The sequence below is a fragment of the Cinclus cinclus genome, chromosome 27 (genome assembly GCF_963662255.1).
Source record: "Cinclus cinclus chromosome 27, bCinCin1.1, whole genome shotgun sequence".
NCBI classification, from domain to species: Eukaryota; Metazoa; Chordata; class Aves; order Passeriformes; family Cinclidae; genus Cinclus; species Cinclus cinclus.
In genome coordinates this window covers 7205700-7322882 of record NC_085072.1, presented here as the reverse complement: position 1 = coordinate 7322882, position 117183 = coordinate 7205700, and the positions used below count along the sequence as shown (strand labels likewise).

The following is a 117183-nucleotide window of genomic DNA, read 5'->3' as shown; positions in this document are numbered from 1 at the left end:
GAGGGACCGTCCCTAGAGGAGGTAGGAAGAATCGAGCGCTCTCTTCCCGGTCCTGATTAAAGGCAAGCATGGAAAGTGAATGTGCTGCCGCGGTGAAGCTACTGCTTAGTATACTCGCTAAGCGAGGGGAATCAGTAGCGGAGAAGACCCTCACCAAATTGGTGAAGTGGGAGCGAGAACACGGGTTTCTCACTAGCTCGCCACTTGTGTTTCAAGCAGAGGCTTGGCATGCTCTCAGTGATCACATGTGGGACATGACGATCACGAGCAAGGATAGAGAAATTAAAGACTTCCGTACTACCTGGCGCACGGTTATTAACACCTTAAATCATGTGAAAGCGGAGGTAAAGATAGTTGTTGCCGCTGTTGAGGCTCCTGCACCGCCGGAGGGAGCGGCGAAACCCCTATTGCCGGTTAAAGGGCTCGGACTTTTAAACGCCTTTTTGGGATAACATGGGCAAGCGCCAGTTAAAGATCTATCAGCCCATCAATGCCCGTCTGTATCTGATATGCTTAAACGAATGACGGCGGGGGATGTTTCCGCAGTACGATCTGTCCCACCGCTCACGGAGCTGCCCTCGGTTCCGCCGTTGTCTACGGCTTCTACCTTAAGTGCGGTTACTGAAAACAACTCTGGAATAGTTATTAATAGCTGTGCTGCAGAGTTGGGGGGTCCGAGCTGCCGATCGCCATCCCCCCCCGCCACGGTGCCGCTGCCGGAGGGCGATGACAATGCGGACTGGGAAGGCCCCTTAGAACCGGGTCCTAAAGAGCCTAGCCTAGCGCAGCTCGCCAAGCAAATGGCGAAACTAGTGCAAAAAATGGATGAACACACCCAGTCGACCGCCGCAAAATTAGTAGATAAGGTGCAAGAGTTACAAGGGGAACTAAAACGAAAGCGAGAATAAAAGCCAAACGAGGAAATAGCTATGCAATCCACTGTGAGCCCCGCCGTTCGCGGAGCTGCCCCCGGCGAGCTGAGCGTTGGCGGCTCCCGCAGCAGCGCTGAGCGCCACATCCGCACCATCTACCCCACGGCTCCCGGAGCCTTCCGAGCTCCGCCGCCTCAGTGCCCGCCGCCGCCGTGCTGGCCCCGGCCCGCCCCCGGCCCCGCCATCGTCCGCAGTTTCCTCCTTAAGTTCACAAAAGGGAACGCGTACCGACAGAGAGAAAAAAAAAAAAAAAAAAGGCAGAGAAGCGCAATGGGTCCCCACTCAAGGACGCAAGTGGCCGGCCCAATGCTATCCAATAGCTTCAACCCCCTGCCACAAGAGGCAGTTTGGGAATCGACTTGGCAGCAGCAGTAGACATGACTCTGTTAGACTCCCGGGTAGTAAAGATTCCAACAGGGGTGACTGGACCTATTTATCATGAAGCCAGCGCTTTAGGTGCTTTGCTATTAGGGTGATCTTCGACTAGTATGGCAGGACTCATTGTGCTGCCCGGGATCATAGATGCTGATTATACTGGTGAAATCCAAATTATGGCATATGCAATACAACCACCGATTACAATTAAAAAAGGGACACGAATTGCACAGCTGCTGGCGTATCATAAAGAACCTTTAGAAAATGATATTTTTCGCAGGTGCCTGCCACGACAGGATTGAGGATTTGGTTCCATGGGTGGAGCAATGGCCACTGTCTGAGGAGCGGCTTCAAATCGCGCACGAATTAGTATAAGAACAGTTAAAAGTGGGTCATATTAAGCCATTCGCCAGCCCCCGGAACACACCAACATTTGTAATTCCAAAGAAATCTGGAAAGTGGCTGCTCTTACATGACCTATGAAAAGTCAACGACCAAATGTGGGCTATGAGGGCCCTCCAACCAGGAATGCCTCTGGCGACTATGCTACCAGAAGGTTGGCACATTGTAGTTATTGACCTTAAAGACTGTTTTTTCACCATTCCGTTACAACCTCAAGACACAATGGCATCATCATAAAATTATTGGCTCTCGAGATGATTCCCTGCAAACCTTGGAACTGAAAGCTGTCCTTTGGGCATGGGGATAATGGAGACATCAGAACTTAAATATAGTGTCAGATTCCCTATATGTAGTAGGAATCGTTCAAAGAATAGAAGATGCAGTGTTATGGCTGCCCAAACGCGAAATCTTGGGGCAACTATTTTTACAGCTACAAAAGAGTATTAATGAACGATCCACTCCCTGCTGCATTCTTCACATCAGAAGCCATCAAACAACCTTGGGACTTGGGAAGGGAATGATAGAGCAGATCAGTTAGTCTCGATTGTGCACAAAGGCCCCATTGATTCTTTTGCCGCAGCAAAACAGTCATAGCATGTTCCACCAGTCGGTAAAAATGTTAAAAAGACAGTTTCAACTGTCATGAGCAGATGCCCAGGGGATAGTAAAATCATGTGATCAGTGCAGTCATCATACAGGATCACTGGGGCTAGGAGTTAATCCTAGAGATCTCCAAGCCTGTGAGCTATGGCAAATGGATGTTACATATGTTGCTGAGTTTGGCAGGCAAAAATATGTGCATGTGACAGTTGATACCTTTTCTCACATGGTTTGGGTCACAGCCCAGACAGGGGAGCATGCAACGCACATTATACGACATTTATTAGCCTGCTTTACGGTTTTGGGAACACCCACACAAATAAAAATAGATAATGGTCCCACCTATGAGGGCGAAAGAGTAGCAAAATTTTTTTGCAGAAAGGGGAATCGAGCATTTACTGGGAGTCCCTCATAATTCCACTGGCCAAGCAATAGTGGAACAGGCAAACAGGACTCTCAAAGAACAACTGGCCAAACAAAAATCGTCAGAAGAATTGCAGCCCCAGAATAGATTGCATAAGGTGTTATTTATGCTAAATTTTTTGAGTCTTGTAGGTGAGGCTGAAATGCCCCCAGCATTAATGCATTATGTAAAATGGGATAAATTATAACAATCAGAGGTTTTAGTGCATTATAAAAATCCTGCAACTGGTTCCTGGGAGGGCCCTGTACCACTTTTATTCATGGGAAGAGGGTATTCTTGTGTCTCCACAGGTGAAGGACCCCAGTGGATGCTGAGCAAATGGACTCGAGCCGCCAAGCAGACCGATATGATTGACAACAAAGAGTGATAAATTTATTGATTAAGCAGTATATATTGAGGGAGCGTTGTGCACCGCTTGTTATAGTCAGAATCCTGTGTTGTTTAGTTCAGATAGTGTAGTTGTGTTACAATAACCCGTATATACTCCACAGGATCATGGGGGCGAGGAAGTATTTAAATTGGCAATACAATTTGGGCAATTAAAAGAGCAGTATGGCAGGCCCAAAAGGTAAAACAGGGAAAAGTACTATCGGCATCTTGTTCCCTCTGCTCACAAGCATTGTCGCTTTGAGCTGGGCAGACCCACATTGGACAAATTAATTAAATAAAAGAACCAGCGTTTGACTTGATGGATGAAAAACGAAATTAATTTAACCAGTACCATTTTAGATGAATTATCCCAAAATGTTAATAATGTAAATCATGCAGTTCTGCAGAATTGGGCAGCAATAAATTTTTGTTAGCACATAATCATGGGTGTGAAAAATTTGAAGGTATGTGCTGCATGAACCTATCCGATCATTCTGAGTCAATTCATAAAAAAGTACAAAAACTAAGAGATCAATTAAACAGATGATCCTTTAGGAGACTGGGTTTCAAAACTTGGTATTATGGGTTGGATTGAATTGTTGATTAAGCCGGGGCTTGGGATGCTTTAAACTATAGTTATAATTTTGCTGCTTGCTAGCTACACTATATCATATGTAAAAGAATATGCCTCTTAGAACAGTTAATAATGCCTGGCTTATGCAAAAAGAAAAAGGGGGAATTGTGGAGGAGTTTTGGGCCAGTGAGGCCGCGGAGAGCTTGCTTTGCAGTGTTGGGATAAATTGGCCTATTTTAGTACTAGCAAAGGCATGCTGACCTTGGACTGAGAATAAGAGATAAACTGGTGGCAAGAGTGAGAAAGCAAGCCAGGATGTGCTAATCGCAAGAACAAGAAAGTAGAACATAAACATAAAATGCTGTAACCAATTAGTAGGGTAGCCGCGGCACGTGAACCGTTGTTTGTAGCCAATAAATATTAGTATTAGGCGCGTGAGTGCATGCACATATGTCAGACCTTTATAAAAGACAACAGCTTGTATAATAAAGTTGAGCATTCACTATTAACTCTACGAGTGTTACCTGTCTGACTCCAGTCGCTTCTTGCAACAGGGAGGTTTAGTTTGGACATTGGGAAAAATTTCTTCATGGCAAGAGTGGTCAGGCCCTGGCATAGGCTGCCCAGGGCACAGGTGGAGTCACCATCCCTGGAGGCGTTCAGGGGTTGCAGTTTAGTGGTAGCTTTGGCAGTGCTGGGCTAATAATTGGTCTTGATGATCTTAGAGGGCTTCTCCAGCTGAAATTATTCCATGATTCAGTGATTCTGGGTTTTGACTAGGATTATAGATCTTGTAGAAAAATGGAGAAAGATTCACAAGCATGAGTTTGGGCATAAGCAAATCCCATTGATAAAGTGCTGGACAAGAAGTACCCATGAGAGCTTGTAAAGGCTCCCTCCTGGGCTGAAGTGGTGGGGTGTTTCTCCAGGTAACCTCTTGATGCAGCCCAAGGGCTGAATCAGTGCCGAATCATCTCAGAATGACCACACTGTGACCGGTCATGGTGTCTTTGCCTGGTGTCACATGCCAGACACTGTTCTCAAGTGTCAGGTGATACCTGACACCTCTCTCTCTGTAAGCCCACTACTGGTTTCATGGCAAGTTCCAAGCTCAGTCTTTGTTTATAAAGGAATAGTAATTCTAAAGATTATATTTTTTTAGGTGTATCAGGAACCACAAAGATCAGAAGATGGTCTAAACCTCTGTGTTTTGAACCTCAAGATGTGCCAGTGGAGGTTCAAGTTGGACATGAGGAGAAATTTCTTCATGAAAAGGGTGCTCAGGCATTAAAAGAGGCTGCTCAAGGAGTCTCCATCCCTGGAGGTATCCAAGGAATACCTGGATGAAATACTTAGTGCTCTGGTCTGGCTGATAAGGTGGAGACCATTCACAGGCTGGAGTCAGTGGTCCTGTGGGGCTTTTCCAACTGAATGATTCCAGGATTCTGTGGATGACTTTATAACTCAACGCTTTGCCTGGATCATGCTGTACATAAAATAGGAGGAGGATGATCGGGTTGGGTATAAATTACCCTAATGAGGAGGAACACCTTGGAGAGAATCAGTGGGTGCCTCTGCTCTCCCTTCTCCCAGCTGGGGATGCCTTCTTGGTAATATTTTGCATACAATTATTATTACCCAAGTTAGCACATCATTATTAGTATGGTTGTTGTTATTGATTAACATCATCACCATCATCATCATTCTGGTGCATTTGTCAATGGCAATTCCAAACCTATATTTCTGTTGTTTCAGTAATTCCTACTGTTTGTGAATTTGTGATTATGAAAGTCCTTATTGCACAGGAGCAGACTTGTGGTGCCCAATTGGTCATGACTGGAAATTCAACCCAGATGTTCCCAGCTCCTCTGAGGACCAGTTGGGATACAGGAGGATTATTTTCTGCCAAATTCCTACAAACTCCACGTGACACCAACAATTGTCATGGGTAAACACTTGATGCTGGAAAAATTAATTTAGTTTATTGCAAATTAAAATATGGTTGGATGATGAGAAAACAATATAAGATTTAAACCACTTTTTTCCCAGGCTCAGCTTCATATCCCCAACTCCCCTCTTTCCCTCCAGCCTGGGCAGTACAGTGGGAATGGGGAACGTGGAATGTGGTCAGTCCATAAAAACTCCCCTCTGCTGCTCATTCTTCCTTGCATTTCTTCTCCAGCGTGGGTACTCCATGGGATGGGTGTTGTTACTTCAGAGAACTCACCTTCTCCTGTATTACCCCAATATCCTGTTACCACAATCTGGACATTCACAAATACAGAGAGTTTTGTTTTGACTCATTCTCTTGCTTGGTGGGGAGAGGGCAAATGGGAGATGCATTGTTGGTGAAGTCACTGTCCTTGGACAGTTTCAAGGAGCGACTGCATGAGGTGCACAGTTGTCTTGTCCAGCTGGTGACTGGTCACAGGTTGGACTTGATAGTCTTGGAAGTAACTTTCAACCTAAGTGATTCTGGGATTCTATGATCCTGGTCATAGAGCAAGGGAGAGAGAGGACAGAATATGAAAGGGTCTTTCAGTCTGTTCCCAGGAGCAACATGAAAATCAGTGACAAGAATCTCTCAAGCAGTTTTGTAACATCTCAGAATCACAGAATCCCAGACTGGTTTGGGTTGGGGGGGACTTTAAAGCTCATCCCGTCCCACCCCCTGTCATGGGCAGGGACACCTTTCCACTATCCCAGGGTGCTCCAAAACCATCCAACCTGGCTTATCTTCATGGATAAGGTGACATGTTTGGCCACACTGGGGACTGTCAGTGTGTTGGCTCTGGGCTGCTGGGGAAGCAGCTGAAGCTTTGGGAAGTTGGGGTTTGGAGTGACATGGTCCTTGTTTACCATCCGAGCCACATGGGCTCATCCCTGCCAAAGAAGGCGAATAAACCTGGGGACACAGCTTCCAAAGCTGTTCCTCCACATATGGAGAACAGCCAGATGCGTCCCCATCATTTCACGTCACTTTGGCAATTTCTGGTTGGTAAAGCAAAATTTTAACAGGTGATCTTGAAACCCAACCCTTCCCTTCCCTTCCCTTCCCTTCCCTTCCCTTCCCTTCCCTTCCCTTCCCTTCCCTTCCCTTCCCTTCCCTTCCCTTCCCTTCCCTTCCCTTCCCTTCCCTTCCCTTCCCTTCCCTTCCCTTCCCTTCCCTTCCCTTCCCTTCCCTTCCCTTCCCTTCCCTTCCCTTCCCTTCCCTTCCCGCGTCAGAAAGTCTGACACTGCAAATCATGGAATCATTGAGATTGGAAAAGCCCTCCAGGATCATCCAGTCCAACCTGTGACCAATCTCCGCCTTGTCAACCTGTAAATATAATTTATAATATAATAATCTCCATCATATATAAACACCCTTAGTACATGTATTTATACACCTGTATACATATACATTCATGTCTATAGGTCCATGTGTTTGCAGTCTCAGACACCCTTCTATCCCAGTATTACACCACAGACCACTTAACAATATATAATGTGATTTGTGTTATTTTCACTCTCTCACAATTTTATAAACACACACACACACACACACACACACACACACACACACAAACACACATTTCTACTTTACAAAGGCACACACTCCCAAGCACTCTTTCATTCCTCTGTAGTATAACTTTAATAACACAGAATATATAACAAAATGCACAGGATATATTACATCTGCCATGTGTTATGCAGTGTATTATTTGTACTTATATTTGCTATTACATCCCACAGTCATGTTATTGTATGTTGTTGGATACTATACATGCTGCTATATTAGTACATTATCTATAATTATGTATTACATATATATATATGTAAATATGTATATATCACAGCCTCACACAGTCTCCTTTTTATGTACACATACACATTTGTAGTCTGTGCAGGCTCAGATGCCTCTTTTCATAGCATCTACATAATGTAATACAAAAATATATTTACCTCGTGTAGTCTATAATACAGATTATACAAAATGTAAGAGCATAGTAATGATAAAATTTTATTGTTTTATTAATTTATGAATTTTATTTCATTTATTATTTTACCACAATTAATTATAATTATACAAGTATATAGATTATTATATTTTGTTGTTAATTTTATATATTACGTCATACATATTACATATAAAGCTCAGTGATAGCATGCAATGCTTCCCACGCGTGTATGCGTTCACCCCACTATCTCTGACAGATACCGACCCTTGCAGACTTCACAACATACTCTTCCATATGCAAATTGCCTATTTAAACACCCGCCCACACTCCGTGGTGCTGTCCCGTGGCCAGCCCGTGGCTCATGCACACCCGAGCAGGCCGCTGCCTCAGCCACTGCCACGACCCCCGGCCGGACCCCGCCCGTGTCCGCCCTGCCCGTTTCCGCCCGCACCGGAAGCGCTACGCCCGCAGTGCCGCTCGCGGCCGCAGGGCGGCGCCACATCCCGGAAGTGGCGTTCCGGAAGTAGCAGTTGCAGGGGCGGGGCGGGCGGAAGTGACGCGCATGCAGAGCCGCGGCGGGGCCGCCCCGCCATGTCGCGGAGCCTTGAGCAGCGGCCGGAGTTGTGAGTACGGGCATGCCCGGGGATCCGGCACGCAGGGACGCCCCGCCAGGTACGGTCCCGCCGCTCCCCGCTCTGCCGGGACCCATGGGCGTAAACGGGAGGGCGGGGGCGGCGGCGGCCCCGGCGGGGGGTGGCGGGGAGGGTGTCGTCCTATTCGTTCCTTTATTTTCCATTCCTTTCTTATCCCTTCCTTTCCCATCTCTTTCTTATCCCTTTCTATCTTGTCTTCCCCTTTTCCTTTTCCTTTTCCTTTTCCTTTTCCCGTTCCCATTTCAGGCAGAGCAGAGTGTCCTGGAGACAGTTCCAGACCCTCCCCACGTGTGGTGCCATCTCCGGCTTGACGCCAATTGTGTTATGCTGTTGGGGGCTCTTGGTACTTGCTGTCACTGAGGTCTCATCTTGGTGGGGGTGGGGTGTGCTGGAGGCAGCCGGGAAAGGGGGAGTGGGGATGTGAGTGGTATTGAACCTTTCAGTCATGGAATTGTTTCCTTTGGAAAAGCTCTTAAAGATCAATGAGTCCAACCATTCAACAAGCACTGCCACATTCACCATTAACCCATGTCCTCAGGTGCCACATCCACTCATTTTTTTTTAACACTTCCACAGATGGTGACTCCACCTCTGCCTGGGAAAGCCTTTACCAGTGCTTGGCCACCCTTTCTAGAAAGAAATTTTCCCTAGTATTCAACCTAAACCTCCCTTGGCACAGCTAGAGGCCGTTCCCTCTCCTCCTGTCCCTGTTCCCTTGGAGCAGAGCCCAACCCTCCTGGCTGTCCCCTCCTGTCAGGGAGTTGTGCAGATCCAGAAGGTCCCCCCTGAGCCCCCTTTTCTCCAGGCTGAGCCCACCCTCCCAGCTCCCTCAGCTGTTCCTGGTGCTCCAGCCCATCCCCCAGCTCTGTTCTCTTCCCTGAACCGTGGGTCACTTTCATGGATCAGGTACTTCATTCCGATCAAAGCATGCAGGAGTGGCTGTGTTGGGTTATCCTGACTGGAATGGTGCTGAAGGAATTCTCCAGGCTGCCCAGCTCTCTGTGGTTCTGTTCCTGCTTTGTGCTGGGGAGCTCAGCAGGCCCAGCGGCTGCAGCCATGGTTTGGCTCCTTTTGCTTTTCCTTGTCTCTCAAGAATTCTCAGGGTGTTTTTTGTGTTCACGGATGAGTTTAGTGTGATTTCTGGATCCTGGGGCAGCTGTGGGATCCAGATTGGGTGTTTTTGATGGCTACAGATTCTACCAGAGGTTTTGTGGCTGGAGGAGAGCTGTGGTCCATAGCAGAGCACAGGGACTGTTTCCTGGCACATCCACAATTATCTGTACTCCAGGGAATATTCCACAGTGGATGAAAAGAGTTCCCAGAAACAATTACCATCAAACAGAGAGTTGTTTTTCTGCTATTATTGAAAGCTTCTGGTTTAGGATAAAACCTCAGGTCACTAGAGATGGCTCAAACTGAAATTCTGGTCAAGATTCCTCCAAATTCAACATCAATTTTTTAATTTCCTTTAGATGTTGATAATGATAATAATGATGATTGTTGTGTACTATCTAGATTATATGTTACTATATATTTATTTTTATCATTGCTGTAATTATAACAATTTTCAGATAATTCATGGAATGAATGCAGCTGTATAAAAGAAACATGTATCAACTACAACCTATGAATTTTACTTTGTCCCTGGGTGTACATTTCCAATTGACAATAAATTACTAGTTTGCCACTTCCTAGATCCAACTGAACCTATTAAAATAAACTCTTTTGGTTCTCTGGAGTGGCCCATAGTGCATGGTTATTTATTTGCATTTGTAGATGAAAGTTGTGCCTAAAGGAACAGTTGGGAGTGAAGGCAGATGGAAAAGTACCTCATTGTTCCTTTTGATGACTTTTCAGGAAAGTTGAGCCAGTCTGTCTCTTTGGTCTCCACTGACACATTTTTTAATTACACAGTCAGGATTTCATCCTTTCATGTGGGAATCATGTGCTGGTGGTCACACTGGATTTGGTGAATTAATTTATTTGGCAGAAAGAAATATTCCTATTTCTTGAAAATATACCAAGGGTGTTTTTGTTAATGCAAGCATAAAGGACAGAAGGTGAATGTTTGAATACTCAGTATTTTGTGTTTTGTGCTGCCTACTGAGAGTAATGAACAGTGAGAGAAGTTTAGACTGTAAAACTGGTGTGTCTGGTCAAGAAAACAGGAATGCTGGTGAACTGAAGGAAATGTAGTTTATTCATTTTATTTTTCTGTCTTGAAATAGTAAGTAAAAATGGGAAAAGGCAAAGGTTGGCTGACTCTTGAGCAGACACAGTGGTGGGACGCAGGACTGAGCTCTCCCAGGCACTGCTCCAAGCTGAGTCAGAGGCCCCCACAAAGACAAAAAAAATGCTGGTTTCAAAACTACCTGACAGAAAGCAGAACACAGCACTGATGTCCTTGGGATGGGACTGGGAACTACTCCTATATCTGTTTTCCCAACGTATTTATTGATGCAGGAAGTCAATGAATGGGATGGAGCTGGTGCTCTTGGTGACTCTGGGTGGAGTTGGCAGCTGTGCCTTTTAATCACTCTGGATCTGCTGTCAGGAACAAACTTCCTGTGATTTGGTCTCTTCTTTCCAGTGAGGGCAGCTCTGTTTGCCCACACATGTCTCTGCAGTGCTTTGGGCAGTAGATTGTTCTGCTCAGAGTCCAGGAGTTTTTGTAGAAGAGCCTGCTTTGGGCAAACTACCCTGGACTGGGAAAGGTTTTTTGTCTTGCCATGGACTCAAAAAATCTTGGCATTTGGAGCAGTCACAGCTAAGTTATGTTTTGACAAAATCTGTCTGTCTCTTGATGAGTTCTTACCTTCACCTGCAAGAAATCTCTGTATTCTCTCCAGATGTCCCTGGTGATGTTTCCATATGTTCCTCCTTGATTTTGAAGCCTTTTCCTTCCCAGACTTAGACTTCTGTTCTCAAAAATGTGTATAACCCAGTAGCCTATGAGGGTTTTCCATCTCTTTGAGGGTGAACCACCTCTGTGGTCCATATCTGGCTCAAGAATGCTGGGCGGATGTGATGGAGACACAGGAGCCACCTGTTCCACAAGATAAACACATTCTGCTTCTAAACTCCTTTGTTGTGTCTGAAGTAATTTCTGCTTCCATCTTGCCATGCAACCACTTTCCCTGCATTTCCCTGAAGTGTTCCTGAAATTCATAGTTCATAGCACTCAGGAAGGATATAAATGGTAACAGGGAGGTGGGAAAGGGAAAAATAAAGCTTCTCTGGGAAATTGGGAGGTAGTGCTTTCACTTTCATAATGAAAGGCCCCATAAGGGGAAGAATAGGTAATGTGAGGTGTTTCCTGGGGTCTTTTGACTTATTTTTAATCTGAGAAAGATGCCATTTCTTGCTACTCTCGGGTGTAGAAGTTGGACACTATTTTCAGAGGTCTCAGGTGGTCTGAAATGGAAACTCAGGTAGGTCAGTAGGAAGTTCCTGAATATTAGCTCAGGCATTTTCCAGGAGTTAATCTGCTTCAGCCCTGGGTGTAGAGTTCACTGATGCTCATGAATTAAAGTACCTATGCTTGTTCACTTATACTGCCTTTCATTTTTCTCTCTTTTCCCTTTTCTTTGTTAAGCATTACAGGCTGTATGTACCGAGTTGTTCAGACAACGGGACCAGATGGAAAAAACCTTCTGAAATTGCTTCCCATTTCTAAAACTTCTGGAAGCTTTGTGCCAATAGTTCAGTCTCCAGCCATGCCAAATAATTCTAATGCAAATGTTTCTAGCCCAGTCCATCTTACTTTTAAGACACAGCTTGGCAATACTACTGAATCTTCATCTGTTAAAATACCTATTTTTCACCCTCCTAATCCTGGAAGGATTATTCTTACGAGGACATTAGACAAGCAGGAAAATGCTAGGGCAGGTTGTGAAAAGGAAAGCTTGATTCCAAGTGCAGCTGCCAATGCCCAGAGCAGCTGTGTGCCCATGGATGGAGTGTCCTTGCAGAGCATTGCCATCACAAGCTCCTCTCACCAGAGCAGCACAACCTATATGGTGGTGAACACCAAACCCCTCCCAGTGACTGTCAAGTCTCCAGTGCTGCCCTCTGGACACCACCTCCAGATTCCAGCTGATGCAGAAGTGAAATCTGTCCCAGCATCTCTTTTGCCACCTGCAATACAGCAAAAAATCCTGGCAGCTGCAGCCACCAATGTGTCTGGAGGGGCCGACAGTACAAAAACGCCGACGGTGATTTATGTGTCACCTGTGAACACAGTGAAAACCTCCCAAGTCCTGCCCAAGCGCTTGCAGAGCTTTTGCCCCAAACCTGCTACAGAAGTTTCAAAGACACTGATTGTGACAGCTGCCCAAAAGGGGTCTGGTTCTTCTCCTGAGCCAGTAACATCCGAGGGGCAGCAGTGCCAGCAAACTCCCATGAAATGGATTGTGCAAGAAACTGCCCCGCTCTCAGCAGCTTGTCTTATCCCTGTAAAGTCTTCAAATAATGTGGCTTCCAAGATCCTGAAAACTTTGTCAGACACAAAGAATGTAGAAGTTAATCCTGCAAATATTTTGCCACTCTGTTCTAATAGTCCTGGTGGAAACCAAACCAAAATCACACCTTTAAAAGATAATGCTCTGGTTATGTACAATGGGAAGGTCTATTTATTGACCAAAAGAGGCTCTGATGTTCTGTCAGCCCAGGCTGAAAAGCAAACATCTTCCTCTTCTGATGGTTTACTTAAAAAGGAGACACCCAAGCAAATTACTTCTACTGAAGTCAATAAAATAACCAGTAAAGTGGTGAATCTGGTGTTGTCAAAAAGCAAAGGAGTGGTGCTGTCTCAGAAAGACCCGAAACCATGTGCAGTCTCCAAAAATTCATCACCAACTGGCTTAAGAAATTATTTGAAGTATACACCTGCAGCTCTGCTGACATCAAGTGCTAATCAGCAGGATCCCACTGTAATCCAGAGACAGAGTTTGCCCTTCACCAAGAGCGTTTCTTGCAGTGGAGTGATCCCAGTTCCAGCAGTAGGGATGCAGGAAAGTGTGTGGCAAAATGGCAAAGACATGAGTCATTCCCCAGGAGCAGCAGAGGCTGTGTTGCCTCAGGCTAAGCAGGAATGTGCTGTCAGTGAAGACTGGCCAAAGGTAATAAATCATAAATATGCCACCTCAGTATCTGGTCAGTGGTTGTGTGGTCCTGGTTTTAGGTGGGATAAAATGTCTCTTGCTGAGTTTGCACATTTTTGTAACTGGGAATGCTTTATTTCCAGGTATCCTGGAAGTGCTGCTCTAAGGTTGGTTCTAGTCAATAAAAGGCCTTTTTCCCAATAATTTTGCACTGTGCAAGTGAAAAATGCATAGAAAAGAAAGGGGTGGAGGAAAGGTGGCTCTTGGTTTCCTCCTAGGATAAATAGTTAGCAATAACTGAACTCCAGGGAGGCTGTTCATGGTTTGGGCTACTAGATGTTGATGCCACACGCTCACAGCACAACCTTGGGGTTGTAGGGGTTGATGTAGGGTAGAGAAGGACAAGTTTGTGGCTTCACAAGAGGAAAATAAGTTGGAAGAGCAGAGTTTGTCCTCCAGAGACAGCTCTGGTGTGGCACTATGGGCTCCACACTTCACTTGCTCCAACAGCCAGGAGCTGCGTTTCCTTCCTGCCCTGCTCTGGTGGGGAGGGTCCAACTCCTTCACTCCTGGGTTCACATCAGGCAGAAGGAACTCTTGAGATCCTTAATAGCTGCATTGACATACTCTTTTAAGATCATAATGTTGAAAATATGTTAAAAGTTGTGAGCCTCCAATCCCCAAACTCCCCATGCAGGATTTGGGGTAATGTTTTTAGTAGCTCCAGAGGCCAGAATGAATTTGTCTCCAGAGAAGAAAATATTTCTGAAATTCATTAGCATTGTCCAGGCAGAACAGAAATGTCAGCTGAGTGTATTTTTGCAAATTTTAGACATTTAATTGTTACAACAGACTGTAAGACCTGGTATTTTGATTGTTTGTCATCTGAAAAATGGTTGAAATACCATTTATTTTCTTCAGTGCGGTGTGGTGCTGAGTGTCAGCATTTGCATTTGCTTTAATCTTGGTAAGAAATAGATCAGCAAATTTGGTGTTCTTTTTCCTAAATTTGCAAACCTCCAGACTGCAGAGTAATGACACTACCCGCTCTTCCCTCCTCTTTCTTTGGTATTTTGAAGGGGTAGAACAAGTGATTCTTTTGTTGGTTCTTTTATTTCTGTGTTTGCTGGTTGGCCATGACATTTTCTGGATGTTCCACAATGTACTTGGGGTGTTAAAGAACAAGTGTTAGACCTGTGATAATTTGCATATAATTTATCAAAATTGGCTTATCTGTGTTAAGTGTTACCTGTGTTAAATGTACCTCCTGAAGAATGGCAGACAAAATAAAGGTTCACCTGTCTTTCTAGTACCTATTTTTTCTAGATGAATATATTTTATCTAATTATATATATATATATAAGGAGAGAGAAAGTGAGAGAGTGATTGATGCCTCTCTCACTGTTTCTGTATTTCAGATCCAATGTGAAAAGATGGATTCACCGGGAAAGGTTATTCAAATCAAATACCAAGAGCACCCACACTGGAGCCAATACTTGGAATTAAGGAAAAAATTTGGTCTCTTTAAGGAAGAGAGAGTTTACCTTATGAGAATACCATTAAGGGCCTTCTGTGAGAATCCAGAAGAAAGGGTTTGTTCCAGTGACAGCTTGGAAAGGAAAAATGATTCTTGCAGTTCATCCTCATTGGATGTGGAAATAATGAGTCATCATCAGGAATTTGTTAAAGATGAAAAGGTATCTGGGATTTTTCAGTGCTAAACACACTCAGAAAGCAGCGTATGTTTAGTCAGTACAGAGCTGAGGGTATTTGGGGCCTCCTACCTCTGGATTAATCAGGAGACTCAGGACTTGTTGGGATCTCTCTGAGAATTGTTCCTAGAACTTGTTTGAGGTTTCTGCATGACTTGAGCACCCTCTAGGAATTTTTGTCCTCGTTTTTGGGTTCTACTGGATGAAATTTGAACAACAAATGCTTTTGAGAAGACTGTCCCTACTCCTGTGGTGATGGTCCTTGTTGGAATAGGGGCCAGACCTTGGGATTCTGATTTATATTTAAGCCTCTGCAGGTGTTTATGTTTGTCTAGCAGTGCAGTGGGTACAGGCAGAGGAATGGGTTTGTTAAATTTACTTGTGGATCTGTCCAATTATTACAAATAATATAAATGTACAAATATAAAATTGTTATTGGTTGGGTACTTCTGGAAGGAAGAACTTCCATGTTAATGCATAGGAAGGGTTTTATCCATCCAAGTATTTCCGTTTGGCTGCATTTTCTTCTCAATCAAAGACTTTCTCAGGTTTTGCTAATTTTGTGCTAATAATTGAGCAGAACCATGGCTGCTCTTAACATTAGCAACATTAATATTAACCCATTCTTTAGAAGTGTCCAACACCAGGTTAGTTGGAGCTTAGGGCAACCAGGTCTCATGGAAGGTGCCCTTGCCCATGGCAGGGGTTGGAATGGAATGGGATTCAAGGTCTCTTCCAACTGAAACTAGGGTGTGATTCGAGTAATCCTGATTTGAGTAATAAAACATCTGGGACGGATTTAGTCTGATAATGGACATTACTCCTTAGATTGAAGTTTTGGAAATGTAGACATGAGGAATTCTTCTACACTGAATTTTCCCACCAAATTAGAAAGTTTTTTGTCTTGCTGTAGCATTAACTTAAACAGCCACAGGAGATGATGGACATGCCCAGGGAAGGCAGACATGCAGTGTTGACTAAGGAGGGAATTCAGTGTTCTGGAGCTGTTAACTGGGAATCTTTGCTAGAAAAACATCAAACGCAGAAATATGTTTGTTCCTTTCCTGAAAGAAACTCCTTTCAGGCAATAATTTTAAAAAGCTTGCAACAAATAACTCATAATTTATGGTTAGAGAACTTGGTGTTATTTTGTAGCTGATGCTGAGTTTAACAGAAGTGAATTTTGTCTGTTTCTAACTGTGCAGATAATTGTGGATCTGGAAGAGGATTTGATTAGGAAAAGGAAAATAAAATCCTCACCTTTGTTGGACAGTGGCAAGAGGAGGAGAACTTCGATCAAATCAGCCACAGGTCCCAGTTTAGAAATCACCAGCTCAACTTCCAGTGCACTTAACAGGAGTATTTCACCTCCACCAGCCTCACCACAGCCAGGTGTTCCCACTGGCTCTGTCGGAGTGTCCCAAGGGAGGGACTTGGAGCAGAACATACTCCCCTGGTACAGTAACACTACCCACCCAGAGATTTCAGTTTTAGTGACTTCTGAACAGGATACTTCCATTCTGGAAGGTTCTTTCCGAGATGATGCTTTCCCTGTGGCTCCCCCGGACCTTGATGAGACGATAAGGGATGAAAAAATAAAGCGACTGAAGCAGCTCCTGCGGGAGCGGGAGGCAGCGCTGGAGGAAATGCGCCGGGAAATGCAGCAGAGCTGAGACACCTTTCCTGGGGATCCCAGCCTCATCCATCACCTCTTCAGTGACTTCAAGAGGAAATCCCTTGCTTAAGTTAATACTTCTGGTAGATGGTAGAGCTAGATGAAGCTTAAGTATGTGTGTATTTAGAGAACTGTAGGTTTTTGTTAAATGCCAGAAATAAGGGACTTGGACCATCAAATTCTATTTCTGGGACATGATCCAAGAGCACAGACAAAGGGCATTTTTACCAGCATGTTTGAATTGAAGGAGTTCTATATTAGTCTTAGCAAATAAACTTTCCCCTTTTGAATTCCATGGCCCGGCTCTTAGAACCCCAATGCAAATTCCAAACCCCAGTTGTAGATACTTCTTTATTTTTCTCATGTGCATGAGAACTTTGATGAATTCCTGAGAACTGTCAATTTTCAGAAGAGGTCAACACTCAGTGGTTAATAAATGCTATTTAAAGGATCTGGGAATTAGACTTTAGACAGTAACAATGCAGATATTTATATAAAACCTATTGCAGATGTGAAGACAGAGGCAGGAGGAGCCCTGTGACAGTTGTTTGGATTCATGGCTCTCTCTCTCATTATTGTGAGCCTTCATAAGGCCATGGCCAGCTGTGCAATGTGGAAATTTGGTTGTGGGGTTGTTTTGGTAGGGTGGGATGTATTTTTTTAAACCATTCTATTAACAATTTCTTGACGCCAGAAGACTTCTTTATTCCTGGGTGGTATCTTTAACAATTCTCATTGAATGTCTTTTAATTTGTTGTTTGCACATGTCTCTTGCCACCTTCAGTTATGGTACCTTAGTTTGCCTTGTAGGAGGGGATGTGCCCTCAGACTGTCTTTGCATCCTTGTTTTAATAGAACTTCATGTGTATTTTCCCACCATGCTCTGTTTTGTGTATAGGGATACCTTTCCTTGTCCTTTGTTGTCCATGTCTTTGATCTTTGCAGGTTCAGTCTGTTGTTTTCAGTTTCCCTCCCACCAATTAATAACTTTTTGCCAGCAGAGTTTGTCATTGTTTTGTTCTTGTTTCTTTATGTTTATGTTAAACTTCATCAATCCTGGCAGAGCTCTGCTGCAGATTTATGTTCATGAGTGGCTATTTTTTTTCTGACCTTGCTTTAGTTTTTATTCTTGCCTTGTTTAATTTGTTTAAGCAAATTTTTACATGCAGGGTTTTCATTTATTATCCCATGGATGCCCAGTTTATAGGATTTTGGTGGAGGATGGATGTTTCTTGGAGAGCTTACTCCCATCTTCCTTATTTATATAAGTTTTGGCAGTGGGAAAAATTCCAGTGGATTGGAGAGGCAGGAGAGGTTTTTACAGGGGAAGAAAGAGGAAGTTCCTGCTCTGAAGAATCACAGAATCAGAGAAGGGTTTGGGGTATAAGGGACCTTAAAGCTCATCTCATTCTACCCCCTGCCATGGGCAGGGACACCTTCCACTATCCCAGGTTGTTCCAAGCCCAGTTCAGCCTGGCCTTGGACACTTCCAGGGATGGGCAGAGCTTGATCTAGACCAAGGTGATGGACCAGATGCACTGTGGTGGGTGAGGAGGGAAGGTGAATAATGAAAATAAACTCTGCAGTGATTGAGATTACTTGATAGGAGGGAAGTGTGGTGGAATAAAGAAGTCAGGGTGGTACTGTGGTATCCATGGACTCACTGTGTATGGAATGGATATTTTGGGACAGAATTGACTGTGGCCAGCTCCTAGACACGCACCTGCTCCACTTGCCCCCTTCCTGTGGGATGAGGGAAAATGGAAGAATGGAATTGTGGGTGGAGATAAAGGCAGTTTAGCAGATCAAGCAAAAACTGCTTGCACAAAAAGTAAAATTAGGAATTCAGTCATCACATCCTGTCAGCAGGCAGAAGATCAGCTGTGTCCAGGGTCTCTGTGTGCACAGTATTCACTTGGAAGACAAATACTGTGACCAGAAATGTGCTTCCATCCTCCAGCTTTCATAAAGCTTTTATTTGCTGAGCATGGCCTCCTGTGGCATGGAATATTCCTTTAATGAGTCTGGGAAGACTGTCCAGGCTGTATGTGTTCCCAGTTTCTCATCCATCCCCAAATTCCTGTCCATCCGAAGCCTGCTAGGCGGTGCACAGTGAGAGGAGAAAACCTAGATGTTGTGCAAGCTCTCTTCAAAATATGGATGTGATCAGCAGTCTCCTCAAAATCCCAAGCACAGCATGACATGTGGCTACTGTGAAGGACATTGACTCTATCCTACCTGAAAGGATGAAGTGGGAATTGGGAAGGAGATGGAGGGAGCCTTGTGTAATGTGTTTGGTGCTGCAGTCGCCTGGTAAATACTCTTCCAACAGGCTCTGCTCAGTTACTCTCCTCTGACAAATGTCTTTCGTCTGTTTTCCAGTGATCTCTGAAAAAATGAATAAAGCTGAGTTGTCCTCTTATTTCACTTGAGGATTCCAGCATTGACGTTCTGCAATGCACCATCTTCTTTCTCCCAGAACCTCTTTTACCCTAAGAAAGTAGTCCATTTGCCTGAGTTTTTTTTTGTAGAGATTATAAGATACTCAAAGTTGGGAGAAGAATCCTCACTGCAAAATTTTGAAGAAATGTTACCAAGATTTGGTGGAAGAAAGTGAATAGGCTATGTCAAATATAGTGATAGAAGACACTGTTTTCAAAAAAAAGTGAAGCCAAGCATGGAAGAGAGAGATCTTCCTTGGAACAGCATCAGTGCAAGGTTGGAGGGATCACTGAGAGCCAAGAGAAGCCTCTTGATGTGCCAATGGGGGAAAGTTGTGCCAAGAGAAGCAAAGGGGCTTCTGGCAGCTAAGGACCTTGAGGCTGTTGGAACTACTCCTCATCCAGACTCACTGTCTGCAGCACAGATTGGATTTTGCTGCCCTGTTCATCCTTGAACTCCTGCGATTTATGAAGAGTCTGTGACAGGAACTAGAGTTGTGGGAATGCTGGCTGTCACCCCAGGAGTGAAAGGTGACTGGTGGCCACCCCTGAGTGCAGCCCAGGCTGGCAGGAAGGTGTTATACACTGAGATTGTTGTGCTTAGTACATATGAAAACTGGATTTAGGATATGTGTTACAACTTACTTCAAGCAAATTCCTGGGAAGAATCAGTGGAAGACCTTTTAGGAATTTCAGAGTCCAAAGAGCAGAGGTGGCAGTGAGTGCTTGACAGAACAGATCAGGAAGCAAATATGGTGCTGGGCAGGTTGCCAACATCAGCCAAACCTGGCACCTTGGAGTCCCTGGCCAGGACTGTCCCTGTGCCTGTCTCCTGTACTGGGAGACCCACCACAGCCCCAGAATTTCTCTGTGAGGCACAGCCCTTCACAGAGGTCTGTCGTAGACATAGAATCATCGGATCATTTAGCTTGGAAAAGACCCTCAAGATCATCAAGGCTGACCATAAACCTGAGGTAGCTGAGCCCAGCACTGACCCAAATCTGGGCGTTGCCAGATGCAGGCCCAGGAAGCCACCTGGGGGTGGCTTTGAGGGGGCTGTACCAGGAACACCCATCAAATGAAGCTCTTGACAGACAATAGCAGTACCTTGTTCACAGCACAGCATAATTGATCCAGGAGGTTCTGGAATGTGTTAAGGGTAAAGTTCTTCTCCAAGTGAGAGAGGAGCCAGCAAGGAGAGGAGCTATTCTGGACCTTGTGCTCACCAACAAGGAGGACCCAGTGGGAAATGAGAAGCTCAAGGCCAGCCTTGGCTGAGCGAACATGGAATGGTAGGTTTAGGATCCTCAGGGCAACAAGGAGGGCACAGTGAGCCCTGGGATTCAGGATGCCTCTTCAGGGTTGAATTACATGGGATAAAGCACTGGAGGGAAGAGGGGCCCAGGAGAGCTGGTTGGTATTTAAGGATCGCCTACAAGCTCAGGAGTGACACATCCCAGGTATGAGGAAGTTGGACAAAAACTCCAGGAGGCCTGTGAGTGTGAAAAAGGAGCTGCTGGACAAAGAGTGTGGAAGCAAGGACAGGCAGCCTGGGAGGAATACAGAAGGATTATCTTAGCAGCCAGGGATCAGGTTAGGAAACCTGAAGCCCTGGTAGAATTAAATCACGCCAGGGACATCAAAGGCAACAGAAAAGCTTCTATAGGTAAACTGATGATAAAAGGAAGACTGGGGAAAATGTGAGCCCTCTCCAGAAGGAAGCGGGACACCTGCTTACCAAGGACATGGAGCAGGCTTTGGTTCTCAGGGTTTGCGCTCCGTCTTCTCTGGGAAATGACCCAGTTGCACCATCAGAGTCATGGGGCAAAGGCAGGGAAGAATCTGCCTGGGAGAAGGAAGAACCATCCACAGTAGGAGAATCACAGAATCCCAGAACCTTTAAGGTTGGAAAACCCCTCCAAGGTCATCAAGTCAAATATGTGTCATTGAGTCCAACCTGTAACTGATACCCACCTTGTCACTCAGCCCTGAGCACTAAGTGCCATGTCCAGGTACTCCCTGGACACCTTCAGGGATGGCGACTGCATCATCTCCCTGGAAAGCCCCTTCCAATGCCTGAGCACCCCTTCCAGGAAGAAATTCCTCCTGATGTCTAACCTGAAACTCTCCTGATAGAGCTTGACATACCTCTTGTACGTTTCCTTTTGTCCTGTTCCTTGTTCCCTGGCAGCAGAGCCTGACCCCTCCTTTCAGGGAATTGTGGAGAGGTAGAGGGCCCCCCTGAGCCTCCTTTTCTCCAGGCTGGGCTGCTCAGCTGTCTCATCCATTCCTAAAAGGACTTATGCTCCATACCCTTCACCAGCTCCGTTCCTTTCTCTGGACTTGAGAAGATAAAATTCAGGAATATTTAAAGAATATGAAGGTGCACAGATCTGTGGGACCTGATGAGATGCATCCATAGATTCTGGGGAAACTGGCAGAGGAAGTTCCTAAGCCACTCTCCATCATATTTGAGAAGCTGTGGCAGTTCACTGAAGTTCCCTCTGATTGGAAAGTGGGAAATTTGATCCCATTTTTCCAAAGAGAAATAAGGCAGATGCAGTGCACTACAGGCCAATCAGTCACACTGGTGTCCAGCAAGATCATGGAGAAGATTCTCCTGGAAACTGTGCTAATGCACATGGAAAATTATAGGTGATTGGTGACAATCAACATGGCTTATCTGAAGACAAATTCTGCCTGACAAGTTTGGTGGCCTTGTTTGACAAGGTGACAGTGCTGGCAGGCGAGGGCAGAGTGACTGACATAATCTATCTGGACTGTGCAAGGCATTTGACACTGTCCTGCAGAACAGCCTTGTCTCAAAACTGGAAAGACGTGGATCTGATGGGTGGAACTCTCACTCCCTGGATAAGGAATTGGCTGGATGGTGGCACTCAAAGGGTTGTGGTCTGCAGCTGCAGACAAGGATGTCTGAATGGAGCCCAATGACAAGTGGTGCCCCCAGGGGTCAGTGTTGGGACCAGTGCTGTCTTTGTCAATGATATGGACAAGTGGGATTGAAGCACCCTCAGCATGGTGCTGACAGTGAGATGTGTGGTGGGGTCACATGCTGGAGGGAAGGGATGGGGCATCCAGAGGGACCTGGATGGGCTGGAGAGGTGGGATCGTGTGGACCTCATGAAGTTCAACAAGGCCAAGGACAAGATCCTGCCCCTGGGTTGGCACAACTCCAGGCTGGGGGATGAATGGAGCAGCCCTGAAGAGAAGGAGCTGGGGGTGTTGGTGGATGGGAAGCTCAACAGGAGTGACTCCATCAGCGATGAGGAAAGGCTGACAGATGTCATTTTTTCTGGATTTCTGTAACCATTTGACGTGGTTCTCCCCCAGTATCCTTCACTACACTGGAGAGATGGATTTAATGGGTGGACTGTAAGGTGGATAAGGAGTGACTTGGATGGTCACATCCAGGCAGTTGTGGTCAACAGCTCAGAGTCCCAATGGACATCAGTGACCAGTGGTGTCCCTCACAGGTCTGTACCGGGATCAGTAGTGTCCCTCAGGGGTCTGTACTGGGACCAGCATTATTTAATATCTTCATTAACCACAAATGAAGGTATCTAGGGCACCCTGAGCAGGTTTGCAGGTGACACTGAGCTGAGGTGGCAGGGACACCCCTGAGGGAGAAGGTCATCGAGCGGGATCTGGACAAGCTCAGAAATAACCCATGCGATACTCAGGAGGTTTAACTTGGTTAAGGCCAAGTTCCAGGTGCTGCATGCGGGTCAGGGTGACCCCAGGATGGATCCAGGCTGGGTATAAGCAGATGGAACAACCCTGGGATAATGACTTGGGGGTGGACATGCCTCAGCCCAGAAACCCCACAAGCCCTCGACTGATCCCCCAGTGCTGGACACCAGGGGAGGGGGGGTTCTGCCCCTCTGCCCCACTCAGGTGAGACCCCACCTGGAGAGCTGCCTCCAGCCCTGGGGGCCAACAGCAGGAGAAGGATGTTGAGCTGCTGGAGCAAGAGGAGGCCATGGAGATGCTCTGAGGGATGGAGCCCCTCTGCTCTGGAGCCAGGCTGGGAGAGCTGGGAGTGTTCACCCAGAGAAGGTGAAGAGAAGGCTCCAGGGAGACCTTGGAGATCCTTCCAGTGCATAAAGGGGCTCCAGAAGTGCTGGAGAAGGAATTGGGACAAGGGATGGTGTCACAGGACAAGGGGGAAAGGCTTCCAGAGGGTGGGGTTAGATGGGATATTGGGAAGGAATTGTTCCCAGTTGTGAGGGTGGTGAGTTCCTGGCATAGGGTGCCCAGAGAAGCTGTGGCTGCCCCATCTCTGGAAGTGTCCAAGGTCAGGTTGGATGGGGCTTGAAGCAACTTGGGCTAGTGGAAGGTGTCCCTGTGCATGACACAGGGGTGGAATGAGATGATCTTTAATGTCCCTTCCCACCCAAACCATCTTGGGATTCTGTGAATCAAGATCTGAGGACTGTCCACAGAATAAATCCTGGGGCAGAGCTGAACCACAGCCACCCACAGCAGTCCAGGCCAAGGATGCTGAAGCTTGGGTTCATGTGGAGCTCATGGACCAGGAGTGTGTGAGGAAGTCCCAGGGGACTAGTCAGGGCAATTTGGGTGTATTAATGGGCCCTGTCAATCTGTTCAGTGCTTGGCTAGTCAGGCATTGGAAGTGGCTGCCCAGAGAGCTGGTGGAGGCATCGTCTGTGGAGTTGTTTAAAGGGTGTCTGGATCTCTCTGGGTGATGTGATTCAGGGGTTGTGGGGCTACAGTGGCAGTGTGGGATGGACCTGGATGGATGATCTTGAAGGTATTTTCTAACCCATACCCTGGATCATGACTATGTTGGTCAGGCTGCAGAGAAGGGGGAAAAGGCAGGGATTCACTGGGAGTGTGTAACTTTGGAGCAGCTGGGAGCAGGGAGCTGCTCCTTGGTGCTGCTTATCCCTGTCTCTTGGCAAAGGGTGATGTGGCAGGATGAGGGTTTTCCTGGCATTGAGGAGTTTGTTAAACAGAGAAGAGTTGGATATTCTGAGGCTAAAATTCCATGGACCTGCAGATGACCAGGAATCCCATTATGTGGTGCTGGGTGGTAGGGGAACAGTGAGGAGGCTTTGGGGGGGATTAACTGTTAACCCAGGAATGTACTGGTTTGGGCAGTAAAATCATAATCTTTGAGGTTGGAAAAGCCCTCTGAGATCATGGAGTCCAACTATTCTCCAGCACTGCCAAGGCCACCATTAATCGTGTCCCCCAAGTGCCACATCCACATGTTTTTTTAAAATCCCTCCAGGACTGGTGACTCCACCACTGTCGTGGGCAGTTGTGCCAGGACTGAATAACCCTTTCAGGGAAGATGTCCAACCTAAACCTCAGTTTTCCCTGGATGGCTCATCACAGTGACATCAAGTTAAAGAGAAATTCCTGCTCTCTGAGGCAGGAATTCCTTCTGGGAGCAGCAGGTTGGAAGTCTGTTGTCAGGATGAACCTGTGTTTCACAGGGATCCATGGAGAAAGCAGTGAAGGGGAGGTGAGGAAAACACTGGGAGCATGTCTTCTAGAGTCTCCTTGAAAGCTTCATGAATGAATCAATTGGGATTTTTTCTTCTCCCATCATAAAAGGCAAAGAGCTCTCTCCCTCCTCCACAGGGATCCTATCACTGTTGGAACCATCTCTTGCTTAAACCATTTGTCTAATGAGCCTTGAGGGAGGCAAAGGATTCTCTCAGCTGAAGCATCACATTTTCTACATTGGAGCAGTTAATCAGGAACTGGGGTTTACCTATATTCCCTGCTTAGGAAGTGTGTGGCCAAGTGTGCAGTTCTCCAGGGCAGCTGGGATGCCTAAGGATTCATCAACAGGTAAAATACAGTACTTGGGAAATCTTCCCAGGCCATGGACCACAGGGTTCTTTGTGACTCCATGTGAATCACATCCACCTGTCCTCTCATCTCGCTGTCCTCAGCAGTATGGCATCTTTTGGCCCCAAATGTTGTTTCCACCTTGATTTTTGTCTGAACTCTGGCTGAACCAGGCTGGAAATACAGTAACAGGGTTGGAAACATCCCATTTAAATCTGGGAGAAAGAAGCTACTCAAGGAACTGCTGGGGTTTCCAGGAGACCTCCAGTTTAGATTCATTCCTCTTCTGGTGCTTTGCCTGCTCCTCCAGGAAGATGCCAATGTAAGGGATTCTGGTGTGGGATAAAATGGGCTAGAGCTCATTTACAAACCTTGAGAAGTAACTTGGGAAAGGAGCTGAGCTATTCCTGCCAAGCGGGGCTCAGAGGCAGCTGTGGAGGCACTTAGGTCTGTGTGCAATCATATATCCCCTTAATCTGCTGTACATTGGTAGAATTTGAGATAGTTGTTTTTAAGGCTTCTGGCTTGGTCTGGGCATGACTGTGGAGTGTGGGAGGTTGTCCCTATGGATTAACCCTGGAACCAGGTGGTGTTGTGGCACTTAGAGGCTTGTGGAGCTCAGCCTCTTGAGCACACAGATACTCCACAGGGTTGGGGTATAGGCCGTCAGCACTCTGCAAGTAGCTGGAAGCAGCTGGAGGAAGGAGAAGCTGGCTTAGGTTGGAGGCTCTCAGTGAGCACCAGGGATGTCAAGGACATGAGAACACGGGTCACACTCTGGGGTGTTTAAGGGACAGCTCTTGGCACGGGAAGGAACAGGACATGGGCTGCCTTGGCCAACTCTTCCACCTGTGCAACAGGGACACTTGGCATGAGAATTCCTGGGTCAGCGTGCCCGTCAGCTCCAACAACTGCCAGGGAGAGGGAGGGAGGGAAGGCCAGGTTGGACAGGGCCTGGAACAAGCCAGTCTAGTGGAAGGTGTCCTTGCACATGGCAGGGGGTAGAATGGGATGGGCTTTAAGGTTCCTTCCGAGCCAAACCCTCCTGGGATTCCATGGCTGTGTGGTTCCTGCTGCTCCCTGTCACTCCTCTCCAGAGCCAGCACAGGGCTATCCTTCCAGCAGGAGGGAGCTGCTCAGCTATCTCTTTACCTCCAGAACAGCCTGTGGTGTAAAGAGGGTTTTCCCTATGGGTTGCTCAAAGGATGGAGTGGCTTTGGGGTCCATCCCATCTGGCCCAAAGTGCAGGGCATGGATCAGCCCCCTGGGCCCAAGGAGAGCAGAGGTGAGGCTGAAGGCTCCACCATCCAAATGGATTTGGCCTGAGAAGCACTGGAGAGAGGAGGGTGAGGGAGGTGAAAATGGGAGTATAGGAAGAGATGAGGAGACACACTCTCGAATAACATTCATTTAATCCTTCATGACATTGGAAAATGTAGAAATGTCACAGACTCATTGACAGTACTGGTAACATTTGCATCGCTGTGGGTTAATAGCAAAGCCCTTGATGTCAAGTATAAGACAATCACTTCATACTTTTTTAAATATAAAATAAATGTTTAGAAATAACAGCTGTTATTGCTATTCAGTTCCTGAGTTCTCTCCATCTATCAGATGCTCCCTGCTATGAGCAGTGCCTGCTCTTCTGCCCTGAAGCTCCCTGGGTTCTCATGCAGGGTCTGGCCCTGCAGACTGACCACAGCTTGCAGGGAAATTTTCTGTGGAGAGAAAGCAAAGGGAGTCCCCATGAGTGGCTCCCTCTCTGCCTCAGCACTGGAAAGTTCAGTGGCCAGAGGAAACAGCAAAGATTTTTGGAAACACCAACAGATTAGCTCAGAACCATATGCTTGACTCCTAGCTGTGCTCTGGACTGGCTCCATCATTTGCCTTGTCCTGGAGGAAAAGGCCCCTCTGGCTGTGACAGGTCTGGAAGTGAAGCCAGTCAGGGACAGTCAAGGCAAATTAAAGCCAGCCTGATGCTGGAGCTGTGATAACACAGGAGGGACAGACTCTATGGGGGTCACTTAGAGTTTCTCATGGGTATCCAGCCCTGGTGACTGATCCATGCCAGGTTAATGGCTGGACTCCATCAACTTAAAGGTATTCTCCAACCAAAACAATTCCATGATCCCATAAAATCTAAGGCTGCCCTGCTGCACCACACAGGGCTATTCAGAAACAGAGAATGGTAATTTCCTTTTACCTGGAAGTCACGGATGTAGGTGAGGAAGAAGCTGAGGAAGGAAAATGCCAGCGACCACTCGGAGACGGTGCTGATGATGTGGGGGGTGTAGCCCTATGTTACAGAGGGGAAAAAATCCATGTGAAAACTGCTCTGGAACCTGCAGTGGCACAAGGATGGCTTGTGATTTGTGACATCCCATGTGAGATCCTGCATCCACAATTATTCCCACTGGAGACCAAAATCCCTTATTGTATATGGAATCTTCAAGAATGAAGTGCTGAAGAATGAGAATGACCAGGAAAACACCTGCTCCCACTGGGATGATGCGCACTGGGAATTTAATACGCACCTGCAAAACTTGAAGGCTCAATCCATAGCTCAATTAACAAAGAGCAGGGAGGTTCAAAGCCCTCCTCAAGATGCTGGTGGGATTAATTTAGTTACACTTGAAGAACAACAGTTTTGTGAGATCAGAACTTCAGCAAGTACTGGCACATGCTGCCCAGAGAAGCTGTGGCTGTCCCATGCCTGAAAGTGTCCAAGGCCAGGTTGGACAGGTCTTGGAGCAACCTTGGCTAGTGGGATGTGTCCCTGCCCATGGCAGGGGGTGGCACTGGATGGGCTTTAAGGTCCCTCCCAACCCACCTTACTCAGGGACTCTGAGGAACTAGTAGCTGGTTCAGCTGGCACAGTCCTTCCCTCCCCGTCCCCTCCCCTCCCCTCCCCTCCCTTCCCCCGTCCCCTCCCGTCCCCTCCCCTCCCGTCCCCTCCCGTCCCCTCCCCTCCCCTCTCCTCTCCTCTCCTCTCCTCTCCTCTCCTCTCCTCTCCTCTCCTCTCCTCTCCTCTCCTCTCCTCTCCTCTCCTCTCCTCTCCTCTCCTCTCCTCTCCTCTCCTCTCCTCTCCTCTCCTCTCCTCTCCTCTCCTCTCCTCTCCTCTCCTCTCCTCTCCTCTCCTCTCCTCTCCTCTCGTGAGCTGCAGGAAGTTCTCACCTGTCCCTCCAAATCCAGCAGGATTTGGTCTCCATCCCCTCCCCTCCCCCCTCCAATCACTTACTCTTTCCTGGGGGTCCCAGTGCAGCTTCTGCACCAGGTTCTGTCCATAGAGGCCACTGTACAACACAACCGAGGACACAAACACTGAGGGAAGAGGTTAAGGAAGATTCAAGGCCAAGAATGAGGAACATGGAACTTGCAGACTGTGTCAAGGGTGAGGTCTCAGCCTGAGGAGCAAGTAATGGTTCCATGGACTGTTCACATTGTGCCCTTCAACCCATAGTTTGTCCCAATCCACTGGTTACTGTCATGTCATTGAAGTGTTTAAACTATGATAAGATGTGAGCACTTACTGAGCATTTTAATTTAATTTTACTGGTATTTACCACCCTAAAGAGTCTTGATCTCTTTTTCTGATGGCTTTTCAATGTCTCAACCACCTTGCATTCTTGCTGTGGGCCACAGGTTGGAATTCTGTATCACCTGCAGCGAAGAGGATTTTTGGCTTTTCTGTTTCCCTCTTAGTCAATGTTTGAGAAGTGCTCTGCATTTCACCCCATGTGACAATGATCCCCCATTTAATCCAAGACCTTGATCTTTCAGGACAGTTTGATGTCACTTTTTCAACATACAGAGGGAAGATACCCAAAAAAGTGCTCCTGCAGCACAACAAATGAAACTCAGATCCTGAATTTATAGACCTGATTTTCAGAGGATTAAGATATTAACGTCTTCAGTGGTTAATGAAATTAAACATCAAGAGCCTCCTGATGTGAAAGATTAATTTTGGCGGTGAACAAGGCTGGACATCCTGGCACAAACATGGCCTTAAGAACCCAGACTTCCAAAGCTTATTAAAAAATTGTCATGAGTGGTTTAGGAGCTCTGGTTACTGATTGGACCACAGACACCCAAATTTCTGCTAACTGTTAATTTTCTGAACTGGACAGCTGTAGAAGCTGTTTGTTATCTGCCTGAGTTCCTGCTGCAGTGGAAATAATTCAATCATTGTGATACAAAAAAAAATCCTGGTTCCCACTCCCACCTTCCCCCATTACAGTGGGTCATCAACTGCCTTGCTCTGGGCTGGCAGTTCTGCTATTACACTCCACCACAGGACCAGGAGTATTTTCATAGATTCAGATAATTGTTTTGGTTGGAAAAAGACCTCTGAGGTTGAGTCCAATTATTCCCCAAGGCCACCACAAACCCATGTCCCCAAGTGCCACATCCACATGATTTTTAAATTTCTCCAGGGATGTGACTCCACCACTGCCCTGGGCAGTTGTGCCAGTGCCTGACCACCCTTTCTAGGAAGAAATTTTCCCCAATATCCAACCTGAACCTCCCTTGGCACAGCTTGAGGCCATTTCCTCTTGTCCTGGCTCTTGTTCCCAGCAGCAGAGCACAACCCCATCCTGGCTCCCCCCTCCTGTCAGGGAGTTGTGCAGATCCAGAAGATCCACCCCTGAGCCTCCTTTTCTCCAGGCTGAGCCCCTCAGCTGTTCCCTCAGTTGCTCCTGGTGCTCCAACCCCTTCCCCAGCTCTGTTCCCTTCCCTGGACACACCCCAGCCCCTCAGTGTCTCTCCTGTCAGGAGGGGCCCAGAGCTGTGCCCAGGACGGGAGGTGCCCCAGCAGTGTCAGCACAGGGGACAGGCACTGCTGTGACCCCAGAGCTGACACAAAATACATTTCCTTTTGTCTTCCAATACCCGTTACCATTTAACTCAAGGCCACGTACTTCTCCCTTCCCCATCTTTCCCTTATTACATTATGAGCTGTTAATTTAAAACAATAATTTCCCTTTTCTTCCCCTTTTATTTTTATATATGTACACATTATTATTTCTACTACTTCCCTATAATTTTGGTTAGACTACATTGGCACAAAAAGCTCTACAGATTTCAGGTTTGTGGGCTTTTGTCATCTGTAAGAGAAGTGTAACTTGCAGCAGATCATATTGTTCATAGAACATATTTTAGTTTCACCCTAGTTTGGGTCCTATTCAAAGCTGAAAATCTTGTTTGCTAATAGCAGAAATTTCTGATAAATACAAAAATTCTCTGTGTTTCTCAGATGATATCCTTGCTGTCTGAGCATCCTTCATGACGGGTAACAAGCTTGTGCCCCACTGTCCCTGCTCCTCTGACTCCTACAGATTCTATAATCCTGCAGCAGCATGATGGGAGCCCAGCGAGATGCTCCAACCTTGGGAAATGGGACATATGGTTTAGTGTTGGTATTGGCTACCAGCCTGGAAAAGAGTGGGATTGGTGGGGATTAAACCAGCAGCCTGAATACAGTGACAAATGGGACAGTGTTTAAGCTAAGGGTTTTGTAACTTGTGTCTCTGGAATCCAGGAGGTTTGGTGGTGTTGTTCTGTTTGACACAAAACTGAGTTTAATCTTTAAATCCAATGTTCAAGTTCTTTGTGGTGAGCAGGGGAACTGTTCTGGTGCAGTTTCCTTACTGTTTCAATGATTTGGGAGAGGAAAAAGGCCTCTATTTTTGAGTGGGTTTGCCCACATTTGTTACATAAATATAGGGATAAATGGGAATGGATCCCCACTGTGAGAGGGCAGGACTAGAAGATCCCTTCAATCCAAACCATTCTGTTTCTCTCTTTCTCTAAACCACACAGCTGCTTCCAGAACTTGTAACTCAAAGCTGAAGGGGGTGATGGATTCTGAGGCCAAGGGAAGGTCTAGGGAACACCAGTCAGAAATATCTTGTCTTTTGAACTGCAGGATGGGCAGGGAGGAGATCAGAGGTCAAAGTCCCCTCCCCTTAAATGTTCTCCAGACTTGTCTCTCTGGCAAGTGCCAGCACATCATCCCTGTTCTGGAGCCAGCTGGCACAGCCAGCTCTGGCTCCACATGGTCTGTTAGAGTATTGCCTCTTGTGCTACATTCCGAGTTTCATTTTTAGTTGTATCCAACTCTTAACACTCTGCACCATTCCTGTCCTCAGGAATACACTTTTATTTCTTACCTTTTAATTTTCCCCCAATGAAACCATCCACCCCTTAAACACACTTCCCTTTGGCTCCATATTTCTTAATTTAGTCAGACCTCTTGGGGATAAACTCTTATTTTCAGTCTCTGGTGTGCAGTAGGAAAGGGGAGGAGAAAGGGTAGTAACCATCCCTCTTACCTTGTTTTTTTAGTATCCAGGGGGGATATTAAAAGCATTAAAGGGATTAACCATTTTCCCTGAAATTCTCAGGATGGAATACAGAACAGGGCATGCTACAGGCTGTACCATCAAGGATGACAGGCCTTTTGTGGCACATGGTGGTGGTTCAGTTCAAGTAGGTGTAAATCCTGTGGAGGCTGCTGGGTTTTGGTGTCACTGTCCAGGCAAAGGATACTACTCAGGATGCTGGAACAGCTCCACAGGAACACGGCCAGGCGGGCCCAGAAGATGTCTTTGCTATGAAGTTCTGGTTGCATCAGGTAGGACAGGATGGTCTGAACCAGCATGTAAATGGACCCCACCCCGAAGGTCAGGCAGGCTCCCAGCACATGGATGTAGTACAGGATGCATTTCTAGGGAAAGGAAGTGCTGCCTGTGGAATTTTCTTCTCTAAACCTCTGGCATCCACCCCTCAGTGACATTCTCCCATCCCCAGCTAAGCAGTTCTGGACTGTGCCAGTCCTCAGCAGTCTTTTCCTGGAAGCCCCATTGGGAGATGTCCAGAAGCCAGAACCTGCCAGCCTCTGGAATTTCTGCTTTTGTTAAGTTCTTGTGGTGAAGTTACAGCTCTACCTTCAGTACAGGAATTTTTGAGAGCTCTTGTCATAAATGACAATATCACAGGAAGTGGGTGAGAGAATCCTGCAGGTGGGCAGGGAATGGGAGTGACATTTCTACCCCAGGAACCTGTTTATCTAGGAAAAGATTATGTGATATGAAAGATTATGTAATACAGGACAGACACAACACAATTCTAGTACCCTATTTTGCATTAAAAATAATAAGGTTTTGCATTTCTCTGAATGAACTCTGGCTTGAATACAGATTGTTTGTCTAATCTGGGAATACTCTGAGTGAACAGAGTTAAATCAAGCAGCAGTACTTAAAAATACCACCAGAAGAACCAACTGTCAAATAGCAAAAATAACTAAAACCAGAAAATATTACAAAAAACCCAACCAAACTAAAAATTTATAATTAAAATATGTGTGCGAAAACCCGTATGTGTTCAGCCCTTCCCTCTCATCCCCATCTTAGCACGTGAGCCAGAGACAGGGAACAAAAAGTGTCATTTGACCTGTTGCACAAGGCAAGGCCTGGCAGCCTCCTGCACCCGAATTGTGCAGATGTTTCCTGCCCTAAAACATGAAGTTCTCTGTGTATCTTACTGAATAACTCTTAAGATCAAGCTTTTCCTTGTGCACTTTCTGTGCACAAATGAATTTTAAGTGCTGCATCCACAGTTAGAATTTCTATTTAAGAAATAAGCAGGTTGCAAAGGTGTATGCCCCAAAATCATGTGCTGTGCAGGGAGGTGTCAGCAGAGAGAAATTCTCTATTTTCACACTTTGGGGTCTTCAATCACCAGTGGATTTCAGGGTAATATGCAGGTGCATCACTTCCAACTTATGTTTTGCTCAAGATTAAATGATACACAAACTGTTATCAAATTAACATTCACCTCCTGGGTTTTGATTGTTGTGCAATACAAAGAAAGTGGAAAAACCTTTTTTGAGGGCAGTGGAGGGAAATCATGGAGTTGAGCAGACCTTGGAGGATTCTTCTTGGTGGGTGTGGAATGGGAGGCTCCCATCTGAGGGCTCCAGAAAATAGTAAACAGACTGAGGCCTCCAAAAGAAAAAATGCCCAGAATTAAAGTGCTGAGGTTTCTAAGACAGGGGCTGCTGAAGCACTTGAGGACCTGTGCTAGGGAAAAGGTGGAGTTTCCCATGAGCTTTTCCTCTTTGGTTTTCCCTGTCCTTAATCCAGCAGGAGCCCAAGGTGACACCACAGGTTGTGGTGGCTACAGGCACCACAGCAGAGCCCCAAAATCCATCAGGTAATTAATGTAATAAGGCTGGCAATTATACACTCACCTGGAAAATAAAGCCATTGATGGGGACCTGCTCATGGTGTGATGGGTGAGAATATCAGATTTGGGGTTTTTTTGGAGTGGAAAGTTTTGGGGAGAGAAAACAATAGAGAGTTGGGATGGAGAAAATCAGAAGAATTAATGTTGCAGAATTTTCAAGAATTTTAGAAGGTTTTAAGAAAAATCTGTGTGAGAGGGCAGGTTTTCCAGAGCTGGACTTGTGGGGTTGGGTGGTTTTGTTGGCTTTACTCCTAGCTGTAACAAGTTTTTACTATTTGATAAATGATTCTCCTGATTCCTGAAAGTTGTGGCTTTCAGTCTGGATCTCAGGCTTTTAACCCGCCTGGAAGGAGATCCAAGTGTGGTGTTTGTAATGCTTGGTGGTTGTGAATGTTTTGATACGTCATGAACAGCTGCTCACAAGTCCTAAAGCAAATAAGGAATAACTAACAAATTATAAGCCAAACTTTATATTTTAACCGTTCTCTGTAAAGAATTTGGCAATAAAAGCAGTTTGCCATGCAAAGTTGCTTTCTCTAAATGCCCAGTTTATCAGGTAGCTCAGAACAGACACAGCTCTGGTAGAAGCAGAGCAGAGCAGGTGGAGCACAAACCTGGAAATTGGCAATAATGCAGAGTCCAAAGCAACTCATCCAGCCCAGCCTGAGGCCCAGCTTATTCAGCCTGAGGATCTTGGGTTTCTCTGGGCTCAGGACAGACACCTGCTTGTATCGCACGTACATGGTGGCCATCCCTGCCAAAGAGATCCACAGGCAGTAAGATTCCTGCTGGAGAGCAGTGTCCTTGATTACTTGGGAAGATGCTAACAGAGGCAACTCTCAAAACACAAGTTTTTTAAAAAGGGCATAGTGAAATAGGAAAGCTGAAAAGCTGGAAGTGAAAATTGAAGTAATATAATGACAAACAAGTCAAATTAATAGATTTTTCTGATCTATTTAATTTTAAAGCTATATTATGTTGCTTTTCCCCCTCCATTGCTGCAGCGCAGGTAAGGTAACTGCCTTGAATTTGCATTTTTATTGCCTTTACTTTTTTGTTAGATTTTTTAATCCATTTTTTGCACTTCTGGAATCTGCAATTGCCATACTGGCAATTTGTGGATAACATCCCTGACACACACTTTGAATTGCTTGAGAGAATTGAGATTTATTGCTCAGTATTTAGTTTTTGAGTAAGAATTCTGGGCTGTTTAATGATCTGGAGAAGGAAGTGAACTTGTTTAAAGCTGTTGCATTCCAGAACTGCCTGCAGCTCACCAAGGACGGCTTTCTGTACTCACCCAAGAAAGTTGAAACATTTAACATGATCCCAAATAAGCATCTTTCAGGTGGTATTGTCCCTGTATCACTGGAAAAGATAAATCGAGTGACACATATCCTGTTTTATATCTATATTAAAAATACTTCCAACAAAATTTTACTTATTTCAGTCTACAAAGGACATGTAAAAAAAGCCCCTCCCAGATGTTTTTCACTGAATTTTTCATTACTCAAACTATGCTGTGCTGGTTTTAGAGCTGCAGAAATCACCATGGTAAAGAAAAGCTAGCCTTGGAGCAGGGAATTATCAAGTTCAGAGTAACTGCTCCTTTCCTATCAATCTTGATGCCATAACAGGTGAATAAAAAGGAATTTAAAACCGGAAAATGAAGAACATAGAAAACTGAAAGAGCAAAACTTGAGTAATATATATCAGCCTTGATGGAAAAAAGTTGGCACTGTAGATTTTAGTGTGGATTTACTGGTGCAACAAACCTGGTGGCAATGAGTGGCTTAAATCTGACCAGGGGTGTGGTGAGGCACCACATCATTTTAAGGGTATGTTCACAGAGACAAAACTTAAGAGTTTTGCACAAAATCAGATACCTTTAGAGTAACACACAAATCCCAGAATGGGTTGGGTTGGGTTGGGTTGGGTTGGGTTGGGTTGGGTTGGGAAGGACCTTAAAGCTCATCTCAACTATCTCATTCCAACCAGGGACACCTTCCACCATCCCAGGTTGCTCCAAGCCCTGTCCAACCTGGCCTTGGGCACTGTCAGGGATGGGGCAGCCACAGCTTCTCTGGGCAACCTGTGCCAGGGCCTCACCACCCTCACAGGGAAGGAATTTCTTTCTGGCATTTAACCTGAATTTTCCCTCTGTCAGTTTAATATCACCTATAACTATATGTATATAATGGCTATAAACAGTAACTTTAGAACTGGAGCTGTTGGGTAAGAGCTGCTATTTAAGTCTGGATTTGGGAAGAATTCACAGGAGTGGGGTCAGTTCAGTGGTCTGACACAGGGTGGACATCACTGACCTGATGTAGGGCACCAAAGGGTCAACGTGGTGTAGGACAATTGCAGTAATGTAGGAAAACACAAACGATGCTGCTGACCACACAACCAGTGCCACGGGCAGGAATGAAAGGCCTTGCTGGAACCACCACATTTCAGGGCTGACTTCTGCCTCCAGATACTGTGAAGAACCAAATGCAAAGGTTTACTGAGTTCTCAAACGTTTACTGAGATTATCAAATTTACTGAGATTCTCAAAGGTTGACTAGGATTTTACTAGGAGGACTCTGAAATTTTGCTTTCCTTGAGGCAGACTACTTCCCATACAGCAGTTTGATATTTGATATTGCTCTGAGTCATCTCCTGCAAACCCAAAGTGAACACTGACTTATGACAGAATAAATCATAGATAAGCAGAATTATGTTGTAATGCACATTTATGGTTTTGTGTTGCACTGAGGATGGTTTGTTCTGTTTCCCCTCTTGGTTTGTAGCGTGGTTCTCCCCTTCCCTTAACCCCTCCCTTTTCCCCCTGGCCAGCCCTGAGTGGCTGTGACACAGGGTTCCTCCGACCCTGAGTTGGGGTTGAAAATACCCCACGTTTGCCATGCTCTCGCTCTTCTCCCTGGAACTCCTCAGGACAATAAACTTTTGCCTTTGCCCATGCTGGATAAAAATCCCCTATCTCTCTGACCCCGAGCTAGCCGAGGCAGGTCAGAGAGACCAGGGGAAATCCGACAGAATTAAATCTGGAAATGTTAATTTCTGAAATTCTTAGAGGATCATTAGAAAGCAGTACTGTCATTTTACTACGTGGCTTGGATTTGTTGCTGCCAGAAAAGGGTCAAGTGGGTCACTGTGAGTAAGCGACCCAATTTTCTTCTCAGCCTTGTGTCATAACACGAGGTCAAGAGATTGAGCTGACAGAGAACGTGTCCCAACACTGACACTGCAACTGATGGTGGCTATGGTGGAGCCTCCAGCTTCTATTAATACTTGGCTGGATAGATGTGGAGGAAATGACCCAAAATTACTTTAATACCTGCCCTCAATTATTCCCTGTCAGACTGTGTGACATCTGTTACAGAGTCCCAGGGCTGGAAGGGAATTTAAACCCCATCTTGTTCCACTTCCTATCATGGGCAGGGACACCTTCCACTACCTTCCACTAGACCAGCTTGCTCCAAACACTGCTCAACCTGGCCTTGGGCACTTCCAAGGATGGGGCAGCCACAGCTTCTCTGGGCAATCTGTGCCACGGCCTCCTCACTCTCACAGGGAGGAATATCCCAATATCCCATCTAACCCTGCCATCCTATAGCTGAACACACATAAGTTTTATTTTTTCCTCTGAGTCCTCTTTGCTTCGGAGTTTCATTTTCTTGTCTCTCCATAATGGGTTGGTGGGTTGACTCAAAGCACTGGGGAGTTTCCTGGGCTCACTGTGTTAATGTTGAGTGAACAGCTCCATTTCCCCACTTCTCTTCCTCCCATTCTGTCTAGATTTGGGTATTGCCAAGGACAAGCCTATGCTGAGGTACCTCACAGAGTGGGCCAGAAAATGACTTTGCCATTGTGCAACAGATTTTAAAAATTATTATTTTTTTAATTTATTAATGTTTAGGATGAAATGTCAGTGAAAATGTAAAAGAACCCATATATTTTGGATTAAATAAAAGCTGAAGTAATGTTTAGATCTATTTATTCTTTGCTGTAAAGTTAACTTTTGGAAGATATCACCGATGGAGACCTGAGAACATAAACCAAATTCTTTTGTGGAGAATGAATCAGAACTTTCCCACGGATTGTAGTAACAATAATAACAATACTAATATTGGCAGCATGGGGGCACCTTTCACTAGAGCAGATTTCTGAGCTCCATCCAGCCTGGCTTCCAGTCTGACCTCTCAGCTATCTGAGCTCACTGCTACCAACTCAAGGGTTGCTCACAGTAGTTGCTGTTTTACAGGTGGGAGGAAAAGATCCATGTGCAGTGCAGTGAAATGATGATTCTGTACTCATACTGTCCAGTTCCCTAAATCCCAGTCTGACAGCAAATCTGTATCTCACTCCAGTTCTCTAAGAGCAAGAAGGGCCACCCTGGTGAGCTCACACAAAGAGAACTGTGATTCCTCCCTACTTTTGCTGCAAAAACAATTTGCTACTAACTTCAAACACAACCAGAGCTATTTCAGCATCCCAGAATGGCTGAAGGGGGGAAGGAACTCTGGAAATCACCTGGGCCATCCTCCTGCTCAAGCAGGGCCACCAGAGTAGTGCAGGATGACACCCCAAGGATGGAGATAACAAAACCTTTCTGGGCAGTCTGGGAGGACCAGTGCCAGTCACCCTCACAAAGAAAGAATGTCTCCTAATGGTCACAGGAGAGAAGAAGAGAAAAAGTGTTTCAACCTACTTAAAACGGGAGACTGTAAATGGAAGATGAAAAAGGACAAAGGTGAAGAGCAAATAATTGAGAGTGTGCATCCAAGGGCATCCAGGCAAAGATCTGCATGTGAGAAAAACAAAATAATGTTAAAAAACTAGAAGGAAGTATTGAGAGGTTTTAGAAGGGCATGGCCTGGGTTGGAGAGGCTGAAAGGAGGAAGAGGAAAGGAAGAAAGAGGAAGTACTGAGACTAGAAAGTCTCATGGCAAGAAAAAAGTTGAAGCAAAAGTGGGTGAATCTTGCAAGAGATCAGAGCTAGTCAGTCTTCACAACCCTTGCGTAGAATGGACAACTATAGCCTTGTAGAGGTGAAGGTTCATCTGCTTGTGAGAAAGCTGGTTGGCAGCAGATAAAGGTGTTTAACAGGATATACAGTGAGTAAAAACAGATTGACAAGATTCAAGTTGCCTGATTTCTTGCCCGTTTTTAAGTTAAATATAAAGTTTGCCATCTGATCACAATTTTAAGACTGCAGTGCAGCAATGACTGTAACTTCACAATCCCATCTCTAGTATGAGTGTTTTGGGAATTTGAAAGAGAAATGTAGATTCTGAATTTCATTCTCTGTTATAAATGTTATGTACCTGGGTATGTAATTCCCAGCTCCAAGGAGTCAGTCTGAATATACTTTTCCTTTCACATTTAAATATTCATAGTGCCTAATTTTATTTCTGAGCTAACAGATTTTCCTCCTGCAAACCAACCAACCAACCAACCAACCAACCAACCAACCCCATTCCACATACCTGAGAAAAAGGGCATCAGAGGACATATCACTTAAGGGGAATCCAAGGCCATTTTTCTGCTGAAACTCCATGTTCGCTTCATTTTTCTGACCCTCTGAGATAGAAAGGAAAATAAGCAAGATGTGAGGCACTTCTGTACCTCTTGACTTGTTTATTCTTCTTAGCACCTTCTGTTTGTCACTCATGCTGACTAGACACAAGATTAGACTGTTGGCTTACCCCACAATGTTTTTCCTGCATTCCGAGTGGTTTAAGGAGTGAAGCTTGTGTGTGGTGGGGAGGTAGAAATGAAAGAAAACTGATGTTTAAGGCTTTTTTATTTTAGGAGTTGTCTACACAACCATTTAACTTGAACTGAAGAGCTTTCAAGAGATGAAGTGAATGCAACTAAAACCAGTGCCTAAGACCACGGCTTTCACCTAAGAAAGGGAACAGAACACAGAGACTTGCCATTTCATTGTGGACACACATCCCAGTATCCTGCTGGTGCAATGCCTAATACATGGCTGGAGAGGGGTTGGTGCAACCATAGGATGTCATAGGATCATTTAAGTTGGAAAAGCCCTCTAAGATCATTAAGTCTATCTATTCCTCTGGCACTGCCAAGGCCACCATTAAAACACATCCCCGGGTGCCATATCCACAGCTTTTAAATTCCTCCAGGGATGATGACTCCATCTCTGCCCTGGGCAGCCCTTGCCAGTGCTGGACAACTCTTTCCAGGAGTAACTTTTTCCCAATAACCAACCTGAACTTTCACTGGCCCAGCTTGATGCTGTTTCCTCTTGTTATGGCCCTTGCTGCCTGGCAGCAGAGCCCGACCTCCCCTGGTTGTCCCCTCCTGTCAGGGAGTTGTACAGAGCCAGAAGGTCCCCCCTGAGCCTCCTTTTCTCCAGGCTGAGCCCCTCAGCTGCTCCGGGTGCTCCAGCCCCTTCCCCATCTCCATTCCCTTCCCTGGACATGCCCCAGCCCCTCAGCATCTCTCATGACAGGAGAGGCCCAGAGATGTGCCCAGGACTGGAGGTGCCCCAGCAGTGTCAGCACAGGGCATCACACTGGGCCTTCTGGATACATCATGGCTGTGACATCCCAGGTGACATTGGCTTACTTGCCCACCTGGGCTCATGTCCAGGTACTGTTACTAGCGCTCCCAGATCCCTTCCTAGTTTTCCAGCCACTCCTTCCCCAGCTTGGGCATTCCAATGGGAGTATTGTGACCCAAGGGCAGAACCTGGCCTTAGTCTTGTTGACTCTCGCACCGTTAGCCTCAGTTATGGATCCAGCCTGTCCATTTAATGTGACGTTCCATAATTCCTGACTTCTCCTCCCACAGATTTGAGGCACTGTCTTGGGGTGCAGAGGGGCTGAAGCTCTTTGGGGACGAAGCTCAAAGACAATGCAGATTCTTTACCTGCTGAGGGTATTTACGTGCCTGTGCAGACTGATTTACCTGGGCTAGGATGAGGTTAGTAAAGCAGAACGGCTATTTCCAACTTCTCCCTGTATATTGCCCTTACTACAAAATAAATGTATCCACACAGGCAGCTCATCAGCACTGTCTGCTCCAAAGAAAGCTGGGCAGCAGAGGAGCCCTCACTCTGTTAGGACCGGGAATCTCTGTACCCTGAGCTGTCACCGAGCCCAGAGCTGAGCCCTGCACATGACATTTCTGGGAGAAAGAACATCTCTAGTAACACCCTGGAATACTGCTGAGGCACAGCTTTTTACTGAGAGTGTAGCTGCAGGCTGGCAGAATCATGGAATCTTCTGAGCTGGAAGTGACCCACAAGGATCATCCAGTCCAACCCCTGCCCTGCACAGACACCCCAACAATCCCACCCTGTGCATCCCTGACAGCATTGTCCAAACGCTCCTGGAGCTCTGGGAGCCTCGGGGCTGTGCCCATCCCCTGGGGAACCTGAGCAGTGCCCAACACTCTCAGGGGAAGAACCCTTTCCTGATATCCAGCCTGAGCCTGCCCTGACACAGCTCCAGCCCTTCCCTTGGGTCCTGTTCCTAGTCACAGAGAGCAGAGATAAGAGCTATCCCTCAGGAGGAATCTGCAGCCCCTCAGGAGGTTCACCCTGATGGCACCATCTGGGCTCTGGCCTCTTGCCGTCCCAGCAGAAACCCCTCATTAACTCTCCTTACGCTAAAAACAATTTTGTAAATTTTTACTCCTTTAAATTCTCTTATGTCAGTCAAGATCTACCCCAAGTTCCTATCTCCCTCAATCACTCTCCTCATTAAATATTTTACAGTGGAATCAAGTCAGTTTTCCCACTGTTCTTGGGGCAGACTGTACATCCCCAACACAGGCTTCACTCTGTGCAAATGCCTGGGCACAGTCAGGGCATGGTGTACTCCAGGCTGTCCCAACTTCCTGCTGTGCAGCTGCCCTGTATCCCTGCCAGCTCCTAGGCTCTGTCTGGGCACAGAAGGAGGCACCTCCAAACACCAGGAGGCAGAAGGGAATTTCCATGTGCCAGTTGCAAGGTCCTGAGACAAATTAACACCATGTCCTATCCCATTGTTTTCAAGAGGGAGAAGAAAAACACACTAAAACTCCTTTTTTTTTTTTCACAAGCTCCTTTGCAAGCAGATTATACAAGAGCAATAGCCAGGCTCAATTTTCCATATAACTATGATTTTCTTAAACATTTATCCTGATCTTCAGGCACTTTGGAGTTCTAAGGGGATGGGGGCGTGGGGGGGTGGGTTTAAGATCCAGTTTGAGTATCACAGATTGTTTCTAGTATCAAGAGCAATTAAAGGATGTGTTTCTGTCCTGGTTTACAATACAAGATATATATTCTATTACCATCTGAGAAGGGTGATCATCCTTCTCTCTGTGGTAAATGTCTTCTGTTGATGGGTGTTGAGGGTTAGTTCTTTCCTTTTTTTCCCCTCTGTGGAATTTTCCCCATTGTCGTGCTAAGATACCTGTTGACTGGGCCCTGGTGACAAGGGGGAGGGGACGGGAGGGAAGAGGGGAACCCCGCGAGATTCAAACAGCCAGAAGAGGAAGCGGAAGGCTGGGCCTCGGCCCATTTCCCCCGCGGAGTTCGGACGAGAAGGACGATCGCCGTCTGTGTCCCATCCCAGCATCGGGAAACCACCATTGGACCCTGCCCGGCTGTCTTCTCGCTGTGAACTACCACCATCCAGCACTCTGCTGATCACCGGGACCGACACCGTGAGCGGAGAGCTCTCTCTCCATCTCTCTCTCCCCCTGGGACAGCGCTGCCATCACCCCCAGCCCTCCTGCAGCTCTGCGGGACCTGCCCGCCCCCAGCACCGGGAACTGCAGCTCAGGGAAAAGGTGCCTGCAGCCAAAAAACACTGGGACTGAGTTACTGCTCTGTTTGTGGGTAATTTCATAGCTGGTGTTGTTCTTGTTTGTCTTGTTAGATATGCTAGTAAAGAACTGTTATTCCTACCCCCATATCTTTGCCTGAGAGCTCTCTTAATTCCAAAATTATAATAATCGGAAGAATCACATTTTCTTTCAGTCCAAGAGGAAGCTTCTGCTTTCCTTAGCAAACACCTGTCTTTCAAACCAGGACAGATTTTGGCGCCCAATGTGGGGCCCGAGGGCATTGAGAGAAAAGGGTGAAAAAGGAATAACAGTTCTTGAGTTACCTCAGTTTTGTGTTAGGTGGCATCATGTTGTCCAGCTTACCGTGGTTTGGGCTCCATGTGGCCACAGCTTTATCTCTCCCATTTGCAATCCCTTACTTGAACATGGGTCCTATAACTCAGGCTGCTGTAACTATTATCCAGTTCCTTTTGTGAGCTGATAACATGAGAAATTAATGGATTTTTAACTTCCTCTGGAAGGTGGGCACATGGATTCAGAGCTATCACACTCTAACTGTATGTTTTTGGGGCTACTTTAATAATGGTACATACTGTGAGGATATGACACCAGGGAAAATTTTGTCCCAACCTCTTATACAGTTTTTTGGGTCTGCTCCACCAGCTTTTGAGGGGTTCAAATCTCTTCTAAGTAGTAATGATATCATACAGTGGCTGACATTGCTAATAGGCCTTGTAAACCTGTTCTATTTAACATTCCAAGATGAGGGGAGATTGACTTGGATGACCCTGATACGTCCCCCAAGGAATAGGGATCCTGCCCCAGAGCCTGGCCCTGCCCCAGAGCCTGGCTCTGCCCCAGAGACTAAGGATTCTGCCCCAGAGCCTGACCCTTACCCTGCCCCTGCCCCAGAGACTAAGGATTCTGCCCTAGAGACTAAGGATTCTGCCCCAGAGGTTAAGGATGTTGCCCCTGAGCCTGACTCTGCCCCAGAGCTCACCTCAGAAAGGAACCATCCAGAGTGGGTGGGGTTTCTAGTGAAGGAGATGGGCCAAATGCTGAAGGAGTACCTTTCCCCAGCTCTTGAGAAACTCTCCCCCTGCCTTAAAGAGGGAGAACCTGATGGTGCAGCAGTGGAACCCACAAATGTTACATCTCTCCAGGTTCCAGCTGAACTGCAAGGGCACTCACAGCCAGCAGTAGTTGCCCCTGTGGAAACTAGAAAGTCTAAGGTGAAAACAAAGCACCTGGATAATAAGGATCAGAAAGCAGGGCCTTCACAACCAGCAGGGGAGCCAGAGGTTGAGATCGTCACGGAGTCCCTGTCATACGAGAGTCTCCGTAATCTGCGTAAAGATGTTGTACGAAGGGGCCGTGAGGCTTTTACAACGTGGTTACTGCGGGTCTGGGACCTTATGGGTACAGGTGTGCAGCTGGATGGTACTGAGGCAAGGAATTTGGGACCCCTGACCCAGGACTCAGGTGTGGATCACATATTCGTAAGGGAACGAGGCCCCCTTTCCCTCTGGGAGCGGCTTTTAATGAGTGTAAGAGAGAGGTTTGTCCATAGAGAGAGAATGCAGGAGCACCACCATAGAATGCGCTGGAAAACCGCTGAGGAGGGGATCCAACAGCTGAGAGAAGTGGCAGTACTGGAGATACTCTTTGGGAGGGGTGGACAACATGACAACGACCCCGACAAGGTCAGGTGCACAGGGCAGATGTTGTGGAATCTGGCACACCTGGAGCCATCTCAATACACCACATTCATTGCAGCCATTAATGCTGACACCAACCACGAGACAGTGGGTTCTGTTGCCAATAGGCTCAGGAATTTTGAGAGTATAATGAATGGCCCAGTGCAGGCTCAGGTCTCTGCTGTGATTAGGGAACTCAAAGAGAAGATGAGAGAGATGAGGGAGGAGATGAAGAAGGTCAGTACAGCACCAGTGCGAGTCACAGATGCCAGAGTTAGAGCCCAACGTCCCCCAGCTAGGGATAGAGGGTACACCCCACGAGCTGACCTGTGGTTCTTTCTGCGTGACCATGGGGAAGACATGAGGAGGTGGGATGGGAAACCCACTTCTGCCCTGGCAGCGCGGGTGCGTCAACTCAAGGAGGGAAACACTAACCAAAGGAGCTCCACTAAAGTGAAGGTAGCCTCAACTTCCCATAACCAAGATGCAGGGTATTACAAAAGGGAGGATGATTTGTCAGATCCCCTTGAGGGAACCTCCAACATGTATGCCCAGGAAGGAAATAATAACCAGTGCTAGAGGGGCCCTGCCTCTAGCCAGGGAAAGGCACGGGAAAACCGGGTCTTTTGGACAGTGTGGATCCAATGGCCTGGCACATCAGAACCACAAAAACATAGGGCATTAGTTGACACTGGTTCACAGGTCACCCTAATACCATCAGAACATGTGGGGGAAGAGCCTGTTTCTATTGCTGGGGTGACAGGGGGATCACAGGAATTGACTTTGCTGGAGGCTGAGGTGAGCCTGACTGGGAAGGAATGGCAGAAGCATCCAATTGTGACTGGCCCAGAGGCACCGTGTATTCTAGGCATAGACTTCCTCAGGAATGGCTATTACAAAGACCCAAAGGGACTCAGGTGGGCTTTTGGAATAGCTGCTGTAGAGGCAGAAAACATTAAGCAATTGAACACCTTGCTTGGACTGTCAGAGAACCCATCTATAGTGGGACTCCTGAAGGTGAAGGAGCAGCAAGTGCCAATTGCCACCTCCACAGTGCACCACCAGCAGTACAGGACAAATCGAGATGCCGTGATCCCCATCCACAAGATGATCCGTGAGCTGGAGGGCCAAGGGGTGGTCAGCAAAACCCACTCACCCTTCAACAGCCCCATCTGGCCTGTGCGCAAGTCTGACGGAGAATGGAGATTGACTGTGGACTATCGTGCATTGAATGAAGTGACTCCACCGCTGAGCGCTGCCGTGCCGGACATGCTGGAACTCCAGTACGAGCTGGAGTCCAAGGCAGCAAAGTGGTACACCACCATTGACATTGCCAATGCATTTTTCTCCATTCCTCTGGCAGCAGAGTGCAGGCCTCAGTTTGCTTTCACCTGGAGGGGCGTGCAGTACACCTGGAACCGACTGCCCCAGGGGTGGAAACACAGCCCCACCATCTGCCATGGACTGATCCAGGCTGCACCGGAAAAGGGTGAAGCTCCAGAACGTCTGCAATACATCAATGACATCATTGTGTGGGGGAACACGGCAATGGAAGTATTTGAGAAAGGAGAAAAGATCATCCAGATTCTGCTGGGAGCCGGTTTTGCCATCAAGAGGAACAAAGTCAAAGGTCCTGCCTGAGAGATCCAGTTCCTGGGAGTAAAGTGGCAAGACGGGTGGCACCAAATCCCCACTGAGGTCATCAATAAGATCACCGCGATGTCTCCACCAACCAACAAGAAGGAAACACAAGCTTTCCTAGGTGCCATAGGCTTTTGGAGAATGCACATTCCTGAGTACAGCCAGATCGTGAGCCCTCTCTACCTGGTCACCCAGAAGAAGAACGAATTCCTCTGGGGCCCTGAGCAGCAGCAAGCCTTTGCCCAGATCAAGCAGGAGATCGCTCATGTTGTAGCCCTCGGCCCAGTTAGGACGGGACCAGAGGTGAAGAATGTGCTTTACTCTGCAGCCGGGAACAAGGGCTTGTCCTGGAGCCTTTGGCAGAAGGTACCTGGTGAGACCCGAGGCTGCCCTCTGGGATTCTGGAGCCGAAGTTACAGAGGGTCTGAAGCCAACTACACCCCAACAGAGGAGATCTTGGCTGCTTATGAAGGAGTTCAAGCTGCCTCAGAGGTGATCGGCACAGAAGCACAGCTCCTCCTGGCACCCCGACTACCAGTGCTGGGGTGGATGTTTAAAGGGAAGGTCCCCTCTACCCACCACGCCACCGATGCCACATGGAGCAAGTGGATTGCCCTCATCACACAGCGCGCCCGTATCGGAAACCCAAATCGCCCTGGGATTTTGGAAATAATTACAAACTGGCCAGAAGGTGAAAATTTTGGTCTTGCCGATGAAGAGGAGCAAGAACAAGTGACCCGGGCTGATGAAGCCCCGCCATACAACCAACTGCCAGCAGATGAAACTCGCTACGCTCTTTTCACTGACGGTTCCTGTCGCATCGTGGGGATGAACCGGAAGTGGAAAGCAGCCGTATGGAGCCCCACACGACAGGTTGCACAAGCTACTGAAGGAGAAGGTGGATCAAGTCAACTTGCTGAACTCAAAGCCGTTCAGCTGGCCCTGGACATTGCTGAAAGAGAGAAGTGGCCAGAGCTTTACCTTTACACTGATTCATGGATGGTAGCCAATGCTCTGTGGGGCTGGCTGGAAAGATGGAAAAAAGCTAACTGGCAACGTAGGGGAAAACCAATCTGGGCTGCTGATGAGTGCAAAGACATTGCCAGTCGGGTAGAGAAGCTACCCGTAAAGGTCCGTCATGTAGATGCCCATGTCCCCAAGAGTCGGGCTAATGAGGAGCACCAACGCAATGAGCAAGTAGATCAGGCTGCAAGGATAGAGGTGTCACAGATAGACTTAGACTGGCAACACAAGGGAGAGTTGTTCCTGGCTCGATGGGCCCACGATGCCTCAGGTCACCAAGGCAGAGATGCTACCTATAAGTGGGCACGAGACCGAGGGGTGGATCTCACCATGGACAGTATTTCCCAGGTTATCCATGACTGTGAGACATGTGCTGCCATCAAGCAAGCCAAGCGAGTGAAGCCCCTCTGATATGGGGGGCGGTGGTCCAAATATAAGTATGGGGAGGCCTGGCAGATTGACTACATCACACTGCCTCAGACACGCCAAGGCAAGCGCTACGTGCTGACCATGGTGGAAGCCACCACTGGATGGTTGGAGACCTACCCTGTGCCTCATGCCACTGCCCGCAACACCATCCTGGGCCTGGAAAAACAAGTCCTTTGGAGACATGGTACCCCTGAGAGAATTGAGTCAGACAATGGGACTCATTTCAAGAACAGCCTCATAAGCACCTGGGCCAGAGAACACGGCATCGAGTGGGTGTACCACATTCCTTATCACGCACCAGCAGCTGGGAAAGTGGAACGGGGCAATGGGCTGTTTAAAACCACCTTGAAGGCACTGGGTGGGGGGACTTTCAAAAACTGGGAGATTAATCTACCAAAGGCCACATGGTTAGTGAACACCCGAGGTTCCACTAATCGAGAAGGCCCTGCCCAGTCTGAGCCCTTGAGAACACCAGATGGGGACAAGGTTCCAGTGGTGCATATGAGAGGTATGCTAGGAAAAACTGTTTGGGTGAACCCTGCCTCCAGCAAAGACAATCCAATTCGGGGGGTGGTTTTTGCCCAAGGGCCAGGGTGTACCTGGTGGGTGACGCAAAGGGATGGAAAGACCCGATGCATACCCCAAGGAGACCTTGTTTTAGGGTGAACTACCTACAGTACTGTGCCTGTATCTGTAACTGTATGGATGTCTATAATTTGAAGATTTTAAATTTGATTTGGCATGATGGTAGGGGAAAATTCGGGGTGGATAATGTTGAGGGTTAGTTCTTTCTTTTTTTTTTCCCTCTGTGGAATTTTCCCCATTGTCATGCTAAGATACCTGTTGACTGGGCCCTGGTGACAAGGGGGAGGGGAGGGGAGGGAAGAGGGAACCCCGGGAGATTCAAACATCCAGAAGAGGAAGCGGAAGGCTGGGCCTCGGCCCATTTCCCCCGCGGAGTTTGGACAAGAAGGACGATCGCTGCCTCTCCTCCACCTCCGCCATCCCAGCGTCGGGAAACCATCATCGGACCCTGCCCGGCTGTCTTCTCGCTGTGAACTACCCCCATCCAGCACTCTGCTGATCACCGGGACCGACACCGTGAGCGGAGAGCTCTCTCTCCATCTCTCTCTCCCCCTGGGACAGCGCTGCCATCACCCCCAGCCCTCCTGCGGCTCTGCGGGACCCGCCCGTCCCCAGCACCGGGAACTGCAGCTCAGGGAAAAGGTGCCTGCAGCCAAAACACTGGGACTGAGTTACTGTTCTGTTTGTGGGTAATTTCATAGCTGGTGTTGTTCTTGTTTGCCTTGTTAGATATACTAGTAAAGAACTGTTATTCCTACCCCCATATCTTTGCCTGAGAGCTCTCTTAATTCCAAAATTATAATAATCGGAAGAATCACGGTTTTTTTTTTTCAGTCCAAAGGGAAGCTTCTGCTTTCCTTAGCAAACACCTGTCTTTCAAACCAAGACAATGGGCCATGTGAGTCCTACTGTATAACTGAGAAGGGTGATCATCCTTATCTCTGTGGGAAGTATCTTCTGTTAATGGGTCATTGAGTCCTACTGTATACCTGATAAGATTACACCATCCCATTGGGAGATGCTCCAGCCAGGAAGACGAGCCAAGCCTTTCCTACCTAGATAAAAACTGAGGTTTAGAACACCAAAGGCAGCCTTTTTCCACTGGATTCCAGAGGAAGAACCAGGCTTATTTCCACATCATCGCTGGACCCTTTGGAGGAAAAACTGCTCTAACACCCTGACTGGCAGGGTATCAGGTTGTATTCTGACTCTGTCAGTGTTTTTTTTTATTATTGCATGCATTTTGTTTTTCCTTTTTCTCTTACCTATTAAAAATTGTATTACTGACTTGAAGTCTCACTGGTTTTGCTTTTCAAACCAGTACATTTATTTGCGCCCAACGTGGGGCACAAAGGTACTGAGAAAAAGTCAGCATTGCAATTTTAAATTGTGGAAGCCACCTATTCGCCATGATTCTCAACATGCTTACGTGGGTTTTATATCTTACTCTCTATATTTTCCTGCACATGGGGAACTATCTGCCGGTTGTAATGCTTCTGTGTAGACCAGGGTATGGTATAAAAATTGCTTTATTGGTCTATTATGTCTATTGCATGATAACCTCTGAGGCAATGAACATCATTCGGAATATATACTCAACTTTGTTTGTTTGTCCTAGTCTAGGCTCCTACATCTGGGGTCTTAACAATCACACCCAGCCCCTGGGGGGAGGGGAAAAGGATGATTTTTTCCAATCTTTCAAGCCTGGCACAGCAGCTTTTAGAAATCTTGAGTTCTCTCTGGATGCCAAGAACATCCATCTCTACATAAACTTTTACCCCAAAAAAAAACCAAAAGTACCATCAACATCTCCACACAAACTGTCACCAAACCAAAACATTCCAAACCAATAACAGTTATCCCTGTTCAAAAAAAGAAATCAAAGAACAAATCAGTTTGCATAGTCACTAATAAAGACATAACAAAACCTTCGCACCCAGCAGAAGAGACAAAACCAAAAATCATCACTCACTCTCTATCCCTGGGTGAGCTGCGTAACCTGCAAAAAAAAATCACCTGCCAGATAAACGAATCCATCCTAACCTAGCTGCTCCGCATCTAAGACACTGCAACCAATAACACCATTTTGGATGAAAGTAAGGCCAGGCAACTAAAATCTGTATCCCAAAATGTAGTCATCGACCAGAGAATCGAAAAAATCCAAAAAACCCTCAACCTCTGGCGGCAACTGCTGACAAGGGTGAAAAACAGATACCTTTGTAAAAAAAATCTCCAAGTGCACCAAAAAAAATGGAACACAATAAAACAAGGTATCCGATGCCTAAAGAAACTGGCTGTGCTAGAAATCATTTTCTCAAAAAATGAGAGATTTCCTAAGAGCCCAAACTGTGTCCAATGCACGTCACAAATGTAGTTAAAATTCACACGGCTTAAACCAAAAATGTACTCCCGTTATCTGGCAACACTGCAATGAAAAAATAGTAAAAACATGATGAGCGTCTTGGCCAACAAACTAAGAATTTATGAGAACACTGTCACTGCCCCATTTTGTACCCATGTCTCGACCATAAAAACAAGGCTAGTTGAGCAAGTCCAAAACTTAATTGAAGAAAGCCATCAAAAACTAAAAAAAAAAACTTAAAAAAACCCCTACCAAATCTCACCAGAACGAACAAGAGTCTCTGCCATTAGGAGCCGGCATTTCCCAGCCAGGGAGAGAGAACACACTCCACGAAGTAACCTCTGTTTTTTCCTTCAAAAGCATAAAAAACCATAAAAAAGTAAAAAAAAGTAAAAAACCCACCTCCTCCTTATCAGCCCAGAAATGTAAACTAAAAAAATAAAACCACCCAACACGAAGAGCTCATCTAGAGTCAACGCTACTCCAGTTTCTCGTGCACAAAACTCCAAACAGTATCAAAATGATAATATAACTGATCCTCTTAAAGGACCCTCAAAAACCTATTTACAAAAAAACCCTACGTGTACCAAGACCAAGAATAGAAGAGCCCTGCCTCTAATCAAGTAAAGGAGAGGGACAATCAAATCTATTGGACTGTGTGGATCCGATGGCCTAGCACATCCGACCTACAAAAACATAAAGCTTTGGTTGACACTGGTGCCCAAAGTATCCCGATGCCATCAAAGTTTGTAGAAAAAGAGTCAATCTCTATTTCTAAGGTAACAAAAATATTCCAGCAGCTAACTATAATAAAAACCAAAGTGAGTTTAACTAAGAAAAAGTAACAAAAACACCCAATCGTAACTAACCCAAAAGCCCCATACATCCTCGACATAAACCATCTTCGAAATGGGTATTTCAAAAACCCAAAGAGATATCGTTAGGCTTTTGAAATAGCTGCTGTGAAAACAAAAAACATCAAAAAACTAAATACCTTGCTAATCTCTCAGATAACCCCTCTACTGTGAGACTACTGAAAATTAAAAAGCAACAAGTACCAATCACCACAACAACAATACACCGTCAGCAATACCGTACCAACAAAAATGCTGTAACTCCCATCAATGAAACGATTAGTAAACTAAAAAGCCAAAAAATAGTCAACAAAACCCACTCACCCTTCAACAGCCCCATCTAGCCTGTGCGCAAGTCTAAGGAAAAATGAAAATTAACTGCAAACTATCATACATTAAATAAAGTAACTCCACCACTGAGCGCTGCTGTGCCGGACATGCTGGAACTCCAGTACAAGCTGGAGTCCAAAACAACAAAATGGTACGCCACCATTAACATTGCCAATGCATTTTTCTCCATTCCTCTAGCAACAAAATGCAAAACTCAGTTTGCCTTCACCTGAAGGGGCGTGCAGTACACCCAAAACCAACTACCCCAGGGGTAAAAGCACAGTCCCACCATCTGCCATGAACTAATCCAAGCTGCACTGAAAAAAAGTGAGGCTCCCAAACATCTACAATATATCGATGACATCATTGTATGGAAGAGCACAGCAAGGAAAGTCTTCAAAAAAAAATTATTCAAATTCTGCCAAAGGCTAATTTTGCCATTAAGCAAAGTAAAGTTAAGGAACCAGCCCAGAAAATTCAATTTCTTAGAGTCAAATCCTAACAAAAATAATTAATAAAATCACCGCTATGTCTCCACCTACCAACAAAAAAATAACCATAAGCTTTCCTAAGTGCCATAAACTTTCAAAAAATGCACATCCCTGAGTACAGCCAAATTGTAAGCCCTCTCTACCTGATTACCCACAAAAAAAAAAAAAAATTCCACTAGGGCCCTAAACAACAAGCCTTCGCCCAAATCAAGCAAAAAATCACTCATGCGATAGCCCTCGACCCAGTCAAAACGGAACCAAAAGTAAAAAAACTACTCTACTCTGCAACTGGAAACCATAGTCTATCCTGAAGCCTTTGGCAAAAAGTGCCTAGTAAAACTTGAAATCAACCACTAAAATTCTAAAACAAAAGCTACAAAAGATCTAAAACCAACTACACTCCCACAAAAAAAAACCCATCTAAATCACTGAAATTTAGCAAAACACTGCTACCTGAGTAAAGAAGCTAACTATAAAAGTTCAACACGTAAATGTGCACGTACCCAAAAGTCAAGCTAATAAAGAGCATCACAACAATGAGCAGGTGGACCAAGCTGTCAAGGTAAAAATATCACAACTGAATCTAGACTGGCAGCACAAGGGAGAATTATTCCTAGCTCGTTGAGCCCATGATGCCTCTAGTCAGCAGATAAGAAAAACAACATACCAATAAGCCCATAATGAAAGAGTGAACCTTACTATAAACAACATCTCACAGGTCATCCAAAACTGTAAAACCTGTGCCACAATCAAACAGGCCAAACAAGTGAAGCCTCTGTAGTACGGTGAACAATAATCAAAGTACAGGTATGGGGAAGCCTAACAAATTAACTATATCACCCTTCCCCAATCCCGCTAAAGCAAGCACTACGGACTAACCATAGTAAAAGCAACCACAAAATAGTTAAAAACCTACCCTGTGCCTCATGCTACTGCCCAAAACACTATCTCAAGCCTAAAAAAACAAATCCTTTAAAAGCATAGTACCCCTAAAAAAATTAAGTCAAACAACAGAACCCATTTCAAGAACAGCCTTATCAACACCTAAGCCAAAAAACATAATATTAAATAAATATATCATATCCCTTACCACGCGCCAGCTACCGAAAAAGTTAAACACTACAATAAACTCCTTAAAACTAGCCTAAAAACACTGAATCAAAAACCCTACAAAAATTAAAAAATAAACTTAACAAAAGCCACCTAAATAGTCAACACCCAAAAATCCATCAATCAAGCCAGTCCTGCCCAATCTATACCCCTAAACACAGTGAATAAAAACAAAATCCCTTTAATACACATAAAAAATAGTTTTTAAAAGACTGTTTAAATTAATCCCACCGCAAACAAAAGCAAACCAATCAGTAGAATTGTTTTTGCTCAAAAACCTAGTTACACTTAGTGAATAATACAAAAAAAAATTAAAAACCCACTGTATACCGCAAAAAGACCTTATTTTAAGAAAGAACTGTGTGTAGAGTTTCATTCTGTATTTTATATATATATAAATCTCTAAAAAGGTATTAGTTTGAGTATAATGTAGATGGCAATAAAATAAAGGGTGGATTATGTCCTGGTGTACAATACAAGATATATATTCTATTACCATCTAAGAAGGGTGATGATCCTTATCTCTGTAGGAGATGTCTTCTGTTAATGAGCCATTGAATCCTACTGTATAACTGAGAAGAGTGATCATGCTTATCTCTGTAAGAAGTATGTTCTGTTAATGGGCCATGCAGTCCTACTGTATAATTGATAAGATTACATCATCCCATTAGGAAATGCTCCGGCCAGAAGGGTGAGCCAAGCCTTTCCTACCTAAATAAAAACTAAAGTTTAGAACACCAAGGGCAGCCTTTTTCCACTGAATTCCAGAGAAAAAAACAGGCTTTTTCCCACATCATCGCTGAACCCTTTGGAGGAAAAACTGCACCAACACCCTGACTAACAGAGTATCAGGTTGTATTCTGACTCTTATCAGTGTTTTTTTTTTTATTATTGCATGTATTTTATTTTTCCTTTTTCTCTTCCCTATTAAAAATTGTATTACTGACTTGAAGTCTCACTGGTTTTGCTTTTCAAACCAGTACCGTTTCAAAAGCAAAGGAGATTTTAACCCTCTTGGAAGTGTTTCTCCTAGTGCAAGAGTGCAGTCACACCCTATCCAGGCTGGAGCATGTGCAATAGAAACTGTAAAGGAAAATGAAAGGTGGGCAAGACCATCAAGGGCAGAAAGTTCATGTTACCTGGATAAAGCTGCAAAGATGGTTGAATTATGTGGTGAAAAGGGAAATTCCTGAATTACTGCTGATCCCTGGATTGTCAGCCTGCCTCTTCCCTGCTGTCAGCCAGACAGGTAGAGATAAACCCCTACCGAGGGACACTTCTTTTTGTCTCCAGCAAATTGTCCAGTGGACAAGCGCTGAGGGAAAGACAGACGCATTTGTCTGTACCTTCCTAAACAAACAGAGGCTGGATAGGGCTGGGTCTGAACAGCCTGCACAACTGCCTGTCGTGTCCCACTGATAAGCCTTGGGTAAAGGTCACTAATCCTCAGAGCACTGATGAAAGGAAGTAGGAAATGTGTTACCTCTGCTGTCCCTGCTGCAGGGTATTGACAGGTGACTCATGTTGAGTGTTTTCTCAGTACAGACACCAAAAAAATTGCCATGAAATCTTTCAGGGGGGCAGCTTCCAGGGGGTCTCCATATTCTGGCTCTGCTCCTACTCCCTGTCTGGGAAGGCAAAGCATGTCCTGAAGCCAATACAAAGAGTGCCAGGCCCAGGACACTGTGGCGCAGGACGTCCCCAACATGCTTGGGACACCTGGCTCACTGTGACAGTGGCTGGGCACCGGTTGATCCAGGAGCTCTGTATCAGGGATGAACCCATGGCACTGGCCAATCCCACCTGCCTGACCACAGATTCAGCTAAAAACACCTGAGTCCTCGGAGTAGATCCACCAGGAGGTTCCCTTGCAACAGCTGGGACTGGAGTCACTGCAAAGTCACAGGCGGAGTGGGCGTGCTCCGAGGGCGATCACAGAGGAAAGGGAAAAGGAACCAGGACGGAGGGAGGTTTAGGAGAAGAGGGAAAGGGAATGCAGGGGAGAAAAGGGAGGCTGAGTGCAGAGAGATGAAGGGGCAGAGGGGCTCAGTGGGGTCCTCTGGGCAGAGGAATTACTGGAAGTGATGAGCGTCACTGGGGATGGGGTGGGGGATCACTGGGAGGCAGGGACGGTGACGGAGTCATTGGGGCTGACAGGGTGGCACAAAGGGTATGAGAGGGATTTGTCAGGAGAGGGAGGGAGGACACCTCAGGTTCCTGGGGATCCCAAAGGGCAGTAGGGACTGCAGGGCACCCAGTGGGGTGGCACGGAGCAGGGTGAGGGTGACATGGAGAGGGTCAGGGGACACTGGGGGATCACTGAAGGGGTGATGAGGGCTGATAGGGAGGCCATGGCGTCACTGAGGATGGGGGGGGGGCTCTGAGGGAGATGTCAAGGGGTCTCCGATGGAGGGTCTCTGACGGGTGACAAGAACACCGGGACGTCGCTAAGAGGGGTGACAGGGGGGGCAGGGGATGGTCGCTTGGGGGTGAAGGGGAGCTTGTGGGATCTCTGTGGGGTTACAGGGGTGAGAGCGATGCGGGCTTGGGGTCCCCCCGTCCCTTCCCCCTTCACCTCAGCCGCTCCCGCGCCGTCCTCGCACCGCCCCTGCCCCGCCCCCGGCGCGCGCTGCCGCCGCTTCCTTTCCGGCCGTCGCAAAAGGGGCGTAAAAACAGCTCCGCCCGGTGCGGGGAGAGGAGGTAGCGCTGGGGGTACCCTGGCGGCAGCGGTGGGGTCTGCGTGGGTCCCCGGCCGGGCGGGCTCTGCAGGGCGCGGGAGGCGGGAGCGGGGAGGGCTCCGAAGTGTGGCTGGGCCGGGGTCCCGGGGACCCGGGCCGCGCCGTGGGCGGGGGCGAAGCGTCGGCGGGGCCGGGGGTGCCTTGGGCCCCTCCCCGGCCGGGTGTTTGACAGGCCCGGTGGGAGTCCAGCGGCAGCCGGGCCGGGCGTTTGTTTTAGAGAACGAGGCGCTTCTGGGCTGTTTTCCCTTTGGCTCATCCCCTCAGGATGAAGGAAAAGCCCAATTTAATGCACTGGGAGTAATTTTTGTGGTCATTCAGGGTAACACCCACAAGGACCTCCGCGGTGACTTAAGTTTGGTCTCCAGGCGATTGGAGAGGTGCAGCTCTGCTTCCTCCCGAGCTTATCGAGCACAGTGAGGGCCTTGCCACTTTCTCTTCTCTCTCTGACGGAGCTTCCTGAAGTGGCTTTTCACTGCTGGAATTTGCCTTGCTGAGGGTGTGGAGAGTGGAGCTGAGAGCAACTTGTTCTTAGGCCAGCGATGACCTTTGTTTTGCACAGTTTTCTCTACTCATGCAGTGTGGATGGATTTAGAACTCCCTGTCTTCTTCCTTTCCCTACTTTATTTGCTCAAATTCAACCAGGTTTTCTTTTTTCTTTTTTTTTTTCCCCTCGTTGTCTCCTACAGATTAACAGCAAACTTTATTTTTAGTCTCCTTTCTCTACTGCTTCTCTACTTGCTGTGGAGAGTTACACCTGTCTGGTCACCTGCTTTCAGGGGAGATGGAACATTGTGAGGGTCCTTGTTTGTGCTCTAAGATCTGTTCCTGACCCTATGTTTTCTTTTCACAGCTGCTTTGTGCTATCCCTGGCCAAATAAAGTTCTTCAGCTCCTGCATGTTTCTTGTATATCTTGAGAGTTAAACAGGCAATGAGCTGTGTTAAATTTAGAGAGGAAAAAAGCTGCAGTAAAACTGAAATAAGGAACAGAAAAAAAATTGTTTTTAAGTGGTTGTCCAGCATCGCTGAGGAGACAAAGCTGCTTCAAACCAATTTAACTTAAGACTTCTCAGCATTGGTACAGTTTTTTGTGCTGTCAGTTGATAACCTGAGTGATGCCACTTGTTCTCCTGGGAGAGATATGAGGGGACTGGCTGTGCCCCAGTCTGTAATACAACTCACTGCTGTGGTGGGAGTTTCTGCTGCTGCTGGAATTTCGATTGGTGGCTGCAGGGTAACACTGGCTGCATTGGCAACACTCATTTCTTATAATTCCTTTAGCAATTCTCGAGATAATTTTCTCTTCAAAGGAGTAATCCTATAAAGTCATCTTGCTTTGCTGATGGCAGATAAAATGCTCTTTAGGGCAGCAGCTGGGAACTTTTGCTATCCTAAAATTTCATTTGTGTGCTCAGGTATGTCTTACCCCTTTGTGTTGCAGGATCTTATGGTTTTCCAGCCCAGCTGCTGCCTGCCCAAGACACTTCCTAGGCCACCCAACCCATGAGTGGGCACCGGAACATCAAGAGGCGATGTGGGGAGTCACACCTGGAGGGCCCTGCGGGCTGTGGCCACGGCCCCAGTGCTGCCTGTGTGCTCAGCAAACTGGTGCAGCTGCCTACACCACCCCTGTCCAAGCACCAGCTCAAACGGTTAGAGGAGCACAAATACCAGAGTGCTGGACGGTCCCTGCTTGAGCCCCTCATGCAGGGCTACTGGGAATGGTTAGTTGGAAGAGTTCCAGCCTGGATTGCCCCCAACCTGATCACCATCATCGGACTGTTAATAAATATATTTACAACTCTGCTATTAGTATGTTACTGCCCAACGGCTACAGAACAGGTGAGTTATGGACTGCTGACATTCTTTGTTTTGGTTGCTGTCACTAGTTTTGGGTGGGTTGTTGCATTGGGAAGAGCTAGTTCTTGCTGTTCAGCCTGCAGTCCTTGTCCTTGTAACCGGCTCTGTAAATGTTTGTGTCTCTCTGTGACGCTAGCATGCAGAGAGAGCACATGTGGATGCTGGAGTGAGACAGCAGTTCCTGGGGCCAACACACCTGTGTGGAGCAGGTTAACACCAAAGCAGCTGTGAGGGACCTGCTGCACAAAGCTCAGCCTTGCTAGGAGATGGAGCAGTGGCTCTGCATCTGCCTGGCCTGTGTGACAGGAGGAGTTGGTACCTGTTTACTTTCTGTGCCTACAACAGGGTGACTTCCCCCTCAGCTCTGGGATTGGAGTTGCTACATGAGCCAGGTGGATTGAACATACTTAGGCTGCACCAGAGCCAAGGCATTGAGCTCTAGAGTAGTGCTGCTTAAGATATCAAAGCTGGTGTTACCAAACCCAGCTTAGTGAGCCACAGGGATACCTTCCTGGGCCCCAGCAGGTTCTGTGTCCTGGCAGCTCAGTCAGGACTTTGGCACAGTGTAGTGGAGCTGTGGGGACATGGAGTTGTGTTCTCCATCTTGGCTGTGCTGTGAGGAGGCCGGATAAAAGTCAGTGGTTTTATTCTTTGTTCTGAATGTTCTAAAAGCTCCTGACCTGCCCTGAGCAAAACTGTTTCAACCTGATTTCAAGGGTACAGAAGTCTTTTTGAGGCATCTTAACTTCTCTCTGTCACCAGTTACCTCATGAAGCACTTGTAGACTCATTCTTTTGCACTGGAAAAGTTTTCACTTGAATGTTCAATCTTAAGAGCTGCTTTTATGTGTGTGCACTGAGAAAGGGAGTGATTTAGTATAGAAATTTGTTACACACCAAATGGCTGGGAATGTCTCAAGAGTTCCAGCTTTTAAAATATCTGAACTCCTTCCTAACCAAGTCTCCCAGCTGAGGTTGGGAATCCAGCAGGACACAGTTTGTTCCCCACCAGACTCCAAAATCTCACGTAGTTTGGCACAGTCAGCACTGCATCCCTGCTCCACGTATGACATGGGAAAGGGATGTTTGCCTCTCCTGGAAATCTGTTGAAATAGATTGTTTCACAATAACCTGTGGAATTTGGCACGTGTAAGATAAACAGTGACTATTCAGTTTGATCAGGGAATACTTGGAACAGCTCATTCCTTTTCCAGGCTGTGGTTTGGGTTGCTTTAACTTGTTTACTTCTGAGCAGAGTTACATGGGGTCTCAGACTCTGAAATCCAGTCTGATAGAGAGACTTCAGCTCTCAGGAGCCCAGAGCTGGTTTAGGTCATTAAACTAGAGCAGAATTTTGAATTTGGAGAACAGTTGTATTTTGGTTGGTAATTAAACTTCTGAAGTGCACACCAGGAAGCTGCACTCAGAGCATCAGAAAGTTGGTGTTAGCTGCAGGCTGCTGTATGAAAGCGCTGTTTGGTACTTATCAGTTTGAGAAGTACTTTATGTGAGGTGAATTAAGATTTTTCTCCTCACTTGAACTGAAAAATAACTTGGTGCTGAGGCAGCTTCTGGCCTGATCTGATTTGCCACATGGCATAGTGTGACCAGGGAGATGCTTTTTAAGTGTCAAGGAGCTGTGTGGGGAAGAAAATGGAGCTGTGAACCTCCAGGAGCAGAATTTCTCCTCCTCCCCCCAAACCACTATTGATTTGTGATGTAAATTTTCTCCTCTGTGTAGCTCAGACTTAGTTCTGCTTTTTTTCAAAAGCGACTCCTCCTTTCCTGTTGCAGAAAGATGCAGCTGGGGCAGAGCTGTTGTTCAGGGCCTCATGCAGCCGGAGAGTGAAGGAGATGCAAATACTTCCTGCTTAGCTGGGAGGACCCAGCTGACTGATGTGAAATGTGCTGACTAATGGAATGGTACCTGAGCTTAAAAAAAAATAATCATCTGGATAAAAAGAGAGCTGTGAAATCTTACTTGGATATAAATAGGTCTAAGTGGAAACACCTACACTGCTCATGAAAGGAGCTTTTAAAAAAGGAGAGCCGGCAGACTGATTTTTAAGTTTATAGAGGAACCTTCAGGGTGATGCCATGTAACTTAACTCTGACAGATAAAATCTGTACTTGAGGGATAAAAATAGGAGGGAGTTGTGTGGCATCAGAACCTTAGCTAAATGTGATATTCTGTTCTTGGGTGACATATTTCCCATTTCTCATCTTCTGCTGTGTGTACAGACATTGCTGAAAGCAGAGCACAATGATAACTTTTGGGTTAGAATGAACTGTTTTGGTAAATGCAGGAGCAATGCAAGCTGTAGAAGGAAATACATTTAACTTGATGTGCTATAAATTAGTCAAGGTTGTGTTTGTCAAAAGCAGCTGGACTCCAGGGCCTTAGGAGAGGCAGGTCAGCTTGATTAAGCTGTATTTGGGATTTGTTGGTGTGGTCTGTAAAATAAAACTGCTCGTAAATGCTCACTTCTTTAAGAAGTGTGTCAGATGTGACGATTGCAAAATAGCCAATAATATCTGATTGATGGATGTGTAAATGAAGATGGAGTAATGGCAGCTCCCTGGCTTTTGTGTTCTTAAGGGTTTATGCTTCAAAAAAACTTGGATTGTAATCTTTGCTCTAGCAGGGCTTTGGCATTGTTTGTGTTTCTGTCAGAGTAGAAGTTGTTATCATGGATATGACCATTAAGGGTTCTTAACATAGATTTGGCAAAGTTGCTTGGTGCCTTTTGCTGGAGGGAACAGTTGGTGGTGGAGGGGCTATGCTGCAGAGCTCTGGAAATGTTCTTGGACTCAAAGTCTGGGCACTGGCAGTGACACAGCTTTCAACTGGTGAGTGGTGAAGGGCTGGTAAAAGTGAGCTCAGTGTTTGTCACAAAGTCAGGGGCTAAAAGTTCCCAAGTTTGTGAAATCACTGGGACAACTTGCATGTATTTAATGAGGCCTTTGTTGTGCACCGCTTTGCAAATGTAAAGTTACAGTTTTTCCAGCTGTATAGTGCAGCCTCCTGCTTTAGAGCAGGGGCTGTAGCTATTAATCTCACTGGTTTATTTACATTCCATATATAACAACCCATTCTGTCTCTCCTTGCAACGACCAGCTGCTGAAAGGTCCCTGGGTGAGGAGGGCATATGTGCAAAGGGAAAACTGCCGTGTCAGGCTGTGGGTCAGTTCAGCTGCAGGCTTTCTCTTTTCAAGGATTATTTTAAACCGTATTGTGATTGCCCTTCTCTCTTAGGCGCCTCCCTGGGCATACGTTGCTTGTGCTTGTGGCCTTTTCATCTACCAGTCCCTGGATGCTATAGATGGAAAACAAGCAAGACGGACAAATAGCAGCACTCCATTAGGGGAGCTTTTTGATCATGGCTGTGATTCCTTGTCCACAGGTATTGTTGTCATTTTTAATTGAAGTAGGAGGATTAAATTACTCTGTTTCAAATCGGCAATACAATAAAAGAGCTTCATTACTGAAGAAAGGACAACTGATAGTGTTGAATGTATCACTTTCAACCAAGAAAGTCACCTTTCTTTCCAGAGCACAGTGCTCTGGATCAGCTGAATGTCTTCTCTTGTATTACACTGAAAACAGAAATAAGCATGTGACTAATTCAACCTGAGCCAGCACTTCTCTGTGATACTTTAGCTTGGTTCTAAAATATTTTCTGTGAGAAGTTGTCAGAATACTCTGCTATGTTATTTCATATTGACTTGATACAGAGTGATACCAAGACAGGTCTAAGCCTAAGCAGTGGGACTCATAAATCAGAGTTTAAGATTAGAATTCGAATTAGAATTGTCCAGGTCAGTTCTGGGTAGGTGGAGTTCATTGAGCCAGCCTGAAGTTTAACCCCATTGCAAAAAAATTGTAAAATCATAGAATATCCTGAGTTGGAAGGGTCCCACAAGATCGAGTCCAACTCCTGATTGGGCATTTTGAGTTCCTTAAATTTTAAAGGTCTTAGGCTTTAAATTTTATGGATTCTTTGTTAGAGTTGTGTGTGGAAGGGGTGGAGGGGAAGGCTTAGATATGTTACACATCCTGAATGTATCCAGACCTTTGATTTTCTTAATGGCATCAGAAAAGTTCAGAACACAGGGGAAAATATCTGGCAAATGTAAGAAGAAACGCTAAAACTTGCTGCAGGCTGCGGCTGTAGAAATTACTCAAGTTCCTTAATGAGATTAGGCATCACAGGGAATAAAAATGTAGGAGACTTAAAAAACATTACTATTGATGATCTGTAATAACTGATAAGGATTGAATTCTGTGTTATGCAACCTGTCTTCAAGTGGAAGCGTTAATCTCTTATGTTTGTGAAATAATCATGCCAGGATAACCTTCCCACTGTCCCTCCTCCAGACCCTGTTGTTAGCTTTGCTTCTGGTGAGGATCCTTACACACATCCACCCTTTTCACTGTGTAACTGATTTTCTCCTGCAGTCTTTGTGGTTTTGGGAACTTGTATTGCTGTGCAGCTGGGCACCAACCCTGACTGGATGTTCTTTTGTTGTTTTGCTGGGACATTCATGTTTTACTGCGCGCACTGGCAGACGTACGTCTCGGGGACGCTGCGCTTCGGCATGTAAGTACCTGGCTGAGAGAAAGGGAAAGGGAAATTCTGCTCTCAGTTGCACCTTGTGTGGCCATAGTGTCCTCAGAGCAGTAGCAAATTGTTTTTATCCATAGTGATATGTTAGAGCTGTAATTAATAGTTAATGTCCCTTAGCTTATGTTAGGAGTGGTAAAATGTCATTTTGGCCTGTTAGTTAATTAGAGCTTTTGCTGTGATGTAAAGCTAAATAAGTAATGGAAAATACCTGCTGTTTTGTCCCAAGTCTGGAATGCTTTGGTCAGATGGTGGCAGTCTGGCTTTAGCAGTCATTAAACTCTTGTCTTGATACTGCTTGATTGTGATGTGCAGTTATTTGTTAATATTAACCATAATTCATAAAATATACTGTATTAATTGCCATTGTGCCTTCAATTTAAAGTTCAGAATCCCTTTTGGTTAATGCAGATGATGGTTCTGTCAATAAATGGAACCAAAATTGCAATGCCAAGAAAGTCAGGAGCAGAAATCCTGTTTCATGCTGGATGAGGCTGGGTGGGAGGTGCAACACAAGCACTTGGTGAGCTGTGGAATTCTCTAACCTTAATGGGGAAATAAATGTATTCTTTGTTGAGAATTTAGTCTGTGTTTGCATTCATAGAGTAAGCAAACACATTTCAAATAAATGCACTGCAGATTTCTTTCTTGTTCCATCTGGAAACAGAAATTTGCCCTTAGTGGGATTTTGAAGCAATTCAACAACAACTATGTATAGATGTCTAATAGACTGTTATTTATGGTCTGTAATTGCTGGTCTGTAGGTACCCAAGTACTGCTAAAACAGTACAACTATGGGCTTCTTGGGCCAGCTTTTATTGGCAGGACACTGTTTCAAATATGCAGATGCTCTTGAGAAACTTTGGTGTTTCTTCTCAAAAATTTAAGATGTTGGATCAGTTTTAAATGTCTATTCGAGGATGAAAAGAAGAAAATCTAGACTTCTGTTCCAACTCTGACTACACTAAAGCAGGTTCACTGAAACTATCCCATTCTGGTACTTAAATCTTTAAAACAAGACGTGTGGCTCAAATAGTTTCCTGTTTTGGGAGTCTCACTTTCATGCTGTACCAAAGGTCTGAATGCTTTTAGCTCCCTTTGAACTTTACAGGACCCTGATAATCAAAGATTTCTGGTTATTGATCAAAGAACACAAAAGCCCAACCTTGACATGTGCTTGACTTTACAGATGGAGGTATCAGCCTCTCCAAACTGTTGCTGTGCTGCAGAGACATGTTTGGGTCAGTGCTGGTGTTCACTGGGTTATTCCTTTTTCTGTATTTTGGAGGCATTTTTCAGCAAATTAGATTTTTTTTCTGCCTGGCCTTATAAGAATGTGGTGACCATTAATATGTAGCTAATTCAAAACGGGCAATAAGGACCTAAATGTGTGTATCATTAATTTAGATAACATGTCACTGTGTAGTAAACATATTCATTCCTTCTTTTGCCCTGTGTTGCAAGGTTAATAGATTGTCATCAGCTGATGTTAATTTCAATGCAAAAACTATGAGACTATTTATCCAGCTAACAGATTCTCACAGTTTGACACTTTTTAAATGAAGCTTTCATTTCACTAATGTAAAACTGAAAAAATGGTATTTTATCAACCCTTTCAGATTCACTGCACTGCACAGACTTAGGTATCCTTAATCCTGAATAAGTGGGATCAGGGACAGTTGTTGAAAGGAGCCAAAAAGATCCTTGTACATGGTAGCTTTTTCCTGTTTGTTTCCCATGTCATGACTCAAAAGTCTCCAGAGAGAGGGTGTAGTAGTGATGTTTCAGGGAATGTGACTGTGTTCTTGACTTGCCTTAATTCCAAAGCAGCAGGAAAGAGAAGACAGCTGGCTGTCACTTACTCTCATTGTGATATGTCCAAGACATTGTATTTCAGTGCAGTGTATTTGCAATTGTATTTCAGTGATTTGATAATCAAATGGCTTGGAGAAGAGCAGAGGGTGCTAAAGGGGGAGATGGTATTTTTTCTCCTTCCACACAGGCCTGAAATGTTCAATTATAGAATCAGCCTGTATTGCTGCATTAAAAAAACAGGGAAATTAGTGTGTCAAACAAAGTGCATGCTTTTGGAATGGTGTGTGGTTTGTGTATGGGGAAGGGTCTGGAGCACCAGGAGCAGCTGAGGGAGCTGGGAGGGCTCAGTCTGGAGAAAAGGAGGCTTGGGGGGACCTTGTGGCTTTGCACAGCTCCCTGATAGGAGGGTGCAGCCAGTAGGGGGTCAGGCTCTGCTGCCAGGGAACAAAGGATGGGATAAGAGGAAATAGCCTCAAGCTGCACCAGGGAAGGGTCAGGTTGGACATCAGGAGGAATTTCTTCCTGGAAGGGGTGGCCAGGCATTGGAAAGGGCTGCCCAGGGAGGTTTGGAGTCCTGTCTCTGCCCAAGGAACAACTGGATATGGTACTTACTGCTCAGGGCTGGTGACAAGGTGGGGAGCAGTCAGGCTGGACTTCCTGATGCTGGAGGGCTTTTTCCAACCTTAATTCCATTATTCTCTCTGTCACTGTACCAGCCTTAGCAAGTCCCTGAAGCTGAGCAAAGCATGTCAGACTGCAGGGCAGGATCAGTTCCCCTGAGGGAGAAGGAAATGGGATCTGTTTTGTGAGATTCCTACAGCTTCTGCAGGTGGAGGAGGGAAACTTTGTTCAGTTGGGCCCAGTTACTGAATCTATCAGCTCTGTAGGTTCTTTGACTTCTCCTGGGGAGGGGGGGTCCCTGTGCTAGTCCAGGATTTAGAATAATCAGTTGAGTCAATAAAGTCCTTGATATGTCTCCATCTTCAAATGATCACATAATTCCATTAGAGCCTGGTAACCACTGCACTCTTCAAAAAGCAACTGGCGTTAACAGCTAAAATAATAGCTAGAGGTCAGTATTGCTTAAAAATTCCCCAAGAGGAAGCAGAAAGTGTCTCAAAGAAAGTGAGGCTCCAGGAAAGTCACTGTAATATCAGCAGTGCAAAGGCAGCAGGGAACAGCAGGGATAGAGTTAAATGCAGAAGTTTACTTAAAACATCTGATCTGGGAATGATCTTATGGAACAACAGGAATACTCAGCACATCTGAAAAAGAAAAATGTTGTTTTGAATGCCAGAGAGCCACTTAATATTGAGACAGCCTAAATAATGACTTGGTTCTCCTGACCTGGTTTCCAGCACAGGAACTGATTTGTCTGGGTTGTGGATTTGCTGCAGTACAGGATGAGCTGAGTCATGTTGGGGCAGCTGTGCCATCACTGGAGCATCTCTGCTTTGGAAACAGAATTTTTTTCCTGCATATCCCAGAAATCTAACTGGCAAGCTGCAATGGACTTCTGTGTGTCCTTGTGGAAGCAGATGTGATATACTTCAGGAACATGCTGCAGAAAACAGATTGTTAGGGAATACGGTGCAAAATCCTGAAAGGATTTTCGTGATGTTATCAGGTGTGATCAACTCGTTCTTCCCTAATCCAGGGTTGTCCCACTTGGATTCAGTGGTGGTCCTGGTCCCTTGCAGGAAGTGCAGGAGGAAAAGCGAGTGTGTGCAGGCTTAGGATAGTTCCAGCTGCTCAAGGTCAGAGCACAGCCTGACTGCAGGGGCTGTCCTACATCCAGGGGGTCGAAGTCATCCATCCTGGTCAGAGCTGGATTCTGCAGCACAGCTCAGAATCATCTCTGAATCATGGAATTGATTGAGCGGGAAGGAACATTAAACTCATCCAGTTCCACTCCTGCCATGGGCAGGGACACCTTCCACTAGCCCAGGTTGCTCCAAGTCCCAGTGTCCAGTCTGGCCTGGGACACTTCAGGCACAGCACAGCCACAGCTTCTCTGGGCAGCCTGTGCCAGGGTCCCACCACCCTCACAGGGAAGAATTTCTCAGTATCCCATCTAACTCTGTCCTCTGGCAGTGGGAAGCCATTCCCTCTTGTCCAGCCTGGGTGTTTTCTTGAGAGACATGAGGCACAAACTGCTCAGATAAAGTCCTGGTGCACTTGTTCATGATGGAAGTGCTGGAGATGCTGAATCATATTGAAAAAACTGGGCACTGAACACTCAAGGGTCTGTCCTGAGACTTGAGGGTGCTTCTGTACCATGATCTCCAGCATTTCCCCTGCAAGTTACTGCATTATCTGGTTTATTACAAGCTTCTTTAATGAAAATACCAAAAGTTGGTGATGGTAGGAATTATAGCTGTGTATATATGTGTAAATATAGATACCAATGGATGGGAATTAGTTTCCAAGGAGGCTTCACAAAGGAATATCACAAATATGAGAGGAAGAATCTGTTTTTACCACCTTTAATATAACTGAAAAGTTAAAAATGGTTACTTTGCTATTTGAGTAAGAATCCTCAGGGAAAGAAAAGAATTCAGGCTCCTGAACAAAACAGCTTTTCTTGAGGAGAGTTGGAGAATTTGGGGGAACATTCCTGTTCAGTGACTCTGGAGCAGCTGTACCAAGAGCCTGTGGGATAATGGGTTGGTTCATCTGAGCCCTGTCACCAATAAAGCCACTAAGATCCAAATGAGAGGTGAGGAAATGTCTGGATTTCAGAAAGCACCTAAGCCAATCTTCCTCTTCAGCCTCAGCAGAGGAGGAGTTGGTGTTTTATCTCACATAGACAACACACACCAAATACTGAAATACAGCAATGGAAACCTTCCAAGTCAGCATTTAGCACATTGAGTTCTTGTTCCTGGGAAGAGCCTCAGGATCTCCACTCTGAGATAAGGCAATAATCCCCATGACTGAAGAGCTTAAAACTTTCCAACACTTCTTGGAGAGCTTTTACACCCAGGTTATTTACAGAGGAGAGTCTGAGGTTAAGTAGAGCCTTTGTTGATGTCAGGGGGTGTTGGGTTCTCTGTGCTTGCAAGCAGGACGTGTTGAAGTGTGTTTGTGGTAGGTGTGAAGTTTGGTAACCTGCACCTCCTGCTCACTCAGTCACACTGGCAGCGTCACAGAAACCTGTGCAGCTGCTGAGGGCTCATGGAAAAGGTGGGGGGTGGTTTTCACATCCTCCTCCTCTTCCCTCCCACAAGTCCTTCAACAGCATTTTCAGCCGCAATCCCATTGGTCGTGTGTGGAGATGCTGCTGCTGATTGTTCTTATAACTCCTTGTTGTTCATTATTTCACAGAGCAGTGAGAACTAAAACATAACAAGCACATGGCTATTGCCTGACCTGTGCAACTTCTATGTACCTCTATGAGCAGCAGAAGGAAAAATTTACATAGTGGATGTGTATAAGAACAAGAAAAGGGTCTTATGGCCCATTTTTAATATTATTTTTCTGGTAACACTAATTTCCTGGTGCTGAAAATAATTCTAATTCGTGTTTTCATTTTTTCTGTACAGTACTTTATTCATGCTGTTGTATTTCATTGCATACAAGTAAAACTACTGGATTGGAATGAGTTAGGATAAAACTCTAATAACTTCATAACTAAGCATTTGCACTTCTAGCATGTGACTCAGCCTTTCTTTCTCTCGTGTTCAGATGTTGACACTGTTTTCTTGCTGCTGTAGTTTCCTTAAGAAAACAGTCCTTTGTCTCCTGCTCAGATTCCCAGTTCATTGCCCAGCCATAGTATTCCCACTTGCATGCTCAGTAGATACGGGCAAGACAGCTGGAAGAGTAATTTTTCAGACCAGATCATTAACTGGTAGATCCCTGTGAGTTTTCCAGTCCCATAACTTCAGTTTTCTGTGGAGGCAGGAGTGTCTTTCTTGTCTGCTGTGATTTGGGACTTTTTAACAGAGTTTTTTGTGTTGGAAGAAGAAGGGAAAGATGGTGCATAAACCTCCCCCATAGTTTCACACAGTCTTAAAAAGCTGTACTAGATCAGCTGTGTTGCTAGTGATTGACTTGATTTCAGGGCCGTCTCCAGTGTAAGTGTCTGTTTCCTGTTGTCCTTGGATCATTTTCTCAGGACATGTCTCCATTTGAGTTCAGTTTGGGTTCCCTGTTAGCACAAGGAAGGGACTGACAGCAGCTGTCTCTGAGCCCTGAGCTAGTGGTGGCTCTTGAATAGTCTAATGACTTGTTTAGTCAAACAGGGCCTTTTAAGAATTGCCCATGGAATGCACTCAGTACATTTGCACTGACAAGGGAATATTCTGGATGCAGCACTAATCCCCTGTGTGTTAATTGGCTCCAGACTCAGGAGCTTGACGGGGTTCCCAGCAGAGCAGGCACAGGGATTGTCAGTGCCAGCATCTCCATAGAGTGAAGCACATGCCAAGGTCAATGCCCCTTCTTGAACTTCGTGGATGATGGATGCATGTCTGAATTAGAAATACCACCTAAAAAAACATGGAAAAAAAGGGATGGAAACTGCATCTGTTGTGAATCCCCAAAATAGCTATGGGGTTTGGACATGGGGCTTTCTCTTCTTGTATTCCCTAAAAAACCAACTATTGTCCTCCCGGCTATTACTGTGTTATATGCTGTGATAATTAAACTGAAAATGCTTATCAGACTGAACTTTAGCAGCCCTTCTCTTCAGGCCTGATATCAGGTCTGCATATCATCACTGTACCTGAGCCCTGCAGTGGGGCCACAATGACTTTTCTGTGCTGCCCATTTTTAATCCCTTGGCATGGTGGGTGTCTGTTGCAGCACACTCTGATAAGCACAGCAATAAACAGGAGCTGTGTTCTGCCTGCCCCTGCTGCTGCTGAGTTATTTTCTTTTTAAACTAGATGGTTTGATATTTTTTTTAAATTTATCCCATTTAAAAATATTTTTGTTATGGTAAAATGCAGGTTTATGGGACTGTATTAGGAGAAAGGGTGGTTTCTATTGCTCTATTGGCTCCAGCATATTTTTTCATCCCTTTCTGTCAGGGGTGAGAAATAAATATATACAGAATAGAGTGTAATTACTCCTGAGTAGGGGTCCAGAGCTCACTTCTTGGAGAATTATTTGCCTAGGAGCTGCACGAGGAGGGAGGTGAAGCTTCTTCCTTTCCCTTAGCGGTGTCAAACTGAAATGCAATCTGCAATTCTGCTCCAGTGAAACATGCAGGAACATCTTCTGAGCTAAGGAATTCACGTATTCAGTGTCATTTGCAGACACCAACATGAGGTCAGGAGATGAGAGTCCTGGGTTATGCTTGGTTATGGATTTTATTCACTGTGACTCCAAGCAAGGAATTGCATTTATTCTCTCATGCACACACCAAATGATTGTTTTTCCTCATGTGTTGGAGTGATATGGTAAAACTGTAAATTGCAGAAGTTCTGAATGAAGATTTAAGTGTGTAAAATACTATGTGGGTTAGAATGGTTTTGTTAATTAATTGATCCTGGGTTTTGTTGTTAATCCCTTCCCTGGCCTTTGAATCATCCCAATCTAAATTTTGTCCTTTAGCCTGACTGAAGATGTTTAATGGCTCCGCCTCAGAGGAGTGCTCAGGAGAATATTCTGAACTGTTTCTCTCCCTTGCATGTAGATTTGATGTGACAGAGTCCATGCTCTGCACAGTGGTCATCCAGCTCCTCACGGGAACGCTGGGGCCCTCATTCTGGAATTATACGGTAAAGCCTTTGCTTGGCAGTGCCATGGACTGAGCCGGGCAGCACCTTTGTCATGCACTGCTCTATGGAAAGCAGTTCCTCCAGGGTACTTCACCAGAGTTTTCACATTTAACACAAGGAGGAAAAATATTTGAACAAGTAGGAAAAATTTGATGTAACTGGAAACAAATTTTTTTGAAAGCATCACATTTTATATGAAACTGAAGCAAAACCTGCCTATTCAACAAAAATTTGATTTAAACTTTCCTTTTTATCGCTGTTTTGGCTTCACCTAAAAGCCAAGTAGGGCTGTGGAAGCAGCTCTAATTGTGGGTGTAGAATAATGTTGTTGGAACTACTTTTTAAAAAAGTTTCTTTTGTTGCTGCCATTTCAATACCTTTCCACCAAAAAAAAGGAGAATTTCTTCGCTCTTTCAGGGAACTATGTCTTGTGTAATAACTTCAAATGTCTGGTTAAAAATGTCTGGTTTAAGCTGTGCAGCTTGATCTCTGTGCTTGTAGCTTCATGAATAAGTAACTTCCTTTCCAGCTTGTCTTTATTTTCAAAATACTTTTCCTTATGTCTGTGCTAAATAAATCCTTCTCCCCTCTAATTAGCTACCCTAGAAAGGACTTTCTCTTCCTTATTTCACCTCTTTATTTTTCCTAATACATTGTATGTGGGTGAGTTCCTCTCCCAGTAAAATGTTAACATTAAAAGCAAATTAATTGGATTCCTTGAAATATCTCATAGATGATGATTATTACTGATGGATTTTTAGCCTGGACTTTTCCTTGAAATATTTGAGGATATAAGAATAGCTTTTTGATCTCTTTCTTAGAACTGCATCAGATGTTAAACAAAAGTGAGGTTATTTTTTTGGTGGTTGATTTACATAGCCTTCCTTAAACCTGTGTTGATGCTAGTTGTTTTCTAATAGTTCTTTTGTTTTTTCATGTAGTAGCTTAGCAAAGTCTCTGCTTTCAGAAGGTTATTTAAAGGCTCTGCTTTAGATGCAGTACCATCAGCAATCTGGTAAATCCTGACATGTCTCCAGCTGGGTGGTTCTAAAGGGAGTCAGTGACATCAGTGACCTAATTTTTAAAATACTTTGTCCATAATCTATGAAGTGCTGGAAATAGTATCAGGAAATGGTAATTTAGCAAGCAGTAATCTGAAGGAAGGAAGAGCTTAAATCAATATTTTAGCCTGTGATGTCAGTATCTCAACTGACCAAGGAGTTGTTTAGGGCAGAAAAAAAATATTCAATCACATAGTTCTGGAACACTCAATCTGAAATCATTCCCTGGTGTGATGGTTGTGGAGTGGAAATGACTCCGATTGGGTGATGAAAAGAAAGTGTTTGAGCTGGATTAGAACAATTTGATATGGGATGGGAGAGAGAAGAAGGGTAGGTGCAGAGGACCTGGAGCTGCCAGAGATGTCCATCTGCAGCCCCTCATGGCAAAGGAGGCCTTTGCCATCCCAGGAGATAGTGGTGATACTGGTTTTGCCATCAGCTGGGGGGTGGGGTGTGAGGGGATGGGCCAGACAGGGCATTTTCACAGAATCCTAGGATGGTTTGGTTTAGTGGGACCTTAAAGGTCATCCCATTCCACACCCTGCCATGGGCAGGGACACCTTCCACTAGCCCAGGTTGCTCCAAGCCCCAGTGTCCAGCCTGGCCTTGGACACTTCAGGGATGTGGCAGCCACAGCTTCTCTGGGAAGCCTGTGCCAGGGCCTCACCACCCACACAAGGAGAAACTTCTTCCCAATGTCTCATCTATTGTTTTAGTAGTGGTTGGAGACAGACACATAACTTAAACACACTGATACAGCTTGGTTTATTTTTCCGCACTCTCTTTTATAGAGCGTTTGAAACTCTCACACCTGAATCCACTGCTGGTTAAAATCTCTGTGCTGTCCAGCTCTTTGGCCAATGATATGTCTGTATTTAGGATAGAATGGGGCAGCAGAGGTCTCTTGTTTGGGTTTGAATCCAACCTGTCATAGCTTTACCTGAGGCCTTGTTTACTTACATAGTGAACTAGGCCAGCTGAATTGGGTTTTCTGTTATGGCCAGATCTATGTGTTCAGCCACGGTCCAGCTGTGCTGTGACAATCTCTTTCTGCTCTCTGGAACTGGGAAGCCACATCTCCTTTGTCCTGTCCCTCAGGCCCTTGTCACTGGCTCCCGAGACAGAACCCCAAGTGTTGCCTGTGACAGGTCTCCTCACGCACTTACTTTAACCCAGTTTTAGGCACTGAGTTACAGGATAGACTTTTAAATCTTTTTAAATTCTGGCATGAGTAATTCCAGATGCCTTCTGGCATCTTTAGTTTTAGTCTAACTCATAACTAAAGATGCTGCTGCTTCCAAGTGGTTTACTCAGACACATCAAGCATCAATCACTTATTTGCACACTCAGAGGTAAGGCAGAACAGATTTTTAGGTCAGTATTGCATATCTCAGATTCATAATCTGACTGTTCCATGTGGCAAACGTTTGTACTGAGAAAGTATAATAATATAACCCTGTCTTGAAAATAATACAGTAGCTAGGACAGTATGAAGTGAGTAGCTTCAAATTCTTGCAGCACAGTTAAACCTTGTACTTGCTGGGCAGAAAGTTTTATGTTCACCAAGGAGGGGAAAATGTCTTAAATTGTTAATGAAGTTTGCTATCCCTGTAGCCTGTGGGGAAATTATTTAGAAGAACCTGAAGGCTTAAAAAGCTGCAAAATAAAAATAGTTTGGGAATCAAAATAGGTTTACTCAATTATTCCCCGCATTGACACTTGAAGGGGCAAAGATTCAGCCCTTCCTCCCTTTCCCTGCAGCTCTGCAATGTCACCCTGCAGTTCTTGTATTGATGGAATGTGACTTTGGTTTGGAACATTCTGCCCTGGTGATTTTTCAAAGACCAGAACTTGTCTGTTTTAATACAGTTTAGCACAAAGATACAGAGGTGTTGAGGATGATTCAATCTGGAGACCACTCAGCTTTTTATAGAAAACAAAATGTTGAAATAGTAATGTTCCTGACAATATTTGGCCACAAAATGATTAGAGGGATTGAAACCTCCTATGAGGAAAGGATGGGAGAGCTGAGGATGTTCAGCCTGCAGAAAGGAAGAATCCAGGGAGTCCTTGGCGCCCCTTCCTGTGCCTAAGGAGCTGGAAAGGGACACTGGACAAGGGATGGAGCGCCAGGACAAGGGAGAATGGTTTCCCAATGCCAGAGGGCAGGGATAGATGGGATAGTGGGAAGCAATTCCTCCCTTTGAGGGTGGTGAGGCCCTGGCACACAGTGCCCAGAGCAGCTGTGGCTGCCCCATACCTGGAAGTGTTCAAGGCCAGGTTGGATGGGGCTTGGAGCAACCTAGGCTAGTGGAAGGTGTCCCTGCCCATGGCAGGGTGTGGAATGGGGTGAGCTTTCAGCTCCCTTCTAGCTCCAACCAAGCTGGGTTCTTCTCTTATTTGGGAAGACTGTACAAGTTTGAAGACTGGCAAATAATCTGCATTTCAATTTGTCACAACAGGGAAAGGAGGTTCAGCAGAGGAAAACACTGCAGTGTGTTCAGAATTCATGGATGGCAGTGTCACCACAGGAATTGCTGCTGCCCCTGGAAGCTCTGCAGGAATTCTGTCTTGTGAATTTAGGCAGATAGGGAGTGAGGGCTGAAATGTGCATTTGAAAACTCACAACTTTTATGCTTCCCTGACTTCATTTGAATTAAATCTTCGGGTATTCTGGTTTTCAGCCTGTGGTTTACCCCCAGTGCTGTGCTGACATTTCCTGGCCCTGTCCCCGCCTTCTACAGCTCTGCTGGTTATTATGCTTCCCTAACATCACTTTGCTGCAGAGTCAGTATTTCTTAGCATTATTGTGAGTGTTCTCCCTAGCCTTGTTTTATTAGATGTTCTGTCTAGGCATTTTTGTTTGTTAAATATTGAGTCTTGGCTTTTTGCTCTGTTGTCAGTATCAACTCTTTGTTCTTGTTCTTCACCTGCTGCTCTTAAACCTCGGTTCAGGGTCTTCTGCTTATTTTACAGAAGATGAAAAAGCCCCTGGTTTATTTGAGGAAGAAATTTTTGGAAGTTGATTCTTTGTGTCCACTTAACTTGTTTTAACAAGTTAACAAACTTTCTGTCCATCTATTGTAGTGTGGGAATGTCTTGGGAAAATGGTTTGTTTCATTTTCTTCATTTCTTGGGGCTTAATGATCCTCCACACAATGTGCACACTGTCAGTGTCTGGGCAGTGCTGACATGACTCAGTTGTCAGGAAACATCCGGTTTGGGGGAAGGGGGTCAGGTTCGGGGAAGTGTGGCTCCAGTGATGCCTGAAAATAACCCACTTAATAAAAATATCCCCATTCAGAGGCTTTAAGAACTCTAGCAGAATTCATGCTGCTTGCTCTTCCCAATTGTTTTTTCTTAGGATTTCCACTGTAGTATTTAAATGAGTAAATAAACACAAACACAAGTTGAAAATAGAATCTTTGAACTGGCTGATTCCCTTCTTGCTTTGAAATGGTTTCGCTTTCTTACAGCTCTGTGTGTGGTACCTGCTTATATGTAACTAAATATGATTATAGTAATTAAATGAGGCAGTCTGCAGGAACAAGGGCCTTTCCCTATTTTCTGCTTTTTTTTCCCCTTATTTTTTTGCTATAATTTGATAAATCATCTATTACTCCAGAATTGTGTTTTCTCTAATGTTTACCATGGGAGAGTTACTTGAATATGCAATGGAACTTGATTTAGAATAAAATATGGTACTAATGACATCATATCTAAGCAGGAACATTATTACCCTGCTTTGTGAAAAAATTCCCCATCCACTAAAGCAAGTTGCATGAATTTTCCCTCAAAAAGAAAGGCATTGGTCAGTCTTCATCCAAATGGAGCAAGTGCTTTCCTGCAGCCCTGCTTTTGCTTTCCCATTTTATTAGGTACTTCCCAGCTCTACTAGTTTAAAATCACTGTGGTGACTGAGGCAATTTATGGATTGTTTTGATTGCTAGCTCATTATACTTGGACCCATTGCATAAATTTAAGTTAATCATTTAGGTGTAGGAATGTCCTCTGGATCACCTGACATGTTCTTGCTTTCCAGGCAGTGCAGATACTGCATTGCTGGTATCTCTCTTGACAAAAACATTGTTGCTTTAGTTTATAATGGCATTCTTTTAACTTTTTTTTTTTTTTTTAGGGGCTGTTTAGGACTTTTATGAAGGCTGGTAGCAATCCACTTCTCTGTTGTTCCCATTTATTCCTCCCCAGTCTGGAGCTGCCAAGTCCCACTGGCTCACTGTTGGGTTGTGTGGCTTCCAGGGGCTGAGCAGATCTTCCCTGCCCTCCCCTTTGGGTCTCCCAGCATTCCCAAGGTCATGAAAAAATCACTAGGGAAGCTGATGGGCTGGGAATTGGGACAGGAATTTATTCTACTTTGGTTGGATTGTTTTAGCCAAGCCAATCTCCTGACCCCACTGATGTCAGGAGATGAGGCTGAGCAGATGTTTTTGGGGGAAAAAAGTGGCTGAATTTTAAGGAACTTGGGATGACTGGTCCATGTAGCAGCATTATAGATGTATCTGGTTTATGCTGCGGTTGCACAGTTACCTTGAATTCAAGTTAAACCCAGAGAGGAACCGTGTGCCACTCTAACCACATTGGGCTTCCAATTGTTTTTTCCTTCTGTGGTCTAGCTTTGAGTAGCTGCCTGTGGATTTCTGTCTAGAGGCCGCTTGACATCCTGTGGAAAAAAAATCACTAAATAATTCCAACATCAAGCATGTGCTTTACTGATATCAAGCCTATCATTTCAAGCCATTTTACAGTGCTTTTAATGAGCATGAGATGTTCCCAGGTCTTTTCTCTCCTTGGGATTAAGAATTTATGTTTTCTTTAGGTGATAGTTTGGTGTTTAGTTTTTCCTCAGTAGGTCTTAATGCTTTTGTCTTCTGTGTTAAGGAGCCATTTGGTATTAAAAATCCAGAATATTAAGGTAGAACTGAAGTTAAGACTCATATTTGTTCTGCAATAAGAGATTCTTACTGCAAATCAGGGATGAGTTTTTAACAAATATCCCTGGCTGCCTGATGCTGTTTCTGTTTGAGTTGGAAGGGCAGAGCCCTGGGCAGGGGAGTAAAGGCTGTGCCATGTCTGTGTAAAGATAAAACTGTCTCCCTAACCTCAATCCAGGCACTTCTCCCCATGTGTTTGTTGGGCTCTCAGCCTTGTGCAAAGGTTTGTCTGGCAGAATAACTTGGGTTTCCATACATGACTTTGCTTTATTGTGCATAAGATTTCTGCTGCCAAAAGAAACCTGGTTTCCTATCCAAGGAAAGCTGTAAGTTTGAGTTACCTCCATGAGTTATTAGTCACTGTTTCTGTGAACTTTCTCAGTTTCTTTCTGTTCTTTAGGTGATTGACAGAAGTAGTGAAATGGGCTAAAACACATTCCTGCTCTCCTGGAATGGAGCTGCTCCAGCCCTTCCTTGGCTGGGCACACTGAGAGCACATTTCCATCCTGACTCCAAAGGCTGGGAGGAAGCAGTTTGCATTAAATCAGTTGGTCTGTGTATCTCTGCTGAGCGTTTTAATTTTTTTCTTGCAAGGTACCTCAATGGCTCCATTTGTTTGTATCAGGACTGAAAGCAGAGATATTTTAGAATATTCTTTCCTCAGTGGAAGTTAATTTTTCCCCCAGCCAGTTGTGATTGCCTTGCAGGATTGTTATTCAGCAGACTGGGTATTGGAGGGCTCCAAAGGTTATTTCTTGGGTGTCCCATCTCCAGGTTTGTGTAGTGAAAAGCAAATTGATAAAGCTAAGAATCATGGAATGGGTTGGGTTGGGAAGGACCTTAAAACTCATTCCAACCCCTGTCATGGGGGGGGGATGTCCACCATGGGTTTTAGGTGCAGCCTTGGAATATCCCTTGAGCATAAGGCTCTGCTGCTGACCAGACTGGAGATCCTCAAATGAAAGCATACACTCCCAAACTGAAACAATGTCTACAGAGAAACACTGAGGTAATATTAAAATCAATTCCATGATCTTGTAGGTCATTTAAGGCAGAGAGAGGAAAGCCCACCCCATAATGCTCCTTCCCTGTGGAGGTGATATGTACAGGGTTTTGTCACAGCAAAGCTTGTGTGTGCAGGAAGTGATTTGGAGTTCTTTTAAGTAGAACTATCTAATTGGAAGTAAGGGTACTCCAGAAATGTTTCAAACTGACTTGAAGGATTATTTTTGTTGTATCAAAAATAATTCAGGGCAAGATACTATTGTATGGCTATAATAGATATGTTATATATAACATTTTTTTATATGTAACATACATCTGTATGCATATATGTAGATGTATAAAATGTATATACCTATTTATAACATACAGAGTGTATATACATCCCATATATATCTATATATCTACATATCTATATATATATCACACTAGCAAGTCCATCTTCTTCATTTCACTTGTCTTTTTATATACTCCTATTTCTGGCATTCATTTGTACACCTGTGTTTCCTTCTTTCTACCTCCAAGACTTTTACCTGCTCCTTAAAACAAAGCAATAAATCTCTGTTTCTCCCCTTCTTTCCTGCAGCACATCCTGGCTCTCCTGGAGAGGTTTCGCTTCTTGCTGCCATTGTACCATTTCCATCAACCCTTTAGGGATTTGTGTTTCTCTTCAAAGCTTGGTGCTATTCAGAGAATATTCATATTATGATAGGGTAGGGAATCTCATAGGAATTAGAAATACATTTTTAGAATTTTATCATCTGTACTAAATTCTTTTTTTTGGTGGACAAGGTTAAAACTTAATATTTATTTCTGTAGCTGCCACTGGGCAGTGAAGAGTTCCAATGTTTCCTGTTGATAAAATGGGTTTCTGTTACTGCACTGTGAAGTAAAACAAAATTATAGCACAACATTACTCTTAATTTGAACAACTAAACTAAATACATTTTTGCCTTATAATTTATTTGTGAGATTTCCTCTTTTCCTCAGCCTTTTGGGGTGTTTTTACCATGCATGACAGAGTTGTGCTGCTGAGCATGCGAATAACGGACTTGAAATTGCTTTGAATAATTCTGCTTTTTTTTTTTTTTTTGGGCTTTTTATACCTAATCAGAATTGATGTGACTGAAGTACAAATCTTCATAATAATCATGCATTTACTGGCAGTGATTGGAGGACCACCTTTTTGGCAATCTCTGGTAATTTTGCTCATGTTCTTATCTTATCCTTTGTAATAATCCCATGTGCAGGACTCCTGCACATCTCAAGACAGTTTCACTTCTCCAGGAAGGTTTCACTTTTTCTTATAAATGGAAACAGATTTTTGAATTGAGATCTCACGGAATTAATGTGGATCCTGGGTGTAACAGTGCCATTAAACAAGGTTATTTTATACACTCTGCGTGCAGGTAAAAAGCTACGAAACATTGCATGAACTTTAATCTTTGGTGAAATCCTGGCCAAAACCTGAATGAATTCCATGCAACAAACAGTGGAGGAATATTAAGCTGGGATGAGGATTTGGGGGAACTCTTGGAGAGCAGTTTGGAACCAACAATAGATAATTTGGCCTGAATGTGGCCGATGACTCTTGATTTGCCTAAGGGGAAAATCCCCAATTGTCAGGTTTTTTCTTTTAAACTAAGATGAGTAAATGAGCTGCTGGCATAGCCTAGCTGCAGATGCTTTATTTCTATCTGTATCTATGTATATATCTATATATAGTATAGGTATGTTGATACAGGCTCACCAGGTCATGTCAGCTGGCAGTTTAATGGCAATAATAATAATAATAATATCACAATTGTAAGTATTACTGAAGCCACATTGAGCTATCCAAATGGCATTGTCCACAGAAAAGCGTGTACGTGCATACATAAATTAAAAATATATGAATTTACTGGAAATAAATTCCAAAGCATTGATTTCCTGGAAGGTTTTCCTAGTTTTCCTGCCTGGTTTTTGATCTTCTCTCTGTATTTGTTAAATGCAATTCTTGAGGAGAAAGAAATCTTGATTTCAATAGCACCAAGAGATGGTCAAAAGTCCCTGAAAAGTTTCACTCCGAATGGATTTATTCTTACCTGCTCTATGTAATGGGAGCAATGAACCAACAGTATGTGTAGAGGATCCAAATGAGCTAATCATGGCTATCCTGATTTTGCTACTTCTGCTTTTTTACTTTCAGGCTTAAAACCCCAAAGCCCTTAATTAATTCTATAAACTGCAAAGTAAATACCATCTAAAGGGAATGAGGGTGGGTAGGACTGATTAGAAAATAAAAATGAGGCTACACATCACCTTACTGGTGCCAAGTTTTCCAGAATATATTAGTGTGGCCAACATCTCCATGTAGCTATAATTTAATGTTCTGTGTTACCAAGAAAATTTCTCAAATTCCTCTTCTCAGTTTCCTTAAAAAAAAAAAAAAAAAAAAGGAGGGAAAAATGCTGCTACAGCAACCTCTGGCACAATTCACTGATGTTTGTGTGAGCTTAGAAATGGGTCTCTTGTTATTAAATAGCTTAAATAACTCAAAAATAGCCTTTTAAATAACCCTTTTCAGCAAAATCTTGAGATCTGTCAGAAGTTCTGTGTTGCAGCAGCATTTGCCTGAGCTCCCAAAAATGCTAAACTATTTTGGTTGGTTTAATGGAGCATTTCTCCAGAGAGCAGCCTTAATCAGGTCTCCCATGACAATCCTGTTTAATTCAGTGAGTGAGATTTTGTGTTCATTTAGAGATAAATGTTATTTACTGCTTGCAGGGCAAAATAAATCACACAACCCCTTCTCACCCAGCCCTCTCTAATCCTTTACTACTTGATGTGATTGCAAAATTGGTGGTTTGGCATTTTTCATTTGCTTCTGTTTGGGGGAAATATGGAGTAAATGTAGTTGTGTACTCAAACATTCCACTTTTCGCGGGAAAAGCAAAACACTCTGAACAGGTGAAATGCAGAGTTGTGGATTTTGGCAATTGTTGCTTTCATTGCCTTTCCTTTATTCCATGAAACTGTGTGTGCCTGTCCTGGCTCCCTCCTTTCTGTCAGTGTAAATTCTCTTCAAAGCCTGTTAAATGCTGCTCCCCAGGCTCCTGGAGCTGGGTAATTCCTGTGGGAGGCTGAGTATGGCTCCAGCTCGGACCATTTTGGACATGTGAGTAAAGCAAGGAAGCTTAGGGTAACTCATTTAATAGATTGTATATTTGGAGTCGATTTTCTTGCTTGAAGCAAGAAATGTGCTGCAATTGCTGGAGTTTTCTCCCACAGAGTGTGGAATATGAAAAAGCACAAACACTCTGGGAATATGAAGCTGGAGTTCAGCCCTCAGGAAGTTGTTCCTCAGGCAGATGTGTGTGCAATGTGTCTGGACAGCTCCGAACTCCAGCTGGGATCCAGCCCTGTGAGAAGGACTCCAGGGTCTGAGTTGCCCAGCTGGCTGTGGTATTTGTGGGATTGGTGACAGGAGGAGTTCCTGGAGGAAGTGGCTCTGTGCCCATTGGCGTAGTCTCTTACATGCTCCTCCCTGCTGCTTCCATGAGCCCTTAGCTGAGTTCTGCTCTGGCCTGTTCCCTCATAATTTTATTTTTTTAAATCCCAATTCATTCTGCATAAAACTGATGGAATGTACTCTAGAATCCTGGCAGTAATTTTCTGGCAAAATATCCCAGACTTGCTTTAATGCCAGCTCTGGCAGACGTTCCCAACTCTGTCTGTTGCCTGCTGCCACTTGGGTACTGCCATGCCTGGGCTCTTCCCAAACAAAATCTGGAATCCTGGAATGGTTTGGAATGGACCTTAAAGCTCATTCAGTAGCATTCCCTGCCATGGGCAGAAACACCTTCCACTAGACCAGGTTGCTCCAAACCCTGTCCAGCCTGGAATGCTTCTTTGCCAGTATTTACCTGGATTCTGCAGCTCTCTGGGCAATGCAGCCTTCTCTATGTGATCAGTCTCAGAGAGTTTAATAGAGAACATGGTTTGCCTGTAAAAAATGTGACTGATGATACTTTCCTGCATTGTTGACATGGTGTTGGGAAGTTCTGCTTGGACGAAGCCCCTGGAATCACCAGGAAGGGCAGAATAGTTGCAGGGACTGTAGTGATACATGGAATACCAGACAGGGAAGCCTTGCAGCTGTCTTCCAGTGTCCTCTGAGTTAAAATTCAGGTCCTGCTCCACTTTGTAGGAACGTTTCCCTCTCTCCCTCTACTCAGAGGGAAAAAATAAAAGTAATCTGATATTTGCTTGATTTTGCTGCTTCCCACTTTTGGCTTTGTTGCTCCCATTTTGTATATGGAGAAATTCAGCAGGTGCTGACTTTTTAACCCACTCCTGGATTTCCTCTGCTAAATTTCTGTATGTGGCTGTTTCTCATTAATTTTTCTTCAGACATGTTTTTACACTGATGCAGCTGCTGTGGAGGACAGAAGGAGGGTGTTAAGAACCCAAAACTTGCCAAACTGGTTGTTAAAACAGTGTGGCCTCATCTTTTCCATCCCTGAGCATCCTTCTCCAGTATTCTAGTGGTAGCTAGGAGTTCTTCCCAGCCAACTCCCTTTGTCTTGGGGAAATGTCAACCCTAATGTTGTTTGACTCCTGTAATGGGAGTTTGCTACTGTTGCCTTTTGCTTGTAAAAGTCAATCCACCCCCTTCTTTAAATACCAAAGTATCAGTTCTGAGGCAGAGGCCAGCACAGGTACCTGCTTTTAGAAGAGCTTGAGGAGTCCTGAGCCTTCTGATGTTAATGGATGATTACAAGTAGTGCTCCAGTCTGGCAATTCAAGCCTTCTCTTTGTCTTTATTCTTCCCCTGAAATCTTCTAGGAAATGCCTTTTATTGCCTTAGCAGGGCAGCCTTAGCAAGAGCAAAATATTTTTGAGTATAATGAAACTGAGGGGGGTTTGGGGAGTAGGCTGAACAAGGCATGAAGGGTTAAAGCTCTTCTGCCTCTTAATCATGTCCTGGAAGGATCAAGAGATTCAATTGTTGAGTGGAATAGAAAATTTAGGATCTTCAAGAATGATCTTCAAGTTCCGGGAGTGTTTGGACAGCACTCTCAGGCACAGGGTGGGATTGTTGGGGTGTCTGTGTTGGAACGGGTTGGATTGGATGCTTCTGATGGGTTCCTTCCAACTCATAATATTCCATGACTTACCTGCTGAAAGCTATTCTGAGAGTGTAAATAAAGAAAAATAGAAGCAACTTGACCTTTGGGCTTCTGTTCCTGACTGGACTCACTGGGGAGCTGAGCACTTACTCAGTTGAGTGCCATGACTTCAGTTCATTAATAAAGAGCTTTTAGTAGTTTGAATACAGTTGGCAAGTTTTGGGTTATCTCTAAACATTTGCTTCCATAACATACTTCCTGTGGTTTACTTTGGACTAGTCTTCATTTCTAGTTTTTCCTGTTCTGCTTGAAACATGACTGTTAAACGAAGGAAACTTTCAAAACTGCCTGTGCTCATTCTTCCCTTCTTTAGCAACCTCATCCTTCCTCTGCTGGGTCACTGACTCTGATCTGACTTGGCTGGTCTCTTTGTTTGCCTTGCCTTGCGCAAAAGATTGGATCCAGTGCTTGAAAGGGTTTATCTGACCATCCCAAGTGACCCTTTTTTTGCCCAGTTTGATTTTGACTGCAGCTTCAGGAAAGGTGATGATTCTTTTCCCTAGGATGACAGAGCAAGTTCTTGGTTTCTGTCCATTTCTCTGCTTTTGGTGTCTCTTCTCTGGTAACTGAATGTAAGTCTGGTTTTCTGGAAAGCTTCATGGAAGGATTTTTGGAAAATACATTTTTCTCTGTAGAAATGTCAGTCTCTGTATAGCAGAGAGAGAAGAGCAAATGTTGTGTTGGAAAGTGGAGTGTTTGAGTGCACCTGAAATATTAACCCAAATTTGAGTTTGTGCATATTTTAACTTCTTGTCTCTCTTCCATTAAGATTCCAATACTGAATATTCAGGTGAAAATACTCCCAGCTCTTTGTACTGTGGCAGGAACCATATTCTCCTGTACAAACTACTTTGGTGTGATCTTCACGGGTGGAGTTGGCAAAAATGGATCCACTATAGCAGTGAGTACCTTGGACTGCCAGTTCCTCCTCAGCACAGAGGCTCTTCAGCCACAGTTTGTACTTAACATAATCCCTCCTCCATGGGAAATATTTTCCCTTCAGCTCCTTGCTGGCTTGGGGAAAACAAGTTAATATTGTGTGTGTCAGAATAGTAGATTTAGGAGTCAAAGTTCTAAAATTTTTGATTAAAACTATTCATTGAACTTTTTGTTTTTGTATTAATGAGATAAACCAAGTTATACAAATACACGCCTCACCGAAGAGTTCACGGAAAAATCCTGTGCAAAAATCCATTCAGAAGGAAATTTTTCAAGAAGATTCTGTGTTTGATCCTTCTGAAAGATCTGTATTATTTATATTAGCAATGTAAAAGAACTAGTGGAGGTGTCTGCACCAGCACCTTCTGTAGCAGTGTTCTTCCTGCCTAAAATCTGATTTTTTCCCACCACCAGAAAGTTTCCACCACATTCTCAGCTGCTGCATGCTCAATTTTCACCTTTTTTTGTTTCCTTTTAGCACCAGCATTCAGAAAGATGTTTCTAATGTGATTTTATTTTTAACTCCTCATTGCACACCACATTGTGAGGGGCTCTTTGAGATTTCTTTGCAATATGCACATTTTATTAACCTCATGCTTTAATCTCACCATAGGGAACAAGTGTCCTCTCACCTTTTCTCCATATTGGCTCAGTGATCACCTTGGCTGCAATGATCTACAAGAAATCTGCTGTGCAGCTCTTTGAGAGGCACCCCTGCCTCTACATCCTGACTTTTGGCTTTGTGTCTGCCAAGATCACAAATAAACTGGTGGTGAGTGCGCCAGAATCTTTCCAAATCTTGTTGCAGGAAAACTTTTTGTACATTATGGAGCTCTCTGGGTATTCCACTCAGTAACTTGCACTTGTTTGTGCACTGAAGAGATATTTGTGCTTTGCTTTAAGTAGCGTGGAGGTGCAGCAGAGCTTTTTCTGTTTGAAAGGGCAGTGGAAATCTGGAGTTGATGCTGTGGTTGCACAGGCAGCACCAGGACAGCTCAGAGCTGTTTCTCTTCGTTGCCCAGCTGTATAATTCACACTTCTGTAATGTCTTTGTGCACATGTGTGAAGAGTTGGGCTGGAACAGAGGTGGCTGGAATCCCCCTCAGATGCAAAAGAGAGGAAGGTTTGGCAGAAGGAGAGAAGGTGATGGAGCTGCTGAGGTTTGGAACACTTGCTGAGGGTTTAACTTGAAGAATTGGAGGAAAATTTGGATTAAAATCATTAACAGGTTTGTACAGGGCGGAGGTATCAGTGATTGAAGGTTAAACAGCTCCTGCCTCAAATGCCATCCCAGTTCTGCAGGCCTCTGTTGGGCTACTGTGAGCTGGGTCAGTGTTGGACTTAACTCACAGTGGAAGAGTTTAAATTCATAGTGGAGGAAGAGTTTCTTTCTTACCAGGCCTGCTTTGTTGCTCAGTCGCATCCCAGCTGTGCTGTGCAGTGAGGGTGGAGTGTGGGATGGGTTCTGTGCATGTACGGAGGTGGGAAGGGCACACTTGAACACCAGAAGTGTTCATCAAATTGTAACCAGAGAGAAGTGGTGATGCTTGTGGAATGAGAGAAAAAGAGGTGGAGAGAGAAGAACACCAAGTGTCCTTGACTTTTGAAGCTCCAGCAGCTGTGAGTTTTTGTTTCCAGGCTCAACTTTAAAATTTACCTGTCTGCTTCCATTTCCCTGTTTGGTTTCTGGCAGGAGGAAGAAGTAAGCTGGAAAACTTGTTTTTTTTTTTTTTTTTTTTTTTTTCCTTTGCTACATTCTCTGCTCTAATAAAAGATGCCTCTCTGCAAACCTTGCATCTCTGTAGCTGTGAAGCACCGTGGTTCAAACAGTATTGTTGCTGCAACTTGAGTATTAGATATTTTGTAGTAATGTGGCTTGAACTGTATGGTTTTGGCTCTGTGTATCTGAAATCACTCTGCCTTGACAGGCACGTTTATTTCTTACACTTCTCTTTTTTTTTTTTTTTTTTTTTTTTTTTACTGCAGGTTGCCCACATGACCAAGAGTGAGATGTATCTGTATGACACAGCATTCATAGGCCCAGCATTGCTGTTCCTTGACCAATATTTTAACAGCTTTATTGATGAATATATTGTCCTCTGGATTGCCCTGGTGAGTCCAGGCTCATTTTATTAATTAGCTCTGCCACTAATTCACTGTGTTGGCTGTGCCCAGCTGAATCCCCTGGAGGGGGTGGATTTGAAGCTGGTACAGAGCTGAGCAGGGTCACAGTGTCCTTGGTTTGGTGTTGGGACAGTCCTGGGCACTGTCTTTTGGGATGGTCTGGGTGATGGGATCAAGGCACTCCCAGACAATTTTCAGAGGACACCATCTTGGGTGAGATGTTGATCTTCTGGAAAGATCTGGACAGGCTGGATCCATGGCCAAGGCCAGCGGTGGGAGGGTCAACCAGGCCAAGTGCCAGGTCCTGTCCTTGGGTCGCAACAGCCCCATGGAACGCTCCAGGCTGGGAGAAGAGTGGAAAGCTGGAAAAGGATCTGGTAGTGCTGGTGACAGCACTCCCTGGACATGAGCTCAGGTGGGCAAGTAAGCCAGTGTCACCTGGGCTGTCACAGCCATGATGTGTCCAGAATACCCAGTGTGGTGCTGTGTGCTGACACTGCTGGGGCACCTCCAGTCCTGGGCACAGCTCTGGGCCTCTCCTGACATGAGAAACACGGAGGGGCTGGGGCATGTCCAGGGAAGGGAATGGAGATGGGGAAGGGGCTGGAGCACCAGGAGCAACTGAGGGAACAGCTGAGGGGCTCAGCCTGGAGAAAAGGAGGCTCAGGGGGGACCTTCTGGCTCTGCACAACTCCCTGACAGGAGGGGACAACCAGGGGAGGTTGGGCTCTGCTACCAGGCAGCAAGGGCCATAACAAGAGGAAACAGCATCAAGCTGGGCCAGGGGAGGTTCAGGTTGGATATTTGAAAAAAAAAAATGCTGGAAGAGTTCATCAAGCATTGGAATAAGTTACCCAGGGCAGTGATGGAGTCAGCATACTTGGAAGTGTTCAAGAGGTGTTGGGATGTGGCACCTGGGGACATGGTTTAAGGGTGATTACGGTGGCTCTGGGATGATGATGCGAGTCAGTGATCTCGAAGGTCACTTCCAACCTTGATGACTGTGATAATTTAAAAATTCAAAGCAGTGTAGCAAATATTCAAAGCTTAGATTGAAATACTTTGCAGATGAGTATTGCTGCATCGTTAGCAGGGGCTCTGTGATGGGCAATGTAAGGGTGCTTTGGCTGTGCCTTAAGCTCTGTCGTAATTCCAGCACCCATAGGGAAAAACATCTGAAATTCAATTTACCTGGGCTTATCAAATGCTCAAGTTTAATGCACAAAAACAGTGTTAACCTCTCAGTAAAACTGTGTTGATACATGAGAAAAGATGTGTATGCAGTTACCACCATTCAGAGTTAATGGGGCATTTCACACTATCTCTGTAGCTGCTGTAACTCTTCTCTGCTTTCTGATTGTAGAATTGAGAGTCTGTCTTGTCTTAGGCTGGAAGAAAGCCCAGGATTCACAAACTCTTTAGGGAGTGATTCCCCATCCCTGGAAGTGTCCAAGGCCAGGTTGAACCAGGCTTGAAGCAACCTGGGCTAGTGGAAGTTGTCTCTGCTTATGGCAGGGGTGGAGCTGGATGGGCTCTTAAGTTCTCCCTTCCCAAGCCAGTCTGTGATTCCATGGTTATTCCTAGAGTTGGAGATTCATTTCAGTGAACCAGTGCTGTGGTTGTGGAGTGTGGGCTGTTACACCCTTGTGGGACACAAGGAAGGTGTGGGTATAACTGTGGATGATTTTTTTCCCTGTGCAGATCCTGTCCCTGTTCGACCTGCTCCGATACTGTGTCAGTGTGTGCAACCAGATCGCTGCCCACCTGCACATCCATGTGTTCCGCATCAAGGGCTGCCCCACACACTCGAACCACCACTAGGGGTGGGACCTACCACGGGGGAATGGAGGAGTTCGGTTTCTGCAGGAATGGATGAAGACTTGTAGGAGACTAAGGCTAAAAGCAGATAAGAACAAAGTAATTTATAATAATCAATGTTGTATAATTTTTCTTCTTTGTTATCAGTAACACTCCTTTAACTAGTCTCCTGCCTGAGAGAGTGAATTCCAAGTACACCCTAGTCAACTCTCCATGTAGTCAACTCTGTTGGTTCCAAGCCCAGGAAAGCATGCAGGAAGTAAATGCTCTTTGTAATTACCTTGATTACAAATTAATCTTTATATGGTAAATGGATCCCCACCAACTGAAGTTTCTAATGTAGTATAATTACAGCTGCAATCTGACTTGCTTTTAATTTTAATATTTCATCATCTCTTAGTGAAATACTTGTTTAGTGTCCACTTGGAATTTATTTACTGAAGACCTGAGCTGGTAAAAACCCAGAGATATCTCACTAAGTTGTGTGGCTGTAGCAGCTGCCAGGTGGGAGCCAGGCTGGGGTGGTTTTTGCTCGTGCATTGCTTACGGAGCGGTTTCATGCTGAACAGGGTCCTGTGAGCCAAGGGGTGCCCAGCATGCAAAATAGTGTGGTATCTTTGTCAATTAATTTTATTTTTTTAAATAAACATTATCTAAAAAGACAACTTATTTCTCAATTTTCTTCAGTGGAAATGACTATAAGAAAAAAATTTACTGTTTACTTTTTTATGTATAAAACTTAAGCAAAATTTCCTTTCTGCTCTTAATAAATAAGAATTCTGAGAGCAACAGTTGTCTTGAGATCTATGTGTTGCTCTGTCCTGCTTAGACTTGTGAATGATAAATCTGCCTGTGGTTTAGAGAGTAGTTTTCCACTGCTTCTTTATGGATCGTGTTGTCATTCCAGGATCTCTGGGAGCTTTGTCTGCTGTAGTAAGTGTAGTAAGTTTGGATTTCTTTTTTTCTGTCATTGTTTCAGTACCATTTTAACTGCGGTGAACTGCATGAGGGACACTAAGGTTAATGGAGGGTTTAATTTAATGTTAATGAAGTTCAGCTGTGCCACCAGCCCTGCACTGAGGGGAACTTCAGCCCCTGAGCAAAGGGGCTGAAATGCTGAGTAGGGAGTGTCCCTGAGCAGGATTTGCCTTGGCTGTGGGGAAGCTGCTGGGGACAGCTGGAATCCCATGTCTGAAATTCTAGCCCTCTAACCATAGAGCATCTCTATGAAGGTGGGAAGGAAATCAACTGTGCTGGGAGCCAAGGCCAGGACAATGACATGGCTCTGAAGGAATTAAACACAGCTTGTGGTCAGAAAAAAAAAAAACAAAGCAAAAAACTTCACACCTTGGTAACAATAAATCAAGACCTCCCTCATCTCCTGGAAGCACTGATGTGGATTTCCTGTGATACCCCAGTCATTAGAAAATGTACTCAGGAAGTGGAGAGAAAACTTGGTTCCTGCAGTGCCTGGAGAAGTTTGAAACTCCTGTTCCCCCTCCCTGGGCAGTGCTCAGTGTCCAGCTGCCATGGACTGAAAGAGTTGGCTTGCTTGTGTCCTGGCAGGGACAGGACTGGAGGGGACATGGAGGAAAGTGGCTCTGGTTTAGTGGTTGCAGTATGGAGGGGCCCTGCTGGGAAGTGGAGCAGAGGTGCCAAGTCCTTTGGCTCAGCCTTGGCACAGGAAAGTGCCTGGTCTTCTGCTTTCTGTGCTTGGAAGAGTCTTGGTTCCTTCCTGTGGGGTGGCACCTTGTCAGCAAGTGACCTGGAGGTCATGTGTCAGCCTGGGAGCACTGGGGGAATCAGGAACATGCTTGGGATGAGGAGGAGCCTCCTGTAAGGCTTCCCCACTCCACCCTTGCACTCCCACTTTGAATCTTGTGAGCAGCAGTTTTATGGCAAGCACAGCTGAGGGGTTCTTTGGAGATCTGGCCTTGTGTCAGGGGTCCTCTCAGGGTCCTGCCAGGCTGGAGCCAGAGGGGGGGTTTGGTTCCTGCATCCTGATGTACCTGGGGCAGCTTCCCAAGGGTCCTGGAGCTCTGCTCCAAGTGCCTTTGTGCCAAGAGCATCTCCATGTATGAGGTGACAGCTCTAAAATGACATTTTTGGACATAGGTGGAATTCAGGGAACTCATTAGCTGAGTTTTAACTGCAATGAGCTGGGGAAAGGGTTGATCTGGACAATGTAGCCTCTGATACTCTCCTTCAAGTGGAGCAGGTAAAAGTCTGAAAGGGAAGAGCCTGGAAGGGTTTCAATGTGCCCTTTACAAACCACGTGTTTCCTTTCATCAGCACAAAGTAGGTGCAGAGCTGTGGCTTGGAAAAGTCCCTCTGAGGAGTGTGAGTGGTTTCCTCGAATCAGAATCAGTCTGCTGGTTCATCAAGTCCAACCTTTGACCAAACACCTCCATGCTTGCTTACCCATGTAAACAAGGAGATTCCTGCTCTCAGTCCCCAGGGGTTTAAGATTAGGCTGTTCCAAATAATTTGTTAGTAACACTTGAGACTAGAGAAGAGCCAAAGCCATTAAAAGGCTGTGCAGGACCAGATGTCCATGTGCAAAACTAAAGCCTGTTGCTGTTCATGAAGTTCAATAGGACACCTTTTTCTGAGCTTTTCACTCCCTGGAAGTTTGGATGCTCCCAGCCAAGAAAAAAAATCTTTTCTCTGCTGATGTAGTTTCAGTGTTATCAGGGAACAGTGACTGTTGGCAGTCCATCCCCTCTAAAGTGCTATGGCTCTGGCTGTGGTGACAGATAATGGAATAAACAGTCTTTCTGCCTGCCTTGTTTGTGGCCATGGGTCATGTCAGATGTCCTTGTGGGGTTGAGAAGGAGGACAGGGGATTTGTGGGCTCAGCCTGATCTCTTGATGAGCCCTTTCACTTTCTGTTGTGTCAACAACTCAGGAGGAAGAACTTCTGCAGCAGCAGCACCTGGGACTGAGAACATGCCTGCTAAAAATACAGTTCTGCTCTGCAGGTCTTCTTCTCAGTTTCTAAAGAGAAGCTAGAAATTTCCACTGGGTGTTGTGTTGGCTCTTTAAGAACTGCTGAAGGAGTTCCCTTGCTCTGGTAAGGGGTTTAACCCTGGAAAGTGGCAGATCAGGACACCTCAGAGCCTCTTTCTGTGTCATCAAAGCATCAGCTTTGTTTCAAAGTACTATTTTCCTCCTCTTCCCATCCTACCCAGCTTGTCCCAGGTACCTCCAGTTCTGCTGTGTTCTAACTGTGAGTGTGGAATGGAGCTGCAGAGGAGTTTAATAATTTTCAGAGGGTGAGTTCTACAGCAGTTCAGAGGTTATAGCCAGGTGGGCTGGGAGTAGGGGTGGGAGCAGGGGCTGTTCCTGCCCTGGAGTGGTGGGAAGCACTGTGCTGTCATCCCTGAGCTGGTTCCAGCAGGGTGAACCCTCCCAGGACTGTTTGCTGGCACTGAGGCTGATGGCAGAGGGTGACACATGCCAGAACATGAAATTATCTTCCCCAGAGCAGCTGCATAGCAGGGATTGAGTCCCAAATCAGCAGCAGGGGCTGAGCTGCCTGCTGGCTGGACCCCAAATTACTTGGATGGTGTGAGCTGCTGGGAACTATATTAACAATTTGGCAGAATAAACGAGCTCTTTCCAATTCAGGGAAACACTTCTTGGTGCTGTTTTATTTACTGTTGTAGGCTTGGATCAAGTGTTGGGCAAATCTTGAGCAGGAAGAAGGATTTAAAAATACACTGTGGGTTATGCTGATGTGCTGCAATGTGACCCAGCCCCGGTGTCCCTGTCTCTGCTCCCAGCAGCCCCAGCTGAACCTTCCCAGTCTGTCCCCAGCAAACAGTCTGTCCACCCTCTGGACATTAAATGGAGGGTATTGAAGCCAGAACTTAACAAATACTTATTAAAGGAGAGTGACTTCTTACACAAGGAAACAGTGATAGGACAAGGAAGAAAAGATTTAAACTAAAATAGATTTTTAGATGGGATTTTCTTCCCTGTGAAGGTGGTAAAGCCCTGGCACAGGTTGCCCAGAGAAGCTGTGGCTGCCCCATACCTGGAAGTGGCCAAGCCAGGTTGGATGGGGCTTGGAGCAACCTGCGATGGTGGAAGGTGTCCCTGCCCATGGCAGGGGATGGGACTGGGTGATCATTAACATCCCTTCCAACTCAAACCATTCTGGGATTTGATGACTGTAAGGCAGTTCCCACCCTTCTGAAGTTCACCCTAGCCTGACAGCTGGAGAACTGACTGCATTTGAAAATTTATATATTTTTTGTGTATTTCTTCTCAGCAGTTGAGGAATAACTTTCTGTCAGTTTTTTCTCCAGAAGGAATTAAGCAATCACACAGTCCAGTTCCTTGTGCGATTTATAATTGTTTCCAAAAAAACTACTCCCAAAATGATGACCACTTCCCAGTTTCTCAGTGACATGGTGTTTGGTTTCACAACGAGGTTTGGCATCTCCCCACAACATAATGAACAAGCAGGAGAAGGGTGAGGCAAGTGGCCGTTTCCAAAGGGATTATTCCTGATAGGTGTCCTTGATTTTCCACACCATTTTCTGCTGTCAGTTGAATGTTGAAAAATAATTAAAAAAAAAAACCAACACACACACAGAAAAATACCACAAACCTTTAATTTCCTGTAATTAACTCTGTATTCTCTCCGTGAGAGGGAATTGTGGAGCCAGAGAAGACAGCCCCAGTGCCAAAAATCCCCTTTTTCCTAACAATTCCTTTTCCCTCTCCAAACACATATGGGGGCTAAACAACAAATCAACAATTTTCTTCCAGCAGGGCTGGAGACTTTCACTGCTGTTTGTGCCCTATGTCCAGCCATGTTCCTGTCACATTTGTATCTGACTGGATGAAGGGTTTGAAAATAAATGTCCTTCATCCCTCTTATTTGAGTGGACATTGCCCAGTTCTGAGAGTCAAAGTCAACTGGCAGCCTGGTGGATTTCAGTGCTTGTACAAAATCCCACACTGGGGCTTCCAGTACCACTGCAAAAGTTGTGTTAAACTGGATTTGCAGCCAGGGGAGGAGGCATCAAGGTGGTCAGAGGGGTGGAGCACAGCTCTACTGTGAGGAAAAGCCGAGATTGGTGGTGTTCAGTCTGGGTAAGAGAAGCTTTGGGGTGATCTAACTGTGTGCTTTCAGTACCTGAAGGAACCACAAGAAAAATGGAGAGAGTCTGTGGACAAGGGCCTGGAGTGACAGGACAAGGTGGAAGAGATTCCCACTGGAAGAGGGCAGGGTTAGATGGGTATTGGGGAGAAATTGCTCCCTATGAGGGTGGCACACCAGAGAAACTGGCTGCCCCTGGATCCCTGAAAGTCTCTAAGGCAGGTTGGACAGAGCTTGGAGCAACCTGGGCTAGTAGAAAGTTTCTTGCTTATGGCAGGAGGTGGACTTGGGTGATCATGAACATTCCTTCCATCCCAAACTAGTCTGAGATTCCATGATACTTTTGATATTTTGATGTCTTGTGGGTACTAAGTGATGCAACAGCCTGGCTGTAACATCCCAGAGAGGAGAATGAAGCTATGCCTTCATCCCCAGCCTTTGCTGGGAGAAGTACCTGGCTTGGGTTTCTGTGGGTGAGGTCAGATCTGCAGCCCCCACTCAGCTTCCCTGCTGAAGTATTTATTTCCTGTGTGAGTGTATTCAGAAAGAAGAGCAATCATTTAGCTTGAATCTGTTGCTGGCATCACATTTCAGAGAGGAATTGTGAAGTTTTAAGAGAAGTTGGCACCAAGACCAGACCCAAGGAGGACAGTGACACATTTTACTCTGGGATGGAACAAATAATTCCTCCCTCCCCAAAGCTGTTCATCAGCTGTTTTCTCCTTGACACTCCATAGCCACATAGCCTTCACAGTTTGCTCCAGCACTAATAAATAACCTGCTGGAAATGAGTATTTTTTTATTTCCTTAGCAAAACTTGGCTCTTTGTGGCACTAGAGATGTGGCAGCTGTGAGAGAGGAAACTACTAACCTCCCCCCCCCAGCACCTGCTCTTGCTGGTTTAACAATGGCTCAATAAAACAATATAAAACAGTTGTTAATAACAAAACCTCAGGAACTGTGCAATGGGATGTTCCTTATTTGCAAACCCCTGGTTTCTTTTATTAAGAAGTAACACTATTTCCTACTCATCCCTTTCTTATCCCCCTTCTAATAATTGCTCTAAACCCCTGTTGTCCTGCAGCCATCCCTGGCTGCCCTCCCTCTTTGTGAGGTGCTGGGGGGACAAGGACTGTGCAGGGCCAAGCACTGGGAGTAGCAGTCTGTTCCTGGAGCGACCATGATTGGGAAAGAAATCCCAGCCTGGCGCTAGTTCTGTGAAAAGAGTTTTCCAGTGCAATGATGCCCTAAGGAAGAAAGGGTCAGACTGGTGCTCAAATGCTGCCCAGGCAGGTCAGGAATCCCAGGTGGGCAGGAACAGAGTGCAGTATGATGCTGCTGGCATGGGTATGTCAATCCAGTCTTGCTCCTCTGCTCCCAGGCTGGACTTCAGGAGTCCCTTCGGTGCTTCTTCTGTTCATGGTACTCTATTATTTTCTGCTGGAAATACGCTGTGGAGGAGAAAAGCTCATGGGTGAGGTGCTGGTGTTTGGAATGGAGGATACCGGGCTGCACAGCCCAAATCCAGGGAAGTGTTTGTATCCCAAACCATCCTGGGTTATGGACACCTGCATCCAGAGAGGACCTGGGGGAAATGTGGAAATGAAGTGTCCGAGGCAGGTTGGATGGGGCTTGGAGCAACCTGGGATAGTGGAAGGTGTCACTGTCCATGGCAGATGTCCTTTAAAGGTCTCTCCAACCTAATCTGTTGGAATTCTGGGACTCTGTAATGTCAAACGGGGGTGGTTGCCCACCCCTCCCTCTCACCCAAAGTGGGATCTATTATGCTGGGTTAGCCAGAGGTTCTAACCCATGTGTTCACTCCTGTTCAGTTTTGTGTTTCTCACCAGCAAGGAAGGGAGAAAGCAGCAGACCCAGCAAAAAGCCAGATGGTGATGTAGACTGGGAATACAATGAGAAAACAGGGATTGTGCCATCCCTTTCTTCCTTCCCAGGTTTGCCCTGTAAGGACAGAGAAGCAGCACCGGAGGCAGTGCCAGCAAGAGTTCCCCGGGTGGGGTAGCAGATCCCAGCCCAGGATGCCTCTATCCAGCAATACAGATTTTGGGTGGTTTCCTCCTCCTCCTCCACTGCCTATTTGTCATTGTCCCAGGCTGGGAGGAGGCTCAGCTCTGCCCTGTAAATCCCCAGGAAGGGGGAAGGAGCAGCCCTGCTGCCACAGAGCTGGGGACTGAGCTGAGTCAGGCTCCTGGCAGCTGCTGCTGTGCCCAAGCCAAATGTTTGTGCTGCTGCCACTTGTTTGCCTCAACACAGAGCTCCAAGTGAGGCAGCCCCAGCTCCAGGCGAGTGACAAGATCTAAAATGAATCATAGAATCCAGAATCCCACACTGGTTTGGGTTGAAAGGGACCTTAAAGCTCATCCAGTTCCAAACTCTGCCCTGGACAGGGACACCTTCCACTAGACCAGTTTGCTCCAAGCCCCATCCAGCATGGCCTTAGACACTTCCAGGGATGGGGAGTCACAAATGAGGTTTTTTTTTTTTGTTGTTTTTTTGTTTTTTTTTTTTTTTTTGCTTGACAGGGATGGAGAAATTAAGGCCACTGAGAGCAAACAGGATCTACTCAGTACCCTGAGCACCCTCAGCTGGGCTGCACCTCATCTTTCAACAGGCACGAGGCATCTCTGCCCTTAAACCAACCAGCCCAGCGTTCCAAAGAGCTCACCTGACAGGGAAGCGGATGAGAAATGGGACCATTACCTTCCTGTGGGATCCTGCTCTTCTCCGCTTCCTCAATAAATAGGGAAAACATGTTTGTCTTCACAAACTTCTTCAGGAATCTGCGACAGCTCTTGGAGGTGATGGCCTTGCAGAAGGCTCGTTCCTGGAAGCTGCCAGAGCCGCTCCTGCCCCACTTGATGTGGGAGGCGTAGTGCCCGACCAGCCGTACAAAGAAGTGCACAAAGGCTTCTGACACCAGGGCGTTCACCTGCTCCGAGGCTGGAAGGGGACAAGGAGCACGAGAGGTGGGGATGGGACCTCTGAACACAGACAAGAAGGGCTTATTTTAACCTGGTCTTTATTTGCATCCTAAGAAATTACTTGCTTAGAGCCTTCCTCTGCCATCAAAGATCAGACTAATTTTGTGAGGGAACCCCGGCTTTCCAGGGTGGCAGCATCTTAATGTTCTAAATATTAATCAAAAAATCCATCTTTCCAGCAGATTTATCTGTTCCTGCTCTTGTGTTTCAAAGGACAGAGGAAAAGCCAAGGGATTAGCCCTGCAAATAGGGGGAGAAACATCTCAGACCAGGTAACTTTAGGAAAATCCCTTGGCTGAAGTCTCTAGCCATGGAGAAGGCAAATCAGGACTGTTTTACCATGACAGACATCCTTACTGTGCACGTTGTTGTTGTTGTTGTGCCTGTTCAGAGACATCAGCATCTCGTTCTGCAGCTTCCCTGGCAGGATCTCCTCCTCATCACCCACCTGGAAGGCAATGGGGCCATGAAGCACAGAGGGAATCTGGCTCAGGAAGTTGGTGCAGCCTGTCAGTGGGGCTTTCAAAGCTCGTGAATTAATCATCATCACAATGTCCTGCACAGATGTGGGTGTGAGATATCCAGTGGATGCACCCTACTGTTCTGGCTCAAAGTCAGGTGCAGTGGCTGTAAACATCCCCACATGGGATGTTCCCCCTGGAAGGATGCCACTGAGATGGCTCTGCCCCCTAAATCATAGAACCACAAAATGGGTTTGGGTTAGAAGGGACCTTAAAGCTCATCCCATTCCATGCTCTGTCATGGGCAGGGAAGAACACCTTCCACTAGACACATTGCTCCAAGCTCTGTTCAGCTTGACTTTGGACACTTCCAGGGATCCAGGAGCAGCCACAGCTTCTGTAGGCACCCTGTGCCAGGGCTTCACCACCCTTGCAGGGAAGAATTCCTTCCCAAACTCCTGTCTAATCCTGCCTTCTGACATTCTGAAGCCATTAAAAACGTGGAAGCTGCCAGGTAACTGACACCCTGCTGGGGTTATCCAGGCTACCCACATGCACACAGGGAGGACTTACCGCCCGGATGATCTTCCCTTCACAGAGATCAATGATCAGAGCCTGAAAGGAGAGCAGGGAGTGACCAGATTTAGCTCTGCCAAAGCATCTGGGCTTCCTCCCACCCATTTTGGGATGGGACTGGTGTGTCACCAGCCCATGAGGGTGGCAGGAGAGGGATCAGCCCCTTTGCAGGAGGGACCTGAGCAGGGGGACCAGGGCATTCCCCACAAGGACAATTTTTGCTGCGGGTTTGGTAACTTGCCCCCGCACAGCTTTCCTCTGCTTCAAGACTGGGATGACCTCCAAGAGCATCTCCTGGAGCCATAGGGGTAGGGCAGCTCCCAAGGGGGCATGGAGGTATTGCCCCAAGTGCCAACAGGAGGGGACATGAAGGACACCTTAATTTCCAGCCTCCTTGGATGGGAAAAAGCACAGTCAGAGCCTCTGGCCCCAGGGCGAAGCCACACCTGGGGACACAGATTAATCAATGGCTCCATCCAGCTGCCCTCCCCTCCGGATGAAATACCTCCTCCATTGGCTGCTCCAGCACCCGCTCCAGGTGCCGCTTCTGGATGCCGACCATGAAGGGTGTGGGGCAGCACACGGTGTCCAGCAGGCACTCGGGGACCACGGGGATGTAGGTGTGAGCCCACGTGAAGGGGTACAGGAGAGCAGCCACGGCGTGGATACACTGAGACAGGACACTAGGGGACAGGCAGCCAGCAGTGATATCACGCAGGGAGGAGGGAACATCCCACTTCGAGCTCTGCTGTGACCTGTGCCACTTCGGGAGCATTTTTATGGGCATTTTTTTAATAAAGGGATCAGGACTCACCTCAGCTCCTCAGCCAGGAAAATGAGGCGTCGCTCCAACACGGCTGAGGCAAAGATGTGCAGGATGAGGTGAGGGTTGAGTCGCTGGAGCAGAGCCTGGAACTCCACGTGCTCCAGGTGGGCATCCACAGGCCGTGTGAGCTCAATGAGCTGCCAAGGAAGAGCCACAGCACCCCAGCTTAGGAGGGGCAACATTCTGCCCGTCCTGCCCTGGCTCCTTGAGGCGATTTGGAAGCAATTAATGACCCAGTGTTTGCAGCATCTGCACTGTGTCCATGTGCAAGGGACAAACCCCATTTCATCCTGCCAGGAGATTCAGCCTATGCAGGGCTGAGAGCTCAGGGAAGCCACCACTGATGTGCACTGTGGGGATCTGTATTTGGGCACTGGGCTTTTAACCCAAATGCCTCTTTTCTCCAGAGCTCCCAAGTCCCTGGCAGTGGGTGGCAGGGACATGTCCCATCTCAGTGTCTGACAGGTCATCTGTGAACTGCCAGGAAAGGGAGGACTGGGGAGGATACAAAACCTTCCTCTAAAGCTTCTCTGGCAGGGTCAGCCTGACAATTCCTCACTAAGATGTCCCCAAAGTGAGGGAACTAACAGATATTTGCAGGCAGTTTGGCTACTCAGCTGCCTTTGCCCACAAGTCTCCCAGTCTCATCAATCCCCATGGCAGCCAGCCATGGTGAGTACTGAAGGGGGGAAATTTTTCCCCATCCTGCAGGGGGGAAATTCCTTTCTCCATATGCCTTTCCACCAAAGCAGCATCTTCCCAGCGAGCAGCAACAGGCTTGGGCCCCACAAGCCCCTTTCCAGCACAAATCCTGCCCCATCCCTAGGTGTCAGCCCATGCAGTACCCAGGATTTATTTCCCCTCTTTTTCTGGTGTCAGTGAACTCCTTGCCTTGCTCCAGCCTCTGCCCAGTGTCCCACAGTGCAGCTCTTTCTAAGAACATCCTCATTCCTCCTCCCTCTGTAATCCAGGCTGTGCTTCCAACCATGGCCCTGGGACAGAGCATTGAGCAACCTGCACAGTCTTGCACAAGCTCCCTGGATGAAGAAATCAGTTAGATCACCAGCTGCTAAACTGCTCTAGGGAGGAGGGATCCTGCTCTCAGGTCCTCCCTGGCAGGGCACATCCGTGGTATGCTCAGCATTGAGGGTATTTTGCCCAGTGCCAGAGTGGATCTTCCACAGTTTTCCAGCTCGGCTTTGCCATGAAAGAAAGGAAAAGCAAATTAATGTGCCCATGCAAATCTGGGCTGTGTGTGGGTGCGATGAGATCTTCTCATCCATGCCTGGATCAGATCTTTTCTCCACAGGAAAAGACTGGGCTTGTCACACATGTGGACTTGCCTGGGGGGGCTAAACCCAGGCAGTAATCAAGATCAGGAGCTGAGTACAGTGGTATGGAGAAGAATATAATCATGGAATCAGCAGGACTGGAAAAGCCCTCTAAGATCATCGACTCCACGATCATCACTAACCCCCATCCCCAAGAGCCACATTCACATGTTTTTGAAAACTTCTAGGGATGGTGATTCCAGCACTGCACTGGACAGACTGTGCCAGTGCCTGACCACCTCTTTTGGGAAGAAATTTACAGCCCACAACAGCCCTGGCACCACTGTGCTCCCAAACCTGCTGGAGGAGCTGATGCTGGCTCAGGAGCAGGAGCAGCTCCCAGCCCCTGGCACAACATCCTGCTCTGGCAACAGGGCTGGGCAAGTCCCAGCACTGTGTGCGGAGAGGTTTTTGTGTGGCAGTTCCAGCTCCAGGCTGGGAGAGCTGCAGGGTATACAAAGATGGGGCAGCATCCCCTAGGGATCGGCTCCATCCTCATCCTCACTGCTCTTCTCCTGAATCTGGAGAGATAACACCCATATTCCCAAGGGATGAAGCCCCTGGCAGCCTGACCCACCCTGCCCTCCTATGATGAGCACCCCTCGGTGCTGCAGGTGTGGAGGATGCTCCCAGAAGTAACCTGGGCTTCTCATGTTGTAGCAGTCCAGGAGGTGCCCCTGAGTCTCACACCAACCTCTGTCCCTGACTCAGGGATGAAGCTTTTGATGGTGACAGTTTTCCCTGGAGCTGGGAAGGGCGATTCCCGAAGGCCCTGCATGAAGGGGTAGATCACTGCCATGGAGATCTGGCGCCTCTTCTCCACCTCGTCCAGGATCTGGGTGAGAAAGATGTGAGCCAGGAATCCCCAGAAGACAAAGAAGCAATCACCAGGGCCACCACTGGGCCAGAGCCACCATGTCCCTACCTTGGAGAAGAGCCCAAAGCAGCCCAGGCAGCTGATGATGCAGAAGACCTCAGGGAGCCGGACACCACGCCCAGATGGCTGGAAGAGTGTGGGAAAAGAATCTGAGCATCTCCCAGCCCTCTGCATCAGCTCCACGCTCTCCAAAGGGATCCCCACTTGCTCCCCTCAAATTCCCAGTCACTCAATGGGGGATTTTCAAAGCTAGGGCCAAGGCCAAGAATACAGCTGATGTTGGAAAAACAGAGGGTGCCCAGAGAAGGTGATTTGGGTGCCTAAGCTGTTAATTATTTTGGTGCAAAATCCTTTGGCATATTTCCAAACTCTCATCCCACCCAGACACACATTCACCAAGACACCCTGCCCCACTATCTTTGAGGTTAATCCTGCCTCCTGCTAGAACAAGGGCCATTGGGATGAGTTCTCTGGCTATTTTTTTCCCTTTCCAACTGGACTATTCTGGGTCTCTTTGCTCTCTGCACTTTCAGCCCTCCAGATGTTGAGTTTCAACAACCTGAGCTCAGTCCTGGATGCTGAAATAGGAATATTCACAAGGATGAAGGGGTGGTGGATCCAGAAATTCCCCAGGCTCTGGCACAGGGATGTCCTCCTAGATTTATGTCCCTGTTTAAAGCAGCAGTCAGGGAAGACCACTGCACCTCAGAGCCCCTGAGCTGGTCAAAACCATGAGTTGAGAAAGAGCCACTGCTCAGATGCAGTTTTTGGGGATGGGGCTGAGGGTTCTCAGTTCCTTGGCACCTGGATGGCTGCACTGAAATACCCATCCTAATCCCAAGTGGGATTTGCAGCCATTCTGACCACTGCAGACAAGGGAAAGGAGTCAGGGAAGCTGTGGAAGCCAGTGGGAAATCACAGAACCGTTCAGTTTGGAAAAGCCCTCTGAGATCTCCAAGTCCAAAAGTCAGCCCAGCACCATCACATTCACCTCTAAACCATGTCCCCACGTGCCACATCCACACACTTTGTGAACACTCATTGTTTCCTCCATCCAACATCGGAGTGATGTCTCAGTACAGAGCTTTAAAAACCCCCTTTGGGTACCCTCTTGCTGCTTGTTGTCACTTTGGTCAAGGCCAGTGGCTTCCTGAGGCAAGAGCTGCTCCCAGGAGCTGAACTCTGAGCACAGCAGGAGTGTCCCACCATGGGGAGGGGGTGTGGGGTGGGGAGGGCTCACCAGCAGCCGCCTGCAGTAGCCAATCTTCCTGCTGCCATCCACGTTTGTCAGGACAAAAGAAAATGTTTCGCTGCAAGAAGAGAACACATGTGAGGATGGGATGAGCTGGGATGGACTGGGCAGGGCTGGGCTGGGCTGGTCCTTCCAGCCCTCAGGAGTCACGGGGGGGATCCACCCCAGACCCTGCAGTGGGACAGGTACCTGGTGAACTCAGTGATAGGTGCCCAGTTGTTACCATCGGGAAAGCAGAAGAGGGGGATGGCTTGGAGGAGACGTTCTTCCTCCTCCTTCTGGCCCTTCAGCAAGTTTTCACGCTGGAAGGAAGCAATGCCAAGAGTCAGGGAGACAGAGGGTCCCCACTGTCACCAGGAATGGGGCGGGATTCAGTGGAATGAGGTCTGTCCCAAAGAGACCGCCAGTTCTGAATGATGCAGAAGCGGCCTGCACCATGTCTGGACAAGGACCTCCCAAAAATCCAAATTTTGGCTTTCACCCCATGGACAGTGAGTCAAACCAGAGGGACCCTCTGCAAACTGGGATCTCTTCTTGTGCCACCTCCCTGAGGTGTGATTTCCCCACTGTGGTCTCCCTTTTTGGGACAGGAAGCCAGAGACAGCCCCTAGGAGTTTCCTCCTAGGTTCGGTGGTTCTGGGCTGGGATCATGGGGTGGGATAGATGGTCCCAGCAACCCCAACCCAAGGCAGGCAAAACCCTGGGGTCTGGGGCTGTATCTCAAGGGCATGGGGCACTTCTCTCTTCTCCTTCCCTGGCTTTAATGATGGGGAAGGAACAGCATCCCTTTCTCAACTAAATGTGGAAAACTAATCTTATCAGAAACACAGGACTAAATACCTTTGGGAACTGGTAGGTTATCTTGGGTTCATAATGTCCATCTGACATCTTCTTCAGCGACACCACCACCAGGTACTCAAAGAAGAACTGTCCACCAGAGTAGAAGACTGAGCTCCGGTCCCCCAGCTTCCCCTGTGGTACCTGAGGGGGGGGGGGGTCTGCAGAAGAGGCCCCATCTTTTCCTTCTGAAGCCAAAAAGATCCCCAAAAAATCAGATCAGAGTGCAATTAAAGGTGTGAGGTGTCCTGAGGGCAAGGGAGGAGCTGCAGAATTACATGTGAACTGTGTGTAAAGTGGCTGGAGGGAACCAGGTCCTGGTGTCCAGGACTTTTGGTCCCCAAAAATGAACAGCTGGGGACATGAAAGAGAAATTACTTTTATAAGTATTTTAGGGAAAATCCTAAGACACTCCCAGCCTTCCTTTGCTCCAGCCCAGTGAGGGCAGAAGGATGCCCAGAGCAAAGTGGGTACATGGAATGAGGGAGAGCAGATGGGTTCTGCATTAAACATCTGTAGGGAGGTGTGGGAATGTGTTTATAGCAGTTAATTTTATTCCCTTAGGGGAAGTAAACAGCAAAAAAAAACCAGCCCAGATCTTGTTTGAGCACCTCTTAAAGCCCCAGTCAGATAAACCCCAACCTCTCCCTGCCAGATGTCCTGGGAGCTGCTGATTGCAAATGAGCTATTCAAGAGCTTTTTCCTTAAACCACAAAGCAGTGCAATTGCAGGAGATTACACCCTAGTTCTTGTTGGGCTGGTTGAGGAGGGCAGCTGGGAAGCATCAGCTGTCACACTCTCAATGACCAGGAATAGGAGGGAAAAGAGCCCCATCCAGCATCTCCAAGGGTGCTGGGATGACCACAGCGGGACAGTGAGATCCAAGAGCTGGAAAGAAGAGGAGCCAAATGCCAGAGACTGCAGCCTGGCTTTGCCACAGCTCTTCCCTCTCCCAGAGGCCACTTGTGCTTTCCTTTATACCTTGCTCCTGACACAGAAACTGTCCCATATCTGATTATAGTGGGGAGCTGGAGCAGAAAAGTTGAGCTGCCCTTTTAGCAATAGCAAGGAAAATAAATATATGGCTGCATGAGATTACTGGCTCTTGCAGTTTGTCCCTGGGCTTTTCTGGTTGTGCCACAGCTGGTTAGGGCAAGGCATGGCCGTGATCAGCTATTCCCATTAACCTTCTCCAAATATGGCATCCTCCACCAAAAGCAGTGCTGGTGAACACCCTGCCCACATGTCCCTCCAGCTCCAGAGCTATATCCTTTAGTCTGGAAACATCTCTCCAGCCTTTGTTTTAGGTCACTGGGAGCTGATGGGAACAGAAGGCTCATAGGAGGAGGTGACCCTCATGGTTCTATCACAGGATGCTCCTTCCCAGGGACCAGAAATGCCTTTCCCAGCTTGGGGTGGGAAGATACTCAAAGCCACCCCTTTGTGCACCCTGGGGCTGTCCCACCTCTGCTTGCAAAGTCCTTCCTCTTTGGCAAGGTGAAATTCATCCCAAAGAGGCCCCTTTGCAGCAGGTGAAGAATTGAGACCTGGCTGAGGATGCCTCTGGTTTATCCTCATTCAGGATCATCCTGGACCTGTCCAGTGAGGTGCTCCAGGCCAGGGAAAAAGTTGATAAGATGTGCATTGCTTCTCCTGCTCTTCCTTGGGATGCTCCAGCAATGGCTTTGGTCTAGTCCCACCTCTAACTCAGGCAGCAGGTTGTTGTTGGGGGACCCCAGGGAAAAAGGCTGTGCCATGGGAGGGTTGCTGGTGTCCCCTGTCCATGCTGGACATTGGCATTGGTTGTTTTCCCATCACAAGGGCAAGATGAAAGTGCAGTTAAATCCTGCCTATCCAGTCCCATTCTGCATTTCAGAAAACACCAGATGTGCTCTCCAGCAAGGATGGGATTTGCATTTTGTCCGTGGGGTTTGCAAACAAACAAGCCAAACCTGCTCCTCTGGAGAACCTGGGCACGCCAGGCTATGGCTCTGCCTCTCACACATGGAAGTATGGCTCCCCCGTAGCACCGAGCTTGCCATCACTGGCAGAGCTTAAATCCCTCCAAGACCACAACTCCCCATCCCTGGGCTGGAAGATGAGCTCCAGCGATGTATGGAGTGAACTGTCAGGCAGGCTGAATGTGGTGTCAGAAATCCCAGTGCTGCCCCAAACCGGCAGGATTCACAGTGCCTTGTCTCCCGGGAACATGAGCCAGGGACACAAGAGACAACGACTCTCCCATAGCCCATGTCAGGATTCGGGGAACACCCCCAGTCCCCCAGCAGTGGGAGCATCTTCTGCGAGGACAGGAAGGATGCAGGTAGCCAGGGGGGCTCTCACAGCTCCCGGATGGAAAGCGGCTGCCGGTGACGTGGATCTTTACCCTTCCATCCACCGGGCACGGAGAGGGCAAAGGCTTTTCTTATCGCCGAGGGCTGCGCTCAGCCCCACTCTGCCTGTGGCACAACCGGTTTCTTTCCTCCCGGAAAACTCACGACCTCTGGTGTGCCAGAGTTTCCCGACCTGGTTTGAGGGGGAGCTCAGCTTCCCGTGCCGCCCAGCTCTCCACCTGCCGCAGCGGAGAGGAAATGGCTCTGGCTTTATCAAACCTCTTCTGCTGAGCTGGGAACATCGAGCTCATGCGGAGCCAGAGCCAGCACAGAACAGACAAGGAAGGGAGCGCAGTAAGTCCCCCAAATCCACAGGTTGCTCCAACCTGTTTGTTCTGGCTTGAGATACAAGCAGCCAGAAAACTCTGATGATCCCTTCGGTATCTCAGAAAATATAAAAAATCCCAAAGGACCAATTTCTGCACCGCCTTCTGAGGGCTCTGCAACACGTGACTGTCTTGAAGGGCAGCATCCCCCTCGTGTGTCCTGCCCATGGATACCCCCACGGGTGTCCCAAATGCCACGCGTCGCCATGTCCTGCAATACCTTAGATAGGGGATCTGTGGGGCCGCCCCTCGGGCTGTTGTGGGCTCAGTCGGGAAGGGGTGGGCTCCCGGGAGATGAGGTGCAGCTCTCGGGATAGGCTGGACCCCCGAGAACAGAGGGTTGGAGTTGTGGTGAGTCCCGGGGCAGCCGGCCCGAGCTGGGCTCCGCGGGTGGGATGCGAACGGGCAGGGCTGAAGGGACCGAGCCACTGCCGCCGGCTACACCCGGGAACGTTCCCGCTCCACCGGCAGCCGTCGGCTCCCGCAGCCGCGGCACCGCGGATGGACCTGTCCCGACACCGGCACCGACACCGGCACCCCCCGGAGCCCCTCCCGCCCCTCACCTCTGCGGCCGGCGCGCCGCAGGCTCCGTCGCAAGAAGTTGCCGATGGAAGCCATGGTGGCCCCGTCGTGGTCCCGGTGCGGCCCCGGCCCGGCCCGGCCCGGCGGGGAGGGCTGGTCTTCCGCCCGCCGCGCTTTCGCTTTCCCGGGGGAGGAGGGACGGCACGGGGCGGAGAGGAGGAGGAGCGGGGAACCGGGCAACACCTGGCACCGGCTGGGTACGGGAGACTCGTCCGGGGAGAGGGGGCGCTGGGGAACGGGTAGCCCGGGAAACTGGGAAAAACGGGCATGGGGAACCCGGGAGCATCGGAAATGAGGGGAGTAGGGAGCCGAGAATGCCAGAGGGGGCTGGGAATGAGGGATCCGGGAGTACAGGACATGGGGGTAAGGGAAAAACCGGGGATGGGAGTCCTTGAGAGCATTGGCGAAGAGGAGTCGGGAGCACCAGGCACAGAGGTCCTGGAAGCAACCTGGATGCGGGGGTCCTGGGAGCATAGGGAGTGACGGAGGCGGGAAGAACCTGGTTGCAGAAGAGCAGGAGCACCGGGTACAGGGGTACAGGGAGCATTGGGATTTGAGACCGAGCGGGCACGATGGTCGTGGAGGCAGCGGATGTGGGGGGAGCTGCTAACACCCCGGGTTATAAGAATGCTGGGAGGAACCGGGCATGGGACCTCCAGGAGAATGGGGCATGGGGACGCCCGGAGCAGCAGATACAGAGGGAACTGAACATCCCCTCAAACGTGGCTGAGCATCCTAGTGGGGAGCTGGCCTAGGTCAGGGCACAGGGCGCGACTGGGCATAGGGTGGGAATCGGGGCCTGGGCACTTGGAACAACATCGCAGGGGACAGAACACCCATTCCCCAATGCTACAGCATCGCCCAAACCCTGCTCCAGCCTCCCGACCTCCTCCAAGCCCTGTTCTCCCCGGGACCCTACCAGTGCCAGGACCGGTGCCCAGCGCAGCTTCTGCGGGGCCGGAGATGGCACTGACCCGTCCCCTCCAGGGTACAGAGGTTTTGGCGTCTCTCGCTTTGCAGTGTGGTGGGGAGTCAGCCCATCACCCGCTCCGGTGACTCCACCGTGCTTCATTGCCATGCCGTGGGCTGTGAGATCGTCCTGAGCGTTTGCCTACGCCGGCCGGGTTGTGCTTTACCTCGGGCTGGCGTTTCTCCATCGGTCAGAGATTTATCCTCCCTCCCAGAGATACTGAGAGAGACTTCGTCCAGCTCTCGAGCTGGAGCCGGTTGCCATCCGCCTTCGTTGAAGGAAGGAAAAACAGTGTCCTGGCGCTGTGATCCGGGGGTTTCCCTGTCTCGGGCATGCCGTGTCACTGCAGAGCTACTTGGCTTTGGGGGATGGTTTCACTGCTCCCCACACACCAACAGGAAAAATTCCTTAAAAAAACAATGATATCTGTTAAAGAAAACCCCCCCCATTCCCATTCTCAGCCTGTCCACCAATATTTCCTCTGCTGTTTTTGTGTAGTGCTTATGCAATAACTAAGATCCATTCCAAACCAAACAATTCTTATCCGAAAATTGAAATAATGATCATTTTCTATGATCCTAATTAAATAATAATTATAATATATATATATTTAATAATAAATATAATTAAATATACATAATTAAATATGCAGAGGGATCTTGGGCACAGCTACTGGTTATTAGACTCCAGGTGTGGTGAGCTGTGCACAGTTCTCAGTCCCGGTGCCAGCATCGTTTGTGGCTGTAGAGCAGATTCCCTACACCAAATATCCTAATCTTTTTCTTTCTTTTTTTAATTTTTATTTTTATTTTGCAACATCTCCCATCCCTCTCCCTTTCCCGAGTGTGGGCTGGAGCTCGAGGATGGGTTTGCAGCTGCTAGGAATGGCCTTCGCCAGCTTGCAGAGGTGGTGGATGCTTCCAAAATTCATCCCCACCGGGACACGTGCCTCTGATTCAATCAGAATGCTGCCTCCTCATTAGAGTTATCAGGGGATTGCTAGTCCAGGAGTCATTTTTCTGGCTAATTTTGAGTGGGTGGGAAAGCATTTGTGCTTCTCGGAGGAGAGGACAGTGTGTTTGTTTGCACACAGGGCTTGTTCCCAGGACAAATTTCCTCTTGGCACAAAGAAAACGTTAGGGGTTTTCCCCTCGATTTTGGAGGAATACGCTTGCTTCCTGAAAATTTGCGCTGCCTTAGGAAAACAGCTGCTGCTTTCAGCCAGAAGAAAATCCCCGAAATTCTTTGATTTTGTACTCATAAACACAATTTCCCCCTTGCTTTCTCCCTTTAAGGCAAGTCTCTGACTGCTATCCCGCCTCGAAAACGCCGTGATTCCTCTCAGGCGACTTGTGTGCCGAAGTGAAAGCGCCGTGCTCCAGCCACAAAACCCCGCTCTCCCGTGGAAACACTGTCCCTTAGTGCCATCGCACAGTCCAGCAAACCTTGCGCTGCTGAGAGAGGTTGAACTTTTGAATATTCCCACTGAAAGCTTCTTTCTGCGGGAATCCGACCGCCCATGGGGACAACAAATGGGTGCATTGTGGGGATCCTGGGGGCTGCTAGCCACCGTGCTTCCCCGCTTGCCATCGCGCTGCTCTGTGGCCTCTGCCAAAGTAATTTCGCTTCCCTGACCAGCCTCAGGGAGTTTAGTGTTTGGCTATTTTTCCCGATGTCCCGGTGATGCTGCTGAATACGCGCTGGAATTCGGCTTTCTGCAGGCGCGGTGTGCTCAGATTGCAAATATCCCGCGGATATTTGGAGCGGAAGCGGGAGGGGAGCGTCGGGTGTGTCCCCGCATCGCCCTGAGACCGGGGTGTCCTCATGGCTGGGACCCTGCTCGCACCTCAGCTGCTGCTGCTCGTCTTCGTCTCCTTCTCCTTCTCCTTCTCCTTCTCCTTCTCCTTCTCCTTCTCCTTCTCCTTCTCCTTCTCCTTCTCCTTCTCCTTCTCCTTCTCCTTCTCCTTCTCCTTCTCCTTCTCCTTCTCCTTCTCCTTCTCCTTCTCCTTCTCCTTCTCCTTCTCCTTCTCCTTCTCCTTCTCCTTCTCCTCCTCCTCCTCCTCCTTCCCCTCCTTCTTATTCCCCTTCTTCCTCTTCTTCTTCTTCCTCCACCTCTTCCTCCTCCGGGCTTGCAGCCCTCGCCTGACCCCGGTGCATCTTCCCTCCTTCCCCACCCCCTCGCTGGGTACCGGAGGAGCTCAGGTGCCGTGTGAGCTGCTTCCATTTTGCCCGTTGCACCCAGGCTGGGATCGGGGCTTAGAAACGGAGGATGGAGTGCACTCGCAGCATTCCTGGCAGGGAGGCCGCCGAGGGCAGCCCGAGGATGGTGGGAAACCAAACGCCCACTTTTCCAGCCTTTCCCGTGTCAGGGAGTTTCTTCCACTGGATGGCGGCATTAGAGCAAATAAATCTCTCCGGGAGAGGGGACCTCCACCGGAGAGACTTTATCCTTCTGGTTTTCTGGCTCCCGGAAAGTTTGTGCTCGGGCTGAGGATATGTGGGTTCAGCACGTTCGTGTTTGCACCGTTCCTGCCACTGATGCCTAGCTCTCTGCTCTATTCTATGTTCCATGGTTCCTCCCAGCACACCAAAACAGAGTGCCATGGAATATCTTTCCCTGTGGGTGCAGAGAGACCTGCTAGGGGCTCAGCTGAGCCACAACCAGGAGCAAAGCACACCCAGACTGGGCAAGGAAAAGAGATGTCAGCCCTCATGGCACACAGAATCAGAGTTTCTTAGCAGGGTACATTCCTCATTTGCCCAAAGCCCTCCATGTTCCAATTGCTGGGGTGCAGAGATCCCCATGTCGAAGTCATACCCCAAAATGGCCCGTTTTTGCATGGAAAAATATTTGGGCCCAAGTTTTCCATGGTGGTTGTAGAGGAGGGTCCAAAGCTCCCAGGCACTGGAAAACAAAGCCATTCTGGCCACTTCTCCTTGGTGGTTTTAACCCCAAATATTTCAATCCACCTTTGGGATTTCATGGATGTGGTGTTGGGCAGAGGGGCCTGCACGGTGCTGGGTGGCCAGGGAAGGTTCATGCTCGGCTGCAGCCCCTTTGCAAATACAGTGCAGGGCAAGTGCTCTGAGGCTGTTTTCTGGCCAGGGGACATCTCAGCTTATAGGCTCCCAGGTAGGCTGGCATTGCTGTTGGCACATGGGCAACAACAGATCACAGAATCACAAGAACCCCTGAGTTAGGAGGCACTCTCAGGGATCATCCAGTCCAACCCCTGCCCTGCACAAACACCCCAATCCCACCCTGTGCATCCCTGAGAGCAGTGTCCAAACTCTCCTGGAGCTCTGGCAGCCTCGGGGCCATGCCCATTCCCTGGGGAACCTGGGCAGTGCCCAGCAGCCTCTGGGGGAAGAACCTTTCCCTGGTTTCAAACCTAACCCTTCCCTGACACAGCTCCATGCTGCTTTTGCTGAATTATTTTCTCTGCACTCTGAGGACAGTTCCACACAGCATCATAGGTGAGAGCTGTCCCACACTGCCAATAAGCAGGAACGTTATTTTTAATATCAGCCTGTGTTGCTTTTGCACTTGACCTTGGCAGCTTTCTATTTTGTGATATTTCCAGAGGGAACAGGAGCTCAGCTACACTGACAATGTCCTTCTGACAAGCAATTTTTTTTCTGCTCTCCTTGATACAAACAGGAATGATCAACACAAATCTTTTTGAGAACTCAGTGGCAGAAGCTCTAAGCCTGAAATAAATCAGGGTATTCACTCAAACAGCATGGATGGAAGAACAGCAGCAATCGGTGTTTCAGTCTCACATTTCTCCAGAACTTTGGTGGAATTAAGTGTATTTCCACAGTGGACTGCTCTGGACTGAAGTGGTTTCCTCCATGACATTCTCAACAGGGACAGAGGCATCCAAACTACAAAATGGCCTGGAAAGGGTTGAGCCGCAGAGCTCTCAGGTGTAGTGTGGAAAGCCCAGTGCTGGGGACTCTGGGGACAGTGGGGACAATGGGGAGGGAGGAGTGGGGTGATGGTGCTAGAGGTCATGGTGACTTGTCCCAGGGAGCACAGAATGATGCTGGAAAGGGTCATGGCAGCTGGTGGGAGCTGGGTTTGTTTGATAAAATAAGGGAGAAAATTGGGGATTTTCCAAAGTAGTCTGGAAAGGAAAAGGAAAAGAAATTAGAGGGTCAGTCCTGCTTTTTAGCATACAGGGTGAGAATCCATAGGAGTGGGTTGCAGAACCCCACAGCCACTGCTGACCCTGGACCTTATCCCATCTTCTTCAAAAAGCAAGGATTTGCAGCTTGGTGCAATCCCTGGGAGCTGGAGGGTGTGAGGTGAGGAAGACTCCCCCAGTTTCACTGGCAGGTATCCAATCCACGACCCCAAAGCAAGCTTTAAGATTTGCTAATCTCAAAATATTGTTGGCACTCAGAGCAGTGATTTACTGTGTATTTTGCCACAGCAAGTACTTTCCAAAAGGCCATGCTAAGTTTACACTGGAGCTGCCGGGATCAGATAACTGATCCTGGCAGCTCCCTCCTTGTTCCCCCTGTCCCTCCTGGTTGCTGTGCTGGGGTGCAAAAGGATAGCAGAGCTTCTCCTGCACCCCACAAGAAGAGCTAACCACAGGCACAAGCAGCATTTAAAAAGGGACCTTTTTTAAAAAGGTGTTTTTCCTTGTGCAGGTGGTAGGATGGGACTGAGTCACGCCCTGGCTTGTGGGAAGATGTGAACTTTAGGAATTCCAAGGCTTTACTTTGAAGTCATTGTGCCAGGGACAGAAAAGAGCCATCTCTGGTGCCCAGCCTGGCCACTTCCACCTCCCCAGGGCTTTGCAGGTTGTGAAAATAAATCAGCTTCTCTCCTTCAGCACCAGTCAGGGTGGGCAACAGCCCTGCACATCGCTTGGCATTCCTGCAGTGTTTGAGCACCCCAGGAGATCCCAAGGGTTTTACAGGTGCTGGGCAGGAATAACGCCTCCAGCCACCACTGCCCAGTGGGATCTTGGGGCATATCCAGCCTGCAGAAAGAATGGGATTCCTCAGCGTGTTGGCTGTGCCACAGAGTAAGGGGTGGGTCCCTGCAATCAGCTCACTGTGCTGTGGAATCCCAGGCTGGTTTGGGTGGGAAAGGTTGCTGCAAGCCCCGTCCAACCCGGCCTCGGACACTTCCAGGGATGGGGTAGCTACAGCATCTCTGGGCAACCTGTGCCAGGGCCTTACTATCCTCACAGGAAGAATTCCTTCCCAATATCCCACCTAACCCTGCCCTCTGGCAGTGGAAAGCCATTCCCCCTTGTCCTGTCAGACCCTTTTCCCAAGTCCCTCTCCAGTTCTCTTGGAACCCCTTTAGGCTCTGGAAGGTGCTCTAGGATTCCTCCCAGAGCCTTCTTTTCTCCAGGTGAACACCCGGAGCTCTCCCAGTCTGGCTCCGGAGCAGAGCGGCTCCAGCATCAGAGCATCTCCATGGGCTTCTCTGGACTTGCTCCAGCAGCTTCGAATCCTTCCTGTGCTGGAAACCCAGGGCTAGAGGCAGCTTTGCATTCAGGAGGGGTCTCACCTGAACAGGGCAGAGGGGCAGAATTCCCCTTCTCCTGCTGCCCATGATGAGGGATATCAGCCCAATTTGCTCAGGGGGTTTCTGAGACCCAGAGCACGCAGCTGGGGCACATTGAGCACCAACACCCCAAGCCCTTCTCCCAGGGCTGCTCTCAGATTTTGTGTGACTGAGAATTTATCATCCTTCTTAAGAGTCAGCGCTTGGGAGGCAGAAGAATACCCATCTCTTCCTCTTGTCTCTGGATCCCCTCGGATCTTTGCCACCTCTCAACCCCCAGGAGATGGGTAAGAGCCAAAGCCACCTCCAGCCTGGCTCTCCATCCCTGGCTCTCACTGTCCTTGGTCATATCCAGCTGGAGGTTTTGGGCTTTCCCTGCAAACATCCAAGTGTCCCTTTGGCATTGATTTGCTCATTGACAAGGAGGATGAGATTCAATTATCTTCCATGGCAGATTATTGTATCAACAGATCAACACCCTTTTGTTCTCTGAGCACCATGTCTTGGCCCAGCTGCTCTGGAGGTGCTTTGGGGAAATGCTTCCCCCAGGGATGGCACGGGGCTGTCATGCTGTGCTGAACAGGGAGCAGCTCCTGGGTGACCTGACTGTGGCACTCAAGCCCCTGCACCTAGAACAGGGCTGGGCCACAGCTGGCTCTGGGGACAACAGGTACTCCAAGGACCAGTCATTTCCAAAGCTTGGCTGGGAGGATTTCACTAGATTGAGGACACTCAATGATGCCCCCTGGTGGCAGCAGGGAAAGTATGCAGCTGGGCCCTGTTGGACAACCAAAACTGGTGCGTATTACCAGTTTACTGGGACCTATTAGAAGTCACTGGGATTTGGGGATGCTCCAAACCCTCTCATAGCCCCTCCAACCCAGAAAACTCTCCAGGGAGGGGGACACAGTCGGGAAGTTCTCAAATAAAGGTATTTGGGTTTGAGAGGGTTGTGGGGTGGGCCCAGGACATGCTGTCCCAACAAGGGAGCAGATCCTATTTCTTTCCAAGAATACTGGGAAGGGAGACCCCTTCCCAAACACTCTAGACACGGCAAGGTGCAGGCAGCCCTTGGGGCCACCACCACACTGGACTCAAGGACTTCCTTGAGATATCACTGCCCCCTCTGAAACATGGCTAGTCCCAGTAGCACCAGTGTCCCTGGAGCTGGGGCAGGTCTGGCTGCAGGACATCCTGTTGGTCCTAACTGCTCTCAGCTGAATGTGGAAGTACACGCTTCAGGATGGAACTTGGCAGAGTCCTGCAGGGTCCAGGAGTGGGTTGAAGGGAGCAGGAGGGAAGAGGGGCTGGGGAGAGCACAGAGAAGGTGAGGGTGCCAGTGAAAGCATGTAAGGAAAGGAAAGGAGCTGTTGGATGTGATAAAATATGGGAAGAGCTTGGAGGGAAAGTGGAAACACCCGTATTCGTCCTACAGGAGGGACTAGGTAGGAGCAATGGCCTTGACGACACTCAAGGTGGCCTTAAGTCCTTGATAGAGGTACAAGTACCTGATGAAGGGGATGCTGAAGGTCAAATGAGACCAGGAGTGTCTAACCCTGGGCTGTTACTGACCAATGCCATGGTGCACCCTGGCAGGGGTTTCAGTCCTTCAAAGTCTTTAGGGCAGGGCTGGACACTCTCCTGAGGACTGGCAGTGCCTGGCCCTTCCTGGTACTTCGGGTGAGGAAATGAGCAAAGCAGGCTCTGAGAAGTGGTGCCTGTCCTTGTGCAGAGCAAACACTGAGTTCCCTGCTTGTCCCAATCCATACTGAAATTTGTTCCTGGTGCTGGTGGAGCCTGAGGCTGAGCTGTTTCCTCCCCCTTCTCCTGCAAAGCCTCCCAGCTCCTTGCTCAGTAGAGAGAAGCAGCTGGTGTGGCTCTGGCCCCCGTATGCAAATATTCAGAATAAACCACCAAAGGGGCTTTGAAAGAATCCAGGCCTTCCTGAGCTCGTGGTTTTAATGAAGAAGGAAAACCTGAGTTGCTAATTGCAGCTTCTCTCTGCCACAGAGCAGGGCCAGACAGGGCAGGTGGTTACAGCGCCTTATTGGCATCTCCAGCTGCTGTCCCCAAGCCTTGGTAGAGGTGACCCTGGGCAGACTGAAGAGACTGGGGCTGACACAGCCCTGTCCCTGTGGTCTCTCTGTCTGAGGCGTGCTCCTGCTGGCAGCCCCAGAAGTAAGGCAGGGCTGGAAAAAACCCACCCCAGGCAGAGCAGTGCCCCAGGACTGGCATTGCTCCTGGGCACACTGCAGGTGACAGCAGTGGTGCCAAGGTGCGTGAGGGTTCCTGCTGGCCCAGCACGCTCAAGCCCAGCTGGCCCTGGGTGCAGCTGCTGCAGGTCAGTGCCCTGGAGCTCCTGCCCTGCAGCTCAAGCTTGGGCTGCGCTGTCCCCTCGTACTGTGACTGTAATTGTGGTGGCTCCACAGGTGGCCTTGGGGGAACCATTCTGGCTGTGGGCAGCAGCTGATGTCTTTCTGTGCTGGCTTTTCCACTGCAGTGCTGTTGCGGGCTGGATAGAACGTGGAGCTCCCTGGCTTAGCTCCCAGCAAGTCATGGGGCAAAATCAGGACATCTCTGCATGGGTTTTCCTATTTTTCTACCCCATCCATCTTGAAAGAGAATTTTTCCATTACAGCCCCAAAATAACCACCCAAAAGTTATTTCTGGGTGTTTGCATCCCCTGCCAGCATCTGGCAGCTCCCGATCCCAGCAGGGAGAGTGCAAGTGTGGGCATCCACCCTGCTGCTCCATGAGCTGATGTTGGGGGACCTGGAATTGGGTGAACCCTGACCGATCATGGACTTAGACAATTAATTAGGTTGGAAAAGACCCTTAAGATCATCGAGTCCAACCCTTAACCCAGCATGGCCCAAGGCCACCAGTAACCCATGTCCTCAGCTGCCACATCTACATGGCATTTACATCCTTCCAGGGCTGGGGACTCCACCACTGCCCTGGGCAGCTTGTGTCAGGGCTGGACAACTCTTTCCCTGAAGAAGGGGTTACTGGAGAGTCAGTGAATCAAACTGGTGCTACTGAGTGCTGCTGGGGTGAGCTGGGCTGCACCCAGCTACTGGGACAGCTCTGGAGCCTGTGGCTGTTAGGACCCTGTACCAGTGCCCACCAAGGGATGTCCACCAGGCAAGAGATGCTCCACAGCACCTCAGAGATGCTCCTGTTGATGTCTCTTTATTACCTGGTTATGTTTTCTGGACCAGACAAGGATATTTAAAAGCAATACTTGCTCAAAATTCCTGTCCCAGGGTGACACCTGCACAGGCCCTTTCCTGGGGGGCTTTGGGAGAGGGTTTGGGGCTGTATCCCAGCTCAGGCCTGGTCATTGCAGTCATTGCTTTGGGATGAAGTAAGTGTCTGCCTGTGTGTGACAGACCAATGGAAATCTTGCCTGGTCTCAGCCCACCTGCTGCCTGCCCTGTCTGCTTGACTCAGTGCACTGTGAATATCACAGTGACAGCAAGGCTGGAAATGCTGCTGGGAGCTGGAGCTGGAGCCAAGAGCAGGGATGTGGGATATGGGATATGGGATATGGGAGGTGGCAGGTAGGACATTGAGCTTGCTTACCTAAATGCCCTGCTGGCGTTTGTGGTTGATCACTGTGTGCTTTCCAGATGACCTCCCCGGTTTTCTGGAGATCTGAGTCAACCCTGGAAAAGGGACAGGCAAGGGCAGGTACAGCAGTTGAAAGGAGGGCACAGACTCACACAGGAATCAGCTCCAGTAACCACCAGCAATAGCCCCCCTGAAGGGGCTTTGACACCTACTTTCTGCTGAAATTCAGGGAATTTGGCATTTTTCTGGCCTTCTGTGATGTGTCCCATGGACTCACAGTCCACACGATGTGTGCAGGGCCAGATGTGGCCAAGGGAGGTGGGGATGGTTACTTCCTTATCCTGTTGGATGATTTTGAATTTATCTCACTGGACTTGGCAGCGGGTACCCTGTCAGTCCTGGGTATCCCCTGATATCCCTGATATCCCCCCTCATTGACACCCATGCTGACCCCCTGTCACTCTGTCCCCTGCTCTGGCCAAACCCATGGCTGTGCCAAGGACCAGATGATGCCATGCCCAGATCCTGCAGTGGCCCAGGTGTGGCATCCACTTGCTGCTTTCAGTCCTGCTGGGGTGCAAAGAGCCCACCAGGATCTCCAGAGATGTTCACGGGGAAAAAGACAACAGGGGATGAGCACAGAGGATGTGGCAGCTTCAGGGAGCCCTTCCCACCCTGATGACATGAGCTCCTTGTTTATTCCAGGCCTTTGGCATCTCCCCTTTGCTTTATGATGCGCAAGTGGGAAGGTCTTACCACCTCCTGTCTAATCCTGGAGCCCTGTTTAGGAGCTGATCCTAATCTCTGGAAGCCTCCAGGATTTGCCCCAGCTGTTGGAGGCATCTTCCATCTCCCTGCACCAACAACAGCTGTCGTGGTGGGGAAGGTTCTCAAGGCTTCCCCCATTCCCCCTGGCAAGGCCTCTGGATTCCTGAACTGGGAGTCTGGGTGGATGGATGGTTTGGGGGAACCAATTCACCTTTTTGCAATGGGAACCTGTCAAACAAACACAGCTGGAAAATGATCGACCACTGTGCTGCATCATCAGGGGGAGTTGGAGTAACAGTGGCATGAGGAGGATCTGATCCTTTTGGGCATAAATGATACTCCCCTTATTTAGACCTATACTTGCAAAATAAGTAAGGAAATGTATCAGTGACTTGGTGGGCTGAAACTGTGGGTCAAAACCAATTTATGAAAGTATCAGCTTTTTGTAAGAAGAGATTTTTTTCTCACTGGAAAACAGGGATAACCTGTTAATCCTAAAATACTTATAGATTCAGGCAAAAATGTGCTGATATTTAAATTATCACTAAATTTTTAATATTCAACCCTCCCAGCTGCTTGCAGGAACAGCCCCGTCCATGTGATTTTCATTTGCCATCACCAGACTAACTTGAGCTCCCTCACTCAAAACTGGGGGCTGGGACAGCCCATGCCTGTCCTGGGTGGTGAAATCACCTCCTGGCAGCAGTTTCTGTGTCTGTCCCCGTTGTGAATCCACAAGTGAAGCCATTGTGGTGGGTAAGAAAATGTCAACTCCTGCCTCTGGAGCCTGTGGGAAACCCTTTGACTCAGAACTGGGACAACTTCCCTGGTGCCTTTGCCACCGACAGCAGCAGCTCCTCAGTGTTTCCCTGCTGGGGTTTGCTCAACACCCAGCACTTGCCCAGTGTGTGAATAAACAAGATGCCAATAAACTCTAGTAATGTGGCCCAGATAACAGTGGGTGATAAACCACATTGATTTGTTTGCTCATCACCTATTAGTCACCCCCGAGTCAACAGAGCAAAAGCATCCAAACGTCATGGAGCAGGTTGACAGACCCAAATTTCTTTCAGATTGAAAACTTCGAGTTTCAAAATGATTGCATTGATGTTCTTTATATTTCCTGGGGAAAGTATTTAATTTTCAGCTGCACTCCCTCAAACCAAAATCAGAGAGAAATCTGAGTGCTGATTTCCCTGTGAACTGGAGTTTTGGTGTTATTTTTCTGTCTGAGCTCTTTAAATTGCTTCTCTTAACATATAATCAAAACAAGCCCATTTTTTTGCATTGAAGTAATTTTTTTGCTTCTGATTAGACAGCATGGTTGAGAAAGACATAAGGAAGATGCCTGAGAAGATGTTTGTGGGAATCTGGAACTGGCCACCTGTGAGCTGATGGAAAGAGTCATCAAGGCAAGGCCCATGTATAGGGATCAAGTGAAGGAGTCAAGGAATGGCCAAGGTCATCCAAGGCAGGGTGAAATTCTGGTGGGTCAAGGTATGGAGAAACCAGAGATTCTCCAGTTGGCCCCCAGGAGCCAAAGACAGCTGGAGCAGGATAGAGGGATGATCCTCTCCAGCCCTTCCTTGCCATGCTGGGCAGCAGGACTTGTCCTCTCTCTGGCTAGAGCAGCTGCAGGGAATTTTTTGGTTCATGACTGGCTTGGCAATTTTGAGTCACCGCAAGGTGCTCAGGGCAGGAAAGGAACGGCCAGTACCCATCCATGGAGGCAGCAGAAATGCCTTGGAGCCCCATACCACTCTCTCCTGCCTCAAGGACCTCATGCCTCAGGCATTCCAAGGGTATTTTGAGTAAGGTGGAACTTCTATTAGTCATATTCCTCCTAACTGGGGAAGTAATCAAGGAACACCTGGGTTATCACATCGTTTGGAGCAAACAGATCCTTCATAAGGCATCAACATCATGTCATGGTATCCTGGCTTTGTCCAGCTGCCAAATAACCAGGAGAAAAAAATATCCCTCCTGGAGCAGGAGGGTCATGCTGCTCCAGCTGGGGTACATCCCTCAGGCTCTTTTTTGGGATGTCACCATCCATTTAAAGACCAGCCTGGCCAATGGGGCTTTGCACTCTTTCTTCTCTCGCTCCCATTCCTGGGTGACCACAGCTCCCCCAGCCTGGAAAACCAGCCCCTTGTTAGCAAAGCTGGGATCATCTGGCCCTGTCAGAGAACATGCCTCATGCTCTGGCTGTCTCGGAGATGCCTCTTGACCCTGACGTCCACTTCTGGAGGCGTTTCCTGGGGACCACAGAACTGTGAGCCAGTGGACCAGCAGCCAGGAGAGC

At 47.0% G+C, this 117183-nt stretch overlaps 4 protein-coding genes across 6 annotated transcripts; 2 read left to right on the top strand and 2 right to left on the bottom strand.

The window, feature by feature from the left end:
* The first annotated feature begins 8207 nt into the window (after positions 1 to 8207).
* On the top strand, positions 8208 to 17818 carry LRIF1 (ligand dependent nuclear receptor interacting factor 1). Of its 2 annotated transcripts, XM_062509625.1 has the most exons (4): positions 8208 to 8289; positions 11866 to 13390; positions 14791 to 15069; positions 16290 to 17818. In XM_062509625.1, exons 2-4 carry the CDS (start codon positions 11879 to 11881, stop codon positions 16755 to 16757), a joined length of 2259 nt encoding a protein of 752 aa, XP_062365609.1. In that variant the 5' UTR covers positions 8208 to 8289; positions 11866 to 11878; the 3' UTR covers positions 16758 to 17818. The 2 variants fall into 2 exon arrangements, with proteins under 2 accessions (XP_062365609.1, XP_062365607.1); XM_062509623.1 differs by lacking the exon at positions 14791 to 15069 and having other exon boundaries at positions 8264 to 8289.
* Positions 17819 to 26444: 8626 nt separating this feature from the next.
* On the bottom strand, positions 26445 to 54967 carry DRAM2 (DNA damage regulated autophagy modulator 2). The gene is made up of 11 exons (XM_062509466.1): positions 54431 to 54967; positions 54111 to 54255; positions 38787 to 38880; positions 37831 to 37963; positions 35616 to 35773; positions 34592 to 34659; positions 33906 to 34045; positions 31594 to 31771; positions 28283 to 28365; positions 27248 to 27340; positions 26445 to 26762 (listed from the first exon to the last, which is right to left on the bottom strand). The coding sequence occupies exons 2-11, from the start codon at positions 54148 to 54150 to the stop codon at positions 26655 to 26657; spliced, it is 1095 nt and encodes a 364-aa protein (XP_062365450.1). The 5' UTR covers positions 54151 to 54255; positions 54431 to 54967; the 3' UTR covers positions 26445 to 26654.
* Positions 54968 to 55293: 326 nt separating this feature from the next.
* CEPT1 (choline/ethanolamine phosphotransferase 1) lies at positions 55294 to 87166 on the top strand. 2 transcript variants are annotated; one of them, XM_062509413.1, is made up of 9 exons: positions 55294 to 55327; positions 56805 to 57205; positions 60479 to 60626; positions 61682 to 61823; positions 77521 to 77605; positions 82347 to 82478; positions 83130 to 83288; positions 84503 to 84628; positions 86342 to 87166. In XM_062509413.1, the coding sequence occupies exons 2-9, from the start codon at positions 56867 to 56869 to the stop codon at positions 86459 to 86461; spliced, it is 1251 nt and encodes a 416-aa protein (XP_062365397.1). In that variant the 5' UTR covers positions 55294 to 55327; positions 56805 to 56866; the 3' UTR covers positions 86462 to 87166. The 2 variants fall into 2 exon arrangements, with proteins under 2 accessions (XP_062365397.1, XP_062365398.1); XM_062509414.1 differs by lacking the exon at positions 77521 to 77605 and adding an exon at positions 69307 to 69391.
* A 5658-nt stretch (positions 87167 to 92824) lies between these two features.
* On the bottom strand, positions 92825 to 104320 carry DENND2D (DENN domain containing 2D). The gene is made up of 13 exons (XM_062509548.1): positions 104262 to 104320; positions 104016 to 104227; positions 100737 to 100921; positions 100086 to 100198; positions 99885 to 99954; positions 98693 to 98770; positions 98462 to 98602; positions 96425 to 96573; positions 96116 to 96293; positions 95608 to 95649; positions 94931 to 95021; positions 94293 to 94532; positions 92825 to 93022 (listed from the first exon to the last, which is right to left on the bottom strand). The coding sequence occupies exons 1-13, from the start codon at positions 104318 to 104320 to the stop codon at positions 92961 to 92963; spliced, it is 1620 nt and encodes a 539-aa protein (XP_062365532.1). The 3' UTR covers positions 92825 to 92960.
* Positions 104321 to 117183: the final 12863 nt, after the last annotated feature.

Excerpts from the sequence above, each read along its gene's own strand:
- LRIF1 (XM_062509625.1), top strand. The coding sequence starts at position 11,879 with ATGTACCGAGTTGTTCAGACAACGGGACCAGATGGAAAAAACCTTCTG. Across the intron at positions 13,391-14,790 it reads TCAGTGAAGACTGGCCAAAG|ATCCAATGTGAAAAGATGGA; the intron begins GTAATAAATCAT and ends TCTGTATTTCAG. Across the intron at positions 15,070-16,289 it reads AATTTGTTAAAGATGAAAAG|ATAATTGTGGATCTGGAAGA; the intron begins GTATCTGGGATT and ends CTAACTGTGCAG.
- DRAM2 (XM_062509466.1), bottom strand. The coding sequence starts at position 54,150 with ATGAGTCACCTGTCAATACCCTGCAGCAGGGACAGCAGAG. Across the intron at positions 34,660-35,615 it reads CCTTTGGTGCCCTACATCAG|TGATACAGGGACAATACCAC; the intron begins GTCAGTGATGTC and ends TATCTTTTCCAG. Across the intron at positions 31,772-33,905 it reads GCATTATTGCCAATTTCCAG|AAATGCATCCTGTACTACAT; the intron begins GTTTGTGCTCCA and ends TCCTTTCCCTAG.
- CEPT1 (XM_062509413.1), top strand. The coding sequence starts at position 56,867 with ATGAGTGGGCACCGGAACATCAAGAGGCGATGTGGGGAGTCACACCTG. Across the intron at positions 61,824-77,520 it reads GGGACGCTGCGCTTCGGCAT|AATTGATGTGACTGAAGTAC; the intron begins GTAAGTACCTGG and ends ATACCTAATCAG. Across the intron at positions 84,629-86,341 it reads TTGTCCTCTGGATTGCCCTG|ATCCTGTCCCTGTTCGACCT; the intron begins GTGAGTCCAGGC and ends TTCCCTGTGCAG.
- DENND2D (XM_062509548.1), bottom strand. The coding sequence starts at position 104,320 with ATGCTCCCGGGTTCCCCATGCCCGTTTTTCCCAGTTTCCCGGGCTACC. Across the intron at positions 98,603-98,692 it reads GCTTTGGGCTCTTCTCCAAG|ATCCTGGACGAGGTGGAGAA; the intron begins GTAGGGACATGG and ends TTTCTCACCCAG. Across the intron at positions 94,533-94,930 it reads CAACAACAACAACGTGCACA|CCTCGGAGCAGGTGAACGCC; the intron begins GTAAGGATGTCT and ends GTCCCCTTCCAG.